Source organism: Taudactylus pleione, unplaced genomic scaffold (assembly GCF_031769625.1).
Source record: "Taudactylus pleione unplaced genomic scaffold, aTauple2 ptg000041l, whole genome shotgun sequence".
Classification (NCBI taxonomy): Eukaryota; Metazoa; Chordata; class Amphibia; order Anura; family Myobatrachidae; genus Taudactylus; species Taudactylus pleione.
The window spans coordinates 68,534,067-68,678,245 of record NW_028284443.1 but is presented as its reverse complement, the minus strand read 5'-3'; the positions used below and the strand labels follow the sequence as shown (position 1 = coordinate 68,678,245).

At 42.2% G+C, this 144,179-nt stretch overlaps 1 protein-coding gene across 2 annotated transcripts; it reads left to right on the top strand.

The window, feature by feature from the left end:
* Nucleotides 1–24,611: 24,611 nt before the first annotated feature.
* Nucleotides 24,612–87,233, top strand: SLAIN1 (SLAIN family member 1). Of its 2 annotated transcripts, XM_088457239.1 has the most exons (8): nt 24,612–25,380; nt 32,105–32,238; nt 53,809–53,958; nt 59,803–59,952; nt 60,583–60,936; nt 72,060–72,209; nt 76,112–76,397; nt 86,287–87,233. In XM_088457239.1, exons 1-8 carry the CDS (start codon nt 24,902–24,904, stop codon nt 86,360–86,362), a joined length of 1,779 nt encoding a protein of 592 aa, XP_088313365.1. In that variant the 5' UTR covers nt 24,612–24,901; the 3' UTR covers nt 86,363–87,233. The 2 variants fall into 2 exon arrangements, with proteins under 2 accessions (XP_088313365.1, XP_088313375.1); XM_088457249.1 differs by lacking the exon at nt 53,809–53,958.
* Nucleotides 87,234–144,179: the final 56,946 nt, after the last annotated feature.

The window sequence follows — 144,179 nt, the reverse complement described above, 5'->3', positions numbered from 1 at the left end:
ATAGCAACCAATCAGAATCTAGTTATTATCTTCTAGAACAGTGATTCCCAACATCGGTCCTCAAGGCACACTAACAGTCCTGGTTTTAGTGATATCCATGTTTCAGCACAGGTGGTTAAATCAAAATAACTGAGGTACTAATTGAGTCACCTGTGCTTCAGTGAGGCTATCCTTAAAACATGGACCATTAGTGTGCCTTGAGGACCGTGGTTGGGAACCCCTGTTCTAGAAGGTGCTAGTTAAATGTTAAATAGAATCTGATTGGTTGCTATGGGCAACATCTCCATTTCTAAAACTCTCACTTTAGTAAATATACCCCTAGTCTCAAGACAGAGTTTGGCTTTCAACTAAGAACCTTCACTTATGTTAGCTCCTAAATACTTCACACTTCAGGATCAAAACCCTTCCAATCAATGAGACATTGTAATTTCCCACAATAGATCCTGAAGTCCAGAATTTGTTGAACCTCAACTTCCTTGGAATCTTGAGACTGGTACCTGGAATCATTTTGTATAGATGTGGAAAAGTTTTTTTAAGATCAATAACTTGAGTAATGTTATAAAATTCTCCAGGTCATCAATCCTGTTGCCTATTTATTTTCAACTCTCTGAATGCCAAACACTTCCATTATTCAAGTTATTGATCTTAAAAAAACTTTTCCACATCTATACAAAATTATTCAACAAATTCTGGTCTTCAGGATCTATTGTGGGAAATTACAATGTCTCATTGATTTGAAGGGTTTTGATCCTGAAGTGTGAACCAGGGTCAATGCATCTAACACCATTGATCCAACTTTAATGAATAAGTTTAATAAAAAATTTAATAAAAAAGCCTTGCTTGAGGTGTCCAGAGTCAATCCCCTATGGAGGAGGTATTGTCACACTCCACTTTGCAGGTGGTAACTCACTGGATCTGGGGAGTTCCGTTCTCCTTTTGCACCTATCTGATCACTGGGCACTGCCATCTTAAGGTGAGTATCCACTACCGATTAAACAGAGCGATTGAACAACATCATTATCGTTCAATCATTTGTTAATTGGGCACAAATCAAGCGGTTTAATGTCGAAAATGACCAGCAATTCGCACTCCCGCTGGTCGTTTCTGACATCTATCATCGCCCGAACTTGCTGGTCAATCTTCCAATAACAACAGATTGGCCATGTTCAGAATGAGGGAGGGTGTCTACACTGAACAATTGATCATTTAGTGTAGGCACAGCACAGACTGTGAAACGACTGCAGGATTACAATGTTGTGATCGTTCAATCGTTTCACAGTCTGCTAGTGGATGTGCACCTTTAGTGTAGTCCACACACAGCCACTGACCTCTAGTATTCCCTCAGCTAACCTCTGTAACCAATCACAGAGTTTAGAACACTATTTAAACCGCATACTCTATTGCCTCGTTGTCAGATCTTCATCTCTCCTATGTCTAAGACTCCCTGACCTCTAACTTCAAGTTTCCTTGCTGCTGTATTCCTAGCTCTTTTTCCTGGCTGTATATAATTGATGAAGTTCCTGCTCTTGTTGTGAGTGCTGCTGGTATCTTGACTTTGGGAAGTTCCATCTCCTGTTACTCACTGACTCTCTGTAGGATGCCAAGTGCTCCTGCAACTCCCAGTGCTCCAAGTTATAGCCACATTCTACTCAGTTGCCTCATTTATTCTCTATTTCCAAGCCTGGTGCTTCTCAGCAGGTCATGACATTCAGGCTTCCTGTAGCCAAGGCCAAATCCACTTGCAGGGCTACTTGGTGGAGACCAGATCCCATTTAGACTATGTTTCCTTGGGAGAAAAATGCTGGGAAGCATGACAATATTGTTGGGTTACAGTTTGGAACAATTAAGGCCAAATTCTCCTGTTGAAACATTGAAACATGCACTTTTTCTTGCATGCTATATAATGAGTACAAAATTTTGATGAACAGTTTTGAAAATGCCATTAATGCAGACCGCACTAGCTGACCATAAACAGCTTATGTTCATGCCATCATATAACCCATAAACATACACTCAGGGACCACTTTATTATGTATACCTTTCTAGTATTGGGCAGTACCCTACCTTACCCGCAGAACAGCATCATTTATTGGTGGTATGAATTTAACAAGGTGCTGGAAATATTGTTTAGGGAATCTGGTCCAAGTTAACATGATACCATTGCACTGTTGCTGCAGACTTGTTAAAAGCTTGTTCATGCTGCAAATCTTATGTTCCATTAACTCCAAGCGCTTCCTTATGAAGGATGTAGCTCTAAATAGTGTATTAGGCTATATTCATTCAGTTTTTCAGAAGAATTTAATGGAGAATAAAAACATAATAATAATAAAAACAATCTTAAAACACAGTACAACAATTCTTATGACGTGCAAGAAACAAATGTCATATGAAACATCTTTTGCAAAGTGCAAAAATAGTGCAATTAAAGTGCAAAAATAAATATATGGAATTTCCCCAGTCTCATACCCTTTTGGGCTGTTGGTGTGAGTAAACACTTCAGACGGTCAATAGATCCTTATAGAGAAAGGCGGTTTTAACTACACACCACCAAGCATTGCTTCAATCATCTGGGAGAGAGTCCAAGTAGGGGTCCATTCAATGCCGCATAGTAGTTAGCACAACACATTTCGGATGCCTCCAGGCGTCCTTTTTAAAGTACAAAAAACAATCTAAATACAACCTGCGCTCAAAGGGACTGCAGCTCAGTCCACACTCAGGAGCACCACCGCTTATAATATAATAGAAATAACACAAAAACGAGTGGTCCAAAGAGCGCTGTCCCTATTATATCCAATCTTCTCTTATCCAATCATGAATGATACAGTGATCCCAACATGAGGAGAGAAGATAATATATAGTTATGCTCCAAATGATGAATAATATTTCCAATTATCAACAGAAGTTGATAACGCCACTCACCTAAAATAGGTGGGATGCGTTCACATAAAGGTATCTTTTGACACTTTTACTCTTGTTATAGACAGAACACTTCTCAGCACTTGTTCCCCTCTGGGAGTACACTCACCTGACATCAGGTATAGGCGTTCACATAAAGGTATCTTTTTCCACAAGACAATTAAACTCCATCCTCAGCGGGGATAACTTTGGTAATAATCAGAACCAAAAAATAATAATCCAACTTCCAAGGGATAAAATAGTACTTGTTTTTAATCCAAAATTAAAAGTATATGTCCTAGGGTTACATGCAACCCAATAGGAATCCCAAACATAAAAATACATACAAAAAATCTACATAGAAACTAAAAGAGGGCTCCACGGTGAAAAGGCAAAAATACCAACCCAACCGACACCAAGAATTATCCGGAATAATTAAGGATATTGGTAAGGTGCACCAGTTGTCAAAAGTGACCAGGTAAGTTATAATCCAACCGTGGAATAACCCTCAAATCACCACCAACGAGTTTCTGACTTTGAAGTCCTTCCTCAGGGTGTACTGCAACTAAAAAATATCCCTCTATTTATACCCCTTCATATCCATATGGGGCAGGGCTACATCATACCTCTACAATCAGCAATAGGTAAAACCTGGCACGGAGATGGAGGAGTTATATATACAAAACCTTTCATTATCTACACATAAAATCACTGCAATAGCAATCCTATACATACATATTTTAATAATGGAGCATCCGATATAATCACTGAGCTGAATATAATGTAGGAGCAAATGTAATCATAATCCAGTCCTCTGTTTACATAAGTCCCCTTAATGGTCTGATGAATTGGCGCCAATCCCCTCAAGCGTCAGTCACAACACACCTCAAAATAGAGCAAGGCTTCCGGCTTGCGGATCACCGGAAAGTTCAGGGCTTCCGGCGCGTGACACGCTGATGATATAAGTGTGCGCCCATCTTCCCATGCTTCAGGCGCCACTTGCCTCAGGAGACAACAAAACTTCCGGTTTGCGGAGCGCCCAACCATATCGGGCTTCCGGCATTTGGAGAGCAAGCCACTTCCGGTTCGCGGCTCCTAGAGATATACGATATTTCCGCTGTTTGGAACTCAACCAGGAAGTTAAAAGTTCAAGCAATCAGAGCTGCCCTATCTAGTAATGCGTTTTCTAGTGTTCTTATAGATGCCATATTCTAGGAGACCATCAGGCATAAAGAACTTGTGTATAACTCATCATGATGATTGGGAGATATCCCGATTCCGGAGACATAAAATATAAAAGCAAACACATAAATAAAGGAACAAATAGTATAAAGATTAAACATTCTCTATATATACATAAATATATCATAAGAGACTTATAGAAACCATTTAGTCTGAAAATAAACATTTAATCCCCTAGGTGTTAATGTTTTAAGTATGTAGATCATTTCCATTTCTGTTTGAGCCAATTTGACATCCATATCATTAACCCGCCAGTTAGGTCTAATAGATCTAATACCACAGAACAAAACTAACTGTTTAATATCACAATGATGTTGTGTTTTGAAATGCAAAGAAACATTGTGTGTTTCCAAGCCTTTTTTGATGTTTCTAACATGTTCGGCCAGTCTTACTTTTAAACTTCTTGAGGTTCTACCAACATACTGACTGCCGCATGAACACTCCAGGAGATACACACGATATTTTGTGTTGCATGTAATAAAGTCTTTGATATCAAAGCTTTCACCTGTATAACTAGACTTAAATTGTGTCATTTTTGTATTGAACGATTTACATGTCTTACACATACTACACGTACCACAACGGAAAAACCCCTTTGACTTAATATTTCCAATTGCGGGTTTAACAATAGCACTTCTCACTAAATGATCTTTGATGTTCCGAGCTTTCCGATATACAAATCTGAGCTTTGTCTCTATATGCGCCTTTAACAATGGATCCCTAGTTAGTATATTCCAGTGTTTGGACACCACCTTTTCCAATTGTCTGTACTGGCTATTATACTTAGTGACAAACGGGATCTTTGGTTTATTATCCATTCTCATCTTTTTGGTTACTTTTATAGCTTGTTCCCTATTGAGATTAGCACCTTTTTGGCTGGCAATGTCCACCGTTAAACTATCATATCCTTTAACGAGAAATTGTTTCTCCAAACCATAGGCCTGTGTATCATAGATGGCCCTGTCTGTACAATTTCGTCTAACTCGTTGAAACTGACTGTTCGGAATGCTTTTTAACCAGTTATAATGTTGATTGCTATCATTATTGATGAAAGAATTGCAATCAGTGGGCTTATCATAGTTCATAGTTTTTATGCAATTGTCCTCAATATAAATCGTAAGATCTAAAAAATCCACAGTTTCTTCACTTGAATTAAATGTCAGAACTATATTGGACGTATTATTGTTCAAATGTTGGCAAAAAATATCTAGGGAAGCCTGATCTCCCTTCCAAATAAACAGAATTTCATCTGTATATCGGCGCCATGTCACCAGGCTGGCACCAAACTGGTGTCCGCTCCACACTGAATTCTCTTCCCACCAGGCCATAAACAAGTTGGCATAACTTGGTGCCAGCCCGGTGCCCATGGCCGTGCCTGTCAATTGGAGGAAAAAAGACCCATCGTACCAGAAAAAAATTTCTGTAGTATCATACCAATACCATCCAAAAGAAACCTTTTGTAATCGTTCCCTGTATCACCCATATCCAGAAAGAATTGGACAGCCTCAAGACCCAAATGGTGCTCTATGACGGTGTATAGGGAAGTGACATCTGCTGTCACCAACCTATACCCCCTCTGCCATTCTATCTCAGACAGCATTCTAATTACTGAGATTGTGTCCTTAAGAAAAGACTGAGTCCCTTGTACCAAAGGTTGTAACTGGTTGTCAAGATAATGGGACAAATTGGATAAAACCAAGTTAGTGCCGGCCACAATGGGCCGACCAGGGGTTTTTTCCTTATTTTTATGTACCTTGGGAAGCACATATATAACAGGAATAGAGGGTCTCTCAATCTTAATATAATCCCTCACTGTTTCCGAAATAATTCCTTTGGAAGTGTATAGAATAAGGAAAGTTTCTAATTTTTTAGTTATCGATTCTGTTGGATTATTTCTCCATTTTTTATATGTCAAGACATCTGATAATTGTCTGACAATCTCACCATTATATTCCTCCACATCCATAACTACAACACTACCCCCCTTATCTGCTGGTTTAATCACAATTTGTTTATTGTCCTTTAAAGTTTTAATAGCATTTCTCTCTTGTTTAGATAAGTTCATGTTTTTGATGGGTTTGAATATATTTCTTTCTAGATCTTCCCTCACTAAACGTTCGAATGTTTCAATAAAACATCCTTTTTTATGTGTGGGGAAAAAAGTTGATTTTCTCTTGAAAACCAAATAACTATCATTGGTTGTTGCCAGGCATTCACTAAAATATCGTTTCAAAGTTAATCTCCTAATAAATTTCTGAAGATCTACAAAAAGCTCGAAGTCTCTAGCATGACTCGACGGAGCAAATTTCAAACCCCTCTCCAGTATTTTTTGTTCAAATTGATTCAATTTGTACTTACTAAGATTATAAACTTTTGTTTTACTTAAATCCAAGTTGGGGGTTTTATTCAAAGTAACGTGGTTACTTTCGTCTCCACATTTGAATAATTTATTTTTAATTCTCCGTCTTTTATTCCTGTTTTTAGTCACAAAAGTAACCACGTTACTTTGAATAAAACCCCCAACTTGGATTTAAGTAAAACAAAAGTTTATAATCTTAGTAAGTGAACCCCAGAGTGTTAGGGACCTGCTCAATGAGGTGACCTTGATGCTGGTGGGCAGGCCCGTATCAGTGGCCATTGATATGCAAACTACCTCTGAAATTCTATATTATAAATTTAAATGTATACAGTAATGATCGCATAGTGCATCTGCAACTCTGTTTTTTGTATATGTCACTTTGAAATCTCAGCATGATGGCACCTTTCATTACTATTAGGGTGTGCAGTCTAGAGCCCCTCCGTATACCCCATATTGTGTATTTATACACACATCTGAAGCCTGAGATTGCTCCAGTCTAGATTTGCACCCCTCCACCCCACCCCCTCATATGTTTTTAAGCAGGGACCTAGCATTTGACTGCACAAGGCAACAGGCATAATTACAAGTAAGTCCTATTTATATTGTTAGCATCAGTTTATTTGGGGTGAGTGTTTGGGTGTGGGGCCCCCTGAGCTGTTCTGGCAGGACCTCTCCATGGCATCACCATTTAATACATATAGTCACTTTGTATATCACTTTCATGTTTGTTTAATATTTATGTATTTTTTCACACACATTCTACCCTTATCATTATTATAACACTTGTTAATTACTTTACACACCTGATACTTTAACACTTCACTGTCACCCTTTTTTTCGTGTGATGCCCTGGGGAGGTCTTTGGCTGAGCTGACTTTTGGGGTGCCCTGCGTTCCAGATGTGAACCCCAGAGTGTTAGGGACCTGCTCAATGAGGTGACCTTGATGCTGGTGGGCCGGCCCGTATCAGTGGCCATTGATATGCAAACTACCTCTGAAATTCTATATTATAAATTTAAATGTATACAGTAATGATCGCATAGTGCATCTGCAACTCTGTTTTTTGTATATGTCACTTTGCCTGCTCAATGAGGTGACCTTGATGCTGGTGGGCAGGCCCGTATCAGTGGCCATTGATATGCAAACTACCTCTGAAATTCTATATTATAAATTTAAATGTATACAGTAATGATCGCATAGTGCATCTGCAACTCTGTTTTTTGTATATGTTGGTAGAACCTCAAGAAGTTTAAAAGTAAGACTGGCCGAACATGTTAGAAACATCAAAAAAGGCTTGGAAACACACAATGTTTCTTTGCATTTCAAAACACAACATCATTGTGATATTAAACAGTTAGTTTCGTTCTGTGGTATTAGATCTATTAAACCTAACTGGCGGGTTAATGATATGGGCCCTCATTCAGAGCTGCTTGTTAGCGGCAGTACGCTCGTTCCAAATGATGTTCGCACATCTGCGCATGCGTACGGTTTTTAGTACGCATGCGCGAACCAGTCAGTGCGGCCGAAAATCGTTTGTACGCTATATAGCGAGTGCCTGCTATTTTGAGTGACAGAATGAGGCGTATGTGGGTGGTAACAGGGGAAGGTGCTTGAAAACGGGGGAGTGGAATTCGAACGCAGGCGTGCTTAAAGGTCAAAACGGGCGTTTTAAGGGTGTGCATAATTAATCCAGCAGCGTCATTGACCACGTCACTTGGTTTTTTTAAACTCAGAACTGCTCACAAAATAGCGGTTGAAAAAACCAACCACAAGAATAGCGAGCAGTTCATACGCTGTACGATGTACTCGATTAATCTAATAAATAGCGGACATGACGTATGGTGCGAGCGGCCAGGGGGCGTTTTTATCAAATAAACGAGCGTATGTTTTGCTCGCTCGTTCAGACTTTGAGGTGTGAACAGACTGCAATGTGCGAACGGATCATTTGAATAGCCACCCCTTGTTTTTGAACGAACGACCGCAAATAGCGAACGGCTCTGAATGAGGGCCATGGATGTCAAATTTGCTCAAACAGAAATGGAAATGATCTACGTACTTAAAACATTAACACCTAGGGGATTAAATGTTGATTTTGAGACTAAATGGTTTCTATAAGTCTCTTATGATATATTTATGTATATAGAGAATGTTTAATCTTTATACTATTTGTTCCTTTATTTATGTGTTTGTTTTTATATTTTATGTCTCCGGAATCGGGATATCTCCCAATCATCATGATGAGTTATACACAAGTTCTTTATGCCTGATGGTCTCCTAGAATATGGCATCTATAAGAACACTAGAGATCGCATTACTAGATAGGGCAGCTCTGATGGCTTGAAATTTTAACTTCCTGGTTGAGTTCCAAACAGCAGAAATATCGTATATCTCTAGGAGTCGCGAACCGGAAGTGGCTTGCACTCCAAATGCCGGAAGCCCGATATGGTTGGGCGCTCCGCAAACCGGAAGTTTCGTTGTCTCCTGAGGCAAGTGGCGCCTGAAGCATGGGAAGATGGGCGCACACTTATATCGTCAGCGTGTCACACGCCGGAAGCTCTGAACTTTCCGGTGATCCGCAAGCCGGAAGCCTTGCTCTATTTTGAGGCGTGTTGTGACTGACGCTTGAGAGGATTGGCGCCAATTCATCAGAACATTAAGGGGACTTAATGTAAACAGAGGACTGGATTATGATTACATTTGGTCCTACATTATATTCAGCTCAGTGATTATATCGGATGCTCCATTATTAAAATATGTATGTATAGGATTGCTATGTAGGGGGTTCAGTGATTTTATGTGTAGATAATGAAAGGTTTTGTATATATAACTCCTCCATCTCCGTGCCAGGTTTTACCTATTGCTGATTGTAGAAATATGATGTAGCCCTGCCCCATATGGATATGGAGGGGTATAAATAGAGGGATATTTTTTAGTTGCAGTACACCCTGAGGAAGGACTTCAAAGTCAGAAACGCGTTGGTGGTGAATTGAGGGTTATTCCACGGTTGGATTGGAACTTACCTGGTCACTTTTGACAACTGGTGCACCTTACCAATATCCTTAATTATTCCGGATAATTCTTGGTATCGGTTGGGTTGGTATTTTTGCCTTTTCACCGTGGAGCCCTCTTTTAGTTTCTATGTAGATTTTTTGTATGTATTTTTATGTTTGGGATTCCTATTGGGTTGCATGTAACCCTAGGACATATACTTTTAATTTTGGATTAAAAACAAGTACTATTTTATTCCTTGGAAGTTGGATTATTATTTTTTGATTCTGATTATTACCAAAGTTATCCCCGCTGAGGATGGAGTTTAATTGTCTTGTGGAAATTAAACTCCATCCTCAGGTATAGGCGTTTATGTGAACGCCTATACCTGATTTCAGGTGAGTGTACTCCCAGAGGGGAACAAGTGCTGAGAAGTGTTCTGTCTATAACAAGAGTAAAAGTGTCAAAAGATACCTTTATGTGAACGCATCCCACCTATTTTAGGTGAGTGGCGTTATCATCTTCTGTTGATCATTGGAAATATTATTCATCATTTGGAACATAACTATATATTATCTTCTCTCCTCATGTTGGGATCACTGTATCATTCATGATTGGATAAGAGAAGATTGGATATAAGAGGGACAGCGCTCTTTGGACCACTCGTTTTTGTCTTATAGTCCTTTTTAAAGTGCACTTGAACAGTGCACTGAACTCAATGTTATGTTCGTTGAACCAGCTTTTAGATGACGTGTCCATTGTGACATCGCTTGTTAGTCTTCTGGAAGTAGCCATTTGAAGATGGATAGACTGTGGCCATAATGAGTTACGCAATGGTCATAAATAATAATATTTGCATTCTCCTCTGACCTCTCTTCTTTCTACTCACAGAACTGACAGTACCTGGATGTTTTTTTGTTTTGTGCACTATTATTTTATCTGCCAACTGATACTGTTGTGCATGAAAATCCCAGAAGATATGCAGTGTGTGACATCCTCAAACTACCTTATCTGGCACAAACAATCATTTCAAGGACAACATCACTTAGATCATATTACTCTTCACTTCCTGAATTGGTCTGAACAGCAACTGAAACTCTTCACCATGTCTGCATGCCTTTATGCATTGAGTTACCGCTACATGATTGGCTGATAAGATATTTGCATTAAAGAGCATGTAACTTATCAGCCGCTAAGTGTAAGTGGCAATCAGTAGTAATCAACATGGATCAGAACTCAATATATTGATATAATTGGGTAATAATGGTAAACTTTTTTCATCTCAATATAGTTCAAATTAGATGTATATTGGCTTATCTTGACCCCTATACTAAACAACATGCATATTTCATTCTGACCTGTTCATTCTGACCTGTATGCTTAAAGGACCTCTAATCCAAAAATACAATTTACCTCCCCCCCAAAAAAGTAGTGTTTTAGGAACATTGTGTTTGTGATAATTATAATGATGCGGGAGATTAATATACTGTGTATATCAGACTTTTAATGAGAAAATCTACTAGAGCAGTCTGCAGTCAGCCTATTTTAACCACAAATAAATAAATGATAACAGAGAACTATAGTTTGCACCCAACTGTATAACTTGGCAACTATAAATGAAATGACAAGTAATCCATACTTGCCGACATTTCTGCAGGGGGATCCGGGAGTGGGCTGGCAGGTCCATTCAGCAGGGAGGGTGGGGCGGTTTAAGTAGGCAGAGCGGGGGCGTGCCAATACAATTGTGTCATAGTGGCCCCGCCCCCGCTTTATAATGCCAATATTACTGGCATTATAAGGCAGGGAGCGGGGCTATGATGACGCGATTCAGCGCAAATCGAGTCATCGCACCCCTGGACCACCCACTTTTGCGGCTGGCGCGGGGGTTTGCAGGGTGCCAGCAGCCATTCCGGGGCACTTGCCTAGTCTTGCGGGGTGTCGGGAGCGACACCCGATTTTTGGGAGGCTCCCGACAGTCCCGGGAGAGTAGGCAAGTATGAAGTAATCTAAAGCTGGGTACACATCTTACGACGGTGCGACCCAGCGATAAGGCGAGCAATGTAATGCTACATTGTGCGCACCGTACACGCTGCATGATCTGCCATATGACCAGTGGCATAACTAGGGAGGGTTGAGCGGTGCTGTTGGACGCGGCGGGGGTGGGGGCGCTGCCATCCGCCTTCCAGGTCAGTACGCTCCCACTGCCAGGTCCAACAGCAGCAATATGCACTAAAATAAACACACCGTGTGAGTGCCTGGGGTGTGTATGTTTAATTGTTGTTAGTTTGTAAGTGTAGTTTGTGTATTTATATTTATTATGGAGGATGGCAGGAGTAAGGCAAGAGAGGAATGGGAGGTGCAGGGAGTAGCGTAAGTAGGGGGGTACATTTACAGTGACAGTGAGTGTACTACCCGGGGGCGGTGTGTTTGTTTTAGCAGTCAATAAGAGTCAGACTCTTATTGGCTGCTGCACCCATGGCTGGCGCTGAGGTGGAGTTCGCAGTGGGTGAAGGGAGAGACATCATGACATCTCTCTCATAGTGCCGAGCAGGACGGGAGGAGCGGATGTGGAGGGCGCAGAAGTGGTGATTCAGGTAAGTATAATTTTGTGTACTGGGTGTTATATGTGTAAGGGGCACTACTGGGGCCACTGCTGGGGGCACTACTGGGGGCAATGTATAAGGGGCACTACTGGGGCACTGTATAAGGGGCACTACTGGGGCCAGTGTATAAGGGGCACTACTGGGGGAACTGTATAAGGGGCACTACTGGGGGCACTGCATAAGGGGCACAACTGGGGGCATTGTACAAGGGGCACTGTATAAGAGACACTGCATAAGGGGCACTACTGGGGGCATTATATAAGGGGCACTGCATAAGGGACACTACTGGGGTGCTGTATAAGGGGAACTGCATAAGGGGCACTACTGGGGGCACTGTATAAGGGGCAGTGTATAAGGGGCAGTGCATAAGGGACACTACTGGGGGTGCTGTATAAGGGGCACTATATAAGGGGCACTGTATAAGGGGGCACTGTATAAAGGGGCACTGTATAAGGGGCACTGTATAAGGGGCACTGCATAAGGGGCACTACTGGGGGCACTGTATAAGGGGCACTGCATAAGGGGTACTACTGGGGGCACTGTATAAGGGGCACTGCTGGGACACTGTATAAGTGACACTACTGGGAGCACTGTATAAGAGGCACTACTTTGGGCACTGTATAAGGGACACTGCATAAGGGGCACAACTGGGGCACTAAGGAGGTGCAGGCAGTGGCGTAAGTAGGGGAGGGGGCGAACGGCTCTATACACTAAAACAAACACACCGCCGTAGTACATTCACTGACAGTGAGTATCCTACTCGTCAGACAGACTCTTATTGGCTGCTGCACCCAGGGCTGGCTGCTGCACCCAGGGCTGGGTGCAGTAGGTGAAATGAGAAACATCATGACGTCTCTCCCATAGTGCTGAGTGGGACGGTAGGAGTGGATGGTGGGACGCAGGAGCGGGGATTCAGGTAAGTATAATTTTGTGTTCTGTGTATTTGTGTGTTATATGTTTAAGGGGCACTACTGGGGTCACTGTATAAGGGGCACTACTGGGGGTACTGTATAAGGGGCACTACTGGGGTCACTGTATAAGGGGTACTACTGGGGGTACTGTATAAGGGGTACTACTGGGGGTACTGTATAAGGGGCACTGCATAATGGGCACTAATGAGGGCACTGTATAAGGGGTACTACAGGGGACACTGTATAAGGGGCACTGCATTAGGGGCACTACTGGGGCCACTGTATAAGGGGCACTACTGGGGGCACTGTATAAGTGGAACTACTGGGGTCACTGTAGAAGGGGCACTACTGGGGGTACTGTATAAGGGGCACTGCATAATTGGCACTACTGGGGGCACTGTATAAGGGGCAGTGTATAAGGGACACTGCATAAGGGGCACTACGGGGGACACTGTACAAGGGGCACTGCATTAGGGGCACTACTGGGGCCACTGTTTAAGGGGCACTACTGTGGGCACTGTATAAGAGGCACTACTAGGGGGACACTGCATAAGGGGCACTGCATAAGCATTGTTAAGTTTGCATACAGATTTGTGAATGTTACATAAAGTTTTTTATATGGTAAACTTGTATTACATTTATTAAACAGAGACCATCCATAGATATGCATTCCGTGTTATAACATGTTTTGTTACTTTTATGTAATTATAATGTTGGAAATTATGTATTGCAATGTACACACATACAAAACTTAAAATCAGGAGAAATCAACAAAAAAATATCATATCTTATAATGCATGCTCAGATCACTGCTAATAAATATGAACATGTAATATCAGCTGTTCTTAGTCTGAAACTCTGAATACATTCTCTGTTCTCCAATGAAACTGTTACAAATTCACCATTCAAAACTGTTCTGTTTGCTTATTTGCATGAGAGTTGAACAGTGACATTGTTCAACTAACAAAGTACAAATATATACTGCACACAGCAGCAGCCATTGTCTTTGTTATTCCTATTATTTTGAAATAACTAATATATTGAGGTTTTCGCAGAATTAGTGATGCTAACTGCAAAATAGTTAAATGTCATTTCAATTTCACCTGCATCTAGAGTCTCAGAAGAAAGCTTTCTATCTGAATTTGGCATTTATATTAAGTAAAAGGTGTTTCATTGTATGGTTGATAATTATAGCTAATAAGCTAGAATAATTATAATTTTGAGGTGAGGCTAAACAAAAAAAAATATTTAAATTAGAGATAAGCTGGTCCGGTTTTCCCAGTACCGGACCCACCCAAACTTTGTGTGCTGAGGTGAGATCTGAGTCCGGTTCGGGTTTTCCCGTGTGACTCGAATGTCAAAACGAGGCAAAGTGTCATCCTCCCGCTGTCGGATTCTTGCGGGTTTTGGATTTTATAAAGGGCCGGTGATCGGTGTCATTTTCACTCCGGATGGGGACAGTGTACAGAGCAGACGTGCTCTTGGTGCAGTTAGTGTAGTTGTCAACTTGTCAGTCATCACTCATTGTCAGTGACTTGTCATTGTCACTATTTGTTCAAGGGTGCAGTGTTGTCAGGCTAGGGCTGCAGTCAGGGCTGCCATCAGAAATTGTGGGGCCCGGTACTGACATAGTAGACAAGGGGAGGGAGGGGATGGTTCAGAGGTGGGCGGCGCTACACTAGAGGGTGGGCTATAATATATAATATATGAACTATACAAGAGAAAACTGCTGTAAATTCACACGCAAAATCAGAATGTATACTAAATATATAGGGAAAGCAACATTGATTCTAATATACTATAAATATACAGTCAGGTGCATAAATATTGGGACATTGACAAAATGTTCATTTTTTGGCCTCTATTCACCACCACAATGGCTTTGAAACAAAACAAACAAGATGTGCTTTAACTGCAGACTTTCAGATTTAATTTGAGGGTAATTACATCTAAATCAGGTGAACGGTGTAGGAATTACAACGGTTTCTATATGTGCCTCCCACTTTTTAAGGGGCCAAAAGTAATGGGACAAATTAAACAATCCTAAATCTAACTTTCACTTTTTAATACTTTGTTGCAAATCCTTTGCAGGCAATTACAGCCTGAAGTCTGGAACGCATAGACATCACCAGACGATTAGTTTCATCCATGGTGATGCTCTGCCAGGCCTCTACTGCAAATGTCTTAAGTTCCTGCTTGTTCTTGGGCATTTTCCCTTCAGTTTTGTCTTCATCAAGTGAAATGCATGCTCAATCGTATTCAGGTCAGGGGATTGACTTGGCCATTGCATAACATTCCACTTTTTAGCCTTAAAAAACTCTTTGCTTGCTTTTGCAGTATGCTTCGGGTCATTGTCCATCTGCACTGTGAAGCGCCATCCAATGAGTTCTGAAGCATTTGACTGAATATGAGCATATAATATTGCCCGAAACACTTCAGAATTCATTCTGCTGCTTTTGTCAGCAGTCACGTCATCAATAAATACAAGGGAACCAGTTCCATTGGCAGCCATACATGCCCACGCCATGACACTACCACCACCATGCTTCACTGATGAGGTGGTATGTTTTGGATCATGAGCAGTTCCTTTCCTTCTCCATACTCTTCTCTTCCCATCACTCTGGTACAAGTTGATCTTTGTCTCATCTGTCCATAGGATGTTGTTCCAAAACTGTAATGGCTTTTTAGATGTTGTTTGGCAAACTCTAATCTGGTTTATGAGGCTCACCAATAGTTTACATCTTGTGGTGAACCCTCTATATTCACTCTTGTGAAGTCTTGTCTTGATTGTTGACTTTGACACATATACACCTACCTCCTGGAGAGTGTTCTTGATTTGGCCAACTGTTGTGAAGGTTTTTTTTTTCACCAGGGAAATAATTCTTCTGTCATCCACCACAGTTGTTTTCCATGGTCTTCCGGGTCTTTTGGTGTTACTGAGCTCTCCGGTGCGTTCTTTCTTTTTAAGAATGTTCCAAACAGTTGATTTGGCCACACCTAATGTTTTTGCTATGTCTCTGATAGGTTTATTTTGATTTTTTAGCCTCATGATGGCTTTCTTCACTGATAGTGACAGCTCTTTGGATCTCATATTGAGAGTCGACAGCAACTGATTCCAAATGCAAATATCACACCTAGAATCAACTCCAAACCTTTTACCTGCTTAATTCATAATGAAATAACGAAGGAATAGCCCAGACCTGTCCAGGAAATAGCTTTTGAGTTGATAGTCCCATTACTTTTGGCCCCTTAAAAAGTGGGAGGTACATATAGAAACCATTGTAATTCCTACATCGTTCACCTGATTTGGATGTAATTACCCTCAAAGTAAATCTGAAAGTCTGCAGTTAAAGCACATCTTGTTTGTTTCATTTCAAAGCCATAGTGGTGGTGAATAGAGGCCAAAAAATTTAAATTCTGTCAATGTCCCAATATTTATGCACTTGACTGTATATATAAATATATATATATAAATATATATATATATATAAATTGTGGAAGACAGGCGCCTTCAGTGTACCAGTCAATAACAGTGTTCTCCTGGAATGTCCGGGAGATCCCCAAAAATAGCGCAGTAGGCCTACTGTACTCTCTCGGGAGTCTGAAAGAGTGCTCTAAATATTTGGGGGTCTCCCAGACATTCCAGGAGAGTAGGTCTCTGGAGAGTACATGGTGCCTGGGATTCTGTCAGCCAAAGGAAGAGAGCAGAAACCGGCGGACACTCTTCATTTAAATGCAGAGTCATCTATGGAATTGAATGGAATCTGGTACGAACAAGGGACCTAATTTACACTGAGCTGTAAAGACATATAGTTGGTACGAGGCTCTAATATTATTGGTGCTGGAACTCTATCTTTGAGCACGAGTGGAGTACTTATTCACTAAATATCTTTTCACTTTTTCTAGTGTATTGGGCACTATTAATAATCATTACAAGCTACACTATGTTTTGTTCTATTTTTGTTTCTTTTTTGAGATATACATCATGAGGATCGTTGTGTGAGGACACTGCAGGAATTACCCTAAAGATAGTGGACTAACATCCTCGAACTCCTTCTCTGAACACTGTTATTGACTGGTACACTGAAGGCGCCTGTCTTCCACAATTTATTTATTTAACATCTCTGGGAAGCAATTGGCTGCCACCTTTAATAGGGAGTGTTCATTTCACTATATTGTATCGTATTTGTAGATTTGTCCCTCATATGCTAGATTCTGAGCTTTGTGCGCTGCTTATATTATTGGTATATATATATATATATATATATACTGTATATATATATATATATATATATACATATATATATATATATATATATATACGCCGGAACCACATAAAATGTATTGATAAAGCTGGACCCACATAAAACGCTGGGAAAGGCTGGCTGGACTGGGTGGGGGGGGGTCGTGGGTAGGCACAGGGCTGAGAGGGGGGTGGCAGATCAGGGATTGCTGGTTGGTCTAGGGGGGAGACGCACAGGGCAGGGAAGTTTGGCTGGACTTGGAGGGGGACAGGAATGGCTGGCTAGAGTAGGGGAGAGGCTCAGGGCAGAGAGGGGGAAACTGGGTAGGGAGGGCTAGCTGGACTAAGGGGGCAGGACAGTTATGGCTGGTGGGACTAAGGGGGAGACGCACAGGGCAGGGAAGTTTGGCTGGACTAGAAGGGGACAGGGAAGGCTGGCTGGACTAGGAAGGAGGCTCAGGGCAGAGAGGGGGGACAGGGTAGGGAGGGCTGGCTGGACTGGGGGGGAAGGACAGTTATGGCTGGTGGGACTAAGGGGGAGATGGGCAGGGAAGTTTGGCTGGACTTTGAGGGGACAGGGAAGGCTGGCTGGACTAGGGGGGAGGCTCAGGGCAGAGAGGGAGGACAAGGTAGGGAGGGCTGGCTGGACTGGGGGGGCAGGACAGTTATGGCTGGTGAGACTAAGGGGGAGATGCACAGGGCAGGGAAGTTTGGTTGGACTAGGAGGGGACAGGGAAGGCTGGACTAGGGAGGAGGCTCAGGGCAGAGAGGGGGGACAAGGTAGGGAGGGCTGGCTGGACTGGGGGGGCAGGACAGTTATGGCTGGTGGGACTAAGGGGGAGACGCACAGGGCAGGGAAGTTTGGCTGGACTAGGAGGGGACAGGGAAGGCTGGCTGGACTAGGAGGGAAGCTCAGGGCAGAGAGGGGGGACAGGGTAGGGAGGGCTGGCTGGACGGGGGGTAGACAGGGATGGCTGGCTTGCTGGAATAGGGGGGAGATGCACAGGGCAGGGAGGGCTGTCTGGACTGCGGGGGGGGGCATGGCAGGGAAGGCTGTCTAGACTAGGAGAGGGACAAGGAAGGCTGGCTGGACTAGCTGGTTAGGCTAAAGGCAGAAAGCTGGGGACACGGTAGGGAGGACTTGCTAGTACAGGAGGTGGAGCATAGAGCAAGGTCAGGCAATATGTAGTACCTGGCTTGTGGTTCTTCAGTGGCACTGTGACTAGAAGAACTGTACTGCTGCACCCACTGCCATTTCTCATATGGTGCCGGGCGCAAGCCAATCACGGCTCATGGACCGGCAACCAATCAGGAGCGCCCGCGAGCTGTGATTGGCACATGCCTGGCGCCATCCAATCAAAGCTCGCAGACCGGCAGTAAATCAGGAGCGACCTCTCCTGTTTGGCTGCCGGTCCGCGAGTTCCGGCTGGCTCGCGGCCGGCACCATATTTATAATTGTAATGCAGCAGTTACTGACAGGCGTTATATCAATACTCCATGGCTGCCAGTGCAGCACCACAGTCACTCGGGCCCCCGATGTCTCTGCTCTCTCCGGGTCCGGTACTCGAGGCCCGGTGGTCCCCCCCTGATGGCAGTCCTGGCTGCAATACATAAAGTGGGGGCTGCTGCTGTGTCATTCACTGTTGTACTGTCAATCAAGGGGCAGGGGCTGCCACTGCAGTACATAAAGGGCTGCCTTGTCCTGTCCATCAAAGGGCTAGGGCCGCAGATCATAAAGGGGTGCTGTGTTGTCCAGGGGTGCTCTGTCAATCCAAGGGTGCTCTTTCCCAGTGTAAAAAAAATAAAAGTTAATTTTTTTTCCATTTTTTTGTGTGTTTGCTAGGTAGTAGTAGTTACACTATTATTGTATTGTCGACGTATTTGTGACTCTGCAGGTGGTCTGACCGCACTCGGCAGGGGTGCTTTGTTGTCCATAAAAAAGGGGTGCTGTCTTTGTTGTTCATCAAGGGGCTGCTGCCTCATTCAGGGGTGCTCTTCCCCAGTGTAAAAAAATAAAAGTGAAATAAAATTAATATTACCAATCCACAAAAAATTAAAAAAAAGATATCAAAACATTAAAATAAATAAAAGATATCAAAACATTAAAATCCGTCCTTTCCCTGTCTTCAGTCCATAAACATATTCCAACTCCGTCGGGCCTCTGACCTAGTTAAGTTTTTAAACTTCCATGGGGTCGTATAGTTTATTAAACTGCCAGCCTGTCTACCACTGCTGTGCCACTCTGTGCCATGTTGGAAGCTGAACTACCACATGTTACTGCTGCTGGATGCAACCTTTTGGCCTAAACTAGATTAAATCAATATTATGAGCTGTGAGGTGGTCAAAATTTACTGGAAATGTCTGGAAATAAATGTTATTGAGGTTAATAATACTGTAGGAATAAAAACAGGCCCAAATTATGTGATTTTAGCTGTTTTTATGATTTTTTTTAGAAAAAATACAGATTTTAAACCAAAACACACCAGGGCGGTTTTGGCAAAACCAAATCCAGACCCAAAACATGAGGAGATACAGATACAAAACCAAAACCAAAACATGGGGGTCGGCGCACATCCCTAGTTTAAATCCATAACTATTTTGCAAGATTAGCAATGGAAATTAATTAAAACAAGTTAATATCAGTGGCTTCACTAGTGTGGTGTGGACCGGACCAGGTGACACCATCCTAAGGTGCAGGTGCAGGACCGTTTCTAAACCTTGTGGAGCTCAGGGGGAAAGTTCCCTTTGGCGCCCCCCCCCAAAAATCAAAGAGGGTGCTCCTAAAAAGGGGTGTGTGGCTTCATGAACATCACTCTAGGGGACATGCCCAGAAGAAAGTGGATGCGCTGCTGCAGTGTGCTGCTCGTCCATCCTCTCCTGTGACTGCTACAGGAAGGCCATGCACAACAACGTCATGCCTGGCACCACGTCTTTCTGGGAGACTGGAAGAGATTGGGAAGAGCAGCACAGCTATAAATGTGAATATGGCGCCACAGGAGTCTGTACATTATACCTCACAGAGCCCATTCACGTTATGTCACACTGAGCCCGCACTGTAGTAGCTATAAGACATTATGCCATGCAGTTATAGCCCTTACGCATTATGCCACACACAGTAATGACCTTTATAACACAATATGCCACACACAGTAATGCCCCTTACATATTATGCCACACTAGGTAATGCCCCTTAGACATTATGCCACACTAAATAATGTCCCTTAAACATTATGCCACACAAAGTAATGCCCCTTACACATTATGCCACACACAGTATTGCCCTTTAGACATTATGTCACACTGTAATGCCTCCCCTCCCCCAGCGATTCACCTCCCAGTCTGCTCAGGGTCAGACAGGCAGGCTCAGGTTGCTGCTCCGTGATCCACTCCTCTCTCCTCTGCGGCCACTCCCAGTCTCAGTGTGGGATGTCATCACACCCGGCAGTGGGTACCGGCATTCTGGGAGACTGTGGGAGGGAGCAAATGAACATCATGGTGGCACTGCCACATTACTGTCTGTAATGGCAATGCACAGCGGGCAAAAGCGGGTGGGCGCCATCAGATTAGACAGCACCAGTGGGGTGACTCAGGTCTGCAGCCCCCCAGGCAAATGCCCTGCTTGCCTATCCCTAGAATCGCTAGTGTTTTGGTGTCACACCCTCCTGTGGTGTCACCGAGCAGCGGTGACACTGTGCCAAAAGTCGGGAGAGTCTGGGGACGCTCCCAAAATGGCCATTTTTATGCACGCCTACGGCGCACATAAGACGTCCTCAGTGATGTACTGGGTGACACCAACCACAGTGACGCCACTGGTGGCTTTGTAAATTGATGCAAAAAAGGTAATCAGTCTACTTTAGAGGCTGATTCTGAATCTGTCGTATTGCTGTATATGGATGTGTAGAGGTGCCCCGGTGGTGGACGACACTGGGATCAGGTGTCAGATCTCAGTGCGGGAAGTAGAGTCGCGGCAAATGTCCGGTGCTGGGACCACCTGTTGGCTCCCAATACTGGTCGGCTTCATTTTAAACTTGGCGCCACCCGCAAGATAATCATGGCTCACAGACTGACAGCCAATAGGATGCGGCCGCAGCAATCATACCTTTACTCTTCCCTAGACACAAGGTTTACCAGGCATAAGGCATGTGGTACTAGTCAAGCATTAATAAGCTTGTGCCCTAATGTAGGCAGGCCCGTAGGCCTTTGCCATCATTAAATAATGGGATCTTGGGCATTAGGCCCAAAGCTCCCTCTGCCCACCATTAGGCAGGATACAAGGCCTGAGCCCTCATTCAATAAAGGGACCTTGGGCATTAGGCCCAAAGCTCGCTCTGCCCACCATTAGGCAGGATACAAGGCCTGAGCCCTCATTCAATAAAGGGACCTTGGGCATTAGGCTCAAGCTCCATCTGCTCACCAGTTAGCAGGCATTAGACCTGAGACCTCTACAAATACATTGACCTTGGGCATTAGGCCACCAGTAGGCAGGCTTCAAACCTGAGCCCTGTGTGAGTTGTTCTGGGCATTAGGCCCAGACCACCGTTGTTATAAGTAGGCAGGCCCATTAGCCTGAGCCACCTGTAAGACCCTGGGCACTAGGCCCAGGGCACTGAGCACTTGAGAGCGACTGGGCATTAGGACCAGGTCACTATTTGTATAGATTTAACTTAATAGGCGGCCCCTGCAAATATATACGGGGGTATATGTGCAAGAGCTGTGTGGCACCCACCCTCTGGTTACATCCCTTGTGTGGTGGAGCGGTCCACCACCCCACACCTATATAAAACCATTATCCCCTCACGTGGAGAGCTGTTAGGCTCCCGCTTAAATAGCTTGTTTTCCCATCAGCTAGAAGAGGAGCTGGCCAGCTCTAATTAGCCAGCATTAGTACTTTGGTGTTTTAGCTGTGGTTGCTTTTGAACTGTATAGCTGTCCTAGCTGTGTTTATTGTATTGTTGTGCCATGCAGGGTAAATTTGTTTAGCACTGTTATAAATTGTTGTATTTCATAAGTTGTGTTACACACTACACATATAATTTGCCGGGCCAGTGAGTTAGGGACATTATCATTGTAGGTGTATGTAAGTGTATTATCGTAACACTCTTGTTAGATTAGGATAGGGCCCTGCATGGAGGTTTTGTTGTCTCCCTACAGGGACCTGTGAGGGATCAAGTGGGACGAAGTTCAAGAATTCCACTGGTGAGAACCTCTGTGTCTGTCTGTCTCTTTTCTGTCTACTTTCCTTCTGGGCGGACAGTGAGCCTTGCACTCCAGTGCATGGTCGAGGTTTCACCCGTTGCATGCGTACCCATAGGTAAAACTTGGGATCTGAGACCAAAAGTGCCAGTGATGATCTTCACTTTTCTGAGTCATAAGGAGCTTTTTCCGGATCTGTCACGGTTAATTTGGGTGTTTCATGAAGGCCATTGGGTGGATGCAGTTTCTTCATCTGAATGTGGCCTCTGTGCTGCGGCTTTGCATCTGAGAATGCAGCCACTTTCCCTGACACGCTTGTGGCACTCCCATAACAGGAGATGAATATTTTTAGGTTCACATCAGACCACCTACCAGTCACCACCCAGGAACGTCCATCAAATTGCCTCCCCATCACGGATACCGTCTGTCCTGAATACATCCTTTTGTGTACACTCTGTGTAACGCATGCATCACAGGGGTCAACAGGACTGTTCACACAAATGTGCAGTTACAAATAATTGCTCAACTACGTGAACATGGACATTGCATTGAATTGCGTGAACTTCTCATTAAGGAGGAGATGTAAACATTGTGTTATCATGTAGCCCAACACACACAAGAAGTGACACTGTGCAGCTATCAGTACATACAGTACATATCACAGGTGCATTATATAGCACATGTTACATGAGGTATGTTGTGGATCTACTTAGAGAACCTCACAAGGGGACTGATTCTAAACAGCACTGAGGAAGCCTGATTTACTTCTTTATGCTAATGTGAGTGTCCATTCAACTAATGCTGGGGTTCGTGTCTCTGTGCAAGCGGAAAACCCAACGATTTTACGCCGGCTGCTGCTGCCAACATTAGTATCTGCACTTGTACCAGTTCCATGCTAGGTGCAAGAGATCCCTCAGACTCAGGCTTCCCTCCCCCATACACACAGAGCTTTTGATGCACGTCCCTGGCACTCCCACAAGGGCAGTTACGTACGATCACTTTGCCACCATACACAAAACGTGATGTAATTATGAGACCGCCGGCTGCGATGCGCCTGTCTCAATCCCGATAAGGGAAGCCCGACAAAGGACTTAAGATAAGCGTCAAAATACCGGTAGGGTTAGGCACCCCTAGGGGAAGGGATAGGGTTAGGCATCACTGGTGGGAGTTAGGGTTAGGCACTATGGGGGGAGGGTTAGGGTTACGAAGGGGGTGACTTAGGTTTAGGCACTAACGGCTAGGGTTAGGGTGCGGGGTTGGGAGGGTTAGGGTTAGGCTACGAGAAGGGAGGGTTAGGGTGAGAAGGAAGGAGGGTAAGTATACTTAGCCGACCTCTGTCGCGATACCAACCATCAGGATGCCGCTGTCGGTATTTTGACAGGAGGCATTACATACTGATTCCCACAAAACAAATGCTAAATTAGCTTCTTAGGGCAGTATACAGTGACACAAAGCAGTGTAGAGTGGTATAGCATATTGCTTGGGTACATATGGTACTGCTAACAGTGTTATGGAATAGGATATATGGGATGGGATATGTAAGCTCTCACGAGCAGGGACCTCTTCCTTCATGTGCTTCTCTTTACATTTTCTTCTACTCTCTACTCCCCATTAGGGCACCTAACACGGGACCGCCAATTCCCGGCAGCTTATTGTGAGTGCTTTACTCACTATTTCAGCAATGTATATAAGTTGTGTCCTTGTCCTGTACTGTAATGTACTGTATGTTACTTGTTTCTTGTTCACCCATTAGTTGTATGTACTATATAAGGCGCTGCGGAACACTTGTGGCGCCATATAAATAAAGGTTAATAATAATAATATTAATAATAATACCATACAATGTATCACAATGACAAATGCCCCATTGGTGGTCAATCCCTTTATTCCAAGTCACTATATTGATGGTACCACCATTTTTTGCCTATTTGAACTGCAATTCTGTTTAGCTTTGATTACCAAAATGGCATAATTGTGATATATTGTCATAGTAACAAAATGAAAAATGACACCTTCCATGCCAGTTATAGACTGCATAGGGTGTAATGCAAGTGGTGAACATTGCAGTTAATGAAAAGAGCCTCCTGTAGTACATGGAAACATGACAGGGCTCCACCTCCCTGCCCCAGCTGTGACAGAGATGGGGTGTTAGTGGGCAGTTAGAGGGATCATTAGTAGCATGTGCAGTCCCCAGAGACTGACTCCTCTTTGTTCCCATTGTGTGTCTCTCCCTCTCTCTGTGCATTGGTGGGAGGGAGCCCGGCGTTCACATCAATATTCCCTCTGCTGACAGGAGGCGCATCCAGTCCTAGTGCAGACGGAGGATGCAGCAGCCTGTGTACAACCACAGCAGCAGCCATCAGAATCCCTGACCGAGCCGGGAGCCGGACATCCTCGGCTAGACAGGAGAAATCAGAGTCCGACCTTGGGAAGCAGGGAGTGTGAGGGGATAGAGCCACATTGCCACCATGGCGGAGGTGAAGTGCGGCACTAGTGCGGGCAACACAAACGGGCTGGTGGTGAACGCCGAGCTGGAAGTGAAGAAGCTGCAGGAGCTGGTTAGAAAGCTGGAAAAGCAGAACGAGCAGCTCCGGAACCGAGCAAGCGCCGTCAGCAACTGCACAGCCAGCCCGCACCTGCTGCAGCTGCAGCCTCCTCCTGCCGTGCATCAGCCAGCCACATGCCTGCTGGCAGCCCCGACCCTGGCACGGCCCGCTGGACTATGCTTGCCTAGTCCTGTGCCCACTCTTCTATGCACCTCCGCGATCGGTGGAAGTCTCTACCCACCAGATAACCTGGGGTATTACAGTACTAGGCAGCACCTGTCCTGTCTCAGTGCCACTGAGGGACCATTGTTTGACCACTCAAAAGCAGCTACCACTATCCTGGACGAGGTGGAGATTTTGGATCTAGAGGATGGATATTGCAGTGAAGACGAGGATACCTGGTAATAATGCTCCCCAAGGCCCAATATATAGATATTCGTCGGACCACAGCGATTTTGTCAACATAAATAGTGTGTGTATGAATGTATATATGTGTGTATAATTAATATAAATGTGTGTGTGTGTGTGTGTGTGTATATATATATATGTATGTATGTATGTGTGTGTGTATATATATATATAATTACACACATTTTGGCAGACTATTAATAGTACCATTTTGCTTGGACTCTCATTGGTAGGAGGGAACAGGTTGGCTGTAGTTAGTAGGTGCATGCCTTGCATGTTGATTAGCTTGCAGTGGCTGCTTATATTACTATACATTATGTGATCATGATACTGTATTTTCTAGAACATATCTTGGAACAGAACGTGTCGATTTCAAAATCCAAATGAATGGAGGAGCTGGTACCACTGAGCAGTCTTGTATATAGGAAAGGCCTTTATTAGCCAAAGAGGATTTGTCCTGTCATTGCTCAGCTCCTGGCAGCAGGAATACAATCTGTTCTAAGCAATAGGATTTGCACTTAGGCTAAAAATCTTAAATAACTGTCTCAGTTTATAATTTTCTGTGTTAAATCCTGTGCTACTGTAAGGACAATACATCTTTATGTGGTGTGGTGTGGTATGCAGGGTTTTAATTCATTTGTTTTGAATGGCCCAGCATCACTCATTTTCTGAGCCATGTTGCATTGGATTGGTGGATTGGAAAGTGGGCTGTTTGGGTTGGTATCACCCCTTATTGGTCCTATACAGTGCTTCTAGAAATGTGCTGTATTCTATTTTAATGTGATTTTTCTTGTGTGCCTTTTTTTCTTTTTTTTTTTTACAGCATTGAAGGAATTGACAAATGATTTTCTATACTAATAATTAGACTTAATCTAATAAAGATGTCAATTAAAAGATCCATTTTAGGGTGTGTCAGTAAATATATTACCTATATCAAACACCTGAAAACATATTTGTCTGAATATGCCGTATACATGTTTATGCAGAAAGCCTGTTTCGTGTTAATACTTCCTTTTTATCATCTTCTTCTGTTGCTGTCTTCTCGAAACAACAAGATGTGTTTACGTAAAGTTTGGTTCTTCAAGTGTGCGTGTAGGTTTTATTTGTATGTATTTGTGTCTTCCAGAGTACAGCAGTATATGGAAGAAACTGCACTCAGTCACAGACACAAGAAAAGTGAGGTCCTAGAGAATTCCTACTGTAGATTCTTAATGGCATAAAGCTATGAACACATTTAATTAAAATAGAGGCATACATATGTACAGTATGTATAATTTATCTAACAGGGCTGCAAATAAGCTGCACTGCTTTGTATATAGCCCAGTGTGCACATGTTTATAATATGTCCTTGATTAATCAGATAATCTGTTAAGCTTCTAATGGAGCTAAAAAGAAGGGAAGTAAGGCCAGTAATTATGTTATGTCATTTAATTATTACACTTTATAAAAGAACAATCTAGTAGTAGAGACGGAAATATAGTGTCTGAGGCCAATTGTCCAGTGCTTCTTTAGACCATCACTTATAGCTTGCATTTTTATATTGCCCGTCTCTAGTCAGTAGGGGAAATATTTAGTTTGTAACATTTTGTTACAACAGGTATATGGAAGGAAGTTGTTCAATCAAGGGGAAATAAAAGAGTTGCTGCAGCACATCTTGTAATCTGTTAATATCTGTTATGACACAGTAGTTAACTTATACCCCTTTTACACCGGAGCTAAAACCTGGGCTTTTGAAGGGTTAACCCGGCAGCTCCCTGGTGTAAAAGGGCAGAGGGTTGGATCGCCGGGTCGAGTGACCCGGCAATCCAACCCAGGTAATTAGCAGGGTTTAACACGGGCGTAGCCCGTGAAACCCTGCTATGGGAACAGCGCACTCCGGGTCAACGATGACCTGGAGTGCGCTGCTAGCCGGCCGATTGGTCCGGCTTCAGTGGCGCTTGGAGATGACGTCATCTCCAAGCGTCCACTTTCACTCCACAAAAGCCGGGTCTATGCAGACCCGACTGCGGTGTGAGCGGCGCTGACTTGGGAATATCCCGAGCCAGCGCCGGCAAAATTTCGGGTCTGATCCGGATAGGAACTTTGTTCCAACTCCGGGTCAGACCCGGAATTTAGGTGGAAAAGGGGTATTATGAGAATTAATTTTGTACCGGTTGCTACATTCACACACACACCAAATTTCCTCTTCAAAAACATAGCGGGCCGGAGCGGTCGCACCTTGTCAGCTAAAGTACTAGTAATTTTAATACCAGATATAGCAGAGGTTCTCAAACCCTGTCCTCAGGACCCCACACAGTTCATGTTTTCCAGGTCACCCAGCAGGTGCACAGGTGTAGTCATTACTCACTGACACATTTTAAAAGATCGACAGGAGGAGCTAATTATTTCACTTATGATTGGGTGAGGAGACATGGAAAACATGCACTGTTTGGGGTCCTGAGGACCGAGTTTGGGAACCTGTGAGATATAGCATGTAAAAAGCAGGATATCTACTGGCGCCAATAACCCTCCACAAATTATACTTGCACCTGAGATTGGTGGTGGCAGTACAGTATTCATGTACACTGGAAATGTGCTGGTTACATGTCTCACGTCCAAGTTATTTAGTTTACGCCAGTGGATAGCTAGCCTTGGTCAATGTTTTAATTGTTCCAGGACTTGTATATAATATAATGCAATCTATATTTCACCTGGCAATACATGGAAGCACTACAGTGCACTGCATGGGTAAAAGTGGAACACATGGAAAATCAATGCAAAAAGCATTACTGAAACATTTTTCCATATTCACCATGCATATGTGTGAACGAGTCCTAAAGGTACATTGTTACAAATACTATTGTTCTATTTCCTTGAACTTGCTACAAGTAAATTTTGTGTTTACTCTGATCTGAGTACAAGATACCAAACATTTACAATATTGTCCCTGTTCTTCTGTAGGTCTCCTACAAAACAATATACAATATTGTATCAAAAAAATTTAATTCTTCATTTGGGACACGAAAATCAAAATCCGGTTATTTTTGTGCAGTGATTTTGCTTGATTCTGTCATTTGAAGTATATAACCTACTTCTAACTTTTCTTGTGTATTGAACCTCTGCAGGCTAGTGGAGCATTTCCCGGTACTTGAGAAAAGACTTTCCTCTAAGTGGGTCAAGAATTAAGTGACATTCTTTGCAAACAAGGACTATAGATTAGATTCACTTTCAGGGCCTGAGAGAGAGAGAGAGAGAGAGAGAGGGGCAATGAAGTATCTTTTGTTTTATATTGTATAACCAGTGCAGAGATGTTATGATTAGCATCTATCTAAAGTATACATATTTTTATATCTCTTTCAAATTGAAAACTGCATGCTGTCTATTATGGGTATAGTTACCCAGCATAATGGGCACTCCTAAAATAAGTGAGAGTCATGTCGTCTAGAGGGCTATAGACACCTCTGTCCTAAACTTCCCTTGGTAAAGTAGTAGATGGTTACATTAGGGATTTCTACAGTAATAATTTACTTACTGTCTACGGCCCGTATTCAATTGGAAGCGAAAAGTCCGTTTTGGCGATACTTTTTTGCCGATGATGTCACTTTCGACGATTTCAGTTATCCCCGTATTCATTTAGTCCGACTTTTCACCGGTGCAAAAAGTCAATGCATTAGAGCTGACGAAAGAGTTAGGTGGCGAGAAAAAGTGCAGAATTGGAGTTTGGGGGTGCAGACTTCCCAAAACCATCCTGCACCCCTTGGACAGTTCCCTAAAGATAATCTGTCAACACTTTTTTTTTTTTTTTTTTTTTTAAAGTACTTTCGTTTTGCGGGTGAAAAAAACAAAGTTGGGAAACAAACTTAAAAACTAGCGAAATAGACTCCAGGGGGGTCAAGTATGCCCCAGGTGTTTTTTTTTTTTTTATTGCCGGTGTTTGCGGCAGGTGGTTTTTTCACCTTTTTTTTTTTTTTTTAAAACCTCGCATTAACAACTTCAAAATATGTCAGAACCCATTTTCATGTACCCCAAATTTGATGGGACTACTTATTTTGCCCAAAAAACCCTCCTAAATGCTATTCATCACCACCTTCTTTAAAAATGCAAAACACCGATTGAGTCCATTAAAAGACCCCACATACCTTTTTAGCAGCTCTTTTCGGGGGTACCCATAGTGATCCCCCATGTAAGTGCATCTTTTGGGGGGTGTCAGGCTGATTTCCCCAAAACTGACAGAACTTTTCACCGATTTGACTTTCGCCGGATCCAGTCTTCATCGATTTGAAATTTTATACGGTGATAAGCCGGGACGAGTATAATACTTTTTCGCACCCAAAAGCAGCGATGACGGCGAAAAGTCCGGCAACGGACTTTTCACTCCAAATTGAATACGTGCCTGTTATTGTCCTGAAAGCTCCTTTTTAATGTGGGTCTCTTTGGGGCTGCTGATTAGATTTGAAATAATAAAAATAAGGACTGGTCTTTTTTGTGATCTGTCAAATGGATTGCTAAAGCTTAGGGTCTGATTCAGAGCCGTTCGCTATTTGCGGTCGTTCGTTCAAAAACAAGGGGTGGCTATTCAAATGATCCGTTCGCAAATTGCAGTCTGTTCACACCTCTAAGTCTGAACGTGCGAGCAAAACATACGCTCGTTTATTTGATAAAAACGCCCCCTGGCCGCTCGCACCATACGTCATGTCCGCTATTTATTAGATTAATCGAGTACATCGTACAGCGTATGAACTGCTCGCTATTCTTGTGGTTGGTTTTTTCAACCGCTATTTTGCGAGCAGTTCTGAGTTAAAAAAAACCAAGTGACGTGGTCAATGACGCTGCTGTATTAATTATGCACTCCCTTAAAACGCCCGTTTTGACCTTTAAGCACGCCTGCGTTCGAATTCCACTCCTCCGTTTTCAAGCACCTTCCCTTGTTACCACCCACATACGCCTCATTCTGTCACTCAAAATAGCAGGCACTCGCTATATAGCGTACAAACGATTTTCGGCCGCACTGACTGGTTCGCGCATGCGTACTAAAAACCGTACGCATGCGCAGATGTGCAAACATCGCTCGGAACGAGCGTACTGCCGCTAGCGAGCGGCTCTGAATGAGGGCCTTAGTTCCTACAGACTGGAATATGTTGAGGTATTATCCCTGGATAACAGAAGGATTGTACAATGTATATCACCCTACTTACACTGGTTTTACAACATCTCTATGGACCTGTTCAGAGGTCCAGGTTTCAAAATACATTATTCTCTGATACAGGGGCAGGCTTTGTGTTACTTATGCTGCACCATTCTCACGCAGGGCGGTATCTAGCTATGGGCGACTGGTGCTGTGGTGCAGAGGCTCTGTGAGCCGCGCCATTGCTGTCCAACGGCCTTAGCTCCTGGCTAGCAGGGTGCCCGGAATGGCACCCTGCAGCCAGAATTGATGCTGCAGCACCTACGGAGCTGCCTGTGGACACACCCAGACCGTAACCGTGCACACTATATGCAGCCAATCGTGTATTCTGAGGATGGCCGTTCAGCGCTGCACTTACTGGAGCTGCCGGTCATACCCCCCCCCCCTTGTGTGACGTCATGATGTCATGCTCAGTGGGCGGGGCCAGCACGGCCCTGCTTTCACGTAATGACTAACTACAAAAATGTATAAAATCTTCTAAAGGGGACAAGTGGACTAATCGGCCATTAGCTGTCATTTTATAGAATGTACTTGATAAATGATAGCTAGAAGCTGATTGGTTGATTAGGGTAACTTCTTCACTTGTCCACTTTACAAGGTTGAATACATCTCTCCCAATGAATTGTAAAAGTTCACAACATTGTGCAGCATTACCCTGTCTACAGTACATGTCTACAGTATGGGAGAGTGTTGCTGCATTTACAGTGACCAATGTGGATTGGTATGACTTGTGTTGCTGGGCTGCTTCTGAGTCCCAGTGTGACCCTGCAATGTTTCCCAGTCACACAGGCTCATTACTAAAATGAGTTGTGATGTCAATGTAGACTAAGCTGCTCTCCTGTAAGTGGGGTCCAATCATATCCTCCTACCATAGTTACAGTGCAGTGTCATGATGTGGTATCTAGGAGGCTTGAAGGTTCCCAGCTTGTGAATGTGACTATATGGGGCTTACATGTGTGCAGTGGGGTAAGAGCCTGGCAAATGTTTGGATGTACAGTATATGTTGGTGTAATTATAAGTGTCATTGGTATGATACTATGTTACTTGTCAATGTGCGTGGCCATGAGTCTAAAAGTTTTTGTGCAGTTCAAAAATAATTTGCCACAAAAGAATTGCCCTTACTAAGCTCTATCTCCAAACTATCTTGTGCAGGCCTGATTAGTTCATGCTGTCCTAATTTCCAATCAAAAATAGTGGTTTTTTTATTTTAAAAACCAGTGTTAAATAAAAATGTGGTTAAATAATATTTTAAGGTAATTGTACTAGGCATTATAACGTCTCATACGCTGCTGGTGCAGATTACAGGCTATTGACTGTATTATGCCATTGTGGGCAACATTTCTAAACCATCCTGTTGCTGAGATTATGCATCTAAAAACACACATGCGGTAATCTATAGACAGGTCTTGGCGAACCATGATTCCTGTTATGTCAACCTAAACAAATAGACTTTCTTGGCAACTATGTTTAGATAACTGTATGCTTAAATGGATGATGCTACATCAAGTAGTGAATACAACATCTTTATTTTTTATTTTATTTTTCTTTCTTAGGCTCTATGTGTCCCCTACTAAGAGGCCATTTGAGACAACCCTTAGTCCAATGGAGTGGTGTAGGCAAGTTTTGGATCACCCATCTCCTGAAATAGAAGCAGCAAAGCGATCTCTTTGCTTTAGACTGGAGCAAGGTAATGAACTATATATGTTAATGGCATGTATTGTTTTGACATTGAGGCTTGCTCAGTATTTTGTATGATAATCCACTTCCATGACACATGCAGATAATAATGATAGAAAACATATTGTGTAGTTTATGGAGCCTAATTGATGTGATTTGTAAGCCTGATTGTAAAATGAAAAGAGGAGGAAAAGGTTGGACACTGCAGGAGCTTCTTAGCAGGCAAAAACTTCTAGTTGCTGTGTAAACCTAAACGCGTTATGGGAAAGTTGAGATGAATTTGCTGATTAATGTTCCTCTAGGACCATAACACTGGAGAAGTGATGTATACTGTCACTGTCTCATTATTACTTTCAGTTGGCACAGATTATCAACACAATAGAGGGAAAAAAATTAATTTGTTTCCACATAGCTTAGAAATGCAGTGATTTTGCCATATTATAATATATAATTTTATTAGAGTGCAACTGAACATGTATACGAAGCACAATGGAACCGGGCATGGAAAAGAGCTGTGGCTATACAGATTCAGACTCTGTCGCACACAGATATACAGTGTCTCGTATCAAATGAATCAGTGCAGTCTTCTGGTGCATCTTAGCAGCATCGCATTGCGACTAAGACGCATATAGAGATTAAAAAGTTGCTCGGCGCATTCAGAGTCGCACAGGTCCTGGTGCGTTGAGAAGGGCTGTTTGATATGACTGCAGCAATAGTGTATGAGGACACATCTGTACTCTACATTTATAAGTACAGAAAGGAAACTATGTGGTGGTTGTTTAAAATTCTATAAATTCATCTGGATGCCAGATTCAGGGATATCTGCATTAATTTTTCTCCTCCCAGAGTAATAGTAGCCTTACACAATAATTCATTACTCTTTAGTCAATAGGTGGGTGCTCACTTCTCTTCCTGTCTAGCACTCTAAAGGGCCCACCTACAGTACCAACTGTATCTGATCCCGGCAATAAGTAGGATAAGTTCTAAACTTTCAGTACCACTAATGTGAAGCAAAATATATAATATACAGGCTGACCATAGATTTAACTCAGAGGTACCCAAACTCTGTCCTCAAGGCTGCCCAACAGTTCAGGTTTTAAAGATATCCATGGTTTAACACAGTGGCTTAATTTAGTACCTCAGTCAATTTGGGAGCCTTGAGAACCGCGATTGGAAACCTCTGATTTAACTTATCATAAACAATTATAATTTAATAATTTAAAAACCTATTTGTGTAATTGGACTTGGGTAAAGGGGGCGTAGCCTATTCACGGGAGGCATGGCCACATCCCCTTCAAGGAAAAAAGAACCCATTGTGCGATGGGGGGGAAGCTGTGAGCCCCTCAGCCTGGCGCATAGCCAGTGGGGGGCACGATCAATGTGATCGCTCCCCCCACAGGCATAGGAGGCTGCTGCTTGGCAGCCGCGAGCAGTCTCCCAGTGCTGCCCAGCACACGGCAGCATGTGCTGGGCTGCTGTGATGTAAGAGGGAGGGGGGGCAGCACCGGGCCCCTCCAGCAAGCCCGCCATCACCCCCCCCACCATCAACTTTGTTTTACCGATATACATTAAAGGAGTGCTGAATTGATGTTAAAGGATGGTATCCAAGAGGGTCTTTAACCATAAAGAAACCTTTTATATGAGCGGTACAAGCTTCCAACAGGTGAGTTTGTTTCCATGAGACATATTGGTGAACGAGTGACTGAGGTTCCTGACTATAAATGATGTGCCTATTTGAAGCATAAAAGAAACCCTTTAGTGAACACCTGAAAGTATTTCTTGATGAGTGCGATCCATGTTGTAAGGGTACTGCTGTTATCTTTGACTTGGAAAGAAAGAACAGCCCATGGTGGAAATACAGTATAAGAAGTCACCAATTTAGTTCTATTGGACTATTCTTTTATAGTGTTTTGTTACAAGTCTGCGCTTGTGGGACTATTCCATTGATTAATTTAAATTTGCAGTGGTGATATTGATCATCTCTCTCCGATCCACATCTATTTTGTCACTCTGCAAATAACTCTACCAGCTTCCTCCAAAATTCAATTAAACCTTACATTGAATGCTCCTCCCCTGCATCCTGCTTACCCTCTTCAATCTGCCTTTTGCCTATGCCTCTCCTCCACTATCATAACAACCCCTCTCTCCTACCTTCAAGACTTCTTCCACTTAAAGACCTTCTTGACACCTTACTGGACTCTCTCCTCTAACATTCAGTCTCTCTTACCTCCTCTTTATAGTCTATCCTACCATCACCTGATGCTACTCTCTCTGCATGTCCTACCAGCTACAGTCTCATGTTGTGTATGACACATTGCCCCTGTTACCTGAGCATTTACCATTTCCTCCATTGCTATCACACATTATTCACAACTAAACCCAGCAATGACTGAAAAGTCCATGTGTGTCGTACCAGCACAGTGAGCCCTTTAATGTCACCAGCATACAAGACATGCACAGTTTTCTGATGACTATGCAGAGCCCACTGTCTGGGGACTTTATACAAGACATGGTAGTCTGTTACTGCTCTTAGCTGCTATTGGTCTCTGTCATTTTTGGTTTCCCTTCATCCGCTGACCTTCATCTGGAAAAGGAGCTTAGTGCAAGACCAGTAAATTAATGCTTTCAGCCATTGAACTGGCTGATATGGTTCAGTTTTCTGCAGAATACTGAGCTTTAATGATCATACATTATGATAGAATACATATGCTTGGTCAACAATTGTTATGTGGACAAGTAGGAGATCGGGTGGGTATACCGAGCAGCACATTTTACCTTTTTGTCTTCATAGTGCTGAATGCATCCCATTATGATTTGTTCTTGTGTAGATGAACGTTAAAATAGCTGAATCCTATTCCGATTACTATGCTGATTTTGTTGCCTCCTTTGATCAACCAATTAGGAATAGAATTCTCTAATAACACAATAAGTGACATTTATGAAAAATGTGGCATTATGTGATAATCAATTCAAATCTTTGGCTCTCATTTTATAACTACAATTAAAACAATCTACAGTTGCTATGGTTACCACCATTCCTTTTTCTTTCTTTTTTTTTTTACACCATTTACATTTATAAGTGCTACTATTACAGATGTGTTCTCATACACCTAGCCTCAATATGCTATGTGTGGCGCGAGATGCCTGCATCACGTTGTGGCTGAGACATACATTTAAGCAAAAAGAGGCAAAAAAAGATGCTCTGCAAAATCTGATTCACATGTGACCTGGCGTGCTGAGAATGGCTGTTTGGCGTAACCGTGGCAAAAGTGTATGAGGACACGTATGTAAGTGTTATGGCAGTAGTGCATGTGGTGTAGTGATGTTTTACTATCCATTATGATCAGGCAGTCCTTTTGGGCTAGATATCTTATTTTAAATCGAAATATCTGAAAACTTCTTGGTTTACTTAATCCAACCTCTTTCAATCCCTGCTTATTAAACTGATATTGTGACAGGGCGCCGAGTGAAACTTCTGTGTTGCACATAGAATACAACTGATGACAATCGGGTATCGTAACTACAATTTAACTTATTGTATCCTTGAGATCATTCTTCTCAACTTTTCTGTTTTGGTTGCGTTTGAAGATAGTGGGGAAATAAAATAATTTTTATACAACAGTCCCTATATATAACAGATGCTTGTATGTTGTTTAGGTAAAGTGGGCTACACATAGAGGATGAACCCTGCATGTCACCATATTGCCATTTACAATCCCAACTAACATACATGTAATAACCTGCTGGGAAGAATGGTGTCCAGGTACTGCATTTTATATGATGGAAGCCCGTGGGTGCATCTCTGGCTGATGCTTCAGTTTAATACAGCAGATAAAGAAAACAGTCGCGTAGTATTCTGAATCTATTACATTTACATAATTCTATTACATGAAGCCGTCCTGTAATGCACCTCAGGTTAGTGTTTCTTCCATGAATGAGGACATGTATTTGGCTAGTAAGAGGATGAAATGTGTTCTTGACTCACTTCGCTGGTTGGTGTGAGAAATAGCTCTACTTTCAGGATTCACCTGAATAGTCCAGCGCTCCCTTAATCACTGTAAGCTTGTTTCTGTCTCGCATGAGTCTCTGCAAAATCTATAACAATTTTCTGGAGGCCCAGTCACGTTCCACCCAGAATTGAAAAGAATAGTTTGCAGGTAATATGGTTTATATGTGCACGGGTTTCTATCCTGCGGATTGTTCCAGACTGAAATGCTCTATAGAGTTATAATGTGTGAAACAGACTAACGTCTACATATGCTGACTCTTTTTTAGTAATTTATTGATTCAGATTTTTATTTCTGTTTTTAAAGTCCACTGTAAGGACCTTTCCTCCCTTTTTTGTGGGGTGTGAGTGAATTTAAATGTCCAAAACAGTCCTTAAGGTTCTCTTTTATGATTCTCATGTTTGTACGGCCCCTGCCTTCAAGACACAAACCCAACTTAATTTATTGTTTTGTACAATGTCTAAAGTGTGTGTGTGTGTGTGTGTGTGTGTGTGTGCATTGATCACTGATAATATGTAATAGAAGTACAGATTAGTACTAATAAGTTAACCATTTAACATAATACATAATTACAGATTGCAGTTAGCATAACTATGTAGAGGAGAGGGCCATTCTCTTTTGAATTTACAATCTAAAGGGTATATGGGTGGACACGATAGGGAGAATGTCTTGCCATATACAGACCAGATAAAAACTTACACTACTTCGTTAGTTGAGATACAATCATAGGAACCACCTTCAGAAAAAAAATTACTTGCACTGAAATGTTTCTTTAGTCTAGATTAGAAGTCTCTTTAAAATGAGTCTGTAGAGAGCAGGGTGTTTATTAACCAACTGCTAAGATTGGAATCTGCAAACTGATATAGATACAGAGAAATAACTTCATATCTGGATACTATCATATGGGGTGGGAGCTCTAGGGTCTTTACACTGTACGCAGGGCTCTACCTTCCATAATTTTAATGGGGATATGTATCAAATCTTGGGGCTCTATTTACTACAATCCGCATTGCGAATTCAGGCAATATCACAGGGATTTATTATAAATTCCTTGCAGGGACAGAGCTTGCGATAAAGCTCTGCCCCTGCGAATCCCCTTCGCAGCCTTATCACTGTATTTTCGCAAAAATACGCACAGGCGCCGACCGTCCGCCTCATTGCTAATCCCCGCCCCCGCGAGCCCCGCCCCCTACTCCAATTGCCCTTTAGTAACTGTAGGTGATACAAAAATAATTTGAAAAGGGTGTGAAAACACCCTTTTTCACATTATTTTAGTAAAAATAATGTTAATAAATAGAGCCCTTATGGGCTCTATTTACTAAAATCCGCATTTGTAATGCAGATTGTAGTGTGATATTATCGACTGAATTCGCATTGCGAAATCAGGCAATGTCACAGGGATTTACTACAAATCCCTTTAGGGACAGAGCTTGCGATAAAGCTCTGTTCCTGCGAATCCCCTCCGCACACTTGTCATGGTATTTTCGCAAAAAATACCGTGACAGTGTCCCCGCATGCGCCGACCGACTGCCGCTGCTATCCCCCGGTGCTAAGCCCCGCCGCCATCATTAAGCCCCCCCCCTTTAATAGCACTTACCTGCAGTCATCGGTGCTCCGGTGATATCTTCCATGCCTCCGGTCAACTGATATCCCATACTGCATTGGGACCCGATCACCTGATGACCGGGCCCCAGTGCACCATGGGAGACCAGCTGACCGGAGGGGAGTCATCACCGGAGCCCCGATCACCGGTCCATAGAGTAAATCTTCCTTTTTTTTTTTTTTTTTTTTTTATGTAGCGGAGATCAGCTTGCGGTCTGTTTAGACCACACAGCTGATCACTGGGACTGGCTCTGGGCTCTGCTCTGCCTTTTAGAGCAGACTAGGAGCCCGGTAACCGGGGGAGACCCTGGATAATGCCACCTCCAGGTGGCGTTATTATCACAGGGCTTTCCCTGGTATTTTCTTACAATTTATTTTTTGTAACTTTGGTTGGATCACATTTCCCACTACAATTATGGGAAATGCGATCTGCTTACTAAAAATAAGTGATACTTAGGGGTTGGTGTAGAATTTTATGAATTCTACTCCAATTGCCCTGTAATAACTATAGGTGATACTAAAATAATGTGAAAAGGGTGTGAAAACACCCTTTTTCACTTTATTTTAGTAAAAATAATGTTAATAAATAGAGCCCTTAGAGAGATAAAGTGGAGCACTTACCCAAAGCAACCAATACATTTTTATAAGGGGCATATTCAATTTGGCGCAAAAATTAATGTGGGTATCGCGACCAATTTATGATTACTGCGGCTATGCATGCTCCTGTTTCTCGTGCTGTCCAATTGAGAAAAATTGGATGCGATAATTTTTTGCCCAAAAACCTGTGTTAAAAAAAAAAATAAAAAATTGCTTTGTACTCTCTAAAAATCAAATGCATATTAAATAACAAAGATCTATTACTATGCCCAATAAAAATGTGCTTTTAAAATGCTTCATATGGCATATATGTGCATTTTTAATTTCAATGAAAAATGATAGAAAGCATACAGATGTAGCCGGATACATCGTTGGAGCGATGTGTGCGCACGGGCACACGCATAGCGAAGCTCTCATCGAGTCGCGACTAAGTGCGGCCGGCATTCGCCCATTGCAGTCTATGGGGGAGGGGGGTTGTGCTAGATAAAGAAGCTGTTCGGTTGCTTTTGGCAACTACTCCACTTTTATCTCTCCATGGGCCAGATATACTAAGCTCTGAAAAGTGATAAACTGGAGAGTGCTAAACCACCAGCTCCCAACTGTAATTTTTCAAACACAGCCTGTAACATGACAGTTGGGAGCTGATTGGTTGGTCGTTTATCACTCTCCACTTTATCACTTACCAGAGCTTAGTACATCTCTCCCCAAGGCTTTAACATCTCTCCAATGTCCTGTATACAATGCTGCAAAATGAGAAACTGGAATAAAAAAAAAAAAATGCAATCCACACATGCAAAGAAATCAAACCATGGATGTTCATAAATTAAATTGTGTAATAATGTTAAATGCCACAGGAAAAAAGTATTGAATACGCTTACTGAAATTTTTTTAATACTTCATACAAAAGCCTTTGTTGGTACTGACCGCTTCAAGGTGCCTCCTGTATGGAGAAACTAGTCGCATGCATTGCTCAGGTGTGATTTTGGCCCATTCTTCCACACACAGTCTTCAAATCTTGAAGGTTCCGCGGGCCTCTGATCTTTAGTCCTTTCCATAAATTTTCAATTGGATTCAAGTCAGGTGATTGGCTGGGTCATTCTAGCAGCTTTATTTTCTCTCCCTCAAACTAATTGAGTGTCCTTGGCTGTGTGTTTGGGATCATTGTCTTGTTGAAATGGCCATCCTCGTTTCATCTTCAGCAACCTGGTAGATGGCGGCAGATTTTTATCAAGAATGTCTCGGTACATTTTTCCATTCATCCTTCCTCCAATCATATGAAGTATGCTGAAAAACAGCACCACACCATGATGTTCACACCTCCAAACCTCACTGTTGGTATGGTGTTTTGGGGGTGATGTGCAGTGCCATTTCTCCTCCAAACATGGTGTGTATTAGGGCATCCAAAGAGTTCAATTTTGGTCTCATCTGACCAGACTATGGGCCTGATTCAGAGCTGAACGCTCTGACCAGAGCGCTCGCTCTGAATCAGGGCCCTCCTCCATGAAAATGGAGCGGCCTCCTGGCCGCTCGTATAGCTGTGGGTGACCACCCACAGCATATGCGAGTGGCCAAAAAGATGGTCGCGATGGTCTTGACCATCGCGACCATGGGATTTGCGACAGAGACCCTGCGGTAGGGTCTCCCTGCCACAAGCCCTGGAGTGATTTTGGCTCTATCAGAGCCAAAATCACTCCCACTGACATCACTAGTGATGTCAGTGGGGCCGGCTTCAGACGGTAGGCGTTCCCATGGGAACGCCTCCGTCTGGCAGACACACCCCCCAAAGGGGGCGTGCTGTCAATCGACATTAACAGCACGCCCCCTTTGGTGCGAGACCCGGAGCGATGGAGAGCCCGTCGCTCCCCGGGTCTCGCGCATGCGCACGACGGAGCTCCCTCCGTCGTGCGCATGCGCAGTGGGGAACATCGACCCGCTTGCGAGCATACTGACGCTCACGAGCGGGTCTGAATGATCCCCTACATTCTCCCAGTATTTCACAGGCTTGTCCAAATGTTGTGCAGCAAACTTTAAACGACCTTCAACATTCTTTTTCTTCAGCAATGGAGTCTTGCGTGGTGAGCGTGCATACAGGCCATGGGGGTTGAGTGCATTACTTTTTCTTTGAAACAATTGTACCTGCTAATGCCAGGTTTTCTGAAGCTCTCCAGAAGTGGCTCTTTGGACAACTCTTCTCATTGTTTTCACTCCTCTGTCAGAAATCTTGCGAGGAGCACCTGGTCGTGGCCGGCTTATGGTGAAATGATCTTCTTTCCACTTCCGGATTATGGCCCCAACAGTGCTCACTGGAACATTCAGAAGTTTAGAAAATCCTTCGGAAACCAATGCCATCAGTATTTTTTGCAACAATAATGTTGCAAAGGTCTTGAGAGAGCTTTGGTTTTACCCATGATGAGATGTTTCTTGTGTGATACCTTGGTAATGAGAAACCTTTTTTTTTATAGGCCATCAGTTGGGACTGAGTCGGCTTATATTAATTTGCACTGACAAGGGGCGTGATTGCTTTCTAATTACTAATAGATTTCAACTAGTGTCTTGGCTTTCCATGCCTTTCTTCATGTGTTCAACATTTTTTTTCTCTGTCATTTCACATTAATACACATAACTTCATTTATGAACATCTATGGTTTGAATTCTTTGCATGTGTGGATTGTATGGGTTGTTGCTGATATTTGGTGAAAATTTTGTTACTATAGCCCCATTACAAATATATTTACTGAGAAAAATGTTGATGTGTTCAATACTTATTTTACCCGATATAGATAGATAGATCTAGCTATGTTTGTGTTTAAAACACACGTGGGGTGGAGAGGAGTAGGTTCCATGTGGCTTGGTGGGGCGCCCCACAACTTAGTTGCCCAAGGGCCCCTTACAAGCATTAATCCGGCCCAGCCCCCTAGTGCCTATCCTCTCACCCTAGTGCCTAATCCTCACCCCACTACTTGCCGTCGGGATGTCGGCCTCAGGATTCTGACTTATGTCGGGATTTCGGCGTAAGCATCCCACACGAAGGGATGTAATGAAATTTTGTAGTTTATAATAGCCCCATTACAAATATTATTATTTACTGATAAAAATGTTGTGTTCAATACTTATTTTACCCGCTGTATGTAGCAAACATATATATTATATCTAACATACTCATATAAAGTATAAACAAATATATACATACACACGCTATTGCATATACAGGTAATGTGTAACACACACACTACACAGGCACACTTACATCTGTACGCTGTAGATTGCTAATGGGGATGGGCACCTCACATAATTAGGCCCCGTCCCCTCGCGTCGTAATTCTGCGATTTGTGGCTGATATGGGGGCGGGGCTTGTTTTGGCTCAGATTACGGTGAAGGGGGGAATTGGTCCGTCGGGGGATTTCTAGGTACACAGAACCCCCACCCTTCCAATGTGCTCTAGTGTGGGGGCTCCGCTGTGTGGGGGGCCCCCCTTTTATGACCTCCCCTGTCACCCCCCCCCCCCCTTAATCCGGCCCTTCTAGGGTGGGGAAGGTTAGGGGTAGGCACTAGAGAGGGAAATGCCAGAAAACAGATAAATGGTCATTCAGACAAGTTTGAACAAATAGTTTAGATCAAACATTTAACAAACAAGTTTTTGTTAATTTTCCGGCATTTGGGAGCGTATTGCTGATTGTCATTTGCTTTCATATCTTACCAGATTTTCATTCTAACCAATCAACTAGTTGGCTGTTGGATGTAAGTTGGTCTGGTGTGTGGTCAGCTTAACTGTCTGTATTTTAACCCTGATGGGATTCTGACCACCTGGATCCCGAGTGCCGGCATCCCGTATCCAACTCTTTCATAGATATCAGTTTTTCAACTTATACATGCAGGTGGAATGATTACTTTATAAAGCAAAATATTCCTCAAGAATCCCGAAAACATAAACTGTTGGGTGTATTTGAGGATTGGAGATGAAAACTACTGATATATATCAATGTAAAGTAGTGGCTTTAGCTCCCCCTTTAAATTTAGCCACATTTTGTGGGTTCTAATTCAGTGTTAAGCTGCGATTTACTGAAGTAACCAGTGACATATTTTATTATTTATTTATTTTAGTAACAATTTCTTATATAGCTCAGCATATTCTATAGCGCTTTACAATTTGAAACCACATTAATAGAACAAGACTGGGTTGTAAGAGACAGACATAAAGGTAAGAGGGCCCTGCTCGCAAGCTTACAATCTATAGGGAATTAGGTGTTGATACACAAGGATAGGTGCTACATATTGCAAATTGGTCCAGCCCGTTTGGAGAGGTTCTTGGTGAGCTGTATGATCCAGTCACACTGGAAAGGTGGCCTAGGGTCAGGAGGATGTGAAATTGAAGAAAGAAAATAAAATGTGATGTGTATACTGTAAGAAGGGAGATAGATAAAAAGGTTATGTAGGATAGATATATATATCTCCTTATGCTTGTGCTACCTAAAGCTTTGTTCACAGATGCATTTTGTGATTACTGACATAAGCATGCCACCAGAAAGAGATCTAACCTACTTTAGAGCCCAAGCTGGTCCTATCACAAAGATTGTTTTGTTTACATCCTTTGTTATTGTACCAAGGGGCCTATTCATTAAACATTAAAATTCTCTGGAGATAATTAGCTTTAGAACTCTCATGGAATTCTAGCTAATTATAGGTGGAATTCATCATTCCACCTCTCCATAAGTATCTATTCCGAAAAGCTGTCATTTTTGCGATGACAGCTTTTTGGGAAATAGATACTTTTCCCTGCCTACACTACCTTATCGCGTCTGGAAACAGTGCTGCGCATGCGCTGTTACATCTGTAAAACCAGCGCATGCGCAGCACTGCCTACAGATGCGTTAAGTTTCGTACACCCCCCCCCCCCCCCACACACTTACCTGTCCGCGCAGCAGCCTCCGGCTCCGTCCTGCTGGTCTGTCATGTGGTTTCCCAGCAGACCACATGACAGATTACAAAAAAAAATTATTTTTTTTTTCTTTTTCTAAACTTTCTTGTGCTCTGCTGGGGAGCACACATGTCCGACCAACCTCCGGAGCCTGAGGACGGAGCAGAGCGCCGGAGGGACTCGTCGGGGGACCTGCACACGCTGATACAGGTAAGTGGATTCTGCTATTCGCCACCTCACAGTGGCGAATAGTAACTGCATCAAATTCCGAAAATTTATCATTTTTGGAATTTGATGAATACCACAATTTCCACATCCCCATACTAATGTATGGGGAGTGTGGAAATTAACGCAGGGGAACTTAGCAAGGAGAAATCTGTGATATCTCCTGTGTTAAGTCTGTTCATGAATACCAAAATAACGTTATTTAAGGAAAATGTCCTTAAAAACGTTATTTAGTGTTGATGAATAGGCCCCCAAGTCTTGAATGATGTCTAGATTGAGTTTCAGCATGTGATGATTCCTATGGGTAATATAAAGATATGGTGGCACTGGCACAATTTAATTTCTAAACACCAAACGTACTTAAGAGTAACTTCAGTACAGTAGCTGATTCAGATCATTAAAGAAGATATTTTTGGCATCCTCCAAGATTAGAGATCTCTCCCATTTCAACATCTACAACCTCCAGGGCATAAAACATGAGACCAATAAAACCTCTTGGTTCTCTGCACTAAATTAATGCAATACCATTTTTTTCTTTGTTCCCTATTATGTAAGTGTTCCTAACACGTCAAAAAATTCCAGCCCCTTTTTCACCCTGGCACCCTGTTAATGCTTGTTAAATTAACACACCGAATCCGTGATAAGTTCATGGACCTATGCGTTAACAAGGTTGCGGCACCAAAAGCAGGCTATTTAATCTTCGTTAAGTGCAGCCTGTGGGCTGCCTTCGGGGCTAATTGAATTCCCCCCTAAATGTATTTTAAACTAGTTTTAACAGAGAATGATCAATATCCCATTTTAATATGCAGTGTGAAATTGAATATAGGGTAATTTTAAATGATATATGTTGGATAATTCTTTCTTGTAGTCTGCATCTCTTTAAGCATAGTGAGATTTACAATCAATTAATAGATATTTTTGTAAATAGCAAGCAACTAGAGAAGGGCATGCTAATAGCACACAATGTATTTCATTAGCAAACCACACAATAACCATTTTAGAATATGCAAAGTCAAATATATTTGGCTGTTTTGTATCAGGAGAATAGTCAGGACCATAACTAAGGGTGGGAGAGTGGTGCTGCCGTAAAGGGGATAAGGGGTGGTACCATCGCTGCCCCATGGCACATGTATTTGGTATACTGGGTGGTATACTACATAGACTGTCGCTTCCCCTTGGAACCAGCAGCCCGCCTCCTCGTAGACCTAATTATGTCACATGTTCAGGTGGTGGAGCTATGGCCCTGAGTATAGTGAATTTAGTGTATCACTTTATTACATAGGGGGCGATCCAATGCTGCGCGATGCTCAATAGGCCCAGGAAGGATTTCCCAGACCTGTTCAATTCACTGCGCTAAATCCAACTCGAACCACTTAAGTCGGAGAATGCTGGTTACTGTGGGTGTTTAGTCATGCCAACCAGCATTCATCGACTAAAGTGCTGGCCTTGAGGCTGTTACCGTCACGCTAAGCGGGAAAACCGCATCGCACTTAAGCCGGATTTCCGCTCGCACCTCAGTAGTTGTAGTTGAACTTAACAGCGTGGTGAATTGAATAGCTCAAGGAACTCTTTTTCAGGGCTGTTCAGCATCGCTCTAAATTGAATCGCCCCTTAGGGTATACAAAAAGCACAATAACCATTTGTATGTATCACAGATCTGGTTGGCAGTAGATTACTGGTTTAAGGTTTCTTCAGTAACTGGTTCATGTTTCGGCCTTCTGTTGTCTCTCCTCTTTCTAACCACACTACACCATTGGTAGCTGCATGCTAGCCTATGACTTCTTCTAAAGAGGCAAGAGAACTCTCAACCAGGAAATCTCTGTTATAAGCCAGCACCTCCACCCCAAAACTCCACCGTTAACTGCAATAGGACTACCCAAATCGGACTATAAAAAGGGGACAACCATTAAATTTTTAACCTTTTGCTTCTATATGTAGTCTGACACATTCTAGTAGTTTAAATTTTGACAGAAGGCATCTCATATGCCTGTCTTTCTTTTTCTACAATAATTTGTCTGCTGCCAGCATCCTGATATGATTGGCCATAGATTGTTCTGTTACCACCAGTGGCGGTTCCAGAGGTGGGGCTGCAACACAGTCCAAGATTCAAATAGGGGAGCCACACCAACTGCCAGTGAGTCTCGGCCGGTGTTTGAAAAGGCAGTTGGTGCGGCTCCCCTATTTGAATCTTGGACTGTGCTGCAGACGCCACTGGTTACCACCCAAAGCATAGTATACACTAACCATGAATAAAGTGTTCAGACTCAAGTGAAATGCACTTGTTGTAACTGCTCAGTAATTGGATCTTTTACACTGAAATAAGATCACTGTGAGGATCATAGTTAAACAAATATCTTATACCAGGGGTAGTATGTAGAAATCCTTAAATGGCGATTGTCTTGTAGACAACATTGGTCATTTTTCCTCCTGACATCAACATGAAAAATATTTGGGACCTCATTCAGAGTCGGTCGTTGCGGCCGCACGGTCGTAAGGGAAAAGGGGCCGGATATGCAAATGATGCACTCGCAAGTTGCATCCTTAAGATCGGATCGTTAGCTGGCCGACCAAGGGGAGGATGCGGCCGTAAGACAAAAAATACGCCACCTTCTTGTACGCATTACACGTCATCTCCGGCCATATAAGGATTAATCGAGACCATCGGAACTGGTCGTAGAGCTTAAGGTTGACCATACCCTCTCTTAAGCATTACGATCAGGTCAGTGTACAAACCACCCATGTCACGTTGCCATGACACTACTTTGTTAATTATGCACTCCCATAAAACGCCGTTCGCATTATTAGGCACGCCTGCGTTCGGATCTCCACTCCCCCGTTTTCAAGCACCTTCCCCTGTTACCACCCACAAACGCCTCATTCTGTCACTCAAACTACCTACCAGGCTGTGTTCAAGGAGAGAGAAATTTCTGATCATAGCAGCTAGTTTGCGCACGCGCATTGTGAACTTTAGGCATGCGCAGTTTAGCGAACATCCGTGGTGTACGACCGTGCGGCCGCAACGACCGACTCTGAATGAGGTCCTTGGTTTTGACGTGACACGCAATAGGGCCACGTAAAGTTGTCCATGAGAAAAACAGTCTCCGCTTAGATCAACTCCAGCCCTGTGTCTGTCCCTGTACTTTATTTATTGTCATGCCAAAGCAGACTCTTACCGGGAAATGGGCTCGCTTGAAATTAAAGAATCGTTTTTCGAAATAGGAATGGTAAAAAAAGGAAAAAAACTGAAATTTTGTATCAGTAAACAGGGCTTACATTAATTTTTCTGGAGAAAAAAAGTAGAGCTCCCACAGGTAGATTGCTACAGCAACTGGGAACGCTGGTGTCTGAAGCAATCGGAGGCTAAAGAAGCTTTAGAGGCTAGCATTTCCAGTGATGCAGTGCGCGGTTGACGTCATGACTTCACCCGCGATGTGAGGAGCCTGCACGCCTGCTGGATCTAGTTAGATCCAGCCAACGGCAGCGCGAGCACTGGCGACGTGGAGCGGTGCCCAGCGTGAAGATAGGTAAATACTGCACAGGGGAGTGGAGCCTGCTCTACACTGGGAGGGGGCACTGCATAAAGGGCTCTAATACAGGCGGCATTGCATGAGGGGCACCACTACAGGGGGAACTGCATAAAGGACAAGTAGATCACCAAGTTCAAAAGTCTGGCTGCTCCTGCTCTATAGAGTAGTGAAAACTGCATCAAAATCTGTCCAGAGATTCTTGAGATTAGCCCGAATAAACAGACAGACGCTTACCAGGGACTTTATTTTATACTATCTATGGATACTCCTGGATTATGGAAATTAAAAAAATAAATAAAAAAAACCCCCTGATCTCGAAAAACTTTAGTGCCAAGCATTCTGGATAACAAAGCCATATCTATATTCACATGTATACACCATGAATGCATGATGCCTAAATTTCAAGGAAAATAATCAATTACAAATCCTAGTTTCCTTTTTATATTTCCATAATCATTCAATACAAAAAAAGTTCATAATTTGCACTGCAAAGACTTGTATCTAGTTTTCTTGTTTCTTGATCATCCCATTTCTATTTGGTACTTTACGGACTTGCTGCAGAGAGAACCCTAGTGTCCTACACTCATTAATATTATTATCCATCATGGTAATGTCTAAATCCCCTTCATGGAGAGGACCCTGGTGTCATTCCCAGTGTCCACGTCATTCCCAGTGTCCAGCGTCATTCCCTACCACCCATGTGGGTATAGAGGGGGAATATAACCTTGTAGTGAGCCACCGAGCCCGAAGCGTGGCGAGATCCAAACTTTCGGTAAATGTGTATGCAGGGCCGGTTCTAGACATTGTGGAGCTCAGGGCGAAAGTTTACAGTTGCGACCTCCTAGATGGCGTTCCTGCTTCGGAAAGGGGGCGTGTCCTTGCGGAACACCCCCAATTCATCATACTGTGGAGCATTCCCAGCACTTATGAAGGTGCTGGCTTCCCCCAAGCTTTCCCCTCGTGGCGAATAACTGCCCTGTGCAGTAATGCGCCTTACACAGTAATGCCCTTTATAACACATTATGCCATACGCAGTAAGAACCTGTATAATACATTATGCCACACACAATAATGCCCTGTATAATACATTATGCCACATCAGTAATGCCCTGTATAATACATTGTGCCACACACAGTATCGATTCCTACCTATCGATTCCTACTTACCTATACACTGTAAAATAATTGTCGCTGTTTAGCGTTATGAGTCGCACAAGAAATAATTGCTTTCAGACTTTGCTTGTGGTTCCAAAGCACAAAAAGACCCAGATCCCGGCATCAAAGTAGAAACCTCCGTCAACAGCAAAGGAAGAAGACTAGCATCCAGTTTCAGAGAGCATGCATATATACTCTAGCAGAGATAGGCAATACAATAGAACAGTTTGGCATTAGGCAATACAGTAGAACAGTTTGGCATGATTCCATTGGTTCTTCTACATGGTTCTTCTGTTACAGTAAAGTTCATAGGTCAGTTCGTATGGACACAATCCAGCCTCCAACAGCCCTTTGTGTCCTTTTTCCCGCTGCATAATAAATCTAAGCTGATTACATTATAGAGTACATTTTAAAGTTTAACTCTCTATGGTCCTTAGTTTTCAGGCACATGTTGCGATCTTCTCACCGATGATACCGGAAATCTGCAAAGACACAGTGGATCAGAACGACACCAAACACAGTCTGCTTACCATGTACTAAACCTTAGATATCAAATAACATTTATTTCACAACATTACTAATATTGAATAAACCTTGAATATTACACTTTAATGTAAGTGTGCAGTGTGTAAGTATTGGGGTATTGAGAAAAGACACTAGTTAGCGTTGTGCGACTACGTGTTTGTGGAGTACACCATGGTACGTGTTTTGCAGGGTTGATCATTTTATATGTTTTAGTGACTGTCTGTATTTATATGATGAGGACTTTTAACATCTTTCTATTGCGTGGGAATCGCACGATGCTAAATAATAGCATCGCCTTATGTACTTCTAATGGGCAAGATTCACTAAAATGGCGCTGGGCGGCCAGTCGCAAAATGGCGTCTCATTGCCATTCACAAAATGGCGTCGTGCAGATTTAATTTTAAACCGGCTTCGACAATAGTAATTCCCTTTATAATACAGTATCCCCAATTCAAATTACGCCACACATTAGTCCCTTATTCATGTTATGACACAGTGGTGCCCCTTTTACACAATGCCCAAAGTAGTGCCCCTTATACACAAGGCCCACAGTAGTGCCCCTAAATACAATATCCACAGTAGTTCTGCCCCTAATACAATGTTCACAGCAGTGGTGCCCCTTCTAGAATGCTCACAGCAGTGGTGCCCCTTACACAATGGCCCCGGTAGTGGTGCCCCCCATGCAGTGCCCTCATTAGTAGTGCCACAATGGTAATGCCCACAGTGTTAATGCCCCCATTGGTAATGCCCCCAATAGTTGTGCCCACAGTAGTAATGCCCCCTACAGTAGTGCCCAAAGTAATGCCCCCTATAGTAGTTCCCACAGTTGTAATGCCCCATTATTAGTGCCTCCAGTAGTAATGCCCCCAGTAGTAAAGCCCCCTATAGTAATCCCCCCTATAGCCATGCCTCCCTTCTGGAAAAAAAAACGATTAAAATACAGACCCAATACTTACCTTAGGCCCCGCTCCTGCGTCTGCTGCCGTACAGTAAGACCGCGGCTCCACCAAGGATCTATGGGAGAGACGTCATGACGTCCCTCCCATAGTGCTCTCTGCGGGAGCCAGAACTCAAGAATGATCTCCGGCTTTCGGCTGCTGCTGCAGGAAGGGAGCCGGGTGCCCACTGATAACAAATATCAGCGTGGCCACACCTCCCGTGATTAGGCCATGCCCCCTGTTACCCGGGCCTGCCGCTGCTCTTGGCGGGTCTGCATGCAAGTAATGATATCTGTAGCTGTGATTAGTTCAGGACATTATGAGGGTATGTGATCCGTTTACGAGAGATTTTATACAAAATACTTGTTTCTGGTATTACGCAAAGTTCATCAAATTGTCCAATTCCAGCTTTATATTCATTTTAAAAGCAGTGCAGCTCAATCCAATTGCCTTAACCAAAGGACACAAAATCTGCAAACATGAACGAAATGGAGAGTGCACACTTGTCAGATAATATATGAAAAAAATTTACTTCTAATAATGCTCACATACATCAGGGTTAAAATAAGCAGGAATATAGCTACTGTTGTGCTCAGGTTACCACACAGTCAGATGGTTCCGGACCACGCCAAGCGCAGGCAATCCCGGTCGCACTAAGGGGAAAATTTACTAAGTATTGTGTTGATCCAAGAATGCATTCACAGGTGTGTCTCGCCATTTTTTAAAACTCGGAAATGTACTAAATGCAAACACTGGTGAATGCACATATAGAAATAAACACACCATCGGCCAAACTCGCAAGTACTTTAAACAGATGAGAATACAACATCGAAATTTATCAAGAATTGTGATTATAATCACGATTAAATTATTAAAATCATGGGTGTAAATTAAGCAAACTCGATCCAAAATAGATTTTACGAATAGACCCCTTCCTGAGCAGTGTGTTCTTAAATATAATTCTATATGATATATGCAAATGAGACTCAGCCAGTATATTAAGAGGTCGATGACTAGGTTGTGCCACACCCTCTGACTAAGTCCATCTAGTGAAGAAACGCATAGGTAGTATTGATTCTAGCACCCCGCACCTGTCACGATCCATGCAGTTCCTCTTTCCTGCCTGGAGTGTCACTCTCTGCTCTGGTAGTTCTAGCACATCAGCTGATGCAACAAACTGCTGAGAAACAGACCAGAGTTTGCTAGAAGCACCAGAGCAGAGAGCGACACCCCAGGCAGGAAAGAGGAACTGTATTTCAAAACTACAGCTCTGTATATCCAGATGGATTTACTGATCAAACCTGTAAACGCATCAATGAAGTACTCATTACTAGCACAAAGGTACTACTTGCCAACTCTCCCTCATTGTCAGGGAGACTCTCTGAAATAGTAGCAATCTCCCTGTCTCCCTGAAGAGCCTAGCAATCTCCCTGATTGCACCTTACCCCCATTATGAAGCTGTTATATTAAAAAACAGAGAGATATACATTCAAATGGGATCATTAGTGTAATTTCCTTGCATTGGTTATTATAAGGCACAATGGGCCTGATTCAGACCCACTCGCGAGCGGCTGTACGCTCGCAAGTGGGTCGATGGTCTGCACTGAGCATGCGCACGACGGAGGGAGCTCCGTCGTGCGCATGCGCCAGACACGACGAGCGAAGGACTTTCCTTCGCTCGTTGTGTCAGATCAAAGGGGGCGTGCTGTCAATGTTGATTGACAGCACGCCCCCTTTGGTGGGCGTGCCGGGGGCGTGCCTCCCTGACGGGGGCGTTCCCACGGGAACGCCTCCCGTCAGAAGCCGGCCCACTGACATCACTAGTGATGTCAGTGGGAGTGATTTTGGCTCTGATAGAGCCAAAATCACTCCGGAGCTTGCGGTTGAAAACCTCAACCGCAGGCTCCGGCTCGCAATTTCGATGGTCGCGATGGTCACGACCATCGCGGCCATCAAAATGCACGCTCGTATAGCCTGTGGGTGGTGACCCACAGCTATACGAGCGTCCAGGAGGACGCTCCATGAAAAAGGAGCCCGGCCCTCATGCAGAGCGTGCGCTCTGCTCAGAGCGTACGGCTCTGAATGAGGGCCTATGATCCTTATGAATTTCTGAAAAATATTAGTGTGTTTTCATCAACAAATAGATCTTACTAACTGCTTTTGGGCTGGTTTACATTTGGATGTAAATCAGGTTTAGGACACGCTCACTGTAACACCCGCTCATAGGTGCTGCTTTCACAATCTCCCTGAAATGCTTTTTCAAAAGTAGGCAAGTATGGTGCTTAGGGTTGTTTAAGACTTTCAACAAACACTGGGCCTGATTCCGAGATGGAATGCAATTTTCGCGCAGATCGAGCGATTGTTTGCCATTGCGCATGCATCGCAGTGCGTGAAAGCGGCTCTGCGATCGCACTGCAATCATGCAGGTCACGGAGACCCTCGCAGAGTGATATACAGGAAGTGAGCGTTAGGGGGAGGGAGGGGGATCACCTCTGTGGGTGGCTGATGAGGAGCATCAGTAGTCAGACAAAGTGCATGTGGGTGACCGATTTATGTTCCCACTCTGTGCAGCAATGCCATGCATCATGCAGCAATTACACTCACGGCCCTCATTTAATGGCCTGCCGCAGTTACACTCACGGACCCCGTTACTGGCATATAGTGGACAGAACGGCAGTGCAAGTAAGTATAATTATCCTGCTTGTTATTAAAGCCTCCTGGTGTAGGATCCTATGGTTATCCACTGCGAGTATCAAACCAGCTCAGTGGTTTCCAGCGGTAGCCATTACAAGTAATGATCAGGCAGGGCTTGGTAAAAGAGCATTTAAATTCAAGTGTCCTATCTAACACTTTTTTCGTCATAATGGACATGTGACTTTTTCAAAGGTGATTGGGAAATTGCTGGGAACGACTTATATCCGCACTCCCACAGGTGACGCTTAGTTAATAAAGTATCAATAGTGTAATGTCCATAAATCAGAAGTGCAGCACACAGGAAACACTTAGGTTCAGAGAACTGAGATTGACTTGATGCTCTGGCTCTCTCTAGGAAAGAGGAACTGCACGAGTTATGACAGGTGCAGGGTGCTAGAATGAACACTACATAGGGCGTGGCTTGTAACATGTGACGGCATCCTCATCCATCGTCTCAAAGATTCCCCTTGGGATTGCCAGCACCTGGCATGGTCCAAAAACTGTCTGACTCTGTGGTGACCTGAGCACAACAATAGCCATATGCCTGCATATTTTAACCCTTATGTACGTGAGCATTATTAGCAGTAAAAAAAAAAAAAAAACAGATTATCTCACGAGCATCAGTTCTCCATTTCTTAGATAGATATCTATATATCTATCTCCAGGTATACAGAACTTAATTCAATGTTAAAAAAATATTCATGTTTTAAACTTCTGTGAAACTATTTTGTCTTTGATTCAGTCCTTTTTATACCTTTTTTGTTTTCTAAGTAGAGTGCCACTGATGCACCTCTTGTAAGTTGTTTTATGTATGTTTAGGATTTGTGTTCTCCAATTGTGTTTATAAATACAGATACACTTGAAGCATGTTACACTATAGGTAGGTTTTACACAATGAAGCATGTTACACTATAGGTAGGTTTTACACTGTCTGCACAATGAGGCACAAGTTGCTGAACAATGAGGCACATACTGTGTTTTGTGCCTCTTGCTGTGTTGCTCTCTCCTAGTGTAATTTGTCAATTGGTGGTGGGACTAGTACCGGGTAATTATTATCGTTTAGTATGGAACCAAAAAGCACCATTAATCTGAAAGCGTTGTTCCCCATACATATGCAGGATAACCTGCTTCTGTATTTATTAGAATGTAAATGAACTGCAAAGTTTACATATGCTTTCTATTGTTCATGTGTCTGACTACTCTACAAGTGTCTTCAGTGGAACAAATGTGTACAACAATTGGCACAACTGTCATATATATGCTAGTACAAGCGAAAGGTGATGGTACTAACCTTTTTTTTTTTTTTTTTAATTTTTTATCCTGATCTATGTCTTATTTTAGGTAATGTGTTAAAACAAATACTAATCAGTAATTCTTGTTCCTTTTTATATTTAGCTGGTCGCTGGAGGAGTCTCTTTTCCACTCCTGTTTCCATGTCTTTTCCATATAGTCCAGTTGCGAGACTCACTCCATATTGCAACGGCTTTAATTCTCCCAGCGTCCTTAAAACCCCAACTAAAGCAATACTAACACCAGAAAGGACAGGTAAACCTACAACTTATATATATATTTTTTAATTTTGTATCAAAAATGTTGTGGGTTTTTATTCCAAATTTAGCTTTTTTCATTTGCATTATTTATTTATTTATTGTTTTTGTGGTTTAAGTTCTACTTTTTATACTATACTTTTCTGCAGTGCAAATTTTTTATGCTTCCCTTTTTTTTTAATTTTTTTATCCCGTTGTTTTCAGCTGCTGATTGGTGACACTTTTAGTGTCTGCAGTACATCTATGACTTTACAGTGCAGACTGTTTATTGTTTAGCAAGGAATTATAGTACAGTAGATAATAAGTAAGATCTTGTAAACAAACTGTAAGGCAGATGCAATTATTTAGCAACACATTTTATTTTGTTGATAATGAATGACTTCTAAAATAGCTGCTCTCTGTATGCGTGAAGCAATCCACTACTGTATGTCCATCTGTATTTAGAACACTGTTTTCCATGCATATCTGACAGCATGGTTACCCTGTTATGAAACAAAACCTTTTAGGAATCTGCTTGTAATTGGCCAAAGTGTCTAGGCACACTTTTGTGCTTTTGTCATTTGCATCAGCCTGCGTCTAGAGAGGCATGTTGGGATAGGAAAGGGTTTTATGTATGCGGAGTACAGCAAAGGCATGTTTCCACAAATGTGGATCCTACAGACTTGCAGAACCACACATACATATACACCTGTCAGGAGGCTTATCCTTTGCACCAGTGGTTGAAGTGGGGGTATTGAGACTTAATGGGCGGAATTCAATTGATTCCTGCCCCCATCGCGGCCGACGGAGCTATTCAATTCTTGCTCCTGTCGGGCACGATCAGCTGCCAGCGCTACATTTCAGCTCGCAGCCCCAGGCGGGTGAGAGCTGAAATGTGCGAAAAGTGACATGTTTGGGCGCCCAAACATCACTTTTCGCGATCGCGCCCAGCACTTGGGTCGGGTTTAGCTGCTTTACGCGGCTAAACCCGACCACTTTGGGCGCGATCAGCACAAAAATCTGGAACAATTGCATAGCGGCCCGGGAACTCCTGTCACTTTAGATGGGAGATGCGGGCCGCGAAAACAATTGAATTCCGCCCAATGTGTGCGCGTGCAGACAAAAATGGGTGTGATCACACATGAGGGGCTTGGCTACGTGCCATGAGGATTGTGTCCACTCAAAAAAGGAGTTCCCACAGCTATTCAATTATTTTCCCTGCTCCCGGCACTTAGTTGGGAGACGCCGGTTAGCGCGCCTTGAGCCAGGTGTTTAGGCTTGCTAACCGGCATTTTCAAAATAAAGTGCCTGTTGGGACGCTGACAGCGTCTCACTAAACTGAAAAACTGCATCGTGGATATCTGCTTGTACACTTAGGACCAAGTTCCCGGCGCTATTCAACATCACACTTAATTGAATTGCCCCCAATAGCATCAAGAGGAAAATAAAGAAAGACACAGTCTGCAGGAGAAACAAAACACGCTCACATAGGCACCTATAGGAAAATGTTGTGGGGTGCACAGGTGTAATGAGGCACAGGGTACTGTTTATATCCTGTCAAAGGGGATGCCAGTTACCGGCGCCGGAATCCCGAAGATAAGTAGCTGGGTTAGGGGAGGGTTAGATTTAGGTTGCTGGGAGGGGAGGTTAAGTTTAGGCACATGGGAGGTAGGTTAGAGTTAGACCCTGGGGAGGGAGGAAAGGAAGAGGGGGATGGTTAGGATACCTATGAACAGGTGTCTGTATCCTAACCCTGCTGGGCTGCTGGCGTTGGGATTTTGACCGCTGGGATCTCAAGCGCTGGCATCCTGTACCCAACCCTGAGGCAAACGGGTAGCGAGGCATGCACACGGGGTAGCAAGGCACACAGGGGAGGTAGGGTACACACTACAACTGAAATCCTGTATTACTCACTGCTTGCTGCTGTCACATCACATAGCTGGGGAGAAGGCTGGCTGAGGGATCCATCCAGAGGAGTGAAGCACGGAGAAGTGCAGTGGCACCAACAGCTGTGCTAGGGAGGGGGGAGGTTGCCCCCTGCAGTGGAACCAGACTTCAGGGCTCCTTCAGCCAGCTGACAATCTCCCCCCCCTCACCGTGGAGGCCAGTATGAGGGGCTGTGAGTCCTGTGGGTGTCAGGCTGTGACTCCTGCCTGACCAGGCTATCCCAGAAACCAGCGGGGGATGGGCACACATAAATGGCCAATGCAGGACTCTGCACATGCAGCGTATAATGGATGCTGCTGCAGAGACCTTCCGGCAGGAGCAGGCACCCGGCAACGCGGGCGGCGATGGTACACTCTGCACACGCAGGCACAAGACTGCAGGCTGCGGGCGGACACCCACCAGACACTGGCAAGTGGGCAGGGGATTTATCTACAGAGCAACACTCCCAGTCCTCCAGACTTTCAGCGGGGGACGGACAGCACACGTGGGCGGATGGGCAGGCGAATGGTCGGGCAGCGGCTCAGTGACTGACAGCCCAGCGTTTTCACTGAGCCAGCAGCATAAATACACACTGCGGCTGGCTTAGGGGTCTGACTTAGCGGGCGAAGACCCGCGCAGTCCACAGTCCACTCTCCTTTACAATTGGAGGAAAAAAAAAAATTCTTAATTGCTTGAAGTGCCGGTATGCCATACCGTTGCATACCGACAAACCTTGAGCACTGCTTTGCACCCTGTGTATGGCAGGTGGAAATACACATTGATGATGTCTTGTAAACAGGCGCATATGCTGCTAATTTGGAGGTGGATGCATCTTGAAATGTGTGTGGCTCTACATATGTGCAGGAATAGACTATTTTTCCATGCTCCTTGTTTTGTTTAGGATTATTGATAGTTCTTTAAAAACACAACATTGATATAACTGAGATGAGCGTACTATAGTGAAGGTTAAATGGTACATAGCGTCTGTCTGTAATAACTTATGCTAGGGCTGCACACTTCATATGCTATACAGCAATGCATTTAGTCATAATAGTTTAATTATTATTCACAGGCAAGGTCAACTATTCAACCATTTTTAAATAATTTGCTAAACTTTAAAACCAAAAGGTTCATGATGAACTAGGCCAATCTGATGTGTTCTTTAATAGCCCAAAAATGTGTAAGAATAGGGATCTTGTTTCCTATATGAAAATGTAAAGGGATTCACTCACACATGATTTCTTTTGAAACCCCAAAACATTGTTAAAAATCTAAATACCACATGTGTTTTTATTATTTCCTTAACTATATATCAATATAGGACAGCTATCCTTATGCTTGTATCTTCTTGTTGAGAGCAGCACCTTACATAACATACCTTCCAACATTGGAGGTCTCAAAAATTAGGATATTGGTAGGTATGTACCAACATGAACACGCCCATACACATTGAAGTAATGAGGGCATATGTTAATTCCAACTGTTTCCATTTTAAGTTCTAAAAGTACAATGATCTCCAATTCCTGACATGGTAAGATACAGCCATGGAGGTGAGAGTTTGTCTGGTTTGTGTGGTCTTATGGTTACTTATTTTATAGATTTAGGTAGTTAGGCCCAACAGAGCTCCTTCACGTGGACTTGTTTTTTTTTTTAATCCTTTTGTGCATGAGAACCTCCGCAATGTTACAGTTCCTGATGCCAGGACGCCTGGTACTCTGTTCTGCATTAAGTCATTTAAAGGGGAACTTTAAGACAACATTGTCTTCCTGACATACAGTAGGTGTTTTTTGTTTCCTTGAGAGTAGTCACTGCATGGTATAGGCAAATACATACACCTAGTGCAAATATGCCATACGTCACAACTAAGCCGCTCTGAGAGGTGTAGCGTATCGTCTTGAGATGCTGGTCTGCGACTTTATCCTCACAGGGATTAGTTTTCAACACATACAAAGTCGCAGATGAAGCACAACGGAACTTGGCATGAGGAAAAGGCTACGGTCGCTGCATTGTTGCACTTGGTATACAAGTTCAGGGGTCTATTTACTAAGCAGTGTTAGGAGACAGCGTGGAAAGTGATAAGGTGCCAGCCAATCAGCTCCCAACTGTCATTTTTCAAATACTGTCTGTGAGATGACCGTTGGGAGCTGATTGGCTGGCACCTTATCACTTTTCACTGTCTCCTAACACTGCTTAGTAAATGGACCCCTCAGACTCTGTCGCACACACATACACAAATGTTATAGGCCTACATCAAATTGATAAGTGTAATCTAGCTAATACCCCTTTCAGACATACAACCCGGGAAATTTCCTGCTCAGACCCGGGAATTTCTCCTGTGCAAATTCCCGGGTATTTGGTCGAGACCCCCCTTTCACACTACAGTGTCTACCCGGGAAATTCCCAGGTAGACCCCTTTCAGACAAGAGCAGGGTTTTCCTGCTTACCTGCCTCTTCTCTGCCGTCTGCTCCTCCCAGCCAAAAGCTGGCCAATCGTAATGCAGTTTATTTTTTTTATTATAATTTTTTTAACATTTATTTTAATTCCCTGGTGGTCCAGGGGGAGTGCGGGCGGCCCTCTGTGGCACAGCCAGCCGGTGCTGGGGGTGGTGAGCAGCAGCGCTGAGCGTCCTATAGGACGCCCTGCACTGTCTGCTCAAAGCAGCAGCGCTGAGCGTCCTATAGGACGCCCTGCGCTGTCAGCTACATGCAAAAGCTGCTTGGTGCTGCCCGGGAGTAGTAAATTCCCGGGTAGTACCATTCAGACAGAAGCAGGGTAATTTCCCGGGACTTTCCGGGAAAAACCCTGGTCGATTGCAGGGGCGGCTACCCGGGAACATGTTCCCGGGTAGGCACCTTTCAGACAGACTCGGGTACCCGGGAATTTGGCCGAGGCAGGCCAAATTCCCGGGATTCTCGAGATGTCTGAAAGGGGTATAAGTAGGTTTTTTTTGTTTCCAGTTTTATTTTGATGCACATTTAAACCGAAAGGCTCTCGGCGCAGTCCAGTCGCCCAGGACCTGCCTCTCCGAGATGGCCTGTTTGGAGCGACTGTAGCCACAGTGTATGAGGACACATCTGTAGAATGACAAGATTTCATAATTTTTCCATCTTTTAAAAAAAATAAATAATAATTAATTTTATTACTGAATGTTGTTTACTGCGTTTTATATATAGGTACACACAATATTTACACTTCCTTTCAAGATTTGTATCCGGTTCTTCAGTAAGTCTGATCTCGTTATAGAGCACTAAACTGAGCTGATTCTCTATATATTAAAATGTAGAGAACAAAATGCATTAATGGACAATATTGGTTTTTAGATGTGTCGCCAGACAAATCTTTACTTCCACACAAAGTACCATACAGTAGTTAGCCACTTTTGTGGTTACTTTTCCGTTGTGTTGACCTTAAATCAATGACTTAAGCACAAGTGCCTGTAAGAGCCTAATGATGCAGCTCTGACAGTAAAGGGTGTGTTTATACCTTTCTTTATAAGGGAATAGGAGGAAAAGGAAAAGAGTTGTCAGATAAGTCCTTATTCAAAAGGCAAAAGAGTAAAGGACACTTTTTTTTTTTTTCTGATACTGTTCTAAAAGTTATGGAACACAAATGTGATTGAAATATTCTTAAATAAATTTCCCATATAATCTGTTTAAGATACATTAGGTTGGCGTTTTAAACTAAATTGCAACTAAACCTCAAGTGCCCCAAATCTATCAATATTTCTTTGGCTGAGTTCTATAGAATTACCTGCCCCAGAATAATATAGCCAAAACTGGAGATGGTCCTGTGATCCACTAGTGCATCAAAATTGTAACAAAAACTGCTTTACTTGTTTCTTTTTATTTTTTGAAGTCTGTGTTTGTCACACAGGTCATACATACAGTAAATACATAAGTAAGATGTATATATACAGATATTATTTATTTATTTTAGGTTACAATTTGAAAAGTACTCCTATAAGCCGACAGTCTTCAATAGACAGTGAACTCAGCACGTCGGAGCTGGAAGATGACTCAATCTCTATGGGGTACAAACTACAAGACCTTACTGATGTCCAGATCATGGCACGATTACAGGAAGAAAGTAAGCGATTTCGTTACTGTCTCATTGTTGTGAAATATATAATTTGCTAATGTGTGCACATATAAAGCAGCAGTCCAGTGGTTTATTCACACATTCCACCTGCCAAAGGGATATATACATATAACCACTTACAATTAATGATGGACATTTTAGAAAATCGCTGTCAACTTTAAAGGTGTAAAGAGCGTGGTTGTGGGTCTTCTCCAGTATATGAAATCCATTAAACCTCATTTAGCAGCTTCAGCCCACTGAAGTTACAGTAAATCATTTGTAAGTCCCAGCGGCAGTTGTTACTGTAAGATTCTAGTGTAGATTCAGTGGTAGTCTAATACAGATAAGGGTACACTTATCTGCAGACAGCTCTGTACATTGGGTCTTTTGTTCATCAGAGTTCCTCACAGCACAGACTAAGGGGGTCCTAGAAGAAGAAAAGTACTATTGTCATTTAATATTTCTAGTGTTAATTCTGCTTTAAGATTTTGTAAAAACTAATAAAGTGATGCTGGTTCAATCTACCCCTGGTCATACGTACTATGCAGGAATCCTAGAAACATGACCTACTGTATGCAAATAGTTTTGGTGTGAAGTTTGAAAAGGCTGATTACCTGAAAGCTGTTTACCTTTGTGCAGGCCTCAGGCAAGATTTTGCATCTACCTCCACATGCAGTTCAGTATCAAGACATCGCTCTAGCCTTTCTCTATACTCTGCAAAGAAAATATCATGTGCCAATAGCGATCAGGAATCGGACCGCTACAGCGTTGAAGATGATGACGAAGACTTTGATCTATTACCACCACCTCAGCCGCGACTCAGTCGGTGCTCTCCTCTCCAGCGAAGCATTCCTCATTCTCAAACATTCTCTAGTATTCGGGAATGCAGGCGGAGTCCCAGCTCCCAGTATCTAAATTCTAATGGATATCAGCAATATAGTTTTTCATCTCAAGCCCAGACACCAGAGCAACAACAAAACAGAACTAATGCAGGTAAAGTCTTTATTTTTATTTATTTTTATTAATTATTTTGAAACTACAATCGAAATACTAAGAGCTACTACTTTTGGCCCATGTACAGATGTGTCCTGCCTGGCCTGAGTGAGTCGCCAGGTCCCGTGCTGCTCTGCTAGCGTTGAGTGAATTTGTTTTGCCCAAAATGCATCCACGTTACAATGCGATGTGACTGGACGCAACAGCAGACTGTGCTGATTAATCTGCGTGCACATGAGTCTGTATAAGAAACACAACAGAACTTGGAATGAAAACTGCTACATTGTAGCACTTCATATACATATTCAAAGACTCAATCGCATACAGATATACAAGTGTCGCAAATGAAAGAGATCAGCACAGTCTGCCAGTGTGTCCTAGACTAGTCACATTGCTTTGTGACTTAGATGCATTTTCGGCAAACAAAGACGCAAAAATTATGCCTGGAGCTAGCAGAGTCTCACGGGACCTGGTGCGTCGAGAGGGGCTTTTTAGCGAGACTGCAGCTGAGATGTATCAGCACACATCTGTATAGCAATAAAATTTGTTAGCAAATGGCTTTGTACTGATCAACTTTACCTTGTGTTCAAGGCACTAACTAGGGGTGTGTAAGCAGTGTCATTGCCCAGGGAGCAGGGTCCTGGGATCGACATGGTTGCTGCCCTACAGCACTTCCATGTGGTTTGTAGGGTGCCTGTAGTAGTGCAGAGCCATCCGTATGCCCCGACATGCTAGCGGGCCATCCTCTACTTCATAGTACCGGCTGCCGCACCCCTAGGCGTGATGTCATGATGTTTCAGGCATCGGTGGGGTGGCTGAAAGCAGCAAAGAGCCCTGCTTGCTTTACATTTGTCTTTTCAAAGTCTATACATGTATGTATCCTATGGCCTGTCTCATTGCTGGCTGGTTCAGTGGGTATCCAGGTTTGGTTGTCATCCATGGGCTTAACTTATTACAGTCTGAATCCACTTGAGCACATGAAACATCCAATGCTATTTTATTTCTGTGCCCCCCAGTTTTAATAAGTACCCATAGTTGTTGTTTACTATTCAACACATAGTAATGAACTTGTAGCAGAAAACACATTGGAAACTGTTCTACAGCTAATTGTGTTGAAAAAATAGTATTGTCCATAGCAACCAGGTTCTCTTATTTTTCTATTACAGTTTATAAGGGAATTGAATGCCTGGTTGATCTGAGTTACTGTTCATTTTTTTCATTATTACCTGACATGGAAGGAGAAAAGTGAAGGGGTTAATGAATTGCAGAGTGGTTGGTGAGGGAGGAGGGTGAAGGAGGAAGAAATAAATGACAAGGGAAGGTAAGAGGACAAAACATTGTAGACGAAAGAGGAGAACATGAATTGGAGCTTAGGGGGAGCAAGCATGGGGGGAGAAATGAGTTAGAGATGAAGGGGGACGGAAATTGTAGGGTATAAAACAAACTGAAGAGGAGGGTGGTGGTATGTGAGGACTAATTTTATTTTTGTGGTAAGAAATGAATGACCTGAGAGAGGACGACCACACACATACTGTACATACATAAAGGGACTGATATTGAGTTGGACGTAAGTCAATGACTCTTCTCATTATTGCACAGTACAATAGCATATAGTCCTATATATGTCTAAGTTGTCTGTTAGCAGGTCTATTTATACAATGCGGATTTCCGAGGGCCAGGCCAAGGATATGCTGCTAGCACTTGTTATACTACTAGCACCAGTATAACTAACCATTTGGCAAAACTTACAGCTGTTATCGTCCTTTTTTAAGGATGACCTCACACTTAGCCTAGGCTGGTATTGGCAAGACTGGGTATAAGAGCTCTTTTTTGAGGGGTGAATCCATTTTATTTTTTATTTAACACACATTTTGTTTATGTAAAGCATGGGTTTTCCACTCCAGTCCTCAAATACCACCAACAGGTCATGTTTTGTGGATTTCTTTAATCATGCTCCGGTGAGTTAATCTATTTTGCGTGGTCAGTTGCACCTCCTTCCACAGACTTAAATCCTCAAAACATGACCTGTTGGGAAAAGTTGAGGTTGAGAATCTAAAGTAAAAAAACACTGAATAAATTGATGTTGATGATTTTTTCGTTTCATGGAGTGGTTGCATGATACAGTTAAAGAACATCATAGGTTTTAACAAAATTTAAGTTTGAAGCTTCACATGCTACATATATTTATAAGCAGAGAATGGGTGTCATCCCCTGGAGCTCAGAGCCCCTATAAAAAGTATCATGGCTCTAGTGGTAACAGATCCTTCATAAAGTCAGCAATTGAGAATCTTTGTAAATTCCCATTTTATGATAATTTTTGTTTTTATTCAGACTTCAGTGAGCCGTGAATACAAATTCAATTCAGTATTGCCATAAAAATCAATTATTCTTAGCGAATATGGAATCTTTGCAAAATTCCAATGTGTGGAAAATTTTCTTTTTAGAACCAGTATAGTAGGATTTCTCTTATGTGACACTATCTGTGAGCTATAAACAGAGTCCAATATCCTTAACGTCAAACAGTTTTATTATAAAAAAGAAAAAAAGTTATAATCTCAATGTTTGTTTTTAAAAGCAAAATAAATGTATAATATTAAGGGAATCATTTATATCAAAAGCAATCATAAAGTATCGCAAAATAACATGGACAGTCCTATGTATAATTGTAAACCACAAAAATGGAGTACAAAAATAAAGCATAAAATAAAAGGATAGAAAGTATCTCGTGCCAACTGCTGTAACATGTTTCACACAGGTCCACTTTAGCAAATAAAAAAATAAAAAAATCACTCAACAAATTGATGGTGATGCCTGGCTGCAGAGCCGGCCCTAAGCAATTTGATGCTGTAGGCAAGATTTTTTTTCTCTTTGGTGCCCCCTAAACGATAATCCCGCCACCAAGCTTAGTGTTCATACACTGACACCAAAAATAACACATTGGCTTTTGGCTTATTTTTCATTGTTAAAGAAATAGTAAAAATATACAACCATGTACGTATCCTCCTTTGTTCGGCCTGAGGTGCAGAGGTGAATTGGCGTAAAATTAGTCAGTCCGACTCATTATACTGCTGCCTGCTGTTGGCCCCTTCATTGCGGCAGGCCCATGTCAGTGCAATGTACCGGTTGCACCGCCACTAGTTCCGCCTCTGACCCAGCACCCCTCTCCATGTCGCACAGCACAGCAACCATCACCCAGCAGCACAGATCACAGAGGCAGCCAACAACACCCATCACCCCTCTACCACACAGCAGTCCACATCCAGCACCCCTCATACAGATCCCCTCTGTCATCTCCCTGTACCACAGATCACAGCCACACCCATCACCAGTCACCCATCACCCGGCCAGCAAACAGCACCAGCTTCCTTTACAGCAGTCAGCTCAGCACCCCTTAATACATGCTGAGCTGACTTTAATCAAAACATTTTTATAACCGTCACTTACTTCAGCTTCTGCTAATTCCTTCTCACTGTGCTTTGTAGGGTTGGTGCTGGTAGGCTGCTGGGAGTCAGTGCCCATGGGAGAAGGAGCTGCTGCAGCTGGGCTTGTACAGCTGTTGCTGGCTGCAAAGCTGCCTGCTGCAGCTACTGCCTGCTGCAGCTACTGCCTGATCAGAGCTGCCACCTAACCACTATCCAAACCCCGCTGTTGAGGTGCCACGCCCCCGCAAAAGCTGCCGGCTATTCCTCTACTGCCTGCTCGCTCACTGTTTTCTGCCGCCAGACCCGATCGGAGCTCAGTTGACAGCTCCGATCGGGCCCGGCAGCAGCAAACAGTGGACGCAGTAGCAGCTGTCGCAGGTACCCCGTGCCTCAGTTCCTGCCCTAGGCGGGCTTGGATGCCCCTAGGCATGCCTAGTGCTGGCTCTGCCTGGTTGCATTATACTATATGGGCAAAACACTGCTTGTTCCTTAAGCATTTCATACTCTCTTACCAGCCCTGCTTGCTGCATTGGCAGTCGTACAAATATTGCACAATAAATGTGTATAATGAGTTGCACTGACTGCAGTGTTCTCCCCAGAAAATTTTTCCAGCCGGGTGGCATCAAGAAGTAGCCGGGTGGGGGCCTTCGCAATAATATGTTTTAAACCCGGACCTTATAATGATTTCAACTTGAAATAACATTTTATATATTAATTCTCCTCTTCTTTTTAGAGGCCCAGTCGTCTGCAGCTTTTTTGTAATCGAAGTCTGTAGGATCTGTTCCCTCTAGAGAAATCAGCATCAGGTTATTTAGTGCTGACACCACAGTATTTATTTTTTATACAGCTCCCAGATACTGTCCCATTTGCAGGCTACACAGATATTGTATATCTGATCTACTGGTATTGGTTGGCTGAATTACATGGCAGGGGTGCTGACACAAAAGTACATGAGAAGAGGCCAAACGCATGGAAATTAATGAGCTGTCCTCTCCCCCGGGCACGTGCATCAACTGATCTTACCCACTGGTGTATTGCAATGCCGGCGTACTGTGGGACCTTTCTGCTGTGCATCTCTTGTGTACCTTGCGGTTCTTTCAGCAGGTAGGACTTCCAACTCTCGGTTGTCTTGCATGGAGGCTCCCCTGGGATTCATGCACCCCCTCTGTAGTGTTGCTGTGGGATCCGCTGGTGCCGCTCTCATGGGCTTCCGACATCCAGCTCCTTGTGTTTAGCCACCTGACCCTCCCCTGACACTGACAGTTCTGGAAGACCCAGTATAACCTGAGCCAGCCAGGCAGTCACTGCCGCCTGTGAGGACAGCGCAGGAGGTACACAGTGCCGAGGGGAAGTGCCGGGCAGTAGCTGTTTCTTGCCGGGTGGTGCACCTGCAAAAAAACAGCCTGGGGAGAACACTAGACTGGTGTACACGTGGGTAAACCTGAGCGCTCTCATACGAGCCTGATGACCCACATGTCTGTGCATTCCAAAAACTGAAACACATCTCAAACTTTAAAAAGCCAAAGTGTAAGCTAAAGATCTCTTCAAATTGTTTCACAACTATCGGATGGATGGTGTGAATGCTGACCCTACATTTTGGAGGTGATGTATACCCTGAATAGAGATGCGGAGTCTAACGTACTGGTAGTTTTTACCAGGGACCCCCGCAAAGGGATTTGTGCTTCTCTGCACCCGACACACAGGTTGCGGCCCTCTTCCTGGGTTCCAATTTATGGGCAGGTGGTATGAAGGAACTGAGGGCAGACAGAGACTGATCGCCGTGGAGCAAACTGGAGCATAGTCATCAGGAATGGGTCACAACCAGGCGGGCAATGCAGTACCAGAGAGTGAGTAGAATGAGGTCAAGGAATAGCCAAATTAACTACAAGGTAATACTAGGAGCTTCCCAGGGGTTAAGCAGAATCAAGTCAATGGTTTAGCCAAGGTCAGAACAAGCAAGTCTCTAGGAGTGGTACTAGGGGAGCAGACGAGGAGAATAATAAAACAAATCAGATCAATCGCTAAGAATCGCACTGGATGTTCAGTTAGGAACAGGCGCTGGAGCCTAATACTCTGGCACTGAGCAGTGCCCTGAGACTCCCTTTTTATAGGGAGGGGATTCAATTTTAGCATCAAATGCACATCTGACACTTTAAGTGCCCACAACCCTAAGCAACTGCAGCAGCCTGGAGTCAGCCGCCCTGTAGCAGCCAGCAAGGAGAGTTCAAGACTAGAAGATGCTGGCAGTGCTTGCAGTGACCAAGGAGAGGGGACCGCTAGCAGTGGGACTGCTTTCACTGAGGTGGGTGCTGGCTCGTGATGGGACAGCTGCAGCCTCGGGAGACTATCTCCACCGGACTCTGTAAGTAAGCACCGGACTCTTGACACGCTGTGACATTTTGACCTGAATCATGCACATCATACAAGACAAACCAACAACCACTTGAGTAATTAGGAGGAGTCTGACTTGTCCTCAGCATTAACATTAAAAATGCTTAGGATGGGTCATTCCCGCCCTCTGCACTGCAAGGCCATTGGTAAGTATATACAATATTTGCCAAGCGCCCACAGGTATTAATAAACTACCAGTAGGGAGGCAGGGGTGAAGGCTGTACAATAGTGATCTCATCGCTCTTGGAGAGATGTTCCCAAACTCTGTCCTCAAGGTACCCTAACAGTACATGCTTTAAGGATATCCATGCTTGAGCACAGATGGTTAAATGAAAAGACTGCGGTACTAATTAATCCTTAAAACCTGGACCTATAGGGTGCCTTGAGGACAGAATTTGGGATCCTCTGCTCTAGGTCACAATGACCATGTAGTTTACTCTACAATTCAGAGAAAAAATAAATCTTTAGTGAAATGCGAGGGTACTACAGGCCTGGGGACACCATAAACTGTTGAAAAATTATGTTTCTTTCTTCCAGTCTGGTGGACACTGGACCATGGGGTTGCTCAAGGAGATCGTAGGAGCTGGCACTTATTAGACTAATATACCTTTTAAGAGAGTACCTACTCTCCTCTACAATCACTGGTCATCAGTGGTTTTAAGAGCCGATAGAAGCTGGACTGTTGACTAAGGGCTCCTTATACCTTTAGTGTAAGTTTACAAAAAAACTAAACTTTTTTTAATTTTATTTTCTAGGTAGGCTGCGATGTTTGCTGTACCCACTGGAGATGTGAACTGTGCAGAGTTTGGCTAAGACCACTTCTCTGGTCCCAGGTTCGGTGTCATTTAAGGACCCTTAGACAAAAAGCTAGAGGGGGTGCCTCTGGTCTACATTTATGTGTGCGGAGTTGTCCATTTGGCCCATGCTGGCTACGGCATGGGTTACTTGAGCCATGAAGCGTTGGTCAGACCAGCTTCTCACTGGACTTTAGTCCAACCCTTCTAAGAAGGTTTTACTGGATTTATTAAAACAAATCTAAGGCGCTGCATTGTATGTTTGTAAAGTGGCATGTGATTTTCAGGGTCTTGTCATCAGCTATCTCTGCCAGACAGGCTCTGTGGTTGTGTTCCTGGATGGCATTCCCTTGAGGTGCTTCCCTTCGTGGATGGCATTTTGTTTGGGCCAGAGTTGGACAAAGTGATTAAATTAGCATTGGTGGTAAAAGTACTTCCCTCCCAGTGTCCGTGTTGAAACCTTACGGTACTCTGTTCCATTCTTTTTATCCTGCCTTCTGGAGCAGGGCAGTGGCCAGATGGAAAGCTTCCTGAGGTAGGCCATTTCCTGACCGGAGCTCGGCACAGTGGGGTAGATACACCTGGTCTAGTAGTTGCTCTGGAACTAAGGAACCTGAGTCTGGGTGATATCCCATCTGTCTGGGTCAAAAGTAGGATGGCTTCTGCTCAACTTCAGAGACAGGTGAGAGAGGTACTTCACAGACCACTGAGTGTCGGGGGTCATTCAAGGGGGGGCTATGTCATCGACCTGAAGGGTCCCACCCGGAACAAGGGACAATGTGCGACAAGCAGCTTTGTAATAGGTCATTGTCACTTTTCTGTCAGCTGGCATGATTGGCCGGTGGATCAGTAGACCAGGGGATTATACATGAACGTGTTTCTAGTCCAGAAGCTGGAGGAGTTGTTTTTTGACCTATCCACATCCTCAACCTCAATTCCAGTCTGTGGTAGATCAGCTACCAGATGGAATCCTTAAAGTCGGTGATCTCTTGCATGGAGGCCAACACATTTTTGGCCTCCCATAGATATCAAAGATGCATACCTCCAGATCCTTATCTGGGATGGGCATAAATCACTGTGGGGAAAGCCTACTATCAGATTTGGACTCTGCCATTCAATCTGGCCACAACTCTGCAAGGATTTACAAAGATCATGGTGGTAATGGCATCCATCTTGCACAAAGATTGTGCCCTACGTGGACAATCTAATTATCAAGACAGACTTTTAACTTTTGCAGAGAAGTTACATTGACTACATGGTTCAACTATTGCAGGAGCATGGTTGAATCCTGGACTTCAAGAAGTGGTGTTCCTTTCAGGCATTGGTCCAGAGGGTTCTGATTTGGGGCATCCATTGGTTCTGTTATGCATGCTATTGCTAGGAAAGATGGTCTCAATTTTCGAGGCTCTAAAGTACATCAGGTTCCACACTCAGTAATTTCAGTTGGAGATTCTTCAGTGATCTCCTGGAGGCTCAGCTGCTCGGCCTTTCACTGTGCACGTGTAACCCCCTGCATTGGTGGTTGACGCCAGATAATCTCAGCAAGAGCAGGACCCTGGCCACTTCACCCTGGGTTATTGTGACCACAAATGCCAGCCTTCTGGTTTGGGAGGCGGTAACCCTGCACATTTGTCTGTATAACCTTTTGGTCTGTGCAGGAGTATTCCCTTCCCATAAATGTTTTTGAGCTCTGAGCCATCTATTGTGTGCTGACTGAATCATCTAAGTCGAGTCTTGCAGGCTGAATCGGAAAATATCATGGTGGTGGATATTTCAACCATCAGGGGCACACCCAGAGAGCAAGGGTGATGGCAGAAGCAGCTTCAAATATTGCCTTTGGCAGAGGCTTTTGTGCCAGCAATATCAGCTGTGTTCATGCCAAGGTTGGAAAATTGGGAGACTTTTTTTTAGCAAGCAGTAGTGCAATCCTGCCAGGAGAGTAGTCTCTTGGTTCAGTGGTGGGATCTGTCAGAGGTGGACCTCATGGCTTCTTGCCACAACTGTAAGGTTCCTCAGTTTCTGTGCCTGGTCCAGGGTTCATGGCGGTGGATGCCATGACCGCTCTGATAGTGTTCAGTCAAAGGTATGTTTTTCCACTGTTGCTATTGTCATCAGATCAATCTGGTCTTAGGGGATGCCAATGATTCCGGTGGCTCTAGTTAGGCCCAGATGTCCTGGTACACCTATTTCTTGGCTGGCTTTAATGGTGTGGCTATTGAAGCCAGTATCTTGACGGCTAAAATTTTCTTCAGCATTGTACATACCATGATTTGAGTCAGGAAACTAGTTTCTACTTGAATTTGCCAGAGTGTGGAGGATTTACATTCTGTGGGGTGGAAAGGAAGGCTCCCATACTTCTTGTTCACCTTTTCCGATTCCTTGCTTTTCTTCAGGATGGCTTAGAGGCAAGTCTCCGCCTGAGTACACTGAGAGTGCAGATTTCTTTTATTTTCAACATCGGTTGGCCCTCAAGGTTTGTACTTTTTTTGCAGGGTATTTTGTCCCTCCATGGGATCTGAATCTGGCCCTTCAAAAGTTTTTACAATGAAGGTTAGTTTTTCTAATGGCCATTTGCGTCGGCCCGGAGTGTTTTAGAGCCCGGGGCCTTATCTTGCAATTCACCTTTCCACATCTTGCTTTAGGATAGGGCAGTCTTGCTTACAGTTTAGTCTTTCCAACCAAAAGTTGTGTTGTCCTTTCACATTAACCAGGAGATTGTTTTTCCTGTTTTTCATCCTTCTGGGAGGAGGTTTGGCTCTTTTGATGTAGTCCGGGCCCTTCGCCTGTATTTGTACAAGACCACCTTGCTTCAGCGCATGGATTCTCTCCTGATGCTCTCTAAGCATGATTGGCCAGCTAGAAAGCAGGCTACACTGTGGATCAGTCCAGTATCATCCAGGCTTTCTTCAATGTGGGGGGACTAGCTCTAGAGTGTGTGTCAGCACACTCTACCAGGATGGTGAGTTCTTCTTGGGCTGCGCAGCACAGGACTTCTGTAGAGAATTTTGCTCATGCAGCCATCCGGTCCTCTGTACGCACCTTCACCAAAGCACTGATTTTTGCATCCAAGGATGCCAGTTTTGGATGGAAAGTTTTGTTCTGAGTGTACCTTCCCCTAGAGGTGTTTTTTTTTTCAACGTCCCATGATAGTGTCCCTCAAATTTGAAGAAAGAGAAAATGGGATTTTTGTATTCACCGTGATTTTTTTTTTTTCTTCTCTGATTTCATCTGGGGGACATTGCATGCCCATCCTTGCACTGTTTTTTTTTTTGTTCATTGGTTGGTTCTTGCTTATTTGTAAGTTACACTATGTTGTTGACCCTTGGTTAAGGGCTGCTTTTGAAGTTGTACTTATAATCAGGTGTTGCAGCAGGGAGGAGCAAATTTCTTTAAAGGTATATTAGTCTAATAAGTGCCAGATCCTATGGTTTTCTCAAGCAGCCTCATGATCCAATGTCCCCCAGATAGAATCGGAGAAAAGGATTTAACTATGTATAAAAATTACGTTTTTTCAGAGATGGAGCGGGAACACCTACTTTCTAACGATATATATCCTATAAATACGCAAAACATGACTTTTACAGATATCCCCAATCCTGGGTCAAATACAGTTGAGTGTCCTCTAATTTGATGCGGTTTTTTTTTTTTTTTTTTTAGAATTGTATGCCTTCTTAGGGTTACCCTGTCATTCCTTCACGGGTGCAGATGTTAATGTGAAAGCTTACAGTAAATGTACTATCCTGCTTTTTGCTGTTTTGGAAATGTGGATTAATGATGAAGTGAGAACTACAAAGTATTTATTGGTAGGGCTTTTAAATCCTTAAATTTAATAAAAATACAGACACTTGGTTTTAGATCAATTTCTTATTTCAATAAAATTTATTTTATTAATTTTATAATCTGTGTGGTACTGTATACAAAAATTAGTGGTATTAATGTTGAAATGTGATTTAGCTCAAAAACTGTCAAAACGGGCTCAGCACAGGAAAACCTCAGCAGTAAATAGGTTAAAGAGTAAGGGAAAGAATATAAATGTGTGTGATTGAATAACCAGTAATGGGAAAGATTTTGTTGATGTCAATGCTGCTACAGGAAGTGTCATTGTTTTTTTACAGTTAACTTTTTTATTTTTATGGTGAATAAATGAATTTATCATGCAGTGTCAAATGTAATTTGTCTAGTGTCAGAGCAAAATTCGTCTAAAATACAGGCTCTCAAACTCTGTCCTCATGACCCCAAACAGTGCATGTTTTCAAGGTCTCCTTACAGAATCAAAAGTGAAATAATTATAACCACCTGTGGATCTTTTTAAAATGTGTCGCTGAGTAATGATTACACCTGTGCACCTGCTGGGTGACCTGGAAATGTGACCTGTGTGGGGTCCTGAGGACCGAGTTTGAGAACCTCTTGTAACCATTCATTGTAAATATCCGTATAGAAGAGGTTATATTAATAGCTTTGCATCAAACCTTTTATTGTCATTTTTCTGAAGATAATCCATTTGTATTGCCTCCAGATAAGCTCCGCAGAAGTATGCCCAATTTGGCTAGATTGCCATGCTCAACAACAAGCACTGTGGTTTCTCCAGTCACTGTACGCAATAGCCAAAGTTTTGATTCTAATCTGCATGGTGCAGCAAATGGAATATCCAGAGTGCAGTCAAGCAGTAAGTAATTTTTTGTCTGCTCAATGAATACTTCTGTGTATAGTTAGTATGTCACATTTTATGCTTGTTTTTTTTTTTTTTTTTTTTTAATAAAGGCCTAAAATATCTCTCATTGGGGGCGATTCAATAGAAAGTAATAGTTCTGAATGCAGTCTCTCCCAATTATAGTTGCAAGAGAGAAAAATGCACATACCCATATACTACATTTATAGACCTTTATTCTCGTATGTAATTTTTTTCCAATTCAGATAAGCATTTTCTTCCAATATCCCTAATGCTGGCCATACACCTGCACGGTTTTGGGCCGCTTGCCCGCTTTTCAACGCGTCATACGCTGAATCCTGTAGAAATCGTGTATTTTTTTTTTTAAAGTAGGATACTATCCGAAGCATTCTCCCGCAACTCCTAAAACGGATCGTATGATCAGATGTGCAGCCCATATGATCCATCGTATCATGTGCACATCGTACTGTATTTTGCGCATGCGATGCATCATGTGCTGATGAGCGCGTGAGGCACATGATCGATCATACAACAGATCGTGTGCAAAGAAAAACAACAAAACATCCCGCCAGGACTGCCAAGGATCTCCGGGGAGTCGTAAGGTGAATCTTATCTAATGCAGGTCGCACTAGTGTATGGCCAGCATTACAGCACACTATATTTTCAATAATGTACACATTTCAGCCATATCTCCACTGAAGAGGCATGCCTGGACTGTAACAGGAAATCCAAGATATATAGTAGCTTTGGCGCTAATAAGGAAAACCTCTAATTCAACTTTTCAATTCACGTAGCTGTTTAAATGGTGGCAAACCAAAGAATGGGAAAAAATTAATACTTAAAAAACAGCGCTGTGAAATGAAAAAATTTACCCACATTTTAATGAAAATATATTTTAATAAAACATATCCACACTCTAAATATGAATGTTCAATGCATAAGACATCACGATGAATTAGAATTATGTCAATACAATACAAATATATGTAGCAATAATTTTATATACTTAAACTGTAACCACAGTACCAATATATGTATCTAAATCCCCACAGCTCTAATATAAACCCCAGACAAATATATCAATCAAATCCTCGCAGCTGCGTCCAGCTGAGGAGGATTGTCTTTATGTGGAAATGGTTGCTGGATCCACACACTGTGTGTATTTGGTGAAAAATATGTATATAAGAGTATCAAAGTATTTGTGACAAATCTCCACTGTGAGAATATCTGTTATATCTATTATTGAAATATCTGATCCGCAGAAGTGTAAGTTTAGTCACTTGGTAGTATTTGTAAAAAGTCAATAAACATCCTTCTCAATGTGTCAGCAGACGCGGTGTGTTTTTACCTTTTGTATAGCCCTCACCATAGGGAACAGTCGGATTGTAAAAAGAAAAATGGCATCTGCTGCAAGATGGTCACAATATAGCGACTTAGCGGGACCCCTGTTCTCTATAGCCTGATCCAGACAGCTGGCAGGTGGTGAATAAAGCGGCGTCTGCCGCAAGATGGTCACAAAGTAGCGACTTGACGGGTCTCCTGTTCCTTATACCTTGATCCAAACAAAATAGGACTCCTATGCAGTTACTGCCATGAGTAGAGACGTCAGGTCTCTAATAGAGTGGTGTCTGCTGCAGGTTGCACCTAGTGTAGCGGTTTGATGATTCCCCGCTCTCTGCCTCTCAGTCCGGGCAGTTATCCGCTGCCTCGTTAGCGTGTCCACTCGTGGCGGCATTTAATCTGCAACCTGTTTTGAGTAAACTCCGTAGATTGGAGCAAATATCCAGCGCCCACAGTCCCTTGTGGAAAATATAGACAGCACGTTTTGGTGGAGATACTGCTGTGGAGATAAAGTACAGTAGCCATAAAGCATTTCTTCCTGTATGGGATTTCTACAGAGGGATCTGGACTGTAACTGGGCGTTCTCACATACAGTATGCAGCGTTCACTGGGGTCTGTCAACTGCACTGTGGGCTGTACACACTTGGATGGAAGCGTAAATAAAATACACTTGTTTTCAGGGTAGTGCAGGTCTATTGTGACAATGGTAACAAATCACAACCTAAGCGTATAGATAGATGTGTACAACTCTGCATATTTATATGCACAGTGCTGATGTGATAGTGCCGGTGCGATACGGTGGCTCCTACAGCTGTGTCCTTGCTCATCTAACCTCAATATGCCATGCAGCGCGATATGCCTGATGCAAGTGAGCCGCCAGGTCCCGTGCAGCTCTGCTATCGTCTGGCATCTTTTTTTTTTGCCGAAAATGATACTGTGCTGATTCGTTTGATATGTGACACTTGTATATCTGTGTGAAACTGAGTCTGTTAATGAAACTTGGTGTTAAAAAAAAATCTGCGGCCGTTGCATCGTAGCACTTCGTATACAGATTCAGACTTAGTCGCAGACAGATATACAAGTATCTAATTACTCAGCACAGGCTCCTGGTGTGTCCTAGTCGCATCTCATTGTGACTTTTAGATGCATTTTCGTCAGTTTCATGGGACCAGTCGCGCCGAGAGGGTCTGTTTGATGCGACTGCAGCAAAGACCAGTTGAGGATACATCGTTAGGTGGCCTCATTGCATATGCGTGAGTGATAGTCATGAAAGACTGAGATGTCATGTAGAACAGATGGCGCATGCCCAGCGAGTGCTGAATCTATTCCCACCAGTGACTCACCACTGCTTGGTCTTTCAAATCTAGCTACAGTGAGTTGCCCTGCTCCGTTACTGCTATTTGTCCTGCCCAATTTGTGAAGTTCTATTAATGCTCTGTAGTTATGCTATATGTATTTACACTACGGTTAGCTGTCGTTTGTTGTATTAGTGTTCAGTTGATGATGCTCTGGACAGCTTGGTGCCTTATAAAAAATATATTAAAATTATTTATAATAATAATGATGAATATGCTTAATTCCCAGTCCTAGAAACTGCCCTGTACAAATGAGTACCTATTAATCCTCAAAGTCCAACCTCGTCTTTATTTGAACTTTTTAATTTTTTTTTCCTAAAATACCACTCAGTTTACCATTATTAGGTCCTAAATTAAATGGAGGCGGACGACAGCCTATTCTTTCTGCATTGTAAATTTCAATATGTTAATGCAGTGGTTGAAGTGCCCCTAAATAATTCATATCCCATACAAAAGTGTACAGTACCTGGAGGTACAAGGGGGACTCCATTAAAGCATATGATGACTTCTGATCTCTGTTTCCTTTTTAAGGATGCAGAAAATCAAGCGGTGAGAAAAATACTCTGCACCCTCTGAAATAACACCTAGACACAATGTGCCTTTCCACCTCTTAGCTGATAAGTAGCTATATTCGTGCTCCTAGCATCCTACCCAGGAACACCACTGCCCACTCAAAAACTTCCATCAGGAGTGGCACATTTTGCTGCTTGGCAGACTGACATTTTGGCCCACAAATTCATGCACCTTCTGTGTGTATTTGCGCAAAAATTTAAACCAGTGTAGTCGCAACTGAATTTCACTTTGCACTTTGGTATGTTGGACATAGGATATACAAGTGAAAACTCGCTGGCACTTAAGATATATTTGGGGACAATACTTGGTTGGTAGATGTACAAAACACGGGGTTCAATCAATTCAATATTTCATCTTAAAAATGTGTTCTCCAAACCAAAAAGCTAGGTCTTTGTCTATAGGTAGCTATGTTGTTGAGGACAAACCATATAATATTTAGACCCTTAGATAATGTCAATTTCTCTATGAAATCCATCGTAACATGAGAGCAATGTCTTTGGTTTTTTACTCATCTCTTTTTGGAAGCTTATTGCTTAATATTTATTTGGAATGTATTTATGTATTGATTCACTATCTTTTTTGTTAAATTCATATTTTATAAAGCATTTTATGAATTTTTTTTTCCTCTAGTACCATCCCCTGGACAACTTCAGCAGAGAGTGCACAGTGTGGGTAATTTTCCAATGTCAGTGAGGCCACCTCTTAAAGCCACAGCTTATGTCAGTCCAACTATACAAGGCAATAGCGGCATTCCTCAGTCAACTAGTTTACAGTCTTTATCAAGTTCTGGGATTCCTATGCCAAACAAGACTTCAAGTGCATTGCCTATAGGAAGAAGTGCTCTACCGAGACCTGCTCTGTCCACCACCAGTGGGAGCAGTATACCCCGTAGTAAGATTGCTACTCCGCCACGCAGGTAATCATTTTTGCAAGCAAATAATGCATAAAATTTTTATCAAAACTAAAGAGGACGAGGGTATGTTTCACCCTTGGTTTATTATTAACATATTTAGTTTGGCTTTGTTGCAGCTCCTTACATTTCATCTTTCATTGTACTTTATTTTTCAAGAAAAGATGATTGCATATATGCTACTAAATCTTTCTTTCTCCTTCTATCTTACCCTTTCCTCCTTTTTAAAGTACATTTTTCTATGATGTGAGCATCATTTCATTATCATTTTTTAACTCCTGTTTGTCTATGTATAGAAGTTTTAAAATGGGCGGAAACAGCAACTTCTAGTAACTGAATTGATGAAGTTGATGCTTCAGATTTTGAGGCTGTTGCCATTCTGTCTCAGATGTCTACAGTTAATCTGAAATTACATTTATGGACTTTATGAAGTGCTCTACAATGTGAACTTTTTGTAGTGAAGTGACAATGGAATGGAGGCAGTAGTTAAAAGAAGCAAATCATACTAATATGGTCTATACATAGCATGAAAACATTTAATATATTGAGTCAGCAAAAATATTTTATTCTAGACGTGTGGCTGGGCTTTATTTATTTTTTTTAGATTTTGATTTTAATATTACCTACCATCCTGGTTATGAGAATAGTAACGCATGTGCTTTATTCAGTAGTTTATTGCAGAAACATCTCTTTAGTATTCTAAATATTTCATACTCAGTGACTTTGTCAGTAATTCTGTTACTTGTTTCATAGGTTGTGATTCTTCTCTGGAATTTTTTTTTTGTGGACCACTAGGAATTTTATATTTTTCTTCTTTTCATCATACACAACCAAAGGGAAGGGTGATCAGTACTTGAGATGCTATGTATCTAAGTCACATGACCATTGGAATGAACATCTACCATGGGTAGAGTTTGCATTATTCTCCACATTCATCGTCTGGATTCTCTCCCTGCTTTTGTATTTATGATTTGCACTCAAAATCATCCTCTTTCTAACTTCTTTTCTTTCTAGATATAATCGGAAGATTAATTGATCACTAGGTATAGTCTGGAGAAAGGGATGTATGCTTTTTGTTCTAGACATTTTGTAAATCATTTTTGGAAATACTTTACTTTGATAGAAGATATTTTGTGGCTACCTGTAAAAATATCAAGCTTCATTGGCCATTCCATAAATGTAGGCCCGGATTTATTAGACTGTTCATACATTTTGAGCATACCTAAAACATTCATTGTTTATTATGAAAACCAGTCTACACTTCTAAAACATTCCAGAGAAAATAATCTTCCAAACGGCCTCTGGTGATTGATGTTGGTCATGCAGAATATATGGTGGATAAAATTCTTCACTCCAAATGTGTACAATAACAAATGGTATGAGCTGGAGCATAGGTCCTGGATTCCGCTTTTGATCATCATCATGCAAAGAATTTAAGACTAGCCTTTCATTGGACATTCCCTAATAAATCCTGGTTGAGGTTTCTTGGTAATGTTCAATACAGCAGGTAATTGAACTTATTTTATGCTAAGGTTAGCAGACAGACTGCATTTTTTTCCATCTGCTAAGGTACAGCAGTAATGATTTAAGTGTAACCCATCCTGGACTCTGTGTAGTTACATGTTTTTATATGTTCTATTGTGCCATGTCCTTATTGGTCCCTGTTATTTTGTATCGCTTCCCCAGCAGGAGATTATTGCAGGTTATAGCGTTTCACGTCCATTATCCTTTGGCTTTTTCTACTTCTGTAGTGCTACTGGTTTCTAATTGCTTATTGTTTACTACATGGACTGACTGCTGCCTGTGTACCCTAACTCTGCTTATTGACTGCAGCCTGGTTCATCTACTGCCTCTGTACAGCTACTATATTCTGCTCATTCTTTGCCACCTGGATTAACTTCTGTTTTGGTACCTAACCCTGTTGCACCTTTCTGTCTTTACATTTACCACTGGTCATTGTTGAAATTGAGTGCTAAGCATGACAATCTTGTGTTCTGGTATGGTAATGTTGGGTGACTCATCTGATATGTCAAAGTCGCTACTTCTATCTTAAACAGTATTTGATCATTTATTACTATCACAAGTTTGATGTAGGGACAGCCGAGTACCGGCAAACACTTTGTGTTGCATGGAAGCAAGGGTTGCTATAGACAAAGCCTTGTCACGGCCAGTTCTAATGATAGTTTTGTGACCGTAGTTAAGAGATTCTGCAGCAATATATACTTTTAAGATACCATTTTATATCTGAATTTGTAAGTGATTTACTCTCTTCAATTATTATTTTTGCTGATGGTATTGTACTATTATTTATTTACATTTAAGCATTAGTATTATCTTCTATTTTTAAGGTGCCACAAAGTCTCTGCAATACCATTCAAGCAGTATACATAGAAACTATGTAATTTGACATATTGGAAGTACAATACAAAGTACAGTAAATTGATATCCTATGATCAACACACACTAATAAAATTACAGACTAGATATGATGAGGACAAGGGGTGACTTTAGAGCAACTATTACTTGTAGGGCAAACGTTTGGTAAGTCACAGAGGGGAAAGACTGTTTTTGGCTCTCATTAAGCCTCTACTCAATGTAAGAGCAAGCATACAGTACCTAAATTGCTGAAGGGAACTTAGTGACAAAAAAACAAAATGTACAAGTGGCATGGATAGCTTTAAGGGAGAAAAATAGGAAAGAGTGCCCTGCCTGTAAAAACTTGCATTCTAAGGGGAAGGGTGAACAATGAAAAAAGCAGGTCAAAGGTGGAGAGGACTGATAGGTTTTAATGGAAAAGTGTCTTTAGTACAAATTTTAACATCAACTAGTCTGACTAGTTAAAGGAGTGAGTTCTAGAGAAGGGGACAGAGAGGGAAGTCTTGCGAGCAGGTGTGAGAGGAGATAACCAGGGTGGATGTGAGATGCTGATCATTGGAAGAGTGGAGAGACTGGTAATAAGATTGGAAATGGAGGAAGGAAAGACCTTAAGGGTCTTATATGTGAGGGTAAGGTGTGTCAACTGGATTTTGAGGGGGTTTGCAAGCCAGTAAAGCAGGTTGCACTGAGGAAAAGGTGACGTCAAGCTGAGAGAAATGAAAATGACAAGTGGGTTCATTGTGATGCCAGAGAGGAGAAGGTTACAGGGAGATTAGTGCATAGTTGACAGTTTTTGCAGTATGAGGGTTGAGTGAGGGCCTGATTATTGAGATGTTGTAGAGATTGACACTACACAGTTGCAAGCAACTTCGAGTCAGTGATGACTCCTAGGCAGCTGACTTGAGGGACAATATGGATGTAGATGTTATCAACCGAGGAATATGAGAGGTCTCTGGCAGGGGTGAAAATGATGCGTTTGCTTTTTGTCATATTTGATAGGGCATGAGATGATCTGATGAGATGGTAGACAGCCAGAAAGAGCCATGTGAGATTGATGTAGAAATGTTGGGGGAGGAGAGGTACATCTAAGTGTCATAAGAATAAAGGTGTTATTGGAGACCAAAGGAACTGATGAGGTGTAAAGGGAGAAGAGGAGGCAAATTACAGATCTTTGGGGAACACTAACAGGTAGATGAAGCAGGGGAAGTGGAATCAGAGGTCAAGTCTAAAAATGAACAGTTAGTGAGGTAAGATGTAAACCATGAGATGACAGTCATGGAGATTGATGGAGTAGAAAATTTTGAAGGAGAAGCCTGTGTTCAGCAGTGTCAAAGGCAGAAGACCAATCTGAGAGAATGAGAAGTGACCATTTTGGTTTTGGTGGGGAAGGCAGTTTTTTTTTTTAAAGGGCAGAAAACCGATTAAGGGGGGTCAAGAAGGTTGTTGGAAGAAAATAAAGTGGTGAGAGAGACGAGCCTCTTTAGTAGCTTGGATGCATATTGGAAGAGAGTGGGTTTCTTAAGAGTGGGTGATAGAAATGCATGCTTGAAGGAGGGAGAGACAGTGCTGGACTTGAGGCACCTAGAGGTGGAAGAAGAGGTGGACATGGTGGGAGCAGTATGCAGGAGAGAGGTAGCAAAGAAGATGAAAGGGGATTGGTGCAGGGGCAGGTGGATGGGAATAATGACAAGAGGAAGACACTGACCTCATCCCTAGTGTTGGGGGACGTCGACAAAGTGAGAGGGATGAAAATGAAGGTTGGGGAGCGAAAGGAGGAGGCTGTTTATCTTGGTTTAGGGCAGATCTGTCATAAGAGTATGTATTTGAGTTGGTTGAAATCAGCTTGAGGGAGGGAGAAGCTAAATTAGAGAAGTTGATGGACAGAGGGATGGAAAGGAGAGTTAGTGAAGTGGGAGAAGACTAGGTCCAGGGTGTGACCATATAAATGGGAGAGTGAAGAGATCCATTGAGTAAGATAAGTGGATGAAAGGGAGAGCTTCTATGGGACTGTCAAGTGGAAATATTAGTCAACCATGATATTGGATGGAAGTCAGGTGCATGACAGAGAGATCAGATAAGTAGGAGAAAAAAGGGAGGGAGGGGGAGGAGATAGGCTAGGGGATAAAAGAGGGGGGAGAAAAGGTGGTGATTACCAAAGTGAGGAGTGGGACCAAAAGATGGAAGGTAAAATAGTAGTGGGGGAGATGAGTGGGGGGTAGGGCAAGGTGAGGACAGGGCTGCTTGGCAAAAGATAAGTGAATTGGCAAGGCATCATGCCAACAGATAACAATAAATGGATAGTTCAATATGCCAGGGTTTCCCAAACTCTGTCCTCAAGGCACCCTAACAGTCCAGGTTTTAAGACTTTCCATGCTTCTGCAAAGATGGTAAAATCACACTGACTGAGGTACTAATTAAGTCAGCTGTGCTTTTAATATGGATATCACTGTTAGAGTGCCTAGAGGACAGAGGGCCTGATTCAGAGCTGGACGCTCTTTCAGAGCGCTCGCTCTGAATCAGGGCGGCATTTTTTTTTGTGAGCCAGCCTCCTGGCCGCTCGTTAAGCTGTGGGTGACCACCCACAGCTTTTGCGAGCGGCCATGTGATGATCGCGGCCATTGGGCTTGTGACGAGATCCTTGTGGTAGGGTCTCGTGCATCGCAAGCCCCAGTGAGTTTCCAACTCGAATAGAGCCGGAAGCTCACTACTGAGGCCGCCCCCAAACAGCAGGCGTTCCTTCGGGAACACCGCCGTTTGGCCAAACACCCCCCTGCCCGCCTGCAAAACGGGGCGAGCTGTCAATCAAAATCGACAGCCGCCCCGTTTTGGTGTGAGACCCGTAGCGACTGAGCGCCCGTCGCTGGCCGGGTCTCGCGCACGTCGGAGCTGGCTCCAGCGTGCGTAGTGAAGGACCATCGACCCGCTTGTGAGTGCTGTGCATTCGCGAAAGGGTCTGAATCAGGCCCAGAGTTTGGAAACCACTGCAATATTCCAAAAAAAATTTCAGTATACTACACAATTTGCAATAAATGGGAATAGAAAGGCTAAAGCGGTAGATGACAGTTAATGGTGGAGGTTGAAAATAGCTAGCAGTAGGTGCCCTTAGAGTAAATTTAAGTAATGTGATGACAGCAGACTGAAATAAACATAGAATTGCAGAAGACTAATTAAACAATATATGAGACAGGAGACAGACGTATACTGCTTTTAGAAAAATGTGTATGGCTGCGCTCCCCAATCAGTTCTTATATTGGTTATACACTAGCGGCTCCCACAGCAGGATCTGCTACCTGCTAAAAAAGGTTAATGTGACACAAGTAGATATGGAGCGCTGGTTTGAATAACCACACAAATTATAATAACAGTATATATTTATTTTAAAAAAATGTATTTTAAAATTGTACTAGCATATATCAAACCGTTTATAAACATAGAGTATAATAAAGATGGTACAATCCAGTGCTGTAGTCTGTTCAAGCTATTTTAATTGATAATTCCTCAGATTCTTAAAGGGTTCACTTCAAAAAAGTTGTTAAATGATGATGTACATGAATTGACGAGTGTTCTTCCGTTTGACTCAATATTGGTTATTAATATTTGCACACATATATGAAGGTCCCCAAATGAAAGTCAAAATCCTTAGTATACACTTCAGAATATTAGATTTATCCACTCCTAGGACCTCATTCAGAGTCTGTCGTTGCCGCCGCACGGTCGTACGCCACCGATGTTCGCTATACTGCGCTTGCGTAAAGTTCCCAATGCGCGTGCGCAAACTAGCCGCTACGATCAGAAATTTCTCTCTCCTTGAACACAGCCAGGTTGGTAGTTTGAGTGACAGAATGAGGCGTTTGTGCGTGGTAACAGGGGAAGGTGCTTGAAAACGGGGGAGTGGAGATCCGAACGCAGGCGTGCCTAATTATGCAAACAGCGTTTTATGGGAGTGCATACGGTTTATGGGAGTGCATAATTAACAAAGTAGCGTCATGGCACATGTGACATGGGAGGTTTTTACACTGACATGATCGTAGAGCTTAAGAGAGGGTATGGTCAACCTTAAGCTCTGCGACCAGTTTCGATGGTTCCCGATGGTCTCGATTAATCCTTATATGCCCAGAGATGACGTGCAATGCGTACGAGAAGGGGGCGTATTTTTTTGAATTCCGACCGCTTCCTCCCCTTGGTCGGCCAGCTACCCATCCGAACTTAGGGACGCAACTTGCGAGGGAATCATTTGAATATCCGACCCCTTTTCCCGTACGACGGTTCGGCCGCTTCGACCGACTCTGAATGAGGTCCATAGTGCCGTGTTTAGGACATAGATATGCAGTGTGTAATGAGTGATTGATATGTGTACTCATTGGTAGAGGTCTCACACATGCGTGCTCTCAACCGCTCGTCGGTGGGAGCGCAAGTGGGTTTCTGGATCCGCTGCGCAGTCCAGTAAAGCTGGTATCGGGCACAATAAGCGGGGGTGCAAACAACTGCTGGATCCTCTGTGTGATCCAGAAAAGACCACTGTGGACACAGTGAGAGGGAGGAGAGCAATAAGACCACTGCCGTCTCTAGTGGTCTGGCACTGAGCAATGATCCGTGCTGGGCTGCCTCCTTCCTGGTAAAACGAAGTGTGGATATCAAATGGATCGGTAAGCGGGGTGATCAAAAGAACATGAGCTGATCAGATTCTCTATTGACGCGTTTCTCCGGGAATAGCAGCTCCGGTTTCCTCAGAACAGGGTCCCAATACGGATCAGACTCGGAATTTAGCTGGTGCCGACCCAGGATTTTCCCGAGCCGGCACCGTTCACACCAGAGCCGGGTCTGCATAGACCCGGCTTTTCCGGTGTTGAAGTGGATGCTTGGAGATGACGTCATCTCCTCCAAGCACCACTGAGACCGGCCAATTAATCCAGGACACTGTGACCCGGATCGCTCCGTTTACACTGCAAGGTTTCACGGGTTATTCCCATGTTAAACCCTGCTACTTACCTGGGCTGGATTTCTGGGTCACACGACCTGGCAATCCAACCGTTTCCCCTTTTACACCAAGGAGCTACCCGGGTTAACCCTGCAATAATTTTAGCTCTGGTGTAAAGGGGGTATAAGTTACAAAGTAGTTAAGATGGTAAACAGACAAAATAAAACAGTAAGTGGTGGACAATAGTGGTAGAGAAAGGAAGGCTAATTAGTAGTGCGAGGCTGAGGCATAACAAAAATAAAAACAATGGAGTTAATAAATCTGTTGTAAACTAAAGGGACAATAAGTTAAAGATAAATTTAGTTCATTGTATTTCTATTGGGTCCCAAACTCTGTCCTCAAGGATCCCTAAAAGTCCAGGTTTTAAGGATATCCATGGTTGAGCATAGATGGTCAAATCAAATTGACTGAGGTACTAATTAGGTCACCTGTGCTCAAGCATAAATACCCTTAAGATCAGTGCAGTTGGACAGGGGTGCCACCCCATAGAGGGTTCATCCCTCCCAACCAGTTAGATTTCAGCAGGACAGTCCAGTTTTTTGGGCACTGCCCCGCTGTTCCATCCGCGAGCCGAAGTGCCCCCCCTAGTGTTCAGGAGGTTGGGTACCCCCACAGCTGCAGCAGTGCTGGTATCGGAGAAGAGGAATGGATGCTGTGCTCGGAATCCACTCAGTGCAGGGAGAGGGCTGGGGGGCAGCCCAGCTACTGAAGGAGCGCTCGGCTCGCCCCCAGCCTGACGTTAAATGGGGTCAAATAGCGTCATTTAGGGGGCGTGCCCTATGATAATTAGGCCACACTCCCTTTTTGGTCACACGTGCGGTTAGGGGGCGTCAGAGTTCCTGTCTGCGCAGGGCACGGCTACTCCTGGAGCCGGCCCTGATGACAGAAAGGTAAAGCAGAAAAATAAAACTTTAAAAACACATGATATGAACTAAATTATGGCCAAGGTTGTAGTGGAGAACTAGGGAGGCAGAGATGTTGGACTTGTAGGGGAATAAGCCTGTGGCAATTCATTGACTGTACTGGTAGGGAGGACAATAATTGTTGCATGGTGAAGGCATAATGATGGTAGCGCAATAGTGATCGGGCATGAAAGGCAATGGTAAAGCAATAGCAGGGGAGAGAGAGGTGTATGAAAGAGGATGTAGTCAGCATCCCGGCATGCAGGACGCCGATGAACAAAATGCCATTGCCGGAATATGTACTGCGTTGGGATCCTGGCTCCAAAATCCCGACCGCCAGCATCCCGAAGGCCAGTATTGGGGGTTAGGATTAGGCACTAGGGGGAGAGTTAGGATTAGGCACTAAGGGGAGAGGGTTAGGTTTAGGCATCGGGGAGGGAAAGATAGGGGTAAGGGTTAGTGTTGGCTTACTTGCCTTAGGGTGGGATCCCATACCCAACCTGTATGCAAGAGGTGCAATACATCCACAGAAGAAGTCTACAGTAGTTCACTGACTTCCTGACTTTATCGGTGTCTTGGTATTTGAATGCATTCATCTGGGGAATGGAACCATTTATTTGTGCAGAACATAATTGTATCACATATTGAACTTTACATTTTCGCAAAGATTACAACCGTTTTGGATCATTGTGACCAGATAATGTACATGTACAAATTCCATTTACAACTCTCCTGGCAAAAGTGGTCAGTTATTGATTTCTATAGTGAAATAATTTCTACAGACAGAAAAATGCAAGGTGTGTTTTAACTTTAAGTTATTGGGCCATTCATTAAGAGGGTAAAGCTGGAGATATCTCCTCCTTACCTTCCACTCGTGGAATGTCCCGCTGTCCCCATGCACTAGTATGGGGACAGAATTCATCAAGCTCCGAAAATACATTATTTTCGAAGCTTGATTGTGGGAGCATTCCTATCTTCAGATGGCGAATGCTCCCGTTATCCGCTTTTGCCGGATGTAGTGACTGCTCCGAAAGGAGCAGTGAAACATTTCGGGGAGACAGCTGATTATTGGGGAGACAGCAGATTATCGGATCAGCTGTCTCTCACATCGAGTTAGAAAGTTAATTATCGGGGACCCTGGTAATTAACATTATGAATAGACCCACTTAGGCAAAGATCTGTAAGGGTAGGTTCCTGGAAATGCAGCCCATGCAGGACAGCCACTCAGGAGGCATATCTATTGCACCTGCTGTAGCGGAAGTGCAAGTAGACGCTGGAAATGATGACACAGCAGCTACATAAGCTGTTACTGCAGAAATGAAGGCATCTCGAGATGCTTACAGCTCCGCATATGTGTGCAAATAGGCTATTTCTCCGATCATTTTTCTTTTGTAGCGTGCTTCCGTATGACTTCCAACTCACGCACACATATATAATATTATTACTCTCTTGATTCTCTGCAACAGATTTTGTTTAAAAATATTAAGATTTTAAGGAGCAAAGATTTGGGGGACTCCTTATCCTAACAATATAGGGTATCAAATACTGTGTACATTTGTTAATATTGATTTGTGTATGTATTGTTTATTTGCTGTATTAATCCACTTTTACATGTTTTATTTTTATTTATTATTTTCAGTTTCATTCAGCCACCGAAGACTCTGTCATCCCTGAGTACACTACGAGACGGAAATTGGAGGGATGGATGCTACTGATCAGCTATGAATGATGAGTCTGTGCTTAAAATAAAAAAGCAATTATGAGTACTGTTTATCCCAGCTGGCTGGGCTAAAAGTGTAATGCTTCTCCTTGAGATTTAATATTTGTAATGTGTTAAGTGAGAGTACTATCAAAGACAATGTAGCTCTTAAATGTGACATGGAATAATTTATTATTTTCACAACAAACTGGTATTGTTTAACACATAACTGACAGTACATATGCACCAATGTGTGACAAATACATCCTTCAGATACACAAACTTGTTTTAAATAAGATTTTACTGCAACCTACACTTCTCTTGACTGTTTTTATCTACACTATACTCCACATAATCACTAAGATATGAAAATCACTAATGTTGGTGGGGTTCTGTGTATAGAATGCACACCACTATAACACCTGGAATTATTAAACACCTCCCAAGATGCGGATTCACTTTTGTGCCATAGAAAATATTTTGTTTATAAGCATTTTATCACTTGATTATTAGTAACATGCATAACTTTTTGTTGCAAAAGCACAAGGTTAAAAGGAGAGTCACTGTCATGTTCTATGAAGTCACCTTAGATTTGTCTGTTTCTTTTGTATGTCATATTAATTTATTATTTAACTATTTAATGATCTCTGATTGAGAGCGGATTACTCTGCAGCTCTACTGCAACGTGGGTTGGGTTTTCTTATGTACATAACCGTTTTACTTACTGTCCTGTATGAAGACTGACTGTCTCAATGGACATAACTTTTTGTAGGCATTTTACACAAATCAATTGCACTAACGCTTTAATAAAACAGTATATGATTTCCTAATGATGACACCTGTATACTGCAGTTTTGGAATGTTTCAGTAATAAAGAATATTTTTCAGCTGTGTATAATTTTATTTCACAATCCTGAGAATTTATGTATGTAGTGGGAACCATTTTACCTCATAGGCTGGGAACACATTAAATGACCCGGTAATCTTGCCAATGGTTGGAGCGTTTACCCTTCGCCCCGGACAATGTACAGTAACAACCCTTTTATACCAGAGCTAAAACCCGGGTTATTGCAGGGTCAACCCGGGTAGCTCCTTGGTGTAAAAGGAGAGAGAGTTGGATCGCCGGGTCGAGGGACCCGGCAATCCAACCCTGGTAACGTGCAGGGTTTAACACGGGAGTAACCCGTGAAACCCTGCAGTGTGAACGGCGTGCTCCGGGTCACCATGACATGGAGCGCGCCGCATGGCGGACAATTGGTCCGACTTCAGTGGTGCTTGGAGATTAATTAATCTCCAAGTGTCCACTTCAATGCCGGAAAAGTCGGGTCTTTGCAGACCCGGCTCCGGTGTGAACGGCGCCGACTTGGGAATATCCTGGGTCGGATCCGTAATTTCGGTGTAAAAGCGGTATATGATTGCCATGACACACTAGAAGATTTATTGAAAGACTGAACTATCACTTGTTCCGTCCTTCATTAATATGCACTGTTCCTCATGCAATAGTGGCAGTATGGCCAATCGCATGAAGTCGCTGACTACACACAGGAGCACGCAATCACGGGTACACATGCTCGAAATTATATCATTTCAATCCAATCTGCCTCAAAACGGTATATTGCACGATATATCGTCTAATGTGTACCCAGGCTTGGATAACCTAAATCAGGAGTTATCTTTTGACCTGAAGAGAGTCCCTTTTTTTTTTGTTGAAAGTATTTTGTAGTGCAACTTGGCAAATGTATTTATAATATTTTGTATATCATTTTAGTGAAATATAATTGCTAAGGTACAACTACTAACAAGTAAACTGGTTCTGATGCTGATTCTATAAAGGTGCGTATCCACTTGGCGATAGTGGAACGACAGTGCGGTTACAACATTCGTTCCTCATCCTGTAAGTGCCTACACTGAATGATATGTCATTCAGTGTAGGCAACCTCCCTCATCCCCGAACATGCCCAATCTGTCGTTATCGGCAGCTTGACCAGCATGTTGAGGTGATGATTGATGTCGAAAACTACCAGCGGGAGCGCAAATTGCTGGTCTATTTGACATTTTAATGAACTATTAATGAGCGATTGAAAAATGTCGTTATCATTCAATCACGCACCTGAAAGCCAGGAGAATTGGATAAATGGAAGTAGATTAAACAAGTCTCTTCCAATAACCTTACACAATTTGCTATTTGGATTATGTCCAACAATTTGCAGGATTAACCATGTGTGGCCAAGTTACAGAGGTCAAGGTACAAGCAGCAGTATTGGTTTACAATTTGGCCATATGGTTGTAGAATTGGGCAGGTAATTTGTTTATCACTTTGACCAACTGTCTGGATCAAACTGGGACTGATCTCTTCCATTGTATAGTATGCCTGGTCTGGAGTAATGAAAATGCTAGAATATGAGCCACTCAGATTTGATCAGACCAGAGGCATGCAGGTCGCTTTGATGCCAATTTGCTGATACCAGAGACTGAGGGGTAAATTTTTAGAAATTGAGATGTTGCCCATAGCAACCAATCAGATTTTGCTATACATTTAACTAGCACCTTCTAGAAGATAATAGCTAGAATCTGATTGGTTGCTATGGGCAACATCTCCACTTCTAAAAACTCTGACTTTAGTAAATTTACCCCTGAATTACACTGAGCTGTCTAGTTTCCATCCAAATGTCTTTTACTGAGCTGCTTAAATGTAAATTTGTACTGCATGTTATACTATTTGTCTTTTTGTTTCTTGTATGCAAACATTGCTGACTATGGTCTGAAATGATGTCAATATTCAAAAAAAACTTGCGCAATGATGGAGAATGACAGGTTTGTATCTACCGGTTGAAGTTCAAGTTTCATATATTATTCTAGTAATTTATGGTACCTAGTGTAAAGATGTAAAAAAAATATATGTACAACATCTGGCACTCACTGTATAAATATTTATCTTCCCATTGTTGACCTGCACAGGTTTGCACAAAGCAGTGTCTAATAAACATATGGTAACGACTGTCGGAACTCTAGAATTGACAAAAGAATGACCGGACCACTTGTATATCGGGGCAGAAACTAGGACTTTTGTCACCCGGGGCAAGGCCATAATTTGCCCCTCCCACAAAAACTAAAAATACAACACAGAGGACGAAAAGGGTGTGTGGTTTTGTGACACAGTAATGCCACTTATAACACATGAAACCACAGTAATGCCCCTTACTCATTATGCCACAGTTATGCCTCTTACACATTATGTCACAGTAAGGCCCCATCTCCCGTCTCTTATCTGCCAGGGCCATGCGGTGGGTGAGCTCGGGGTGGCGCGGAACGTGGCTGCCACACCCTGGGGAACTGTCAGTACTGCCGTCATTGTAATGTGGCGCCGCTCACAAACCAATTGGAGCTCAAGGACCGGCAGCCTTTGCTGATTGGCTCCCGGTCCGCGAGCACTGATTGGCTTGCGACCGGCACCACATTAGGCTGACTGTCTCTGTGCCTCTCAAGGCTGGGATGCATCTCTAAACCCAAAAGTGCAGCAACATAGCCTCCCGGCAGCCTCTCTCCAGCACCTCCTCAAGTCTGGCACCCAGGACAGGGTTCCAAACAGGATCAAACCCGGAATTTAGCCGGCTCCCACCCTTTTCCGACGTTGAAGTGGATGCTTGGAGATAACGTTATCTCCAAGCACCACTGAAGCCGGCCAATCTGCAGGCATGCGGCTAAATCCAGGTAATCGTGACTCTGATCACTCCGTTTACACTGCAGGGTTTCAGGGGTTATTCCAGTGTAAAACCCTGCAAGTTACTTGGGTCGGATTGCCGGGTCATTCCACCTGGGAATCCAACCCTGTCCCCTTTTACACCAAGGAGCTGCCCTGGTTAACCCTGCAATAACCCAGGTTTTAGCTCTGGTGTAAAAGAGGTATTCGTTACACATATTTGCAATTCTTTGATAAGTCACTTGCCACGTCATCGTGCTTCTGCTAGGAGTGGTACTAAATCTAACGCATTGGGCCATAAACTTATATTTTTACTGCAAATTGTGAGCTCTTGAGGTACCCATAAGTGTCACTACAAGAATCAGCACTCCAACAGGTACAGATTGTGTCTCCCATATCCAAAATGCTTGGGACCAGGTGTATTTTGGATATTTGCATAAAATAATTAAAGATCTTGGGAATGGGACCCCAACATACACACAGAATGCATTTATGTGTTATATACACCTTATACACACAGCCTGCAGGTAATTTTATACAATATTTTCAATAGTTTTGTGGCTCAAGCAAGGTTTGTGTACAGAAATTAAATTCATTTATGTTTCATATACACCTTATACTCACAGCCGGACAGTAATTTTATACATTAGTTTTAATAATTTGTGCCTTAGACAAAGTTTGTGTACATTGAACCATCAAAAATCAAAGGTTTCATTATCTCAGTCATGCCAAAATAATTCCGTATTTTGGAATATTTGGATATGGGAGACTCAACCTGTATTATTATTATACACACAGCCTGAAGGTCATTTTACACTATATTTTTAATAATTTTGTGCATCAAAAAAAGTTTGCATACATACATGAAATTCATTTGTCTCATATATACCTTATACACACAGCCTGAAGGTTATTTTATACTATATTTTTAATTTGTGCTTTAAACAAAGTTTGTGTACATTGAACCATCAGAAAGCAAAGGTTTCACTTTCTCAGTCATGCTAAAAATATTCCGTATTTCGATATATTTGGATATGGGAGACTCAACCTGTAATAATTCCATATATGCCTTTTAAACAATTATGCAAATCAATTTATAATCTGCGAAAAGTGCGATGGTTTTGCCTCATTCCTGTATTTTGAGGCAAGCCTTTGCCTGCTTACTCAATGCGCGTGCCCACTTTTCACGCTATACAATTGTAAAACAGGCAAACGCATACTGGCGAATGCAGCGAATAGCGGAACTGGCGAAAAGGTTGTTTTTTTGGCGAAATAAGTGTGTACTCCCAATAAACAAGATAGGTAGAGAGAATTCCACCTAGAGAGTGCAATTAATACATTTATTAAAATCTACAATTTAACATTGTAATTAATAATTAGTGATGAGCGGTTCGGATTCTGAGGAATCCGAACCGCTCCGAACAGGTGGAATCTGAGTCAGGCGGGAACACCCGAACTTGCGTTCGGGTGTTCCCGCCTGACTCGGATTCCACCTCGAGGCCGAACGTCACCCGTCCGGCGTCGGATTCTCGCTAGAGCCGGGTGACGTTCGGCCTCTATAAAAAGGCGCGGCGCCCGGCAGTCGGCGCCATTTCGCATGTGATGCCGCGTAGTTAGGTAGTGCGCCATCTGTGCTAGTGTTAGATAGATTAGAGTAGGCAGTGTTCTTGTGTGCTCTGTGACTGGGCATAATAAGCCCACTGTGTGTATGTGTAGTGTACTCACTGTATTATACAAGCTCCGTGACAACTGACAGGGCATAGCCCACTGAGTGTATTATTATACAAGCTCCGTGACTGGGCTTAGCCCACTGAGTGTATTCAAGCTCCGTGACAGGGCATAGCCCACTGAGTGTATTATACAAGCTCCGTGACAGGGCATAAGCCCACTGAGTATTATACAAGCTCCGTGACAGGGCATAGCCCACTGTGTCTATTATACAAGCTCCGTGACAGGGCATAGCCCACTGAGTGTATTATACAAGCTCCGTGACAGGGCATAAGCCCACTGTGTCTATTATACAAGCTCCGTGACAGGGCATAAGCCCACTGTGTCTATTATACAAGCTCCGTGACTGGGCATAGCCCACTGAGTGTATACAAGCTCCGTGACAGAGCATAAGCCCACTGTGTCTATTATACAAGCTTTGTGACAGGGCATAAGCCCACTGAGTATTATACAAGCTCCGTGACAGGGCATAGCCCACTGTGTCTATTATACAAGCTCCGTGACAGGGCATAGCCCACTGAGTGTATTATACAAGCTCCGTGACAGGGCATAAGCCCACTGAGTATTATACAAGCTCCGAGACAGGGCATAGCCCACTGTGTCTATTATACAAGCTCCGTGACAGGGCATAAGCCCACTGAGTATTATACAAGCTCCGTGACAGGGCATAGCCCACTGTGTCTATTATACAAGCTCCGTGACAGGGCATAGCCCACTGTGTCTATTATACAAGCTCCGTGACAGGGCATAGCCCACTGAGTGTATTATACAAGCTCCGTGACAGGACATAAGCCCACTGTGTCTATTATACAAGCTCCGTGACAGGGCATAAACCCACTGAGTCTATTATACAAGCTCTGTGACAGGGCATAGCCCACTGTGTCTACTATACAAGCTCCGTGACAGGGCATAGCCCACTGAGTGTATACAAGCTCCGTGACAGGGCATAAGCCCACTGTGTCTATTATACAAGCTCCATGACAGGGCATAAGCCCACTGTGTCTATTATACAAGCTCCGTGACAGGGCATAAGCCCACTGTGTCTATTATACAAGCTCCGTGACAGGGCATAAGCCCACTGAGTCTATTATACAAGCTCCGTGACAGGGCATAAGCCCACTGAGTCTATTATACAAGCTCCGTGACAGGGCATAGCCCACTGAGTGTATACAAGCTCCGTGACAGGGCATAAACCCACTGTGTCTATTATACAAGCTCCGTGACAGGGAATAAGCCCACTGAGTCTATTATACAAGCTCCGTGACAGGGCATAGCCCACTGTGTCTACTATACAAGCTCCGTCACAGGGCATAAGCCCACTGTGTCTATTATACAAGCTCCATGACAGGGCATAGCCCACTGTGTCTATTATACAAGCTCCGTGACAGGGCATAGCCCACTGAGTGTATACAAGCTCCGTGACAGGGCATAAACCCACTGTGTCTATTATACAAGCTCCGTGACAGGGAATAAGCCCACTGAGTCTATTATACAAGCTCCGTGACAGGGCATAGCCCACTGTGTCTACTATACAAGCTCCGTCACAGGGCATAAGCCCACTGTGTCTATTATACAAGCTCCGTGAAAGGGCATAGCCCACTTTGTGTATACAAGCTCCGTGACTCCAGTTCATAGTGATAAAGTAATATGGATCACGAGAATGAACCGAGAGGAGAGCAGAAACAACATGTAAATGCTAGCATTGCAGCGGCTGGAAGTCCATCACTTTCATCTAAAGCTGATGCTCAAGGGCATAGAGGCTTTAAAAACTTAGGGAACCTGAAATCAAAAAATGTAGATTTCACAGGGGTAAAGACAAAAAAAAACCTCTAAAGACTACTACTATTGCAGAGAAACAGAAAATCGGCAACATACCATTCACCACACGTAGCGGCAAGGAAAGACTCAGGCTTTGCCCTTTATTTCTGAGTGGTGGTTCTGCAACTGTCAGTGAGGCATCTTGTGCCTCTCGTGATGATAAAAGACCTTTTCAATCAGACTATAGAAGTGTGAAAAAATTTAAAACCAATAAGGCAGTAGAACAAACTGTGTTTTTTGAAACACAAATGTCAGAAATCCATGAGGAGAGTCTAAGTGGGTCCTCGAGTGGCATTTCTATGTGTAAGCCTGACCTTTCAGAGAAGCCGCCCTCCACAGTTTCTTTTCCATCTGTAGTTGTGGGAATGAGCAGTATTGCAGAGGACATAGAAATTGAGGATGCCACCGTGGAATTGCAAGAGGATGAGAGGAATATATGTGCAGCTGACGCTGGCACTAATGAGGATGAGGATATTATTTGTATAAGTCAGGCACCAGTGGAAGCAGCTCTTGGCCAAGATAAGAAGGCCATTGCCATGCCTGGGCATAGAACCAACAAATCCACATCTTTTGTGTGGAATTACTTTTACCCAAACCCTGACAACGTTTGTCAAGCCATTTGTAGCCTCTGTGAGACCACAGTTAGTAGAGGTAGGGACGTTAAGCATCTAGGAACCTCTACGCTATTACGTCATCTGCAGCGAGCTCATGGCAGGTGTTTGATAACAGAAACTACAGCAAAAAAAATAACAAGCAGTCCAGCATTAGCTAGATTCCTTCTCTCTACTAAATCCCAGCACCTGCAATCTCCGCCGACAACACCTTCCTCCTCAATATCCTCAGGAATGATCAGTGGTAGTACAACATCCAATTTGTTAGTGCTAAGTCACGGTGACTCCTCCAATTTCCAGGACACCTCAGAAGAAACTGAATCTTTGAGCGCTAGGCCTGCTGCTGCTGCTGGTGGATCTTCATCCCAGAAGTGGACCAAGAAGACTACTAGTAGTATACCAAAAAAACAATTGACTGTTAAAGAATCTCTTGCAAGGGGAAGCAAGTATGACAGCTCTCACCCTGTCGCACAGCGGATCACTGACGCCATGACAGCTATGCTAATATTAGATCTGCGTCCAATATCATCAATTAATGCAGTGGGATTTATGCAGCTTATTGAGGTCACGTGTCCCCGGTACCAAATTCCATCTCGGTTTCATTTTACCCGAAAAGCCATTCCTCGGCTGTACCAGGACGTTAAACAGAACCTAATTATTGGTCTGCAAAATGCTATTGTACCCACTGTCCACTTAACCACAGATATGTGGACAAGCGGTAGTGGACAAACTAAAGATTACATGACTGTGACGGCCCACTGGGTGGGTGAATCGCCTTCAGCAGCAGCAGTATCTAACAAATAACACTAGCTCATTCAGAGGCAGGCAACTCTGTGCATCACCGGATTCAATAAGAGGCATACCGCTGACAACCTCTTAGAAAAACTAAGAGATGTCATAGAAACATGGCTTACCCCACTTGGACTCTCCTCAGGATTTGTGATTTCTGACAATGCTACAAATATAGTGAAAGCATTACAGCTGGGTGAATTCCAACACATCCCCTGTTTTGCTCACACAATAAACTTAGTGGTGCAGGGTTTTTTTAAAAACGACAGGGGCGTGCAGGAGATGCTGTCTGTGGCCCGAAAAATTTCGGGACATTTTCGGCATTCAGCAACAGCGTGCAGGAGATTGCAGCACCTGCAAGAGCAGTTTAATTTGCCCTGCCATCAACTGAAGCAAGAAGTGGTAACGAGGTGGAACTCAACCCTGTATATGCTTCAGCGGATGGAGGAGCAGCAAAAAGCCATCCATAGCTATACGACAAGCCATGACATTGGGAGAGGAGGGGGAATGTACCTTACCCCAGCACAGTGGAGAGTACTTTCTGTCTTGTGCAAGGTGCTCAAACCATTTGAAGTTGCCACTTGTGAAGTGAGTGCTGACACTGCTAGCTTGAGTAAGGTGATTCCCCTGATTTCGCTTTTGGAAAAGCAGCTGGAGAAATTGAAGGATGAGATTAAACAAAGTGATTCCGCAAAGTATGCTGAACTGATAGATCAAGTCCTTTGTTCGCTTCGCCAGGATCCACGGGTGGCCAAGATCTTGAAATCTGATCATTATATTTTAGCAACCATTCTTGATCCTAGGTTCAAGTCATATGCTGTGTCTTTCTTTACAACTGACCCAGATCTTAAAAGAACCAAAGCGCTCCTGGTGAGCAAGTTGGCAGCTGAAGTGACACATGGCACTACGATGACGTCTCCTCCTTCGGTTTCTCCAGCAGCAGCCAGAAAAAAATGCACCTTTTCCAAAAGACCCAGTGGTGATGCAGATAAGTCAAGTCAACATTTTGACATCTGGTCGGGTCTAAAAGATTTGCCCAACACCAGTGACACCTCTGCCGCAACTCCATCTAATACGATTACCATCCAAAGAATGGTGGAGGATTATTTTCAGGACACCGTACACGTAGACATGTCACAGAGTCCCTTCGAATATTGGAAGAAAAAAAAGGCAATTTGGAGACCCTTGTATAAACTGGCTTTGCATTATTTAAGCTGCCCACCCTCCAGTGTGTACTCGGAGAGAGTTTTCAGTACAGCCGGGAACCTTGTGAGCGAACGATGAAGGAGGCTACTTACACAAAATGTAGAAAAAATGATGTTCATTAAAATGAACTGGAAATTTCACGAGGAAAACCTTTCCCACCCATCACGTCACAGTACAGATACTTCTGTAATGGTGGATTCCAGCGGGGATGAACTGATATTGTGTGAGGAATCGGATGATGTACACACTGATGAGGGTGAGGATGGCAATGATGGTGACATCATGCCACTGTAGACCTGTTGCCTTTAGTAGATTGGAAGATTTTTTTGTGGGGGCCCAAACAAACCAAGCACTTCAGCCACAAAGTGGCAGTACCTGTCGCTGAAATGCTTCGTTTGTTAAAGTGTGCATGTCCTTTTTAAGATCCAACATAAAGGGTGGGTGGGAGGGCCCAAGGACAATTCCATCTAGCACTACCTTTCATTTCTGTCACTGCTGTGTGGCATAGTTTCATAGATGTGCTTTAAACTGTGGTGTCTGTGCCACTGCGCCGCTGCTCTGACACTTGGTCACCAGTCAGCTCACTGCAACCTTTGGCCAATAATGGTGAAAACAATAATTTAAGCTGTGAGGTGGTCTAAATTGACTGTAAATGACTGGAAAATAATGTATTGAGGTAAATAACACTCTAGGAAGAAAAAAAAGCCCAATTTATGTAATTTTAGCTTTTTTTGCCAAATTTGGCAAAAAATCCAAATCCAAAGCCAGTCACCGCAGTTTGGCAAATCCAAATCCAAATCCAAAGACGGACGATGAATTAGAAGCAAATCCAAATCCGGCAAAAATGGTCCGGCGCACATCCCTATTAATAATTAAATACAGAGAGCAAAATATACACAAATAAGTAAAATCTGTATATTTCCGGTAGTCTTAATTGATGAAAAAAAAAAAAAAAAAATGATTTATATATAAAAACATAAGTCCATATAGTGAACAGTGAGCTCACTTATATCCTTAAATTAACTCTGCTGTTGGGATCAAGAAATTTGTCATACTGCTGAAAGTTCAAACTCACAAGGTGCAAAGTCGCGTAGCACTTGTTGGAAAGTGGAGGGAGGGCGCTTAACTTCACTGTAATTATTTAGTCTTTGTGCTATACTTGACCTCCAAATTATATTTTGTCAGTACGGGGAGGGAGAGCGGCGGACCACATGCATAATGGACCCGGCACTATGCTCAACCTCATGCAGTGTCGTATAATGCAATAAGCCGGAAAGAGAAGAGGGGTGATCAGATCCTCTCTTACCCCCCTTTGGAAGCCAGAACCCTCTGATGAAACTGCCCCTGAACATTGGCAGAGAACGGTTAAGACTACTACCCTCCAGGATTCCAGCATCTGGTACTGTACCTTGAACTGTCCTTTAATACACTGTGAGACCAAGCACTATACCTATCACACTGTGACTGCCGTGGCTGCATAATAAGAGAACGCCAGCTTCCAAAAGGAGGGTAAGAGCATACTTGCCTACTTTTGAAAAAGCATTTCAGGGAGATTGTGAAAGCACCACCTATGAGTGTGGCGGTAAAGTGGGCGTGTACTGCTACATCTGAGAGGCTTGTCAGAAACTGACTTACATCCAAATGTAAACGAGACCTAAAGCAGTTAGTAATATCTATGTGTTGATGAAAACACACTGATACTTCTCAGAAAATACATGTAACCATAGGGATCATTGGGGCAGATGTATGAAGCTGTGGAAAGTGATAAAGTGCAGAGTGATAAATGACCAACCAATCCGCTCCCACCTGTCATTTTTCAAACACAGCCTGTAACATGGCAGTTGTGAGCTGATTGGTTGGTCGTTTATCACTCTGCACTTTATCACTTTCCAGAGCTTCATACATCTGCCCCATAGTGCCTTATAACCAATGCAGGGAAATTATACTAATGATCCCATTTGAATGTATATATCTCTGTTTTTTCTTTTATATAACAGTGTCATAATGGGGGTAAGGTGAAATGAGGGAGATTGGTAGACCCTTCAGGGAGACAGGGAGATTGCTGCTATATCAGGGAGTCTCCCTGACAATGAGGGAAAGTTGGCAAGTATGGGTAAGAGGATTTGATCAACCCTCTTCTCTTTCCAGCTTATTGCATTATTCGAGACTGCATGAGGTTGAGCAAAGTGCCGGGTCCATTATGCATGTGGTCCGCCGCTCTCCCTCCCTGTACTAACAGCCTATAATTTGGAGATAGAGCAGAGACTAATAATTACACTGAAGTCAAGCGCCCTCCCTCCACTTTCTGACAAGTGCTACGGGACATATTAACAAGCTTGTGTACAATACAGCACTTTGCACCCTGTACTGGTGAGTTTGAACTTTCGGCAGTATGACAAATTTTTTGATCCCAACAGCTGAGTGAAATTAAGGATATAAACAGTTTATTCACCGCTCACTATATGGACTTACTGTATGTATGTGTGTATATATATTGTGATAGGATCACTGGTAAAGTGGTCTGTGGCAGGTACATTTGTCCCAGATTCCTGTCTTTTGTGTTTTAAACCCCCAGGAGAAAGTCTGCAGTGTAGCAGGCTTGAGTTTCGGCTTTTTGAAAAGCCGGTTTGGGACCTGGGGGTTGTGGGTGAGAGGAGAGGGAGGGCTCCACCCACGGCCACTCCAGGTTTTGGTTCTCGCAGCCTGGTAACAGGATTGATAGTTTTCCACCTGAGAGTGGCCAATATAAGCCTAGTTTGTTTAGGGCTGATTGTCTCACCTGGGAGAGCAGGCAGGGAGTTTGCTCAGAGACACTTGGAAACCTAACCGTGAGTGTTGTGCTGTGCTTTTGTTGCAATTAAGAGTAACAGAGATATACACAAATAAATAAGTAAAATCTGTATTTTGCTCTCTATATTTAATTATTACAGGTTGAGTCTCCCATATCCAAATATTCCGAAATACGGAATATTTTTAGCATGACTGCGAAAGTGAAACCTTTGCTTTCTGATGGTTCAATGTACATAAACTTTGTTTAACGCACAAATTATCAAAAATATAGTATAAAATAACCATCAGGCTGTGTGTATAAGGTGTATATGAAACCTAAATGAATTTCATGTATGTACACAAACTTTTTTTGATGCACAAAATTATTAAAAATATAGTGTAAAATTACCTGCTGGCTGTGTGTATAAGGTGTATATAATACATAAATGTATTCTGTGTTTAGATTTGGTTGCCATTCCCAAGATATTTCATTTTATACAAATATTCCAAAATACGGAATATTCCAATATCCAAATTACCCCTGGTCCCAAGCATTTTGGATATGGGAGACTCAACCTGTAATTATATGTTAAATTGTGTACTTTAATAAATGTATTAATTGCGCTCCCTGGGTGAATATCTCTCTACCTATCTTGTTTGTTCTTTGGTGCATTTGGCAAAACCGTATTGCCAAGCTGGGAGCTGCATTCATTTAATTTTGGTGGACATACATAAGTCGGTTGCTTTGGTTTGCACTAGGGTTTGTTTTGTTGAATTTTTTGTTTGTACCCTTAATAAAGCCTAACTCACCTGGGGAATCAATATAGAAGTGTATTAATAACCCTAATAAAAGTAATTAGGGTACTTAAATTGAGGCTGTTATATGCATATTTGCATACGTTTGGAAAATTGCTGTAAAGCATTTTTGTAGAAAAAATAAATGCTGTAGTTAAATTGGGGGTACATTAAAATGGGTATTAGTTATTTTTGTATCTATGAAATGCAGATTTAAAAAATTAACCTTGCACCCCAAAATACCTGTCCCAGTACTTTAGACCCATTTTTTCAACACATTACATTTTTGCCCCAAAAATGACGTCTTTTTTGGGGTGAATTAAGATAATTTAAAAATTTTTTTTAGCCCACTTAGTCATTAGGGGGGTGTCCAAAGGGTTCTGAACCAAGTCCCAAAATTTGTACCCCAAAATATGGATTTTGCACTTCTTTTCTCTTGCCTTTTGGTGGAGAAACTTTTTCGCCTGCTTTTACCTATGTAGTTTTCGGCCAGGGCAAAAACGTCTTGGATTTGTATAGGACGATACTGTACTTTGGAAACAGGTGAAAACTTCTTGCGGATCGCGGCTTTTCATCTCATCTTCAATTGAATACGGGCCATATGCTGAAAAAGCTGCTTCAAAGGCAGATACCATCCCTGAATGGAAAAATACATGTCTTGTATTGATGCTTACATTACAGTTTTCAGGCATATTTCAAACTTGGAGGCTAAACTGATTTGAATCCTTTAGATTAGCCAGGCATACTGTAAATACTGGGCATGTGTTTATCTCAGACACATGGAGAGAGACAGCACATTTACTGTTCCTGGAAGAAATTATTTATACCAACTTTGATCACCCTAGTGCAGTGGTTCTCAAACTCTGTCCTCGGGACCCCATACAGTCCACGTTTTCCAGGTCACCCAGCAGTAGCACAGGTGTTTAAATTACTCACTGATACATTTTAAAAGATCCACAGATGGAGCTAATTGTTTCACTTGTGATTTTGTGAGGAGACCTGGAAAACATGCACTGCTTGGGGTCCTGAGGACCGACTTTGAGAACCTGTACTCTAGTGTCTTCTAATAAATTGTGCCTTTCACTAGGACAGGAGTTCCCAACCACGGTCTTCAAGGCACACTAACAGTCCAGGTTTTAGGGATAGCCATACTTGAGCACAAGTGACTTAATTAGTACCTCAGTTATATTGATTTAACAATCTGTGCACAATCAAGGATATCACTAAAACCAGGACAGTAAAGCTGGCCATCCACTATACAATTTTCTGTCAGATATCTGTCCAATCTGGCTGGTTGGAATGAAAACCTGGTAATGTATGGGAGCAAATGACAATCATCCATTTGCTCACAAACACTGGAAAACAGACAAAATGGTTGTTCAGCCAAATTCTTTAAAAAACACAAATTTAAACAAATTTGAACAATTGTATTTGTTGTTTTTTCAGTGTTTAAAACCATATGAGCGACTGTCATTTGCTCCCATGCATTACCAGGTTTTTCCAACCAGTCAGATTGGACAGATATCTGACAGATAATTGTATAGTGGATGCCCAGCTTTAGTGTGCCTTGAAGACTGAGGTTGTGAATCACTGCACTAGGAGTAAGTTCACCTTACTGAAATACTTTACATCACTAGGCACATATTGGCATATGGGGACTTACATAACACATTACAATAATAACACATAACAAATAGCCTACATTAGTGTTTAAAAACTTCCCATATACAACATACCTTGCACTTTGGCCTAATTCAAAGTTGTACACAAACCTGGTTGTTTGCATACAACTTCGTTGTTTGAAGATCTTCTCCTGCAAGCTTGCTCCCAATGTCCGGACAGCGCATTGTCCATGTTTTCTGAGCATGCTGAAGCAAGTGGCTGTGTCCTTGTATGCAGCTTCACTGGCTTCAGCTGCAACCATTAACATATCATTGCACATCTGATGCATACAAAGTCACTGCAGTTGTGCAATACCGTTCAACTCTGAATCAGTGACAACGGGTTCAGTGGACAATTAACTTTAACCAAAAAAAACAATACTTTGGTTCGGATGTTCCCAAACGTGGTTCTCAAGGCTCCCCAACAGTTCAGGTTTTAGAGATATCCATGGTTGAGCACAGGTGGCTAAATCACTGTACTGAGGTACCGTACTAATTACAAATTCACCTGTGGTTAAGCATGGATATCCTTAAAATCTGAACTGTTAGGGTGCTTTGAGGACTGAGATTGGGAACCTCTGCTTTAGTTACTTAAACTGTTAAGGTGCATACACACACGATTTTTTGAACGATTATCGTTAAACTATATTGTTTAACAAACTCGTTCACTTTCTGAGTCAAACGATGAACGATTATCGTTCATGCGCTTTCACGTTTGTAGTTTCTAATTTGTAGTTCAGTCAGACTTGTCAACTGAACGATTTTCAATAAGTTAATATGCAAAAATCGTTTGTAGTTCTAAAAAAATCGTTCATTACATTTAGTAAATGAACAACTTTAGTAAACGATTTTAGTTAATTTTTTCAAGGGAAAAAATCGTTTACTAAAATCGTTCATTAACTAAATCGTTGTGTGTGTATGCAGCTTACTATTAAAAATAGATTTTACTTATACAATTAACTTTAACAAAAAATAAAAAAACAATACTTTAATTACTTAAACTGTTACTATTACAAATTGTTCTTACATATACCAAGTCTATAAGAGACCACTGAGTCATTGGTGCACATACATGTCAGTTGCAACACAGGGTTGAGTTTGTAGTAACCGTTGTGATCTTTTGCTGAACTAGGTCTTAATAAATAATTACTGTTTCGAAATATTATTTTGGTTAATGTAAAGTAATTCCTTCAATTTCCGAGTAAGGCCAGAAGCGTTTGTCTCTCTGCAGAATATTACATCTAAGATATTGCCCTGAATATCTTCCTTGTGATATTCCTTGTGGGCCTGTTTTATTACACAGAAATAACTTTATGTTAATTTCCTCTGATGTAAATCTCCCAGTCAGAGGCATCACCGGGTCTGGTTATACCCTGTGCGCACTATAAGCCCCCTGCGCCGGAGTCACATGTGTCCAAAAAGGGGATGTGGCCTAACAAAGGGGGCATTGCCTCATGGAAAATCCTGAGACCATCACTCCGAGGGCATGCTCAGCATCTCTGGACATGCTGGGCTGCCACGGAGACTTATACCTGCTGCACTGACAGCTCCTCCTCTGTGACAGAGTGCTGCAGGAGAATGTCACACTGCAGCACCCAGCTCCTGTCACTGAGGAGGAGCTGGCATTTTGGTGTCACCCCCTCCGTGGGTGACACCCGGGTGTGGCCCGCACACCCCGCACCCCCCATAGCAACGCCACTGCTCCCAGTTAAGGCTGAAGAGTATAAGGTGATCCATGTCAATACAAATTCACTGAGAGCCAAAAATGTCTAGGCAGCAGAAATACTGGGGTCTGTGTACTATTTCTTGGAAAGAGATAAAGTGGACAGAGATGAAGTACCAACCAATCAATTCCTAACTGTCACGTTACAGGCTGTGTTTGTAAAATAAATCATTAACCTCTGCGCTAAAAACCCACACTGTACTGGTAATCCAACATTCATGTGTAATTAACTTAGTTGTTAACTAGCTGCAGATCCTATTGTTGGGGCCAGTGAACACCCATAAAAAAAACAAAAAAAATACTACAAGAAAAAGAGAGGGAACTGCGCTAATAATAATATGAATGTAAATTGTGAGGTAACAGAAAATTAAATAGTCACGGCTCCATACATTAAAAAAAATTGTATTTAATTGCATAAAAACCATCAATGTATATATAAGCAATAACATAAAATAAAATATAATATGTCGAATATCAGTAATTAGTTATTTATAAAACAGTATAATGCATAATCCCCTAAAAGGATTTCAATATAGCGATGTTGAGTCCAATTTAGTAAAATACTGCAACACTGTCCATATGTAACATTTGAATAGAACAGGCTATTAAGTCACAAAGAAAGGTGACGCATAGTTCCTACAGACAACTGGAGTCAGTGTATCCTGGATAAATGACGCCAGAAGATGGATTTAGTCTCCGATATGTCTTCCAGGGGCAGCCGGAGCCAGGCCACGCTGCACCAGCAGTCTTATCTGTGTCCTGTGCTTATCAGCTGTAGAGGCCGGAATTCAAATGACGGAGCAGTTTGCAAAGTCCACCTTGTTGTAATTTGACTGCAAGATGTCCAGTCCACTTTTTACCAGTGAGAATCTCCAAGGTCACTTGTCGCACAATAGGGGTGCCGTCAATCAGGGGGTTCTCTGACTAGTTTCGCCTCTTTAGTTGAGGCCCTGCTGATTGATGGCATCCCTGCTCCGTTATTTGAATTCCGGCCTCTACAGCTGATGAGAGTTGGCAAGTATGGTTTTAGGTGTGTGATATTATTTCATTTGTACTATTTTGCTGCCAACTCTCCCTGATTGTCAGAGAGACTCCCTTAAATAGTAGCAATCACCCTGACTCCCTGAAGAGTCTAGCAATCTCCCTGATTACACCTTACCCCAATTATGAAACTGTTATTTTTTAAATAAAAGAGATATTTACATTCAAATGTGATCATTAGTATAATTTCTCTGCATTGGTTATACGGCACAATGATCCCTTTGGCTACATCCATTTTCTGAAAAGTATGAGTGTTTATTCATCAGCAAGTAGATCTTACTAACTGCTTTGGGGCTCATTTACATTTGGATGTAAATCAAGTTTATGGCACGCCTCACAGATGTAGCAGTACATGTCCACTTTACCGCTGCGCTCATAGGTGTTGCTTTACAATCTCCGTCAAATGCTTTTTCAATAGTAGTATGCCTAAAATACTGTTGCTATAGAGACAATAGGTGGCACTCTAAATCACTTTAATAAAATCTTTGTAATCAAATACTACAGCGTTATGGATGATAATCTCTCTTTTACTGCATGATGTACAATTATCTTGAACAAAAAAGAGAAAATATACAATAGTAAAAATAAGCAAGTAACTTTATATCTGGAACAAACCAAATTGCTATGGAAGAGGTAACATTTATTGTTTTGCATGTGGGATAAATACTGGCTGTTTTTGTATGTAATCAATAGGTTACTTAGCACTTACTGAGGTGTGTTAGCAGATCTAGAAAAAGTGGGGTCCCCACCTCCCTTAAATAGCATCAGAACAACAAATACAGTCTGCGCCTGAGGGGAATCTGGTTATACCCCTTTTACACTGGAGCTAAAACCCGGGCTTATTGCAGGGTTAACCCGGGCAGCTCCCTGGTGTAAAAGGGGTGAGGGTTGGATCACCGGGTCGAGTGACCCGGCAATTCAACCCAGGTAAATAGCAGGGTTTAACACGGGCGTAGCCCGTGAAACCCTGCTGTGTGTACGGCACACTCCGGGTCTTGATGACCTGCAGTGCACCGCAAGCTGGCCGATTGGTCCGGCTTCAGTGGCGCTTGGAGATGACGTCATCTCCAAGTGTCCACTTTCACGCTGGAAAAGCCGGGTCTATGCAGACCCGACTGCGGTGTGAGCGGCACCGGCTAAATTCCGGGACTGATCCGGATAGGAACCCTGTTCCAACTCCGGGTCAGACCCGGAATTTTGGTGGAAGAGGGGTATTAGTAATGCTGCTAGTGTACAAACCTACGTGTATGTGTGTATCATTTGAGGAGGGTTTAGGTGCATATAAAGGGCATTTGTGGGAGCATGTGGAGAGGTTTGGTGGCATGTGATTTGTTTACGTGTCACACTATAACAGAGAGACCCACACAGTAATAATGTGAGCTATCCCTGGCCTGGCCATGTTTAACCTCTAGGGCAATTTCATGCTATATATATATATATGTGGCAGAACTGCCTCACAGCACTGAGGTCATGAGTTCAATTCCCACCACGGCCCTGTGTGGAGTTTCTCCCTGTGCTTGCATGGGTTTCTTCCGGGTTCTCCGGTTTCCTCCCACACTCCAAAAATATACTGGTAGACTAATTGGGTCCTAACAAAATTACCCCTAGTGTGTATGTGTGAGCATGTGGTAGGGAATATAGATTGTAAGCTCCACTGGGGCAGGGACTGACGTGAATGGCTAAATATTCTCTGTAAAGCACTGCGGAATATGTGTGCGCTATATAAATAACCGATAATAATAATAATTTTATATATATATATATATATATATATTCATTATATAGCCATTATAGTGTAATAATTATAGTATGATCTTAAATGGGTTTTCCCACTTTATATAGGGTTACCTATTCTCTAATGAGGGAGAATGTTCAGCTCTCTGAGCCTGTGTGGCTGAGTACAGGTGTATTCTGTATTTTCTTCTGGAATGGTTGCCCTCTAGCAATAGCTGATGGGTACAAGAGTAGCAGAACCCATTCTAGTATTGCCTGCAACAGGCAGAATTGTTGTGCATATATATAAAACAAGAGTGGTCCACAAGCACTGCTAGAATTCAATATGGATGTGTTGATTAAGGCGACCTATATATTAAAAAAATGAAGAATAACAAGGGGATTGTATTATCCAACAGTGTATATTATTTCTTCACTGTTAATGAAAGAACCTCTGGACTCACCCCAACTCAGGGAGAAACGTTCCCATAAAGGTTTCTTTAATTACTCCTTGTTCTTCTTTCCGGAGAGAAACAGTTCTCATACCTATTAAGAATCACACTCATCTGGAATATACTGTAAGTCCCTATATGCACAGAAAAGTTTCTTTATCACTAGGTTCTCAATGGTATAATTTCCAAATTCCCAGTATACAAACCAAAGTTCATTGATTTCCCCCAATTTTTTTCATACAGGTTTTATTCGCATACAATAAAATTCCAAAAGAAGATATAATTCACATAATGATTAGGAAAAATATAATAAAACTTACAAAAATACAAAATAACCCCTGTAGGTCGATATTGTATGTTCCACTCTATTCCTTAAGACTCAAACAGAGGAAAAAAAGAATGTAAAGCACCTCTCCTCACCCCACTGTACCCAGGAATCCAGCTTGGATGGAAGGTCCTCAAGATGGAAAAAATGGAGCCTTAGTACCATCAAATAGAAGTGGAACCAAGTTGAAGGAGGGGTATTTGGAAGTTTAGAGAAAGTAATACTACCATTAACCATTCAATAGAGACATAATCAACTGAGGGTGATTCGACTCCAGAAGAGAGACAGACAACAAAAAAATACAATTTAAGCAGTCATATATTGATTGAACAAGAAAAAAACATACTAGAGAAGGGCTTAAAATTTGCCCCATCGAATAGATGTTATCAGTTTGATGTCTTTTTGGATATCGAGAGATTTATAAGAAGAAAACTTTGAAAAGGATTTTTGAGGAACTGTTTAAAGAAAGTGAAACATATGTAGAACCCATGGTTCCCAAATTTAAAAAGAGGTCTACTTTCTATCCTAGACACAAAAAGGGTTGCTTTATTGAAGCATTTGAGAAATTAATAAAGGAAGATTTAGAACATATTAAATTTAAGCCAAATACAAAAAGGAATTTATCAAAAGATGAAGAAAAAGCAATAAAAAGTCTTAAGGGGGGAAGTGTAGTGATCATGAACTTAAATGATTATAATGAGGAGATTATTAGATAACTGATGGATAAACAAACTTATAAAAGGTTAAAAGGGAACCCTAGTAGTGGAATTGCTAAGAAATTTGAAACCTTTTTGGCATTATATACATCCACAAGAGTTATAACTGAGGAAGACTGTTTATTTATGCCTATTGAGAATCCATCGATTCCAGTTATTTACATTGTTCCTAAACTGCATAAATGCAAAAAACCCCACTTGGTCACCCTATTGTGGCTGGCACAAACTCTTGTTTATCAAATCTATCATTGTTTATTGATCATATATTACAACCAATGGTAAAACCCACCCCTGCATATATAAAAGATACCGTCTCCACTATTAATAAATTAGCAGAGATTGAATGGGAAGATGGATATTTTTTGGTTACAGCAGATGTTTCATCACTATATACAGTAATAAAACATCAATCAGACCTTCAGGCTGTTAATATTTTCTAGATCAGAACGATATGACGGAAGTTAAAAAGCAATTTTTTTTTCAGGGAATTACCCTTATCCTTCAAAATAATTGTTTTTGGTTTAACAACGATTTCTATATACAACTTACAGAGACAGCAATGGGCACCAGGCTGGCAAAGAGTTATGCCAGTCTTTTCATGGCTCATTGGGAAAAACATCATGTATGGAAAGGGCATGATTTTGGTGCTGGCCTGGTGTCCTGGAGTCAATATATCAACGATAGTTTTTTTGTGTGGCGGGGTGATCAGCAGTCATTAGATGCTTTTTGTACCATTTGAATATCAATAATGAAAATATAGTACTCACTTATAATATCAGCCAGTTACAGGTGGATTTTTTAGACCTTTAATATATATATTGAAGAAGGGACTATTAATACAATTTTTTTTTGTGAAGTCCACAGATTGTAACTCTTTCATTGATCACACTAGTAATCATCACAAAAACTGGCTAAAAAGTATTCCTACCAGTCAGTTTCAACGTATAAGAAGAAACTGTACAGATTTGGATAAATATCAGGAACAGGCAAATGTTTTGAGTAATCAATTAAGGATAAACGGATATAAGAAAGAAGTGGTGAGAAAAGCCATGGAGGAAGGTTATAAACTGGATAGAAAAGCAGCTTTAAATAATAAAAATGCTAATAAAATAACTGGAAAGAAAAATACTGTTGTCTCATTTATTATGGGCTATAACAGCCAGTATAAGCAAATTGAGCAGATCATTAGAGGGAATTGGGGAATCCTAAACAAAGACCCAAACTTTATCTTGCACAGTGCCCTAGGTTTGTGTATAGAAAGGCACAAAATCTTAAAGACAAGATGGTCAAGAGCGTAATAACAGCACCAAAAGTTTTGACTAGAAACAAATCTAAAGGTTTTTACAGGTGCGGTACATGTTTGATGTGCCACACCTGTAAAAGCAATTAAACTAAAATCACTGAGTATAAATCAACCCAGACCAATAAAATATATAAAATTGGAGAATTTATCTCATGCAATACGAAAGATTGTATATATTTATTGGACTGTTCATGTAGTGCCCAATATGTGGGTAAGACATCCCATACGTTAAAAAAAAATATGCTAAGCAGAACACATACGATATGTGAAAAAGGGATTGGAATCCCATAATATTTCATTACATTTTAAAACCATACATCAGTGCGATATTAAACATATGGCAACATTTTGTGGTATAAAAGCAGTTAAGTCTAGCTGGAGAGAACCAATAATAATGAGCAAAAACTAGCCGAAGAGAAAATAAGGAGTATCTACGAACTGAAAACCCTTGGTCCCAAGGGGCTGAACGTGGAATTTAAAAAAAATGGTTCCTCTAGTTTTGTTCCACTTTGGCTAGAATAGCTGGTGTATTCCTTCTATTGGTGGATTCTTGAAAAAAATTGCTCTTTGGTGGAATAAATGGAAAAAGATGATAGGGATGACTGCATGAGTGGGATTTTGGTAGTGGTTTATATGATTGTACATATTTTCTATTATAAATGGATGTAAAAATATAATGAACTGTAAAAACTTTCTAATATTAACTTATGTAGTAGCTGAAATAAGTTAGAATGTTGAAGTTACCTTATACTAAAGTATCTCTATTTTTATTACATGCCATTATAATTAATGCTGGACTTAAATGATGGAGATCGGGGAATGCGTTCCACAGAATGTAGAGACGCTTTATATTTGCGTGTCATAAACCGGAAGTCACGTGTTATCGGCCCCGGATGCCGGACATAGGGAATGGCAATCGAGGAATACATTCCATAGCGCATACAAGAACTTCTGGGATACATATATTGGGGACCAGAAGTCTACATTCAGTACACTCTGGATGTCGGATGTAGAAAAGTGAAACCTCAATGATCAGACCTTGTTCTTTCATATGCTGTTCCAACACCTGCTCTTCTGCTGAAGAGATTGCACAAAATCAAAGCAGACCAGGTATCCCAAAGTCAATCCTTGTTTATGCCCTCTGGCCATCAAGAGTATGGTTCATGATAATCAGCCAGTTGCACAAACGGCACAAAATTCCTCTGGAACTCATCTTCTACTGTAACTTTGCTTCTAGGGAACTCCGGATCTCTAGGATAAGTTACCACAGTGTATGTGGATAGTGACATTGTTGGCCTACTAACTGACTCAATATTGCCTTTTTCTACAGTAACTCCCATCAATGCCTTATTGAGTCTGTGCACAAGGACATTGTGTACTACTGCTTATACAGCAAGATCAGCTTCTCTCTTTTATGTATTGTTGGATTTTCTGTCTGCCACATATAAGTAGTCTTAGCATCAGTCCCATCTGCTCTTATAATTCAGCTCTTGTTGGTACCTAGACTAACATAACAAGCCACACAATCACTTACTAACAGGAGTTTTTTTTCACTGATCTATGTTTGACTCATTGAGTTATCAGTTCATCCTCATTGGGCACAGCAAAACATCCTCCTTTGAGTTTGATATAATCATAGATGAGACAGATCCAAGTCTGTGTTTGGTAACTTGCTTTACCCCATACTTGATTATTAGAGCTCCACTAAGAGGTGAGCTTTGCAGATATTTATTAATTGCTGTAAATTATTTTATCCTGCAAGACCATCCACTGTAAGAGAATGGAGAGTTATAGCTCTAAAATGCTCTGGCATTGCCATTTTCCATTTTAAGGGAAGTAGTGTGGCAGCAAAAAGGTTTTTCAGAGCAAACACTAGGTATGTGTAAGTCTACCCACCAGCATTTGCTAAGTGACAAGCTTCCTGATGACCAAACAATAGTTTGCAGGAATCTATGAAAATGATTTTGTACTAAGGAATATAATTGGCACCTAGCAACAGTACGCATACTACCCTCCATGAACTTTGCTAGTACAGTTGGTTTACCTGTCCAGAGTTGCTTCAGGTATTGTCTTTATTTGTCACTTCTTGGCACGCCAAGTAGTCTAGTTGTCCAAACTCAAGTTGACATCTGATCTTTCACTTACATACCATTTTGGACCAATAATTGTGCCTAGTTTCCAGAAGATAATTTAGGCTGTTATGGGTTTTCCTATTCCTCCAAACTATGGGGGCGATTCAGACCTGGATGCAGCCATCAGGGCCAGAGTATGCAAATTCCGTGATTGCACGACAAGGCTTAAGGACGCCCTCTATGTCTTAGAGAGCGACAGCAGAGCGCACACACGCCAGTCTATAGCGCCCCCTTTCCTTTCGCAGCACATGTCATCTCCAGGAAGTGTATGCAATATCAGTAACATCGAGAGCCATCGGAGCTGCTCGTAGCCCTTGAGGTAGACCCTACCCTGCCGCAAGCACTGTGATCACTGCAGGCTGAAATACAACCAGGTGACGTGTACAATGACGCCTCCATGCTAATTATGCATGCCCATGAAACGCTGCTACAACACACAGACACGCCTGCGTTCACACATCCACACCCCGGCTTTCATAGACCTTCCCTTGACGCCACCCACAAACGGCACTATCTGTCACTCAAAGTAGCACTCAGTCTGTGTACTTCGAGCGCCCGATTCCCGATCATTAAAACTGGCTTGCACATGCGCACTGTGGCTTATACGCATATGCAGAATGTGAAAATTGGCCAGCTTTGAGTGAACGCTGCATTGCGTTCGGGTCTGAATCGGGCCCTATGTTATCATCAACAGTTCAGTGAACCATTCTTCTTGGAAAATTTCATGTCAGTATATTCCTTTCCTTGATTTGAAGTAACATGCTTTCATTATTGATCTAAATTTGGGATTTCCAATAGTAGGCTTGTGAAAAATCTGTCTGAGGGTTGGGCTCAAGCAGTCACATGATCATCAGTTCAGAGAGCAAATGCTTGGCCCTTCACTGTAGGCACAAGTTAAAAAAAAATGTTTTACATTGTTAGAGTGGTAATTGGAAGGCTTAAGCTGGCCACACATCTAAAGATTATCTGTCCAACCAGCCAACTAGTTGATTGGTTGGAATTAAAATCTGGTAAGGAATACAATCAGCAATTTGCTCCCAAACGCATGAAAATGGACCAAAACTGTTGTTTGAACAAATAGTTTAGATCAAATATTTAACAAACTTGTCTGAACAACCATTTTCATCTGTTTTCTGGCATTTAGGAGCAAATTGCTGATCATCATTTACTCCCATTCCTTACCAGATTTTCATTCCAACCAATCAACAAGTTGGCTGGTTGGATGTAAGTTGGTCTAGTGTGTGGCCAGCTTAAGTCACCACCCTCCAGCTGTTGCTAGGTGGCAATAGTATTCCATAGAACAAAGAAAGTTTGCAGGTCATAGTTTCCTGCAAACTACTGTTTATCATTCCCCAGTGCTCCTTTTTATCACCCACCAATCATTATCTCCCTTCATAACCCTCAGTCATCAGCCCTCTTCATCATCTACAACATTATTACTAATGAAAATGTCTCTGCTAAGGAAGAAATGGGATAATATTTCTATGTTATTTGACTTGAGCGTATAGTTCCATCATGTGGGACCGCCTTAGAATTCCTGCTTTAGCAGAAATAGGGCTGAGGTCCCATCTGAAGGAGAGAAGTGGCGGATGTGGACAGAGTATTGGGAAATGAGAACCTGGATTAGGGAGTAAGGAACCTGATTTAACTTGCCTTAGTGGTTGTGTCAAAACTGATGAGACACTTGGACTGAGGGCCTGATGGCTGTATTGGTTTGCTGGCAGGATGAGAGTAAAAATCACACAGACGTTAGACTCTAGAGCAGAGGTTCCCAACCACAGTCCTCAAGGCACACTAACAGTCCAGGTTGTAAGTAGGGATGTGCAGGCTCGGATTTACTCGGATCTCAAAACGACATTTTATTTGTTATCGCCTATCATGTGTTTTGGATAGCCAATATAATAAATCCGAACTTGCGGTAAAGTGTCGATAAGAACCGAGTAAATCCGAGTAAATCCGAGCCTGCACATCCCTAGTTTTAAGGATAGCCATACTTGAGCATAGGCAACTTAATTAGTACCTCAGTTATTTTGATTAAACCATCTGTGCTTTGGCATGACTATCACCAAAACAGGACTGTTAGTGTGCCTTGAGGACCGAGGCTGGGAATCACTGCTCTAGAGTGTAAATACCAAAGAATTGGTCAATATGGAAAATAAAGCATGGAAACATTGTGTGTTGTATTTTGCCTGTGTAGGCTAAGTGTGTCATTTATACCAGTTGACTTATTAATCCAATTATGCGTGTTAAGGTTCTGAATAAATATGTTAATTTCTTTACCTAAAATGATTGAGAAGTGCTTCTTACAGTTGCACTCCTGTGATGGTATCACCACCGAGTGCCTAGGGTTACAGAAATATGTATGCTGGATAAGTTGTGACGCAGAGCCAATACAGTGTTATCCTAACAGTAGATATCTGGAAAATATTTAAGAAATATGGAAGCACAATGCAGCATTGAAATTATTGTGCATTGCATAAAACATTTCTATGATAACATTTTCCATTTACTCTTTTATACTTAAGCTAATGTTTGTTTGTTTTTTATTTATATATGTATTTGTTTATTTTAAATAATTAGACTGGGCTCAATAAGCCTGTGGCTTTGCCTTAAGCTACTTGAGCCTGTACTACTCATTAGGCCTTGAAAGCCCAAGGCTATGTCTTATACTCCCAGCCAAAGCAGTACTTTCACAGAGAATGCTGTACACATATTGATAAGAGTAAGCAAAGGCAACTGATGGAGAACCACTGAAAATAAAAGCGAGACTGGCTTGCAATAAGACATTGCTTTGTTTTATAGACAGTGTTCTGAGCTGTGAAAGTATGTTTTTAATCTTCTTCAATGTTTTGAAGCTTACATGGTTTTTTGAAAGCCCCACATAATATCAACTTACACAGAGTTTCCAAAAGTCAGTGCACCCAGGAGACTCTTCTGCCTGGCATATGATGTTTAAACCATCACTTTCAGAAAGCAAATGAAAAAAAAAACAGACACATACTAAAGTTTCTTCTGTATGAGTATGTGGTATTTGAAGAGTGAAGCTGTGATATCTAGCCTTAATAAACTGTGCATAATCCATCATGCATCTCTAGGAACCATCTTTTGTAGTTTTACAATGCTTGGTAGGAGCTAGGCTTTATATGAAAGAGAAAACACATGATGCTTAAGTGAAGTCTTTATCATTTATACTATGTAATGTTTATTGTTAATTATACTGTAGAAAATTTGGAATGTTGGTAAGTTGTAAAAGCTGTATGAAGAACCATGATATTTTACTATGCTATTTTCATGTTGTTATATTTGTGTGTTTTTTTCTTTCATATCATGGTATTACAAATATAGCATGGAGCCAATATATTGTTGGAAATATGTGTGTACATTCTTGGTAATGTATCAGAGTTTCTATACACACTAGCAGATGCAAACAGCCCAGTTACTTAACCAGTTGATTGAATGAATTGAAGGTAAAGCAGGTACAGCTGTACTCACTGGTATACACACTAGTAGATAGGGTGAAGCTTGAGTGGAACAGGGTGTCATACAGCTCACAAGCAGGTGAGTGTATGCAGATAATGGGTAGCAGTGCATTATCACTGAAAAGCGGTTTTGGGGCAGGTCTTCCAAAGTCTTAACACAGTGACAAGATGATGCTACGCATGCGCAGTACTTAGGTTGGTGGCCATCTTGAAAAAGGGAATGAAGCCACCTTGGAGGAGTAACAGGAAGTCTGCACAGTAGCGCAGTTCACCTTCAACACCCCTCCTCACTATAAGCTTCTCCATGCTACACAAAAATTCAAGCAAAGCTTCTCTGTAGCAACCTGTAAGAAATTTAGGGTTAAGCACATAAGTAAACATCAACATATCACGTGACTTTGATCTGGTCTTCTTGGTAGACACATCAGTAAGAGTCCCCTCACCAATAGCAACAGTCTATTTACTCAAACTCAGTACTGCTGTCACTCTCACAATTCTGGATGCCTTCCTCATTTGTGACATTTAGATCTTGCAAAGTCATTTTTCCTATCTGAGACTTCCACTCACCAAAGTCGTGTCTTGAATTTGCTTCTCGAATTTCCAGAGGCTCATTAAATGCAATCTTATCGAATCCTTCATACCTCTTAGGTAGCTTGCTGATATTTTGATATCTAACCTTGCAGAAAACCTTTTCTGTGGCTGAACATACATGCAAGTAGCCTCTGATTCAGATTCATCTCCAGCTTCTGACAAGTTTAGTGAAACACAATTTTTCTGCGTATCAACTTCCAGCTTTTGCATAACTTGTGCTATTTCTTTAAATATGACATCTCTAGACTTGACAAGCTTTTTGGCACTTGGATTACATATTCTGTAGCCTTTACTCTCATCGCAGTAGCCAAGCATGATGCATTTTACTGATTTTTAATCCAGTTTGCCTCTTCTTTCTTTTGGTATGTATACAAAGGTGGTACTTCCAAAAGTTCTGAGATGTTTTACACTTGGTTTTCTCTTTGACCACACTTCATTAGGTGTTATGTTTTTTAGGGCAACTGTGGGAGTAAGATATACTGCTGTTGACACGGCTTCTGTCAAAACTGTTTGTCAAAACTGTTTGTCTAGGCCTGTTTCCTTTAGCATACATCTATTCCATAATTTCTCGAAAAGAGTTTCACCTCTCTGTTTAGATATTCTCTGCCATTATCAGATCTCAGGGTCTTGAGTCTGCAACCAGTATAATTTTTTAGAAGTCTCTTGTAGTCTGAAATCTTCTTTGCTACTTAAGATTTCTCTCTGATTTCTCTCTGATGAAGTACACATGTCTCATTCTTGTGACGTTATCTATGAATGTCACAAAATATCTATATCCGCTTACTGACTTTACACCATTGGACCACACACATCTGTATGTAGTATCTCAAGTGGTACTGTAGCTCTGCTTGCTGACTTGGGAAATGGCTGATGACTTTGTAAGGTCATATCATGCAGCCATATACTGGTGCCATAGGGCAGTGGTAATGTTGTCCACAGGACTCTATGCGGCTGCACTGCTCACACACCCCCAGTTACAGTCCTGAGATTTATGTTAAGAGTTACAGTAGAAAGTATGTAACTCACTTCTGGTGATAGACAACTGCACACAAAGCACATTGTAACCACTTAAAGTGCACCTACTAGCAACACAGAGTGAAGCATTTGTCTGCTGAAACGATATATATTAGAATGCAGATTATTCAGAACGTCATGAATATTGGAAAGGATGTGCTTCAGTGATGTCACTGGTTTTCCTTGAATGGATGGCAGCATTCTCAAGAATTTTGGTTGGAGATTTTTATGTCCACAGACATTTTTGCTTCCTCTTTTTTCCACTCTCTTACAGCTAAAAGATGGTTGTGAGATTAATATTTACAAATGCATCCTTCATCAACTGTTTGATTAGGACTGACCATAAATGAGCGGCCCCAGACCTTTTTAAAATAACATAAATTATACTTATCACTCACAGGGGTGTATCTAGGGATCCGAGCACCCCTGGCAAGGTAATGGACTGGCGTCCCCCTCCCCCCCATAATTTCAGGAAGTCCCCCCCAGTAATAGTCTCCCCTATGCAGCGCCCCAGTAGTAGTCCCCTCTATGTAGTGCCCCCAGTAGTAGTCCACCCTATGCAGTGCCCCCAGTAGTAGTCCCCCATATACAGTGCCCCCAGCAGTAGTCCCCCATATACAGTGCCCCCAGTAGTAGTCCCCCACATACAGTGCCTCCAGTTTTAGTCCCCCATATACAGTGCCCCCAGTAGTAGTCCCCATATACATTGCCCCAGTAGTAGTCCCCTTAGACAGTACCCCCAGTAGTAGTCCCCACAATACAGTGCCCCCAGTAGCATCCATCCCCCCCATAACGTGCCCCCAGTAGTGGCCTCTACAATACAGTGCCCCCAGTAGTAGCCACCCCCTATACAGTGCCCCCTAGTAGCCACACTCCCCCACTGTGCTGTGCCAGAAAAAAAAAGCAACTTACCTGACCCCGCTCCTGCCGACGACCGCCGCTGTCCACTCCTCTGGGCCCGCTCTCGCTCTGCACTATGAGATGGGAGAGACATCATGATGTCTCTCCCATCACTCGCTGTGGGGTGAGGCAGAAGACGGAGCTCATGACTGAGCTCCAGCCGGCTCCCTCCATGGACACAGCAGCCAATGAGAGTCTGTCTGACTCTCATTGGCTGGATGCTATAACAAACAGACAGCAGCTGCTGTCGGATGTGTGTTTGTAAACTGTGTAGGGCAGACTGCTCTTAATGTGGTCTGCCCTACACTTGGGGCCCGGGGGACTAGCAGGGTAGTCCACCCATTGGCTGCTGGTGGCACTGCCGGATGGCGCCCCCCCTTTGGCCATCCTGGCCAATGGGTAGATACGCCCCTGACCACTCACCACACCCATGACATGCATTGTACTGTAAGTAACTAATTTGTGCACTCACCAATCTCCTATGTACTGATCTAGCTCAATCACACACAATCCCACTTTCTTACATCCATGCACAATTTAGCTATATTTCACACCCTAGCATCCAAAGGGTTAACACAGCTAACCAATACATATCTGATTAGAGTAAAATGGAAAAACTTATTACATGTTAAGATTAAGGTGTGAATGTACTAACATTGCCCTCTTCTCAGCAGTAAGAGACATCCTTAATCTCCGCTTACCACAGCAATGCAGGATATCTTAGCACTGAAATATATGAATAAAAGGGTCACCAGACACGGTAACTCACCCCATTGATGCAATATGGATAAACTAATTATTAATAAAAGAATAAAAAGCATTGCTGTGGAAAGCTCCGATTTCTTCATGGTCTGAATTTTATACATTTTAAAGAAGTGGTATTAACTGTGAAAACGCAGGGAAAAGGGGTTATTACCACTTCATATAATTACCCCTAAATATTTAAAGTTACAGTGCGTTTGTTAAAACATCTGGTAATCGGTATGAAATACCGCCGGCCAAATTCCCGATCAATTCCCGGCAGCGGCAGCCCGACAGATGAACAGATCCCGGCAGCGGCAGCCCGACAGCGCTGGAAATCCCGATCGTCGTCAGGTAAGTAATAACTAACCTAACCTAACCTCCATGACCCTAACCCTCCTTAGGGGTGCCTAACCCTAACCTCCCCCCCAGGTGCCTAAACCGAACCCCCCCTTCCCCGCTGCCTAAACCTAAGTCCCTCGGGATGGTGCCTAACCCTAACCTCCCTCTCCCTAGCCTAACCTAACCCTCCCTTAGGGGTGCCTAACCCTAACCTCCCCCCCAAGTGTCTAACCCTAATCCCCCCTCTAAGTTCCTAAACCTAACCCCCCCTTCCCCACTGCCTAAACCTAAGTCCCCCGGGGGGGTGCCTAACCCTAAGTCCCCCCGGGTGTGCTAGACCTAACCCTCCCCCACGGCTGCCCGCTCGCGGCGCCCGGAATCCCTTCGATCGGGATAACGGGCGCCTGTCTACCGGCGTCGGGAAAATGACAGGCGTCTAGATATAGACGCCTGTCATTTAACCTATGCTGGGATAAAGCAGTCGGGAAGCCGGCTGTCGGGATCACGTCAGACGGTTTTCCGATTGCATCCCACAGAAACATATGGATGGCATAGATAATAAAGGCAAAACAGTTATGAAGCATAAAAGGAATAAAATGATAGAAAATACAACACCTATAATCCGAGAGCTAAGGGAATGGCAGAAATGGAACCATTTTCAATTTAATTGATCTGTATAAGACAGACACCAAAGTCAAAATGTGATAGTCTGCAATTTGCGGGCAGCAAGATTTTTTTAATGGCAAGACCAACCTAGTTTTGTCTTTAAAAGTATTGCAACTCTAAATCTTAAGGCTACATCGCCACTGTTGCCTGCAACTTGCATGCTATAAAATGTGGGGCTAAGTATAGTTTATTATGGATTTTTAAAACCCTCAGAACTTTCCATGTGACATCAGATCTTCCCATATGATAGACATATATGAGAATATACACATACAAAAGAGAATAAGAAATAATTAAGTTAAAAATTAGGTGAAAAATCTAAGAAAATTACAATATAATTTTAACAATCTTTAAAGATTAAAATAATAATAATAATAATAATAATAATAATTATTATTATTATTATTATTATTATTATTATTATTACTACAGGTTGAATCTCCCATATCCAAAATGCTTGGGACCAGGGGTATTTTGGATAATGGAATATTCTGTATTTTGGAATATTTGCATATCATAATGAGACATCCTGGGAATGGGACCCAAATATACACACAGAATGCATTTATGTGTTATATACACCTTATACATACAGCCTGCAGGTAATTTTATACTATATTTTCAATAGTTTTGTGGCTCAAGCAAAGTTTGTGTACAGAAATTAAATTAATTTAGTTTCACATATACCTTATATACAGAACCTGAAGGTAATTTTATACAATATCTTCAATAGTTTTGTGGCTCAAGCAAAGTTTGTGTACAGAAATTAAATTCATTTATGTTTCATATACACCTTATACACACAGTATGAAGGTAATTTTATACATTAGTTTTAATAATTTGTGCCTTAGACAAAGTTTGTGTACATTGAACCATCAAAAATCAAAGGTTTCATTATCTCAGTCATGCCAAAATAATTCCATATTTCGGAATATTTGGATATGGGAGACTCAACCTGTATTATTATTATTATTATTATTATTATTATTATTAATATTATATTCAGGTATTGCAGTGGTATAACCCTTTAAAATGAGAAAAAGCCTATTTAGTAAAGGGAAATTGTGCTTACCTGCAATACTTAGGTTTAATTAAGCATCATTGAACACCATCTCGCCTCTGTTTATTCATTCAGTCCAGGGTGCCCATACCACACACCCTGCACAGATGTTTAATACTTACTTCTGTTATTTGTTTGTGTCAAAAGTGTGTGCTATACAATGTAAAAAAACACTATTCCATTGATTTCAAGGTTTCAAATACATTTTTCACAGATTGCGACTAACTGTGCACAGTCATCTTTATCAACTTTACTCCAGGGTTAGATTACATGTAAATCAGACCCCTCCAGGAGACTGTGTGTGTGCATTTGTGGTGGCATTTTTAGTTGCACTCTTCCCAACTATATGCCCACACAATTATATGCCCACACCACACCCTTCCTGTACTTTGGCTGAGACTGCATGCTCACTGTCTGGATTGCGATTGCACATCATTCCAGCCACAGTCTCAGCCCCCTAGCTGTACACAGACTCAAGTCGTGGTGAAGATAGAAAAAAGACACAACAAAACATTTCAGAATGGATCTGAATATGCCCAAAACTAACTACTATGGAGGTATGCAAATGGCATAAATTAGTCCATTGGAATTCTAAATGACATCTACTACAGAAGATGGTGATGCTTACTTATGCTCCAATATGTAGCTCACGTTTAAAATGCAAAAAATGTTTCATATACAATTAGATAGTAAATTAAACATATTTTACATCTAAATAAAGTTCACCAAATTTTTAGTAAAATAATCAGTTTAATATATACATATATGTACTATATGTACTAAAAGAAAAACCTGGACAAGTGGCGCTGTAGCCATCATCTCTATTCCAGGTTCTGGTCAGTTTATGTATGGAAAAATGTTTTGATGCAGTACCGGTAATATACAGCGGAGGGCAGCAACAGGATGATAAATCTATTTCTTCTCCTACCGCCTTTATAGTATGTTAAATTAACAGACTGTGAACAGGTACAGTATTGTTAAACACATGTAAAATTAAACTGATTCTTCCACAGAGCTTGTGGTATTGTTTTATGAAGTGATACAACCGTTCAGAAAATATAATCAAATGAAAATGTAACAGAGATACAGTAATATCTGTGGTTCAAAATGAAAATAGCCTACAACACCAGAGTGTGCAAAATAAAAGTAGCTCTAGCTGTCCTGGAAGAACAGTTAAATCATATAGTCTAGTCATGTGAATGTAACATATTTTTTAAATAATAATAATAATTATTATAATAATAATAATAATGATAATCATCATCATTGTCATCATATTTCATTAGGACAAAAGACAAAACTCGGCTTATTTGATCTTTGATGTAAAATTATTTTTTAAACTAAAATTGTTGAATAAAATATTTACTCTCTTTTATAAATGATAAAGTAATAGCAAAATGTCTTTGGAATAGAGTTTTGGGGCTAAAAGTTTTTGTCATTATGTCAAAGTGCAGCAAAATGTGTCTATACAATCTTTGAGTGTTATGTTTATTTCACCATTACACAGAAAGGCATTCCAGACTTTGGCCCTGATTTAGTGTTTAATGTAAGACCATTGTTTGTGGCATAAATATATGTATTTCAGTATTGCATCCATAATTAGATTTCATCATATCTTAGACATGTGGTCTGGAGGAGCATAATGGGATTGGGAAAGTGCAACTTAAATACATTAAGGACATGTAATCGTCCCCTAGAGATGTGACCTAATTACACTTGGATGCAAGGGGTACAGGCTCTAACGGGCTCTGAGAGGACAGGTGACCCTCAGTTTTAGGATACTACAAAACCCAACTCCTCCATAGCCCCTTGCTCTGCTTTTAAAAGTACGAATTCCTTCTGAACCACCATATGCAGAATGCGAGGGTGGCATTGCCCAGATTATTTTATGGGGCCCAGCTCCTGCTGGTATGCTCCTGCTTGCTTACATTTCAGCATACTCTATTTAGATGTGTATCTTTTGTGGCTTCCTTAGACCTGGTGTCAAGATACATGATGCAAATAACGATGACAACACTCAGAGAACAATCTAGCTGCTTCCAATTAGCTGTTTGCATATTGATCAATTCTGCTGACACTGCTTTGTTCCAGACCATTGCAGGCATATGATGCCACTTTGCTGCTGTCTATTTGTCATTTACATCAGGAAACAATATTCCCATTGAAATACAAAAACTGGTAAATTGCAAATATGGGTGTGTTTGTATTTAATTACTTCTTATATGGAAAATGCAACTTTTGCAACACTGCCAATATACTATTCTCTCTTACTGTATATAAGAGACATCACTACATTCTATTGTATCCAAATAGGGTAATGTGACGGTAGAGCTTATTTCCTCTTCGCGCTAGGGACCTGGAAGTGACCCAGGGTTAGGGCGGAAGTGTAGTTCCATGCCCATAAAGTCCACATAAAGATGAAACTTGTCCCCTCGCCATGCTTCGGGCTCGGTACGCTTGCCACAAGGTTATATTCCCTCTCTATACCCACATGGATGGTAGAGAATGACGTTGGACAGTATCTGATGACGTCAAGGTCCTGTCCGCCAAGGGAATCTAGACATTACCATAATGTGACACTATCATTGGACATCTGTATGTCTGATGTAGAAATACTGCCGTGTTTTCAGTTGGATTTATCTTGTGATACCCAGGGGAGTATCTTCCTATTGGCCTGGATGGCCCTTGCCAGGGGCACCGGCCGAGGGGGGGCGCTGTTTCAGCCCGACATCACTAGTACATGATCTCCTGTCTAGTCTAATTTTAGCAGTGTCCTGCAGTTAGCTGCTGCAAAGAACAGTGGTCTCCTTCTGTCTCCTCTGCTCTTACCAGTGATATCCATTCATTGTTACTTTGTATTAGCCTTCTTATATGTCCCTTTATATCAGAAACATTTAAAATTAGGGAGAGTAATTTTTTTTAATTTTTATCCCTAATATATTTCATCCCCCACAATACCCAACACATACCAATCACCACTCACTAATTCCAATATGTCAACTGTGCAGGAAAAGAGTGCAAGCACCACATCAATCACAAGGCTCTATTCGCAAGGTAATTTGCATATATGCTAATTATTTTGCCCACAATGCATCTTGTTTGTTATTGATGCCCTCTTTTCCTGTGTTGTTGACATATAGAAATTAATAAACAGTGCTTTTCATGTAGTGTTATAACTGAAAAAAATAATAATAAATTATATATATATATATATATATATATATATATATATATAGTCTCCCTATTTCTACAGGCATGTAAATTGAACTACCCCCAGTGTAAGTGTAATAAATTTGTGTTTTCCTCATTTTGGGGGGACTGGCTATGATCTTTTTAGGTGGTGGTCAACCCTGTGTTGGGAATAAAACATGATCCATATGGACTGTTTTATTCTTATGGTGGAAAGTATGAAAGATCTATCATCCCAGTAAATTAAAGGTGGAGTGTAGGTATCAGTTGTTAAAAAGCGTAATGCAGTATAGATAGCCCAATTTGCATATATGTAAATTATATTACCCATAATGCATTTTGATGGTTTTTGATTCAATGTTTTTAAGCTTTTCCTGTTTTTTTTGCATAAATAAATTTATATATAGTGGTTTGCAATGGAGTAAGTTCTATAAAAGATATATATATTACAAAGAGAAATAAAAATTATACTCTCCCTATTTCTTCACATGTGTGAATTAAACTACTCCCAGTGTGTGTTTATTTTTTTTTTCAGTAGAAGCAGTCATTGGAGGGGGGCGCCAATCACTTAGTTTGCCAGGGGCGCTCGGACCCCTAGATACACCATTGGTGATACCTGTAAATGCACATCTAGGAACACTGTTTTTGCTACATAGTTGAGACAATGACCGTATATTGCTGTGTGGTGTGGTTGGGGTAGGACTGGGAACACTTAAGGTTTAATTCTCCATGTGAAAGAATTCTGCAGCCAAATTAGGAATGAGGCAGTTTACAGAACAGTTTTGAAAGCCCTATTGCTACTCAAACATGACACAGCATACTGTACTGTATGTTAATATAATGGTAGCACAACTTACCACTAATAACTACTGTAATATCTATTACCCCAAAGTACAGACATGTCACAATACTGGACAGCAGAATCTGGAATGGTAATGGAAGATTTAAAGTATATATATTTGGGATGCAGTCAGGAAGCCGACGGTCGAAATGCTGACCGCCGGCTTCCCGACTGTCAAATCCCGGCAGGGTACTAATGACAGGCGTCGAAATCCCGACGCCTGTCATTATACCTATGCCGGGAGCCTGACGCCCGGCATACCAAACAAAGGTAGGCCGGGTGGCGGCCACGGACAGCCGCTGGGGGGGGAGGGTTAGGTTAGGGGCTCCCGGGGGGGACTTAGAGTTAGGCCACCCCAGGAGGGTTAGGGTTAGGCTGGGGGAAGGGGGGTTAGGGTTAGGCACCCCCGGGGGAGGTTAGGGTTATGCAACCCCCCCGGGAGACTTAGGTTTAGGCTGCGGGAAAAGGGGGCTAGGTTAAGACATTTAGGGGGGGGCACCCCTAAGGGAGGGTTAGGGTTAGGGGGGTAGGGTTAGTTATACTTTCCTGACTGCCCTATCGGGATTTTCACTGCTGTCGGTCTGCCGGCGTCATTCATACTGATTCCTATATTTTTTAATGGGTACTGCATTGCAAAAAGTCACATGTACAAAAGCTATTGTATATTTTGTGTAGAGGCTAGACATCAGTTGTCACAATAATACTGACTCAACAATTTATGTTATTAGACTCCAAGTGCAGATATATTAAACAGTGCAGTAGTAATGATGAACAACAATAGTAATGATTTGCTCTACTGTGTGAAGGATTCACTTAGTTGTCAGCAAAACCAGACACCTGGTACACAAATGCAATTCTGTGAGGCAGATTCAATCAAGACAAAGTCTAGTCTGTTTAGCCTAAGGTCTGCAGAGCCGTAACTATCCATTTTGGTGCCCTGTGCCACAAAGAGCATTGGCGCCCCCTCTATTGTAAATATGGACAGTCCGTGCTACAGGCATATGCCCAAAAAGGGGTGTGGTCATGTAGTTAAGGGGCGTGGTCACAACCCAGTTCACATTATGCCACACAATAGTGCCCCTTACACATCATGTTACATAGTATTGCCCCTTACACATTATTCCACACATTTGTAGCACCCTTTTTCACATTATGCCACAGCAATGGTCCTTACACATTATATCCCTACACATTATGCCTCACATTAGTAGTACCCTTATACACATTATGCAACACAGTAATGGTCCTTACACATTATGGCCCTCATTCAGCGCTCGTTCTGAATGAGGGCGGCCGCTTCTATTTTTAAGTGCGGCCTCCTGGTCACTAGCTAAGCTGTGGGTTACCACGCACAGCTTAGCGACCGACCAGGGTGATGGTCGCGATGGTCAAAACCATCACAACCATCGGGGCTTGCGACGAGACCCTAAGGTTGGGTCTCGGCAGCCGCAAGCCCCTGCTGATGTCAGTGCAGCCGCCCACAAAAAGAACGCCTCCATTTGTGAAACCACCCCCTGCCATGCCTACAAAACAGGCCGAGCTGTCGATCAACATCGACAGCTGGCCGTTTTGTAGTGAGCTCCGGAGCGAGAGAGTTTCTCTCACGCTCCGGGGCTTGTGCATGTGCAGTGCGGCCACTGCGCGTGCGCAGGGCCTAACCATCGACCCTTACACATTATTTCCTTAACATTATGTTACACATTAGTAGTTCCACTATACACATTATGCCATACAGTAATGCACCTTACACATTATGCCTCAGATTATTACCCCCCAATCCCCTCCATAGGGGGTCTATTTACTAAGACTCCACATATCGTGGAGTTAATGCCACTCCTGCTTCGCCTTCTACCGCTGTGAAGCAGGAGCTGGCTAACACAGCAGTTACTAAAAATAGACCAACTGAGGAGGATGAATGTTAAGTCATCCCCATGGCGGAAACAGCTGAGACTCCCTTCCCCTACAGCCCTGTGTGTGACTCGCCATCTCCGGCCGGCAGCAGCAGCAGTGACTTTTTTTTTTTTTTTTTAACAAACTTTATTTAAACACGGCCAAACTGACACAACTCAAGTCCTGCTTCTCCAGTGAGAAGAAGCAGATATTGGCAGCTACAGGAGGCCTGGCACAAGTGAGCCGGCAGGTTTCGTCAGCAGAGTCAGACGGAATATGGCATGCTGAATGAAAAGGGCTGTTGGGCATGACTGCAGCAATACTGTATGAGGACACATCTGTAACAGAACTGAAACAACAGGATATAGAAGCAATTATAATACTGAGAATGCACATGGACAGGAAACAGTACTCGTATAGCAATGTTATAGTGGGGCTGCATAGGTGCAAGACTGAAGAAGCAGACATGCACACTTATAATAACTGTGATAGGGTCAGAAGCAAAATGATTACCGGTGATTAACATGGAGTTAGGTCCAGGACAGCAACCAGATGAAGCCAAGAGATCAAAGAGAGGTCAAAGTAAAAACAAGGCAAGGCCAGGAGTTACAGAGGTCAGAAACGTCCAGGCCAAGCTAAAGAACAGGTTTGCTGCAAATTCAGGAAATTCAGCAACAGGCACAGCATTGCATTGCAGCCCAAGCACCACACAATGACTAGACAAACTCTGATACAAAAGGCACATATTAAAGTAACCAGCATCTATAACCAGAGGTAGCCGGTCTGTAAATTGCGACTGATGTCAGTTATTATCACTATGCATGTGTGACTTATTGCAGTCCGCTACTTTTTATTTGTCTCATGGCTGACATGAGGCTTTCTGCAACTACAGTGCTGAAACTGGTGCTACAATGATGTGGAGCTGTGGGAGGTGAGCGTGTGTCCTGGGCATGTAATCTGAAGACAAACATGGCCGCTGAAAAGACTTTGGCCCCCATTTATTAATGATCGCTTTTGCAACACGATCAGGGCATGCCAGTACCGCTCATGATCGCATTGCATAACGCGATCATAGTGGCCAGATGTATCATCCGGGACATGCAGGAATATTGACTCAGAAAGGAGCCTGTCCCTGTGATGTCTCCTGAGAGCTGCCAGCCAGTGCAGGAGATGCTGCGCATGAGCAGTCCCGCGGATTGCACATGCACAGCCGCCAGAGCCTCCCCGGGTTCTGGCGGATCATAGGCTACAGTTGCTAACGCCATCTTCAGTTGGCGTTAGCTGAGGGGTTCAATATCTGGAATGCATCGCATTCCGGATATTGGTAAATTTGGCAGCATCGCATCCCCCATAGAAACCTATGGGGGATGCGACTGCCAGCGGTAATGGAGGGATCACAGCAGGTATCGTAGATACCTGCTGCAGTCCCTCCTTAATACATCTGGGGGATGCTTAATATTTGAGGTAAACCCCTGGAAACGAGTGTTTTCGGGGATTATACCTCAAATATACTTTGATAAATGGGCCCGTATAACTCAGGTTCCAGGAGGGGTCTGATACTGGAGTAAGTGTAAAGTTGATAGATGACTGCGTGAGATTGGTCACAAATGGTGAAATACACCCATTTATGCAATGCCTCTAAAACTGACGCAGCTGTGTACTTTTTTTAAAATATGCTTTATAAGAGTCAGTTTGTGTCCAACTCTGAATAAGGCCCAGATTGAGCAGACTTCAGGACTGACAGCTGTAGAAATAAACACTGAACAGGCTCTGGGAAAAAATAATGAAGGCTTTGATTTTTGTCTTACAAGTGTATGATCGTGATATAGAGGACTGGTATATTTTGTTGACATTCATCATTATGACATTCATAATGTCGACATAATGTTGACACGCCCATAATGTCAACATGCAGCATGTCGATATTGACCCAGTTTACATTTATCATGTCTAGCGATGATTTACCTGGTATGGCGGGTCATGTGGAATTTCTTGTGGTGAGTAATCCCATCCCTAGCCCTCCCCTCCCCGCTAGTGCCTAACCCTAGCCCTCCCCTCCCGCATCCTAATATTAACTCCCCCAAAGTGCCTAGTCCTAACCTTCCCCTACCATAGCCTAACCCCCCCCACCTCCCCAGCCCGTGCAGAATGTCTACATTTCACATGTCGACATTCTGCACATGCTGACATGTTCAACCGTGGCACTTCAATAATGCAGACATCATAACTGTTGACATTGTGATGTTGACATTATGACTACATCTCTGATAAAGACGTGAAAAGTGGATCTGTGCCTACGTTTTTTCATTCACATCTCTATCTTATAATAAAAATGAATGTTTGTTTTGAATCTTTGTGCTGCCTGTTACCGTTTGGAAACAGTAGTGTGAAAGCTGTATTTACATCATACACACTGTAGCAAAAAATGACAATGAAACGAAGATGTGTGCATGGCTTTAGGTAGCAAATATTTTGTGTAAATGTCAGTTATAAGCAGCCTTGTGTTATAGAGGAACAAGACATACTACTTTTATATGAAGCAATTTGTCACTAGTATACTTCTCTATGATTTATTTTCCATCTGTAAATCAATTTTTCACATTTTACTAAACAATACATCTCAAAGTAAGGACTAAACAAATATTTATATGAGTTATATAGATATAATATAACACTCAACAATTAATCTTCTAAACGAATAGAACTGCAGGGATCCTTACTATGGAAAAATGTCTCATTTGTGCAGGGATTGTATTGTTTCTAAATAGCAACTAATTGCTGCAGCAGTGGCCGTAATCCAATCATCTGCCATCAACAACCCTCCGTAATCCCCATTCACATTCACATTTATCCAATTTGTTTGAAGAATACAGCAATGCAAGGGACGGGAAGTAAGAGCATACTCAGTGCCAATAAATCCAGTTACATTTTTTTTTGATTGAGGATCTGCTAAAAGAGCAAAGTACTAAATTGTTTAAAATGTGAAAAACTGAATATAATTGAGGACTGATTGTAAACATTTCAATTGTAAATCAAAATTGCAGATGATGATTAACTGATTATGGTGAAACAATGTACATGCTATGAAAACATTCCACTGCTTTAGATAACTAATGAATGGTTATTGTAGTAATACTTGGTATTGCATTGTGTGTCTATATTCCTGGTATATTATTCCAGTATCTGAGCCAAATGGAAACATGCACTGTTATTGCAGTCAGCATTAATTCTGATAGATTCATCCAATTTTCATTAACACAAGTATTTTGAGTTTTACAAATTAATTTCTGCTAATTTATCAAATCCATCTATCCTCTATTAAACAAAACAACATAGAGATTGAAATGAAAGATTCAAGACTGAATTCTAATAACATAATATAATAGGATTTAAAAATCATAATTAACATTAATCAATCCCAAAGTACATTCAAACTGGGCACATTTTAATTGTATGTAGATTGGGCCTGATTCAGCTTGGATCGCAATTGCAAAAATCAGCACAGCCGAGTGATTTTTATACTGTGCGCATGCAGAATAGCACATATGCGCGTTCGCACTGCAATCACATAGCGATGGCACATGCAAGCCAGCGAACACCAGAAATGACTGGCAACTAGCAAGCATTTGTGGGAGGCGAGGTGGGGTGATCTTAAAAACGAAACTTTGTCTTATCGTTTGGATGCTGTTTAATGAGCGTCCATAATTTATCCAGTGCGATCACCTCCGCAGCACAAGAGCTCTCTGCATGTGCATAGAAACGCAGAATTAGAGACAGATCAGACTAACCACAAGCGGTCGATGGTGGCCGATGTTCCCGATGTGTACGCTGATCTGTGTGTGTGCTCTCAGAAGAGAAGAGTAGCAGTGGGCATCTCTAAGTATGGATAAGGTTGTGGCTGCATCTGCATATATTAGCAGCTGCGTTTCATCAGGATTCGCAGATGCAATTACTATCCAAGCTGAATCAGAAACACTGTAATTAGTATGTTTCATTAAAATTATGTGCGTTCATGAATATCATTTAGCAGAGCTATACACTCATGGGTAGGTAGAACAGGTTAGAACAATAGGGCTGATTCACTAGAGGACAGAATTGCAGAGCCACACACAATCAGCTTTGCAATTCCGTCATTGCAAATGTGCATCTGCGATGTTAATGGGATAACATTCGTGACCTTTGGTGGATGCAGATCCTGTCATTGCCACTCCTGGAAAAAGGGGACGACATGCCCCCGTTTAAAGGAACGCCGGCTGTCTCCACTCTTGCACCACCCCGTAAATGCCTCTGCCTATCAAACAGGTAGAGGCCTAGCAGGGACTGTATGCGATCACACAGGAAATTGAACACAATTGCTTCCAGTGATAGGTAGGTGGCTAGCCACCCTCAGACCTGGTCCCACATGAAGATGGACAGATAGTTTTGAAGTGTTTTTATTTTAATATTCATCTTACTTTTAAAATAAACAAATAGGAAATTCATTTCTTAGACTTAGTTTTACATATAGAAGATAATGTGTGCTAAGAACTATTGCAAACCGACAATGACTCCTATATCAATATAAACAGTAACCACGACGGACAGTAACTCCTATATCAATATAAACAGTAACCATGACCCTTTATGATGAAGAACATCCCAAAAAGGACAAATTAAAAGATTAAGGAGGAACTGTTCTGAAGTTAAGATTTCTAAAAAAACAAGCAGAATATATGAAGCAAAAATTCCTCATAAAAGGTTACTCCGAAACAGTACTTGACCAAACCATTGAAGACATATCCCAAATAGAAAGGGATGTCCTTTGAAAATATAATAATAAAGTAGAGAAGAATGAAGTAAGACCCAGATAAATAAAATAAAATAATTAACCCTTCTTCATCACCATCTTTAATGGTGAACACAAGAGAATAAAGAGTATTTTAAGACAATATTTTTAATAAAGGATCTAGTACTTGGATTTTTCCCCCTCACCCTAAATTTGTTTATAAGAAAGCACCTAATTTAAAAAATAATTTGGTGAAAAGTGCGTTCCCAAAAAAAAGGGAAAGTAGAATAAAAAGGATAGGTTTCCCCAGATGTGGATTATGTCCAATGTGAAAAGTTCACACCAAACAACCTAGTAAAGTCAGAAATTACACTTGCACCTGAATTGGTTCTGTCCTAGCGCTCACCTTATAAAATATCTCTGATACAGTGATTGATGTGTCTAATTGATTACCCACTAATTAAATCTCTCTAATAAATGTTCGTGTGTCTGTTCTATGAAGTCACACTGAAACCTGAATGTTCATAAAAAATATCAATACGGTTTATTACAATGTTGCAAGTAGAATATATAAAAATATAAAAGAATGTATAATGTATACATTATACATTCTTTTATAATTTTATTCTTGCCACATTGTAATAAACCATATTGATACTTTTTCAATATGCATACACATCACATCACTGCATCAGAGATGCAGGTGAGCGCTAGGACAGCACCAATTTAGGTGCAAGTGCAATTTCTGAAGTTAGTATTTTATAAAGTTGGTGACCTTAATCTCCCAAGCAGCTCCCGATTCACAGGTGTAAATTGTTCTTGATGCGCAGTGGTACACATTTATTTTAAACCTAGTAAAGTCGACTATTTTATTTCTAACACCACCAAACAGGAGTTTATTACTATATATATATATATATATATATATATATATATATTACTTTACTAGTGATTCACTACGTGACCTGTGAGCTGTACACTGTTGTAGGGAAGCTTCCCTCCGTTGGATATCTCCAGCTGAGGACAATAAGTAACATCAGGCTGGATAGGTCATTCATCATTTGACCTGAAAACTAAATATATAATGTATTAGGAGCATCCAGTTACCTTAGTCTCAGTGCTGTTTAAAGGACATACTATTTGTCATCCTGATTGAGGATTAAAGTTTAGGATGGAAGTTCGTTCCTACATTTTGAATTAAACACCCCTGAAGAAGTCATTTTTGATGAAACGCGTTGGGTGACTTGTTTCTGTGACCAAAAAGTGGGCTCAACGAGCTGTCAATGAGCTCACCCAATTAATGGGTGACAGCGAGTTAGTAACAACATCTAACCCACACTGGCCACGATATATATGTGATACAAGATTTTCAATCATTTTTACATTTATTTGTTTTAAATAAAACCAAATGTTAACAAAACAGACTGATTGTCATTGGGTGTACTCTGGCTGAGGGTTTCATTGTTGAAACTGAAAGTGGATACCATCTTCATCTTCATCTCTTTAAAAGGACATTAAAACAGGAATTATCAAGGGAAAACTTGAACCTGCATAAGATCACCATTCCATAGAACCCTTCTTGACCATACTGGCAAGAGACGACACTTGGGGAAGCAGCTACTATTAAAAATAATCTTTTAACAAATCGTGCTGTATGTTTATTATATTTGCATTTTAAGTTAAATTGGTTAATGTAGCGCAATATAGGTATTGTATATTTATATATATATATATAAATATATATATATATATATATATATAATCCACTCCTCATTCTGGTCTTCTTAGTCAGATGGCTTCTTTGTTTTGTCACAGAAACACTGTCACAATAATTGACATAACCCATGGCTTCCTGGCACTAGCTGAACCCACCAGCCCTAGCTACTGTATCATCCAGCTGCTTTTCAGTGTTGGAAGCCCTGCCAGCTGGATCCCACAGTCCTTTTATCCTCCCAACACATCTCAAACCAATCACACGCATGTAGTGCACCTATGTGTAGAACCCTTTGTGCAGGTAACAGCAGGATATTTAAGCCTGTCTGTCCCTATTTCTGAGAAAAGAGTTCTGTTCTGGACATCAGAAATTGTCAAAGTACCCACTATATATATGGCTATGCAATCTATAATATTATAGAGATGCCCACCGGTGACTTCTCAGATCCTCCACTTGCATCTAAAGATGCAGCATCGGACGAACATCTGGAACATCAGTTGCATCCTTGGACCTCTTAATAACCCAGGGGTAACCAATAATAATTGGGATCTCCTGGTTGTGGTTGGCACTGAATGGGGCTAGCTCCCAATTAACGGAATCAACACACACCAGTACCCAGATAATCTTAGGGGTTAGTAATACTGGTTTTATGGTACATCCACCTTAAATTTCTATGAATATTAGCTTTAACTTCAGAACCAAAGATTGTCCCATTTTTGGATGAATTTCAAATCCATAACATTCTACATAGCTCCAGAATCTGAAAAGGAGAAAGCCCCTAGGTAGGGGTGATGGACAGTTTAAAAAAACACGAAGAAGATTTTCCATAATGCTCACTGAACTTTTCTCCTGTTCTGGTGAGCAAAACAAATTTCCCAATGGGTCAGATATTTTCAATTCTGAACACTCTATTTTTTGAATGACCTTGGTAGCCACAAAAAAAGAGATCTAACCATGTCTCAATGGCAAGTTATCCTTGATAAAGAAATCCTCCTTTGAGTTAGCAAAGGTTACTCAAAAAGCTCAGTTGAAACTGCAAAGGTGGATAGTGAACTAATTGGAGAAGGGGGGTAACCATCTCTTTCTGCTGAAGCTGAACCTCCTTGATGCGAGTGATGAGCCTAATTCAAATGGTGATGAGTTACTCCAGAGAAAGGTGAAGGTCCTGACAATGAGCTCAACTTTAGTGGAGTCAGACAATCCTCTCTAAAAGTTGTAAAAAGTGGGGTGCATCCACTTGTTTTTTCATCTGGTCTTTGCTCCAAATGTCAATTGCATATTGGGTGACTGAGCAACCATATTGCTCAATCTTGGTCAGGGCTGCATAGGCTTTACATCCCTAAGAGTCAAAGCTTTAACCTGGCCAAATCCTCTTTGCTGTTACTTATAAATGAATTGTTCTTATTATGCCAAACTCTAGTCAGTCAGCAATGACATATCCCACTTTGATCTGCTCTGTGGAGAGCAATGCTGCTTTTAGCTTGGACAACAGGTAAATCTGAAGCAGGAATCCCCTACACCCTTTGGGGTTAGTTGCTCATGGACAAAAACTGACACATGCCTGGAGGCAAAGTTCATGTAAAATGGGCAGATGTTACCTTAGCTCCACCACATGATGACACCACGCTGTTGTGATTTAAAAAGAATAGAGTAGGTAGGAGTAATGGTTACCAATTTGCTCATGTATATATTTATACATTTATGTTTGTAAACTAATTATTAATTGTTTTTTTCAAACTTTTATATACCATCGCTCCTCCAAGGCACAGTTCCAGAGTCTACCCTGTAACTGTGGTGGACCCCAGCCTGTTTGGCAAAGCCCATGGGAATTCCCTGGTTCTTCCCTAGGGTCTTGATACCTCTGTGATTAAAGGTGATAGTCAGCAGCAGCTTTTACAATCTTGAATGAGGGGGGCTGCCGAAGGAGAGGAGGAGACAGCCCCAGCCGGTCTTCTACATCACTAAATACACTCCTCACTGTCCCTCTGCAAACTAGCCAGTCTCCAACATCACTAGACACACTCCTCACTGTCCCTCTACAAACTAGCCAGTCTCTTACATCACTGTCCCTCTGCAAACTAGCCAGTCCCTTACATCAATAAACACACTCCTCACTGTCCCTCTGCAAACTAGCCAGTCTCCTACATCACTAGACACACTCCTCACTGTCCCTCTACAAACTAGCCAGTCTCTTACATCACTGTCCCTCTGCTAACTAGCCAGTCCCTTACATCAATAAACACACTCCTCACTGTCCCTCTGCAAACTAGCCAGTCTCCTACATCACTAGACACACTCCTCACTGTCCTTCTACAAACTAGCCAGTCTCTTACATCACTGTCCCTCTGCAAACTAGCCAGTCTCTTACATCACTAAACACACTCCTCAATTTCTGCGGCGATTGTGGGTCCCCGTGTAGGGGGCGGGGTTTAATGACGAGATTCTTAATGAATCGCGTCAATTAGCCCCACCCTTATGTAAATGTGTGCCAATCTCAGTAATTTACAGCGAAGGGGCAGGGCTTAAAGACGCAAACCGTCAGGCCCCGCCCCATCGCAACTCACTTGCTTCTCCTTCCCTGACATCTCCTGGGGAGGAGAAATTAAAGGTAGGCAACTATGAGCTGGGCCTACCTTCAACCTTGCGAAAGGATGTAAACTGTGTTGGCTGCCTTTCTTTGAGTGCTAGAAAAGTTTAGATAAAAAAAAGAAAACAAATCCAAAGAAGTTATTGTCATCTTTCTATAAGTGTACATCCCACAACCCTAGCCACTGCAGTAAATGGATGCATTAATTAACTGACTTCTAATGCTGGGTACACAATATATGATAATTATTGCAGGTCCAATTACTCGTACACACTGAGCGCGATTAAATTTTTTAAAAGGTGGCTATTTTTTTTAGGGCGCTTGATGGAGCAATTCAATTGCTCTGTTCAGGCGCGATAGCTGCCGGCTCCAGCATATCTGCTCGCACCCTCATGAAGGTGCAAACAAAAATGTGCGATAAACAGTCAAATGGGTAGCACTTTGGATGGCTGGTATAAAACAGACTAAAATCCTTTTATGTTTTTAACATTTCAGAACTTCATTTTTATCAGGATTAACATAAGGACAAATACAAGTTCTTAAACATTGATTACATAAATGGAATTTAGTGTGTTTTATACCAGCCAGCCAAAGTGCCGTGCATCCGACCGCTACATCGTCCTACACAGGCAGAGGTAATATGTGTGTGTAAAATATTATATATATTCTTAATGATATTTATGGTTATTCTATTAGAATGTTGGCGAAAGTGAATTTTTCAGAGAATGATGGCAAATGGTATCCCAGAAACTAATACGCTCCCCTTTATACACAGTCAGATTAATGATGGGATAGTTCCTGTAGGCACCCCTTCATACCAGATGAACACCTTACAGTGACAAAAGCAACCAATTAGATGTTTAAAAAGTAATTTTACATCTATCAAAATTCTTTCAACAAAAAATGTTTTACACATCACTGGTTACATACAATATGTTATAGAGATGTGTTCACACTTTACCGATGTTGAAATGGAAACCCTCTCTGTCCTACCCTCTAAACACCACTTGTGTGTGTATATATATATATATATATATATATATATATACATATATATGCGGGGATTTATATATATATATATATAAATATATATATACACATTCTCCAAAAAAGACACGGCACTCGTATTCTCTATTTAAAGATGCAATATCCAAGTGTATTAACACATTCTGTCAACGTTTCAGGGCCTCCGCCCTTTCGTCAGGACACACTTTACACATAAACCTCAGGTTATGTGTAAAGTTTATCCTGATAAAAGGGCGGAGGCCCTGAAACGTTGACAGAATGTGTTAATACACTTGGAAATTGCATCTTTAAATAGAGAATACGAGTGCTGTGTCTTTTTTTGGAGAATGTGTATGCAGCTTACTTCACAGAGGCATCGGGGCCAGATGTTTATATATGCACATATACGTACATATATATGCACAGACACACATACATTCACATATATATATATATATATATATATATGTGTGTGTGTGTAATATATATGCACATATACATATACAGTCAGGTGCACAAATATTGGGACATTGACAGAATTTTCATATTTTGGCCTCTATTCACCACCACAATGGCTTTGAAATGAAACAAACAAGATGTGCTTTAACTGCAGACTTTCAGATTTAATTTGAGGGTAATTACATCCAAATCAGGTGAACGGTGTGGGAATTACAATGGTTTCTATATGTGCCTCCCACTTTTTAAGGGGCCAAAAGTAATGGGACTATCAACTCAAAAGCTATTTCATGGACAGGTGTGGGCTATTCCCTCGTTATTTCATTATCAATTAAGCAGGTAAAAGGTCTGGAGTTGATTCTAGGTGTGACATTTGCATTTGGAATCAGTTGCTGTCGACTCTCAATATGAGATCCAAAGAGTTGTCACTGTCAGTGAAGCAAGCCATCATTAGGCTGAAAAATCAAAACAAACCCATCAGAGAGATAGCAAAAACATTAGGTGTGGCCAAATCAACTGTTTGGAACATTCTTAAAAAGAAAGAACACATCAGAGAGCTCAGCAACACCATAAGACCTGGAAGACCACGGAAAACAACTGTGGTGGATGACAGAAGAACTATTTCCCTGGTGAAGAAAAACTCCTTCACAACAGTTGGCCAAATAAAGAACACTCTCCAGGAGGTAGGTGTATATGTGTCAAAGTCAACAATCAAGAGAAGACTTCGCAGGAGTGAATATAGAGGGTTCACCACAAGATGTAAACCATTGGTGAGCCTCAAAAACAGGAAGACCAGATTAGAGTTTGCCAAACAACATCTAAAAAAGCCATTACAGTTCTGGAACAACATCCTATGGACAGATGAGACAGAGATCAACTTGTACCAGAGTGATGGGAAGAGAAGAGTATGGAGAAGGAAAGGAACTGCTCATGATCCAAAACATACCACCTCATCAGTGAAGCATCCTGGTGGTAGAGTCATGGCCTGGGCATGTATGGCTGCCAATGGAACTGGTTCCCTTGTATTTATTGATGACGTGACTGCTGACAGAAGCAGCAGGATGAATTCTGAAGTGTTTCGGGCAATATTATATGCTCATATTCAGTAAAATGCTTCAGAACTCATTGGACGGCGCTTCACAGTGCAGATGGACAATGACCCGAAGCATACTGCAAAAGCAACCAAGGCTAAAAAGTGGAAAGTTATGCAATGGCCTGACCTGAATCCGATTGAGCATGCATTTCACTTGATGAAGACAAAACTGAAGGGAAAATGCCCCAAGAACAAGCAGGAACTGAAGACATTTGCAGTAGAGGCCTGGCAGAGCATCACCAGGGATGAAACCCAGCATCTGGTGATGTCTATGCATTCCAGACTTCAGGCTGTAAGTGCCTGCAAAGGATTTGCAACAAAGTATTAAAAAGTGAAAGTTAGATTTCGGATTGTTTAGTTTGTCCCATTACTTTTGGCCCCTTAAAAAGTGGGAGGCACATATAGAAACCATTGTAATTCCTACACTGTTCACCTGATTTGGATGTAATTACCCTCAAATTAAATCTGAAAGTCTGCAGTTAAAGCACATCTTGTTTGTTTCATTTCAAAGCCATTGTGGTGGTGAATAGAGGCCAAAATATGAAAATTCTGTCAATGTCCCAATATTTATGCACCTGACTGTATATACACATTTACATATATATATATATATATATATATATATATATATATATATACACATATGTACACATATGTACACATATACATACTTAAATATATACACAGATACACATACATATATATATATATACACAGATACACACATATATATATATATATATATATATATATATGCACATATACATTTATACACACACATATATATATATATATATATATATATATATACACACATATATAGATGAAGCATCCCAATTTGGGCTTTAGGAAGCCCTCACCTTCCATGTTATCAATATCACTAATGTCTGTTCTGACCACCCAATTATGGATATTTTTACCACGTGTATAACATGACATCAGGCTGGTATCACTCAAATTTAGATCCACATCCTTTTGTACAATCGCCCAATGTTGTTTATACACTCCATTGATCTTGTCACTAATTGTATTGAAGTGTTGTATCCAAGGAAAACGTTTTTGTATATGCTTCTGTCTCTGCATGCATAATAAATCATCACAAGATTTTAATAAAGCTCGTTCCTTTGCTTTAGACAACATTTGTTTATCATATCCCCTGATCAAAAAACTTTGTATCATCTCATCAATCTTAAGTGATGCAACCTCTCTATCGCTGCAGATCCTCAATACACGTATAAATTGGGAATAAGGTAGCCCAAATTTAGATGATTTAGGGTGAAAACTCGTGGCATGTAATAGGGAATTACGGTCTGTGGACTTCTTATACAGAGTGGTAATAATTTTACCATTTTGATTACGAACCTCTACATCAAGAAAGGTAACAGCAACCTCATCAATCGTATATGTAAATTTAATTGGACTGACAGTAGAGTTGTGTTTATCAATCAATTCAATGAATTTGTCACATGAACCAGACCAAATAATGAAAATATCGTCTATATATTGTGTGTAAAACAACATACACTCCGATATATCTGGCCTAGAGAAAAAGATATCCTTTTCCACAGAAAACATAAAAGCGTTGGCGTATGATGGGGCCACATTCTACCCCATCGCACACCCGCTGCACTGGAGGTATATTTTACCATCAAATAAGAAAAAATTGTGGGTCAAGGTCATTTCAAGCAACTTGATCACGAGCCCACAATCAGGACCCTTATATAGAGGATTTTCATTAATAAGAAGCCTCACAGCCTCTAACCCAGCAGGATTAGGTACCACAGTGTAAAGGTTTGAGAAATCAACACTGTACAATAAACAATCCACTGGTACATCACCTAACTGTAACAATTTTTTAAGAAATGATGTTGTATCCAACAAGTGGTCAGGGTGACCCATTACACAGGGTTGTAGAAGTGAATCTAGGTATACAGACAAGGGCTGATGACCCTCATGCAGAAATAATCGGGCGTCCCGGGGGATTGCTCAGTCCCTTGTGTATTTTCGGGAGCATGTATAGCACAGGAGTAATTGGATACTCAGGCAACAATGCATCCCGCAAATTATCAGAAATCAACCCCTCCATAACAGCACCCTCTAAACACTCTTGTAACTCAGCTCTAAACCGTGTTGTAGGGTCATGCTGAAGTAGAGTGTAAACATTGGAGTCACCAAGTTGTCTCATAATTTCTGCTTTATAACTATCAAGATCTTGAATGACAATCGACCCGCCCTTATCTGCGGGTCGTATGACAACATCAGTATATGATGCTAGTGACTTCAATGCTTCAAACTCATTAAGAGATAGATTATTCCTAGTCACCATATTCGATTTTAATGCATCACCCACATCCCTATCAATCATGTTCATAAATGTTTCAATAGAGTGATTATTAGACACTGGATCATAGGTAGATTTAGATGTTAATTTCGCTACTGTAGGAGGGACATCACTGGATTGTTTAGGCAAAGTAGGTTTAGCCCTAGTGCCATTAAATTTTTCATGTAGTTTAAGTTTTCTATTCAATTTATACTTTTCAATTTCCCAGTCCATTTCATTGAAGGTAACCGTTGGGACAAAAGATAATCCTTTAGTAAATACCTGCACTTCAGGATCAGTCAGAGTTCTTTAAGATAAATTGAAGTTTAACATTTCCTCTGTAACGGAGGTCTCCCTGGTCGTCTTTTACTGTGCATTGCCTTCCATGCCTTGTGTGCAGTCTCCTGTCGTCGACTCCGGGTACGCGTCCCTAAAGGGACCTGTGATGACACCCCAAAAGTGTTATCAACATTGTCAGAGTCACTAGTGGTCACAATATCAGAGTCGCCATACGGTCTGCAGTATCCGCTCCATTGTTGTTTATGCTGGTTAGGTGGTCCACCACTGATCCATCTATAAACTTTTGACAATTTCAACTTTTTGAAATGAATCAGGTCTCTTTTGTAGTTTGCCAATTGTAGGTTAAGTTTTTCAAACCAATCGACCTGAGTATCTGCACTGAGGGTTTCTTTGTGTTCAGTCTCAAATGCACAGATTTTATCCTTGGTGATTTTTAACTCACGAGATGCCTCCTCAATTACGAGGAGCATAAGATCATAACTGCATTTGTTAAGAGCACAAATCCATCTCTTACAGAAAGAGACATTATGGCGACCAATAGTCGGGCAATTCCGCACACGGAAACCACGAGGAATGCGTTTATCCTTATAGTAGTCACTTAGAGTCACTCCGTGATAGTAAAAATCAAGTTCCCTTTGTTTCAATTTTAATAAATCGCGATATATCTGTTCAGCAAGTTTCGTCATAGTGTCATAAAATGGCTCTTTAAACAATATATTGTCAGCTTCAGATTCTGAGAAGGATAAAAGCATGCCTTTAGTCTGTAATGCAATATTAATAGCATCATATGACTCATCAACAGCCTCCAGGCCCCCTTCAGCCATAATTCCAAGAAAACGAGAGATGTAGCAGAGGATAATACACACATACAGTGGGTGCCTCTTTCCAAGGAAAACTGGGTCCTGCCACCAGTGTTCCTAATAGTATACACAATGTGGATGGCACTCCCACTTACTGCCCGAGATGAGGATGCCCTCTGTAGATAGCCGGGAACCAGCAACTAAACACACTAAACATAGCCAGCGGACACAAGAATCACAAAGACAGGATGTTCACATCAATGTTTTGATGCTTTAATGCATTGTTTTCAAGATACATAAACAGATTTAACATGGTACTTACATACATGGGCGTCTTCATGCTGGACCCGGATGCCGCGGCGTCTGCACGTGGTGTGGTGGAGGGTATGTAAGTACCATGTTAAATCTGCTTATGTATCTAGAAAACGATGCATTAAGGCATCAAAATGTTGATGTGAACATCCTGCCTTTGTGGTTCCTGTGTCCGGAGTGCCGCTGGCTATGTTTAGTGTGTTTGGTTGCTGGTTCCCGGCTATCTACAGAGGGCACTCTCATTTCGGGCAGTAAGTGGGAGTGCCATCCACATTGTGTGTATATATATATATATATATATATATCTATATAGATCCAAATAGACCCGGCACTCCCACCATAGAATAGATAATGCTCCAGTGCCCTCCAGGACAAGCAGCCCAAAAAATGCAAAAAGTCCACAAACGGAGGCACTCACGAGACTGAAATTTCCAAAGTTTAAAAGTCCTTTAATCCTACGTTTCGGGATTATTACCCATCGTCAGGGACATACAGCAAACAATAAAACCACAACACCCACAACTATATACCCACAATGCATCTCCAATCAGCCATAAAATGTAACACACTTGTGAAATGATATGACCCACCTGTAGAGGGCCAGAGAGGTCCCAGAACGACACAAACAAACAACACAGCGGCACTGAGTGACATCAAGGACCCCCAAACCCTCCCCGTGGGTGTCGATCAGACATTGCTTAGCAACCGACTAAACATCCACGCATACGGGGATCAAACAGAAAATCTATTACATACATAGCATGATCTGAACGAATATGCATACATCAGTAAAACAATTAGAGCTTATATTAAAAAACACACTAAAAATACACTATAATAAAAAATTAACTGTAGCCGAAAGAATATATACTTCAACGGAAATAAATCCTCCCAGATATGCATCATATCACCCTAATATAGAACAACTATTAAATGTCAAATTATTTAAACAAGACAGTGCCAAATGCACATCATCCTGACATATATAAACAGTTGAATAATTTACATAATTTGCACAGTAGTAATCAATCATATACAAAGAATGTAAAAAATATATCTTCAACCTCCATTAATTGTTCCCCCTCGCAAAAAAGAAAACATCCATTGCAGATAGAACACAGTAATACCACAATTTAGCTAACACAGAGAGAGACCATCAAAAATCTATCTGATGTTATAAAGATTTATAAAAAGTTATAAAAAACATCTCAATCCCAGAGTTTCGTTGAGACCCCTGGGTGCAAGCGGCCCCAACATGAAAATCCACTTAGTCTCTCTCTGCAGAAGTTTTTTACCCCTATCTCCCCCACGCCTTGACACAGGTACATGCCACCCCATGTTTAGCCTGCAAGAAATGTCTGGCTACAGTCTGATCACTAGAACCTGAATCAAGAGCCTGTCGGATGGCACTTCTAGGCAGTGCCATCCTTTCCTTAAACTTCCATTCTGTCTTGCCCACATAGTTTAACCCACACGGGCAAGACAGAAGGTATATTACAAAGGTAGTAGTACAGGTCAATGCAAAACGTATTTTAAACTTTTTCCCTGTATGAGGATGGGAGAATGTATCTCCAACAGACAAAGATCTGCACGTTACACAGCCTAAACATCGAAAACATCCCAACCTGTGACTTAAAAAATGGGTAGGATCTGTCTTATTCATGTCAGTAATATCTATTTTAACAACCCAATCTTTTAGGTTTCTTCCTCTGGTCTGACACGGCATGAGTCTAGAGCCATACAATGCTGGTAATTCTTTGTCAGAGCTAATGACCGTCTTGGCCCTATCATTAATCCTCTGGCTGCTAGTAGTGTACCTATTGACCCAGAGCACAATTTTTCGTTGATCTTTAACTAATTTTGACTTAGGTAGTATAGTGTCCTTATGAGGGATATTTACAGAGCCGGACTGGCCATTGGGCACTTCTGGCAAATGCCAGATTCCCATCAGTGGCAGCCCGACATCAGCAGAGTTCCGAGCAGCAGAAGCCCGACATCGCTGGAAATCCCGATCGTGGATAGGTGAGTATCTACTAACATAACTCCCCTAACCCTAACCCTCCTTAGGGGTGCCTAACCCTAACTTCCCCCCCAAGTGCCAAACCCTAATCCCCCCTCTAAGTGCCTTACCCTAACCACCCCCTTCCCCACTGCCTAAACCTAAGTCCCCCGGGGGGGGTGCCTAACCCTAAGTCCCCCCCCGGGGGTGCCTAACCCTAACCCTCGCTCCCCCTAGCCTAACCCTAACCCTCCCGGGGTGGTGCCTAACCCTAAGTCCCCCCCGGGAACCCTAAACCTAACCCTCCCCCCCCGCGGCTGTCCGCTCGCGGCGCCCGGCATCACTATGATCGGGATGCCGGGCGCCGGTCTCCCGGCATCGGGGAAATGCGGGCGTCTACATCTAGACCCCCGGCATTCCACCCTTGCCGAGATATGACAGTCGGGAAGCCGGCTGCTGGTATTTAGGCAGTCGGCTTCCCGATTGCATACCACCCTAAGTCCCCTCCGTGAGCCCTAAACCTTGACCACCCCGCAGCTGTCCGTGCCCAGCATCCCTTCGACCGGGATGCTGGGCGCGGGTCTCCTGGCGTAGGTAAACTGAAAGGCGTTGAAATCTCAACGCCTGTCATTTAACCCTTCCCGGGATTAAGCAGTCGGGAGGCTGGCGGTCGGCATTGCGTCCACCGGATTCCCGACTGCTTCACCTCCCATCTCCCCCTATTCCTCCTCTATCTCCTAGCTCCCCCTCTTTCTCCTATTGGCTCGATTCAATGCAACGCATATTGAATAGCGCTGGGAAAGAGCTCCCAGAGCTATTAAATTCTGCGCGTTGTTAGGTCGGAGAATGCCCTTCTTTCACCCCTTGCACCTTAAACAGGGTGTTTAGTCGTGAGAACGGGCATTCTCCAAATAAACTTCCCGGCGCAATGCTGTTTCTGCCGTGCTAAGGGCAGAAAACAGCATTGCGCCTGGACTTTTGTCGGATTTTTGCTTGCATCCCAGGAGAGATGTGAGAAGAAATCCTTAGTCGGGCTTAGCAGCATTCTGAATTGAATAGCTCGGGAGTTCATTACTGGCGCTATTCAATCTGCATTGAATTGAATCGAGCCCAATGTCTCTCTCGGCTTGCCCTATTCCTTCTCTCTCTCTCCCAGCTTCCCCTCTTTCTCCTATGACTCTCCTGTCTCCCCCTCTCTCTCCCAGCTTCCCCTCTTTCTCCTATGTCTTTCCCGTCTCCCCCTATTTCTCCTATCTCTCCCATCTCCCCCTATTCCTTCTCTCTTTC

Bases quoted from the DNA above. Each gene is read 5' to 3' on its own strand.
- SLAIN1 (XM_088457239.1), top strand. From the start codon at position 24,902: ATGGCGGAGGTGAAGTGCGGCACTAGTGCGGGCAACACAAACGGGCTG. The intron at 32,239-53,808 runs GTAATGAACTAT...TTTTATATTTAG, and splicing joins TTGCTTTAGACTGGAGCAAG to CTGGTCGCTGGAGGAGTCTC. The intron at 60,937-72,059 runs GTAAAGTCTTTA...TATTGCCTCCAG, and splicing joins ACAAAACAGAACTAATGCAG to ATAAGCTCCGCAGAAGTATG.